This window comes from Lontra canadensis, unplaced genomic scaffold (assembly GCF_010015895.1).
Source record: "Lontra canadensis isolate GAN:19392208 unplaced genomic scaffold, GSC_riverotter_1.0 scaffold77, whole genome shotgun sequence".
NCBI classification, from domain to species: Eukaryota; Metazoa; Chordata; class Mammalia; order Carnivora; family Mustelidae; genus Lontra; species Lontra canadensis.
In genome coordinates this window covers 875,339-1,017,245 of record NW_022631071.1, presented here as the reverse complement: position 1 = coordinate 1,017,245, position 141,907 = coordinate 875,339, and the positions used below count along the sequence as shown (strand labels likewise).

Here is a 141,907-nt window from a genome sequence, read left to right as displayed (position 1 = left end):
ATACCATATGATTTCACTCATATGTGGGATTTAAGAAACAAAACAGATGAACATAGGGGAAGGGAAAGAAAAATAAAGTTAAGGTGAAAATAGAGAGCAAGGTAAACCATATGAGATGCTTAAATCTAGGAAACAAATAGAGGGTTGCTGGAGGGGAGGTGGGTAGGGGAAAAGGTAATTGGCATTAAGGAGGGCACTTGAAGTAATGAGCACTGGGTGTAATATGCAACTGATGAAACATAAATTCCACCCCTGAAACTAATTAATACAGTATATGTTAATTAAATTGAACATATAAAGAATTTAAATCAAGAATTTAATAAAATTCTATTATTCTAATCTAATTCTAAATCAAAAATTTAATTAAAAAATAAAAATAAGGGGCGCCTGGGTGGCTCAGTGGGTTAAAGCCTCTGCCTTCGGCTCAGGTCATGATCCCGGGGTCCTGGAATCGAGCCCCGCATCGGGCTCTCTGCTCAGCAGTGAGCCTGCTTACTCCTCTCTCTCTGCCTGACTTTCTGCCTACTTGTGATCTCTGTCTGTCAAATAAATAAATAAAATCTTTAAAAATAAATAAATAAATAAAAATTAAAAAAATTAAAAAGAGGGGAAAAAAGTGAGCTCAGGAGGGCCTGGGTGGCTCACTCTTGGTTTGGGCTCAGGTCATGATCTCATGAGTCATGAGATCAGGCCCTGCATCAGGCTCTGCACTCAGTGGGGAGATTGCTTGAAGAATTCTGTCCCTCTACCTCTCCCCCTACTCACACATGCTCTTGCTCACACTCTCTCTCTCTCAAATAAATAGATAAATCTTAAAAAAAAAAGTAAATTCATGTTTGAGGCATGTGTTTTCAATGGTAAGGAAAATATCCAAATGGAAACATCTAACAAGTAGAGAAGCAATACTATGAGTCATGACAGAAGTTGGGGTTAGGGATTTGGTTGAGTGTCTGTAAGTATAAGTTGTAAGATTTTTTTTTAAGAGCTTTCAGGGGCACCTGGGTGGCTCAGTTGGTTAAGAATCTGCCTTTGGCTCAGGTCATAATTCCAGAGTCCTGGGATCAAGCCCCACATCGGGCTTCCTGCTCTGTGGGAGCCTGCTTCTCCCTCTCCTTGCCACAACCCCCTGCTTGTACTATTTCTCTGTGTCACATAAATAAAATCTTTTTTAAAAAATTTATAAATAAATAAATGCGAGCTTTTAGTAAAAAGAGCAAAAGACCAATGACTACACCTGGGAAAAAGGCAGTATCTGGAGAACAAGAAGAGATGCTTGTGACCCAGGAGAACATGGAGCTTAGAGGCCAAGGAAGATGGCTTTAGGTAAGGCCCTGACATATCCAGTAAGTCCGAGGCCAAAGAAAGAAGGGAAATAAGGCAGTACTAAGTGGCAGACAGGAGGACCAAATGAAGGTCTGAGATCTTAGGCGTGTAGACCCTAGACTCAGGCAGACCTGAGTGGTCCCCTGACTCTATCACTTACTAGTTAAGTGGGCTTTGGCATGTCAATCATTCTCCATGGCTTTCCTTTTTTTTATCTGTAAAATCAAGATAATAATAGTACCTACCTCATATAGTGGTTGTAAGAGTTAAATAAAGGATAATTAATAAAAAGTACTCAGCAGATTAAATACAGATGATGAACAAAATACATACATACATACATACATACAAATGATGTTTGTTAAGCTCTGAGCATAGCACCCAGTACCTGGCGAAAACTCAGTTAACTGTTATGATGCTTAAAGACAGTAGAGGACTGGGTGGTGGTGGCAATACTGATGGGGGTGGGAGGACAAGGAGGAGTAACTATAAGACAAAAGCAGCAAGAACTAGAACAGGTGAGGGCCACACTTTGGATGGAGGAAGGGATCCCTCTGCCTCCAACACAAGAGTCAGTGTTGTTGCCTATTTACTTTATGGTGCCTGATCATGGCTGTGTAACTTGTTTGGGTACCAAGGACATGTGAATGGACTTGGCTGGACACCTTAATGATGAGCTGTGAAATTACCTTTTTGCCCTTGTCCTCTACATTGGATTATATCCCAATGTTAAGTCATACCTTAATTCAGAACACACACACTATCCCCGACGTATGTAACAGATTTATTGACAGAAATTCCCCCATGGCTTCCTCTTATTACTGTGAAATTCGTATGCTATGTCCACTGGGTACTTAAAGGATGCTGACATGGGTGCTATAATATTTAGCCCATATACCATTGTGTGTGTTTACCAAATACTAAAGAAAGTAACTGTCACAACATGGAGGCATTTGCAGGGTGCAGGGGGGGACTTCACAAATTTCTAACAAAACAGATTTAAGCTGTCTCAAAGTTGAGGTGTTCATAGATAGCACCCAGGAAAAGGCAAGTTACTAAGAAAATGGGCTTTAGGGGCACCTGGGTGGCTTAGTCGCTAAGCATCTGCCTTCGGCTGAGGTCATGATCCCAGGGTCCTGGGATCCAGCTCCCCCCACTGGGCTCCCTCCTCAGAGGAAAGCCTGCTTCTCCCTCTTCCACTCCCCCTGCTTGTGTTCTCTCTCTCGCTGTGTCTCTGTCAAATAAATCTTAAAAAAAAAGAATTAAAAAATAATAATAAATTAAATTTTAAAATAAGAATTAAACGAGCTCATATATACAAAGTGCTCAGGACAGAGCCTAACACAGCAGGAATTTGATATGTGTCATTATCTCTCCTTAGGCTCTGATTCAAAGCACATCACTTGACGTCTTTATGCCTCGATGTGTCTGACCTACAAAACTGGCGAAATGTAATAAAGCATGTGAGTGCTGCTAGGATAAGTAAAATTATGCAGGAAACTTATAAAACAAAACACAAACAAAACAACTTTCATAACATTCTGATTTAGTGCCTGCTGGAGTGTGGTGGGCTTAAGGCCTGCCCGGGACCACCTATTAATACCACCAAAAGTGTGTGATCTGTGACAAATATTTTTCTAAAGTGAGACAAAAGTATGTATTTGATATGAAGAAAAGCAAAAACTGGAGAGAGGAAATGAGTGAAGAGGTAGGAGACAAAAAAGAAGGACTGGGCAGAGTAGAGGCAGACTGAAGGGGGAGGGTGTGCTGCAGGCCCATTTAGGGGTTGGCACAGGAGAGACAGGGGAGCTGAGGACTGAAGACAGCCATCTGTACCCCACAACATTTAGACTTATTTTGAGTGTGTGGGGTCCTCTCACTGGTGAATTCCACCATGACTGTGCTCCACTTGCCCTGTATCCCAGCAGAGGGGTCTTGTGCATCTCTGTTTCTTCCTCCAAATTATCAGATATGGTCTAAAATAGGACCCTACTATTGCCAACAAGTCACGGCTCCTGGTAAAGACCTTTTTACCATATTTAGTAATTTCTGTAGTGAAATATATTTTTCAAGGCAGCATAATAATACCAGTCAAAGTGAATTATGTTTCTTTGTTTCTTGATGTCAGAGGGGGCATTTGCCCACAGAAAAGACTGGTTTCATTTCAGAGTTTTTCCTATATATATAAAAAAAAATGCTTGGTTAAAAAAAAATGTGTGACATCTACTCAGTTTCTCCTATAGGAATTAATCGGAAAGAGACTCTGGGTCCAGAGCTGCCAGATAGGAACGTAGACTAAGTCTCTAGGGTTGGAATAGCTAACCTGCCTGAAATGCTCATAGAGGTTCCAATCCGAGATTATGTGGTAGGTCCTGATCCGTGTGAGGCCAAGGAGCTTCTTGGACCAAAATGTTTACACACAGACCAGGGTCCTGCTTACATTCTCTGTTCATCCTTCCTTCAGCTGGCCTGGCCCCCGACAAGGTTCTCGGCAAAATGAGAGGGACATAGGCGTGTATTGCAGAGTCCTCACTGCATTGCACGTTCATTCAGGTCCTTCCCCCCACCAGACCCCTTCACCAGCCCCTCCATCCCCCTCTTCTTCGGGCAAATTCTACACACCGTGTCTGTAGGAAAGACTATCACTGAATTTGGGCCAAGAGAGGGCTGAGGTCACAGCACAGGCGGACGCCGGGCTGGCCGCAACCTTGGACAGCTAGCGTTAAGTCCCGTCCGTTCCCACCTCCTCCCGCCTCAATTCTCCGCCCCGCGGGCAATTGGGCTCACTAAGCAGTTATCTCTACCGTAAGGGTTCCACCGGGCTTTCCGAGCTCTTCACGTACCCACCCCCCCATACCTTTGCAACCAATAAGTCCTCTTACAAACCTGAGGCGTCAAGCGAAAAAGCCAGCGGGTGGCCTGGATAGCTGCCGCTGGGGAGAGTCACTTCCTGGTGCGGCACTGCGGCTCGACTCCCGACGCACACGCAGCCAGACCGGGACAGGCGCAACGGGACGCGGGGCTCCTCCCAGGCGCGGGTCAGCCGGCCCTGCCAGGGCCGCCAGTTTCTGGGAGCCCTCCTCCCTACTTTAACGGGGCGCTTCTCTACAGACCTTCCTCAAAATCACCCATCGCCCTGTTGCCCCCCCCCCCCCCCCCCCCCCCCCCCCCCCCCTCTCCCCCCCCCCCCCCCCCCCCCCCGCACCAAGGTTTCTCCCCAAGGTGCCCTCTCCTCCCCTCCCAGCGACCCCGCCCACCGCCTGCTCTTCTCCCAGTCCCATTGGTGGATCTGGATAAGCCTAAAAAAAAAAAAATCACAAAGAAATTTGAACTACAGTGTGAATAGTGCTTCCTATCTCAGGGCGCTTGCGATTTAACTCAACCAAAATTATGGGCTCAGATCCATGATGGATTGGTTGGAAGATTGGGAGATGAAGGGTAGGGCGGTTTCTTCAAATCGCAACTTTTTTTTGAATCGGCCTTCCTTGGGGCCATAGGGACTTTCCGGCATTTGTTCTCCCTCTATATTTTACATTGCTTCAGAAAAGTGTTACATTCTTATGACAAGGTAAACCTGGTTTCTTAAGTGGATCCCACGCGGGGCTACTAAATCCTCAGGGCAAGAATTGCTTTTCAACTTCAAAAGACAGAAGGAGACTAGCTACTGATGTGGGAAACAAAGGCAGAAGGAAATGCAGATAAAATTAAATATCCTTATAACCCGTAGCCCAATGACAAATACTTGAGGCAGGAGGAGTATAACCTTTCTCCAGGAAGCTCCCAACTGTCTTAAAGTAAATGCCTTGCTAGAGGTGAAAACAACCTTAGTTTGACACTACCAAAGTCTCCAGGACCCTGTCAATCTTTGTTAGCATATGAAAATCCTTTTAGAACTTCCCTTATCTTTACTTCCCCCAACTCCAAAGTATATAATCTGTCCTCCTCACAACACCCGCCCCCCCCCCCCCCCCCCCGCAACAGCAGCTATTTCTGCTGGCGGGTCCAGTCCCATGCTTTAGTAAAACAACCTTTATGCATCAAAGATGTCTCAAGAATTGTCTCTTGGCCATCAGCTCCGGACCCCACCAACACAGCACTACTCCAAAAATACATCAGATACCAATAATCCATTTACCAGCTCCTGGACTACATTCAGTGATTCCTCTAATTTTTAGAGGGGTCGGGAGCCCAGCCAAATGAGTAAGAGAATGTTGAAATAAACACACATGCGTGTGCTGTTAAAAAAAATGTTTTTAATAAAATTAAAATTTACCGCAAAGTAAGTCCACATTTAATGACACTTAATTTTTATTTTTAATAGTAATTAGACTTTAGTGGAAAGCACTTTATAGCTAAAATTTCAGTTATTTATTCAAAGCATAATATGCCTGTTATGTGCAAGGCAATGCATTAGCCCTAGTGAGTGCAGCAGTAAGTTATACATGGCAAAGTGCCTCAAATAACAGCATACATTAAGTCAGCCAGACCAAAGTTAAAAGTCTGACCTGCCAGATAGAAGGTGTGTGAACTTGGGCAACTTAATTGCTCAATGCCTCAGTTTCCGCATCTGAAAAAAATGTCCATAGTAATTGCACCTACCTCACAGGGTTGTGATAGAGTAAATAGGTTAATAAAGTACTTAGAACAGAGTAAGCACACACTTGTTAAGTGTTAGCTATTACCATCCAAAAATAATTTTATATATTGTATATGTATACACACTTGCACACTCATACATATATACCCTTTTAAAAAAAGAGACAGAGATCTTTTACTCCCCACTCCAAAGGCTTGAGCAGGTAAAGTCTTGACTCAATTTATGGCCTTTCCTTTTTTTTTTTTTTAAGATTCTTTTTTATTTTTTTCACAGAGAGAGACACAGCAAGAGAGGAAACACAAGCAGGGGGAGTGGGAGAGGGAGAACAGGCTTCTCATGGAGCAGGGAGCTCAATGTGGGGCTGATCTAGGACCATGACCTAAGCCGAAGGCAGATGCCTAATGACTGAGTCACCCACGTACCCTCGATTTATGGCCTTTCCTAAACACTCTAACAGTTCTTAAGCATGATTTTAACTCAAACCATTGCTTCATATTTCTAGGCTTGCACATTGCTATCAAGTGAGACCAGGCTGGAGAATGCACCTTTGGTTCTCTTCTCCCTTTCTCTCCTCTTAGACCCCTTTTATGCAGATAGACAGCTCTATTCCTTTCTCCACCTCTTCTTTCCTTTTCTTCTCCTTCCCATATCCTTCTGCTCCATTATCATTTCTCATCTTGGCATTCATTATTGTGTCTAGTACTGAGCCAGGTGCCCTAATAGAAGCTCCGTGAATATTTGATGCATTGAATTGAATCCTTCCCTTGTCTATTTGAAAGGGAAGGGCATCCCCCACCTGTTCTGAGCATCCAAGTGAACTCCTTTAAAGCAAGTCTGTCATTTGAGAAGGCAGAGAACCCTAAGGGGTACAGAGAGAAAAGAAATTAAGGAAGCTATAATGTAATTATTTAGCCATTAATCCTTTTATATTTATTTAATCTAATAAAGCATGTTTTTCTATAAAAGAGAAATCATCACATTTGTAGGAGGGAAAAGAAATATCCCATATTAAAGAAAAGGTTAGACTCTTCAACTGGAAAAGTCAATAAATGGACATGTCATAGGTGACAAGCAATATTGTTTAATTAAATAAGAGCTGAAGCCGAGACAACCTTTGCTTAACTGGGTTATCAGCAAACCAAATCACAACAACGTGAAGTTTCTAAAAATTTGTCATTCTTGTTTTGGTCTAAAGATTTCAGAGAGGCTACCTCATTAGCTTTCAGAAATAACAGGTATTATAATCACTTCCATTAACCACATTTCTTCAGGTGCGACCGCCTTAGAGGCTGAGAGGAATAGATGCACAGACCACGCCCTCTAAATTGCGTGACCCAATGGGAAGACTCACAAGGGAAGAATACACAACAATGGGCTTTGGTAATTCTAGCAAAGCAGGGGATCATCCCGGTAGTGAGGGAAGGAAAAGAATGTGAGGATTGAGTTTAATGCTTAAGATTTAAATAACCCGAGAAGAGGTAGGAGCTGCAGCAGGAAAACAAGAATGAGCAATTTGTGTCCAAGGCCCAGGAGGAGGCAGGCCAGGCTAGATGGGAGGGTTGTGCAGAAGTCGTTAGCGTTCTAGAAGGCTGATGAGGTCACTAGGTCAGGAAGGATAATGAAGGGCCTGGAGTGCTGGATGAGGGATTATGATTTAGTTTTTTTTTTTTTTAAGATTTTTATTTTTATTTATTTGACAGACAGAGATCACAAGTAGGCAGAGAGGCAGGCAGAGAGAGAGGAAGGGAAGCAGGCTTCCCGCTGAGCAGAGAGCCCGATGCGGGGGTTCAATCCCAGGACTCCGGGATCTTGACCTGAGCTGAAGACAGAGGCTTTAACCCACTGAGCCACCCAGGTGCCCCTTAGTTTTTTTAACAATAGACAGCTAATGAAGAGTTTTCCAGGAGATGTTTCTGGAACAGAACTCTAGATGCTGTGTGTAGGATAGATTTTAGGGTGTATTGGGGCGCCTGAGTGGCTCAGTGGGTTAAAGCCTCTGCCTTCGGCTCAGGTCATGGTCTCAGAGTCCTGGGATAGAGTCCTGGGATCCAGTCCCGCATCAGGCTCTCTGCTCAGCGGGGAGCCTGCTTCCTCCTCTCTCTCTGCCTGCCTCTCTGACTACTTGTGATCTCTGTCTGTCAAATAAGTGAATAAAATCTTTAAAAAAAAAAGAAAAAAAGAAAAAGATTTTAGGGTGTATTGGCTTGGAAGCTGAGGGAGACCGCTGCAGTCATCCAGATGGGAGGCATTAGGTCTCTCTCTGTACCAAGGCAGGTTACACTGCGTTCTATTTTTTTTTTAAGATTGCATTTATTTATTTCACACAGAGAAAGAGAGAGACATCGAGAGAGGGAATTCAAGCAGGGGGAGTGGGAGAGGGAGAGCAGACTCCCCGCTGAGCAGGGACACCCCCCTCCCATAGGACTTCATCCCAGGACTCAGGTCATAGCGGAAGGCAGATGCTTAACAACTGAGCCACCCGGACGCTCCTACACTGCGTTTTGTAAGAATTTCTCAAAATGTGTGGGTCACCTGGGTGGCTCAGTCCGCTATGCATCTGCCTACCGCTCTGACCTGAGTCCCGGGTTGGAGTCCTATTGGGGGGGGGGGGTCCCTGCTCAGCGGGGAGTCTGCTTCTCCCTCTCCCTCTGATCCTCCCCCATGCTCATGTGCTCTCTCTCTCAATCTCTCTCAAATACATAAATAAAATCTTAAAAAAAAGAATTTCACAAAATGTGGACAAGGGCTCATCTACAATGTAATTAGCTGGGGTGACTGTAGCAAGTACTCGTTCGTGAGCCCCACCCTGTACCTACAGAATCAAAATCTCAGGGGGATAGAACTCAGAAATATTTGGCTTTTTTAAGATTTTATTTATTTATTTATTTGTCAGAGAGAGAGAGCACAAGCAGGCGGAGAGGCACACCGAGGGAGAAGCAGGCTCCCTGCTGAGCGAGGAGCCCCATGTGGGTGTCCCAGAACCCCGGGATCATGTCTTGAGTTCAAGGCAGACTCTTAACCCACTGAGACACCCAAGGCATCCCATATTTGAGTTTTTAACAAGCACTGATAGTGATGTTCATCAAATTTTGAGACTTACCTCCACGCATCAACTGAAATACGAGATGATTAGTCGAAACTTCAAAAAACTCAAATTATAAAAGCCCTAAAATAGAATATAGATAATTGTGCATCTGAAATTTGGACATAGGAGGACTTTCTAAACTGAAAACCAGTAGGGAAAAAAAAAACACCAAGTAGGTAGAGTTTACTACATAAACCCTAAGAATTTCTATATGACAAAGATATAATGAACAAATTAAAAAATATGCAACAGACAGAAAAAGATATACAAGTATGGCAAAGGATCATTATCTTTATTGTATAAAGAGCTTATATAAATGGATAAGAAAAACACAGTGACCCTAACAGAGACCTTGGCAAAGGTTTGAAGAGATAATTCATTCACAGGAAGAGAAACATAATTGTTCTACCTCACTAGTAATGACAAAACATGCAAAGTATATAGATGAGCAAAGATTTGAAAAGATCTATTATTCCTCGAAGTAGACCATGGACAGTGAGGCAGATGCTCTTGTGCATTGCTGGTTGGATTATAAATTGATATAAAGTTCCTGGATAGCAATTAGAATCAAGAATCTTTTTTTTAAAGATAGATTGATTGATTGATTGATTTGACACAGAGAGAAAGATCACAAGTAGGCAGAGAGGCAGGCAGGGGGGTGGGGTAGCAGGCTCCCTGTGAAGCAGAGCGCCCGATGCAGGGCTCGATCCCAGGACCCTAAGACCAGGGCCCAAGCCGAAGGCAGAGGCTTAACCCACTGAGCCACCCAGGCACCCCAGAATCAAGAATCTTTTAAAATATCACACTATTTACCCCTGAAATTTCATCTCTGGAGTTTATCCTAAGGAGATAGAGATGTGAACAAAGATATGCCTGAAGGGTCTCACAGTTAAAAATTTTAAAAGCATCGGGGCACCTGGGTGGCTCAGTCGGTTAAGTGGTAAAGCATCTGCCTTCTACTCAGATCATGATCCTAGGATCCTGGGATGGAGCCCTGGGTCGGGGTCCCTGCTGGGCAGGGAGCCTGCTTCTTCCTCTCCTCTCCACTTGTGCTCTCTCTATCTCTGTCTCTCTCTCTCTCAAATAAATAAAATAAAATAAAATAAACAAAAAAGCATCTTTAAGGTCCAACATTAGAAAACAGGGAATGATTACCTAAAATATGGTCTATCCATAGACAATTTCAGAGATACTAAAAATGACACCCATGGTATGGTATTAGAAGTCAGAATGGCATTACCTCTAGGGTGTGGGGAGTAGCTGGCAGGCGGAATGAGGGGTATTCTGAGGTGCTGATAATATTCTATTTCCTCATCTGGATGCTGGTTATAGAGGTGTGTTCACTTTGCAAAAAATGATCAGTCTATACTCCCTTTCTGACTTCCCTATTTTTGTAAGTGCCAATGCCATTCTCCTAAGTACTCTCTTCAAAAACCCTTGATGTTTATCAGAGAACTGAAGGGCCCCAAAAGTAATATGTATCTCCTTGATATGTGCACTTTTCTGTATGTGTGTTACACTTCAGGAAGAATTTAACTTAAAACTGTGTCTTTGAAAAGTTTGTAATGACATCGAAATACGTGTAGAAGGCGACCTTAAATGAAAAAAAACAGGATAAAGAATTACCCATTCAGTACGATTCTATATGTATAAAGCAAAAAATGCATTGGAAGGCAATACACCAACTATTTATAATTGTTGTCTCTAGATAGCAGGCCTAGGAATGAATCATTTGTCAGTTTCCTTTTCATTTCTGTACTTTTCAAATTTTGTTTTACAATAGACAGACATTACATTGATAATAAGGAAAAAGAGTAAAATATCAGAGAAAAAAGCAAATTGATGCATCTTGGTAAAGCCCCCATAGTCCAGACTGTGAAAATGAGAACTAGATTTTATCAGTTCCTGTGAAAGTGATTTAGACTCTGAGGGACTAACATACACGAAGCAGATTTGTAGGATACTGGCTTACAGGCCAGTTTCTAGTGGCTGAAATATTCTTATCTCCTATCTAGGGTTATAACTATGAGCTCTATGTACTGGAGAAACCAAACTAGCAATCAGAAGGTCACTTGCAACTTAAACAGACAGAGATGAATGGTTTTGATAGAGGTCTTTGGGTTAATTGTAACATGCTTTCCAGACTGGCGTTCCTATTACTTGAACAGTGTTGGATAAACGCTGACTCTCCACTGTTCTTTTTTCCATCACCTCTAACTACTTACCAGAATTTTCTGTCATTACAATATTACCTGCCTCCTATCCTCATGTCACAGTTGCCAAGGTAACAGCTCATCTTACATGAATTACATTCTGGGTTGGTTGCTCCCAGGTGAGATATTGGGAAGCATCTTAATCTCATCTGCAGTATATCTACAAATTATATTTACAAGAAGTTGCTTCAGGGAAGAGTCACAGATGGTTAGTTTCATTCACTGTGAGCTTTTAAAAAATTTTTTTTTCAATTGAAGAGTCTATCATTTCCCAATTTATGTTTCTAATTTTTTCTAAACTGTATCTCTTAGGTTTGGAGATACATATTACTTTTGGGGCCATTCAGTTCTCTGATAAACATCAAGGGTTTTTGAAGAGAGTACTTAGGAGAATGGCATTGGCACTTACAAAAATAGGGAAGTCAGAAAGGGAGTTTTTTGAGAGAGAGAGAGAGAGATGATAGTGGAATATTGAGTGAGGGTCCCATGGGCTTGTAGAGAAAGAGTTAACGTAATAGGAAAGCTCTCATGTTGTATGTGGGAGGAATTACCCTGGAAACTGTCACCAAACTACCTAGCTACCTTTATCTTCTGGTTTCTAAGGTAACAAAGATATTTACTACCTCACAATTATATGGTTGGTGCTGATGTTCATTTTCTCACTTAATAAGGTCCCACCCTTTGCTTTTTATAATGTTGGAATTTGCAATTCAATATTAGTAGCATTCCAACACTGGCATCTCTTCCCTCAAAGCTAGATATAGAGAAATAACATGGGGACACCTCTCCCATGTCCTGATCCACATTGGAACATCATGAGTACATGAATCTCGGCTTCATGCCTCAGATTCAACCCAAGGGCACAAATTCTACAACAACCTAGGGGTTACAGTTTCCATGCTCTCCAAATCACCATCTCCAGCAAATCTTCAATAATAATGACATTCCTCTCTACTTTCTTTTTCTGTTGCTATATGCCTATATTTCTTTCAAAAGCCATTATCAAGTTGAATGGAATTGCAGGACTAGATTGTTTTTAAGATACTCCCCTATGCTTTTATGTTTCATGATTCTGTGACAAAACGTACCTGAAATACTTTCTGTTCTGTCCCCACTGAGTTGTTTAAGAAACTTTGCTTGGCTTCTGATCTTTTATTAAGATCTTTTCCAAAGGAATCCAATATGTTGGAAATAAAAGTGATTTTCCAGAACAGCCCTAATGATAATAATAATAATAATAATAAGTATTCAACATGTATTGAATCCTTATTCTGTGCCTCACTCTGTGCTTGGTGTTCTATGTGCATTATCCCACGTAGGTACATATTTTACAGAAAAGAAAATTGTAGCTGTATTTTACAGATGAGGTAAGTGACATTTAGTGAGGAAGAAACAACTTGCCCAAGGTCACACAGTAAATGGTGCAACCAGAACTTGAATTCAGTCGTCTGCTGCCTGTGTCTCCACTTTTAATCTTTTAGCTTTTCGTCGGTGGTTCTCAAATTTTAGTGTTCCTCCAAATTCCCTGGAGGAATTGATAGAACAGATTGCTGGGGCCCCTTTCCAGAGCTTCTGATTCAGTGGGTATAGGGTAGGGCCAGAAAATTTGCATTTTTTAAAAGATTTTATTTTATTTATTTGACAGCTATCACAAGTAGGCAGAGAGAGAGAGAGGGAGGAGGAAGCAGGCTCCCCGCTGAGCAGAGAGCCGGATGTGGGGCTCCATCGATCCCAGGACCCTGGGACCATGACCCAAACCTAAGGCAGAGGCTTTAACCCACTGAGCCACCCAGGCGCCCCAGAAAATTTGCATTTCTAACAAGTCTCCTAGTACTGCTGTTGTTGCTAGAGCAGAGGACCTGTACTCTGCCCTCTATGGCCTTCCATCAAGGATAGAAGAGCCTCTAGCTGTAAGGACAGGCAGAAATCTTGCTTGCTCCACATGGCTCAGTGCTCAAGGACCCTGGGGATGTTCTGAACTGCAGGTTCTATTCAGGGCTCAGCCTCTCCAGGAAGACCAGACAAGAGATTCCACCCTGGAGGAGAACACAGTGCGGGGGCTGTGCTCACAGAACACAGGATTGCCGGAAATGGACACATCCTGGATTAGGCTCAGTTTTTTTTAACTTGGTTCTGACAGCTGGTTCTCTTTTGGAAGTAACTCAAAGAGTTAAAATCGAAGAGCTGCATTTGCTGACTATAGCTACCTGTCAGTTGGGATTTTGATATAACTGACACATTCAGTCCAGTGCTGTAGAGGGTCTCAATTAGCACTACTTGCGAAGCTGAGGAAAGAGCCATTACCGTGCAAGCTGTCCTCAGAGTTCGTTGTTCACACCTGCCTTATAAAGACCATATGTTGCCTACAGTAGACAGAGGCACTCACCCTACCATAACCTTGTTTCTCTTTTCACTTTTTGCTCTTTTCCCACCACGTGCCTTGTGTTTCCCTGAGACACGCTGAGGTTGCTGAGTTTTGAGGCATCAGAGTCCTCATTAGTGTGGTCCCACATAAGAATCAGCTGGAAAGCTTTTTAAAAATACCAGGGGTGGAGACCCTGGCCCAGACCAATTAAATCAGAATCTCTGCAGATGCTTTAAAAAAGAAACTTCCAGGTAATTCTAAGGCCCGCCAAGTTTAAAAACTAATAATGGTCCAAAAAATAGGCTCTGCTGTTAGGCATACTCTATTTCTAGCTCTGCCACTCATGAGAAGATGACCTTGAGCAAATGGCCTAACCTCTTTGAGCCTCAATTTCCCCATCTATAAACATTGGCCCAATAACAGAACTCACTGGACAGAATTTTCAGAGCATTCGGGGATCACTATACAAAAAAACTTAATATCTGTTGCCTAATGTCCCATGAGATTTACATATTAACATGAACTCTTCACCTGCTGTAGGCATGTGAGTTCATGACCCCTGGTATAGTCACTACCCAGAGACCTTCACAGGTGGAGCAAAAACCTACAAATATGCAAATGATAGAATGTAAGGAATGGTATAGATCAAGAATAAAATTTCTTTGGGTGCCTGGTGGCTTGGTCAGTTGAGCATCTGACTCTTGGTTTCAACTCAAGTCATGATCTCAAGATTCTTAGGACTGAGCCCCACATGAGGCTCCATGCTCAGTGGGGAGTCTGCGGGAGATTTTCTCTCCCTCTCTCTCTAAAAATAAATAAATAAATCTTTAAAAAGAGAATAGAATATCTCATTTCTTAAGAGACAACAAGGAGGGCCAACTCTCTAGGAACTAGGCACTGGATCTCAGTTCAGTTTTAAGTTCAAGTTTAAAAAATCCGGTATTCTGGGGCACCTGGGTGGCTCAGTGGGTTAAGTCTCTGCCTTCGGCTCAGGTCATGATCTCGGGGTCCAGGGATTGAGCCCCGCATCAGGCTCTCTGCTGAGTGGGGAGCCTGTTTCTCTCTCTGCCTGCCTCTCTGCCTACTTGTGATCTCTCTCTGTCAAATAAATAAATAAAATCTTAAAAAAAATCTGGTATTCTATTTTGCCTCCTGAGGCAAATAAAGATAAAGAATCATCTCAAACCAACAGCTAACATTATGATAAATGATAAAATAGGAGTTAGCATGATGTAGCCATTAATAAAATGGACTTTTTTCAGACATACCCGGGTTTTAAACAGTAACATACCCAGCTCAGTAACATACAGACATGTGACTTTGAGCAAGTTACTTAGCCAAACAAAGCCCAGTAATGATAGTTCCTATTTTCGGGCGTTGCTGTAGGGAATGAATGAGATAATGTATGTAAAGCACTTATAATGGCGTTTGACACATGGTAACCCCTCAGTAAATGATAACTATTACTAAAAGCATTCTTACTAGGATTGAAGACAAAGCTAGGCTGCTACCATTTAAAAGTGCTTAGAAATGTTCTGAGTGGGCGCCTGGGTGGCTTAGTCATTAAGCATCTGCCTTCAGCTTAGGTCCTGATCCCAGGGTTCTTGGATCTAGCCCTGCATCTGACTCTCTGCGCAGCAGGGAGACTGTTTCTCCCTCTCTCTCTGCCTGCTGTTACCCCTGTTTGTGCCCTCTCTCTGACAAATAATACATACAATCTTAAAAAAAAATGTTCTGAGTAACCAGTACTATCCTCAGACCGGGGCAAGAGGGGCTTCTGCTCTGGCACCCATAATTTGGAGGGTCCCTCATATTACATACACATACAAATAAATGTATTTAAAGACATGGGCATCTGTGTCACTCAGGATCCAATGCTCAGTGTGGCAGAACACATAACCCTAACCCTCTGCTCTCATAATTAACATCATTCAAATGCAAGGGGAGTACTTCATATTGCTTGCCCTGTGTACTTGAAACAAAGGGCCAATGCATCCAAATGCCATGAAGTGTGTATTATGCTGCTGCTTATATCAGACACTGCTTTAGTGTGCAGGGAGGATTTGAGCAACAGAAGTGCTTAGTAAGAGAAAAGATAAATCAACGTGTCAAGCCCTTCCTCTCTCAATAGCAATAGATTCTTCCATAACAATGATTGTTTCCCAGTAGTAACAAGCATTGGCTTTCTAGCTTCTCTTTGCTTTCCAACTCATGGCTCCTTGAGATGTGGTAAGTGGGCCTCCATTTGTACTCTTGGCCCAGGCCAGGCAAATCTTAGAAGCTAGCCTGTAGCTAACACAGTAAGATGTGAAAAAGGAATGAGGTATAACTATTGGAAAGGAAACAAAACCCACCATTATTTGTAGCTGATACGTTTGTCACTCCAGAGAACACCCAAGGGAATCAGCTGAAACACTCAGGTTTAACTCAGAAAAGAGAGTTCAGAAAAGAGTTCTGCAAAGTGGTGGAATGAATGGCAGTCAATAGTTTTCCTGTAAGACAGCAACAACCGGCCAGAAGATATAATGGAGAAAAAAAATCCATTTGTGATGACGACAAAAAATAGTATAGAATCCCTAGAAATAGCTTTTTAAATAATTTTATTTATTTATTTGACAGAGAGAAAGTACAAGCAGGGGAGCAGGAGGGACAGGGAGAAACAGGCTTCCCACTGAGCAGAGTCTAATGTGGGGCTCAATTCCAGGACCCTGATTGATCCCAGGACCCTGAGATCATGACCAAGCCAAAAGCAGATGCCCAACTGACTGAGCCAACCAGGTGACCCTAAAAATAACTTTTTAAAAAAAGGCATATGCTTTACACAAAGAAAACAAGGATATTTGTATATCTCTGAGCAACTAGGATTTGAAAAAATGGAAATTGATGCCATATTTCTGGATGGGAAAGCTAAATTTTGTAAGACAACAGCTTTTAAAAATTAATTATATGTTTAAGTCAATCCAGTCAAGATTCAAAGTTATTTTACAGCGATGAAGTGATTCTAAGTTCACCTAAAAGAATAAATAGAATAGCAAAGAAATTTTCAAAAAAAGAACAATGATGAGATACTTGGCTTACAAGATATTAAAATGTATACATAAGTTATAACACTTAAAACATTATTTTCGGCACCTGGGTGGCTCAGTCAGTTAAGCTGCTTTTTTCGGCTCAGGTCAGGATCCCAGGGTTCTGGGATCGAGTCCCACATTGGGCTCCTTGCTCTCTAGGGAGCCTGCTTCTCTCTCTGCCTCTGCCTGCTTGTGCGTGCTGGAGCTCTCTCAAGTGACAAATAAATAAATAAATAAAATCTTTAAAAACAAAACAAAAAAACACATTATTATATTGTCACAAGAATCAACAAACGAATCAATGGACTAGAAGCCTTCAGACTGACCAAGTAAAAAAATAAGAACCCAATATACAATAAAGGAAGCATCACAAACCAACAAGGACAGAATTCATCAACATATGAAATGTGGAAAAAAAGAAAGAAAGCATAAAACAGCTTTAAAAAGTAGAAGCAAATGTTAAATTTTGAGATGGGGAAGAATTTTCTAAACAAAAAAGCAATGGAAAAGCCATAAAAGTATTGCTAGACTTGACTCCATTAGATTTATTGGCAAACATAAACTGGGAAAAATATTTATTTATTCTTTTTTTTAAAGATTTTATTTATTTATTTGACAGACAGAGATCACAAGTAGGCAGAGAGGCAGGCAGAGAGAGAGGGGGAGGCAGGCTTCCTGCTGAACAGAGAGCCCTACTCAGGGCTCGATCCCAGGGCCCTGGGATCATGACCTGAGCCTAAGGCAGAGGCCTTAACCCACTGAGCCACCCATGCACCCTGGTATTTATTCATTCTTAAAAAATTTTTTAAAAGATTTTATTTATCTATCTGACAGAGAGACAGAGAGAGAGACAGTGAGAGAGGAAACACAAGCAGAGGGAGTGGGAGAGGGAGAAGCAGACTCATCCCTGCTTCTCACCAATGTGGGACTCCATCCCAGGACACTGGGATCATGACCTCAGCCAAAGGCAGAGGCTTAACGACTGAACCACACGGGGCTCCTGGGAAAGATATTTAAAAGATAATCAATGTTAGTATGATATAAAAAGCTCTCATGAATCCATCAAAAAACACCAACACGGGGCACCTGGGTGGCTCAGTGGGTTAAAGCCTCTGCCTTTGGCTCAAGTCATGATCCCAGGGTCCTGGGATTGAGCCCCACATCAGACTCTGCTCAGCGGGGAGCCTGCTTCCCTTCATCTCTCTCTGCCTGCTTCTCTGCCTACTTGTGCTCTGTATCTGTCAAATAAATAAATAAAATCTTTAAAAAAAAACCAACGGTCAAAATAAAAATGGAAATGGAATAAAAATGGAAAATGACATAAACAGAAGGTATACATTTGACCAATGAATATATGAAAAAATGTTCTAATGCTAATAACCCACAAAAGACAAATTTTTATGAATGAAATTGGTGAGGATGAAAAACACTGAAGTCCTTAATGCAGATCGGATGTGGTGATGTGTACATACTTCTAAACTGCTGATGGGAAGGTAAATTTCATTTTTGGAAAGCCCATTGGTAATATGTATCAAGAGTCTTTTAAACATTCATATCTTTAAATGATTTAAAGGAACAGCAACAGTAAATGGAGGAACAGCAGAAGTTTAAGTTGAATACCCCAATAGGTGGTGGCCCTGCTCTTGATCTGGGGAGCTGCTTCACTCCTTGCTTCGTTTTCTCATTTATAAAATGGAGGGAATTAATAGTACTAATCTCACAATACATGCAAGTCACTTAGCATAATGTCTGGCATCCTCTAGGTGATAAGTAAATGTTAGCTATTACTAAATATATACATATAAAAAAGAATATGCACATATAAAAAGATCATAATTTTGACCCATCCAACTTCTAGAAATTTATCCTAAGGAAAAATACAAGAATTTAGACAAATATTGGTATATAAGGGTGTGCACTGAAACTTCATTTGCAGAAGCAAAAACCATGAAAACAATACCTAGCAATAGGAGAATAGTCAAATGAAATATACATAGTACATTCAAATGATGTTGAAATATTATACAATCATTTCAGAAAGATTTTTTTAAGATTTTATTTATTTTTGAGAGAGAGAGAGTGTGCACACCTGTGTACACAAATGGGGGGCGGGGCAGAGGGAGAAGCAGACTCCCCACTGAGCAGGGTGGGAGCCCAATTGGATTTGATACTCCATCCCAGGACCCTGAGATCATGACCTGAGCTGAAGGCAGACACTTAACTGACTGAGCTACCCAGGCGCCCAGAAAGATAATGTTTATGAAGACGGTTTAATGATATGGAAAAATGCTAACAAGTGAAAAAAGAAAAGCAGGGTATAAAACTGATTCTATAGTAAGATCAAATTTTGAAAAACTAATTTGTATATATTTTGTACATAGAGAAATATTTAAGAAAAAGGTCAATTATAATATTGACCAATCAGATGGGCGCCTGGGTGGCTCAGTGGGTTAAGCCGCTGCCTTCGGCTCAGGTCATGATCTCAGGGTCCTGGGATCGAGTCCCGCATCGGCTCTCTGCTCAGCAGGGAGCCTGCTTCCCTCTCTCTCTCTGCCTGCCTCTCTGTCTACTTGTGATCTCTCTCTGTCAAATAAATAAATAAAATCTTAAAAAAAAAAAGAATATTGACCAATCAGAATAACAATGTTCATTTCGGCATGTTGGGATCAGGAATTATTTTTCTCTTATATTTATTAGTAGTATTATTATTCAGTATTTTGTTCATTTTATGAGGAATATTATTATTCCCGTTATCATGTAATTTGAAAGCAAAATGGTATATAATTCCTATAGTGCCTAATTCACTTGTATGTGCATTGTAGAACTCAGTAATTTATAGGTCGAATCATAACCACAAAGGCTAAAAATCTTTCACAATAAGATGTAAATGATTGCTAAACCTTCAAGTGTTACCACTCCCAGGGATAATATGTGTATTTAAATTTCTTCAGTTCCCTCTCCAAGGAAAATTTATCAGGATCTGGTGCACAGAAGACATTGTTTTAGGTACTATGGGATATAGAAAAGTTGTTCCTACTTTTGAAATGTTTATAAGCTAAACTGTGGAGCAGATTAGGAAGGCAAAAGACACAGAAGGGAACTACATCATTTTATGTTAGACACTGTGCTAGGCGATTTACTTATATCAAATTCTTACAACAAACTTTTGAGGTGGAATTTTCATAGACATTTTATAAATGTGGAAATGGAGGCTCAGAGAACTTAAGTGACAAGTTTACAGAGTTAGTGGCAGAGCTGGCATTTAAACCCTGGACCTTCTGGACCTGACTCCAGACTATTATTTCACTTAATGAACACTGCCTCATCAAAAAGGTGTGTGTATGTGTGTGTGTGTAATTATAGTGCAAAGCAGAATAAGGTCAGTGCCATAGTTACGATGCAGAGTATGAAGTATATGGGGAGACAATAGAGCAATGGTTAAGAACCTGGGCTCTTTATTTTATTATATTTTTTAAAGATTTTATTTATTTGACAAGGAGAGAGAGACGGAGAGGGAACACAAGCAGGGGGAGTGGGAGAGGGAGAAGCAGGCTTCCTGCTGAGCAGGGAGCCTGATATGGGGCTTGATCCCAGGACCCTAGAACCATGACCTGAGCTGAAATCAGACGTTTAACAACTGAGCCACCCAGGCGCCCCTCTTTTTTTTTTAAGATTTTATTTATTTATCTGACAGAGAGAGCATAAGCAGGGGGAGCGGCAAAGGGAGAGGGAGAAGTGGGCCTCCTGCCCAGTGGGGAGCCCAAGGCAGGGCTCCATCCCAGAACCCTGGGATCACAACCAGAGCCAAAGGCAGACGCCCAGTGACTGAGTCACCCAGGTGCCCAAGAACCTGGGCTCTTAACCCAGGTTAAGACTGCTTAGGTTTGAATTCTGGCTCTCCACTTTCTAGTTAGCATATACTCTTGAGCAAGTTATTTTCCTGTGCCTCAGAGGTCCATCCATAAAGTGGGAGCTCATACCTAGCTCACAGTGCTGCTGTAAAGACTGAATGAGTTAATACAGGTAAAGGGTGGTTGTCTGGCACTTAGTAAACTTAGTAAACAGATATTGGTTATTATTTCAGGAAATCAGAGGAAGGAGAAACCATATCCACCTGGGAATGGATCAGGAAAGTCTTTATGGAAGAGATAACATTGAAGACAAGGTTAAATGTTAGAGAAGAGTGATGGCTTAGGGAAAGGGAACGTAGGGGAAGTGGGAAAGCTCGGGTTGTCTGGGTCCCTGAGGAGATGGGAGAGAAAGGGTGGCATGGGAGCTATTGGAAGATAAACTTCCAAAGAGAGGCAGAGGTCAAAATGCCAAATTTAAAACTCTGGAGTTAATCACTGGGCAATGGGAGCCATTAACGGTTTTCCAGATAGAGAAAGATAATGCTTTCTTCAGTAGCAATGGAGCCTGACAACTTTGCCGTTTTATCCTTGAGTGTTACCCACTGCAGAAACAAGCAAACTGAGGACTCCTCTTTTGATTGAGGGAAAGGAAAAGGGGAGAAAAGGAGGGAGGTGGCAAAAAGGGAGTAAATAACTTAGAGATGAAAAGTGCGCCTGGTGGGAAGTGGTGGGAAGGAGGTCTTCCCTGATTCCTCATTCCAGAGGCAGCCCAGGGACTGAACTCGAAGCATAACCTAGTTTCCCCCCATTTTAAGACGTGAAGTTCCCACCTCAGTTTAGGTCTTCTTTAACTTCCAGACTGTGCTTTTGGCCAGGAGTAAGAGTAGGGCATTAGGACCCAGAGATTGTTGTAGTGAGAGAGGTTGAATCTCGATCTCTCAATTTTTCTCTCGAGCTCCCTCCTCTCCCTTTGTCATTCTAGCTGCCTGCTGCCTCCGCAGCGTCCCTCTAGCTCTCTCTGTGCTAACTGCCTGCGCCTTAGACAGACGGGGTGCGCAAAGCAGAAGGATTAGTTGGGACCTGCCTTGGTGACCCCATGGCATCCCCCAGAACCGTAACTGTTGTGGCCCTCTCAGTGGCCCTGGGACTCTTCTTTGTTTTCATGGGAACTATCAAGTTGACCCCCAGGCTCAGCAAGGATGCCTACACTGAGATGGTAAGTGAAGCAAACGGGTGACGAGGGACGCACCCCCCAGGGATTGCGAGTACCTCTCCCCTTCTTTCCTTCCCAGTCCATGGTCCCGTCCCCTTAACCCCTACCCCCACCCCGGACCATACCTTCTCCCCAACAACTTTGCAGCTTCGAAGGTGCAGCTGGACAAGAGCGATTTCATTTGTAGGCTATGCTGGGAGCAACTGTTTTGGAGCCACTGGATGCCAGTTGGGGGAGGGGTTGCCCATCGAGTACACCCCCACCTCCAAGTAAACCAGAAGGCTGAGACCTGCGTAACACCTGTCATTGGCAGGAATCCTTCCCTCCTTCTAGCACACCCAAAGTCCGGGCAAGCAGTCTGCAAGTCTGATTCTTTCCCTTGGAGCTAAGAGTTTAGCAGGCTGGAGAGTTTATTTATCTTAGGGAAGAACAAAGGGGAAGGACGGAAAGAGCTGGGGGAGAACAGGCTACTAAAACAAGCCTTTCTTAGGGGCGGGAAAGGCACTCATCCCTGGCTGAGAGCTGATCCCTAGCTGCCTGGGTGTGTGTGTCTGTATTCTTGAGACAAAGCAGTCTTGGCCCAAATAAAGGTCACTGAGTGCCTGCTTCTTCCTCTTCTCTCAAGGGAGACCTTGATGTTTTGTTTTGTTTTGTTTGTGGGCTAATCTGCAAAATCTGCAAAGTCTGCCTCTGCTCTCCTGCAAAATAGTCCATAATCCCCACCTTGCCTCTTGTGGATGCCCGGGGTCAGGTCCTCTGCAGTTTTTCCCCTCTGCAGAGTTGGAATCACCGAAGGTGACTGGCCAAAACATTTCCTCTGCAACCTGGGGGCTGGGCTGCTCTCCCCATTTGGGCGTGAAGAGGACTTGTTCCTATGCTGTAGAGTGTGAGGAGATGGCAGGGTATGTTTCCAGCACTTTCGGTCTCGCGTCTCTCCCCCTGTCACTTTGCCTCTTCATTTCCCCGCCCTGGCTGAAGAGAACCTGCTTCTCACTGCCTTTGCCTGACTGCCAAACCCATTACTGGGCTCTCAAGGTCAAGAAGGAAAGGAGCTTAGGGGAGGAACAGGAAGGGAGAGAGAAAAGAGGGAAGAGGGTCTCTCCATTAGGGCTGAGTCAAGGAGGAATAGCCCCACACGTTGAGAGGAATAAATAGCGCTCTCCTGGAGCCCACTGCGGAGCCTTCCAGAGCCCCTCAACGTGAGTTGCAAATAGATGGAGACTGGTGAATTGTAGATGCTAGAAAATGTTTGCAGGCAGCTCTGGTTTCTGACTCAGGGTTTGAGCTGGTGCTTTCCGTGTCTCTCTCACCACCGGATCACCCTGGGGGTGGGGGAGGGTGGCTGGGACTCCAGCGCCTAGGTCTAGCCCCAATGGCAAATACTAATGTATTTCTCCTTCTCCCTTCCCCTCCTCCCAGCATGTTTGGCCAGATGGAATTGAAATCAGGTCAAAATGAGAATCCAAGGCAGCCTGCACTGGGGAGGGGAGGGGAGGTGGGGTAGCAGATGCCACCAAATGCAGAGGGATCGGGTGGAGGTGAAACGCCAGTATATTTTGGTTTCAGTGTAGTAGTTTAGTTTAGATTACAAGTAAATGAAATGCTATTGCTTTTCTTTACTTTTCATATATACGTGTATTAATATGTTTGTGTGTGAACCTTAGGTATTTTTGACTTTTCCTTTTCTTAGGACATAGTAGCCTTCTTCATTATACTCCCCGGCCCCCAGGCCCTCCTCCACTGTGTTAGAGGTCCCCCCAACCTGTACCCTAAGTACACTGTTAGGATCTGCAGGCAATCCAGCTAAAATGGAGTCATCGGGAAGCTTCTTACCAGCTTGGCAGGAGCTCACGAGGAGGACCAGCCACAAATGGGTTTACAGTAGGTTTCTTCCTAGGGAGTGGAGCTGTGTTTTGCAGTCTCCTGAAAGGCAGAAGAAACCAATGTCAAGATTTCGTATCATACAAAGGAACATATTTATATAAGTATAAGCTAATACAGCAGTATAGAACCATTGTGAGTGAGTGTGTGTGTGTGTGTGTGTGTGTGTGTACAAGCACAGTTCTGTGCTTATGTGTTCAGGGGTATCTGGAAAGAATGGAGGAACTATATCTAGCTGGGAGGTAGACTTCACAGTAGTATGAAGCTTGAGGAGGGTTTTCAGATTGCCTTTTCCAGGGTCCCCTCCTGCACTGAACATTGGCCCCAGGCTGGGGAGGGCTGTCCAGCATAGGGGCCACTGCACCAGTTCTGAGCTGGCCAAGCTTTATTCTTAAGTCCAAAGGAAATGGGAAAAATTAAGTTCTAGTACAAAGAAGGGACTCGATTTATATTTGTTGAATGGATGAGTGAATGAATGAGTCATTGGAGCATTGTCTTGGCTGGTCACCACCCTTCAGAGTTCTCTGGTTCGATCTTGATTATGTAGTTCAGGAGCCATTTCTTGCTCTCAGAAGGCGGTATGGCCCCTAAGGACCCCAACTCTAGATCAGCTGGGCTGATTATCTGGGATTTTCTGTTTTCCATTTAGGAGTGATTCCTCTGCATTGACAGTCATTCATTGCCTGCAGCAGCTTTTCTTACAAGATCTCAAAGTGTTGTTGTTAAAGAGTATTTGTTCTTTAAAACATATCAGTGAGGTAAATTCATCTTATTAGTTATTCTTATTTTACTGATGGATCAAACTGATCCAATATCATAGGGTATGCTGTTGTGGGAGCAGAGATTAGAAACCAAGTCCGTGACTGAATCTTCTCAGTAGAGGGGTCATTAATGATTACAACTGCCTTTTTGGATGTCAGAACTCGCAACTGATTCTTGAACATATCTGGCACATTCTTGCTTCTTTTTTTATAACCGTTCAACTACACCAATTCAAACCTTTACTTTGAAACCAATTTCAAATTTAGATTTTTGTGTTTTTTTTCTTTTTTGTCACTGTTTATTTTTCTTGTTCTAAAACCATTAGTGTTATGCTTAGGTGTTGTCCCCTCTGTGAGGAATCATGGCTGAAAACCCTACGGACCAATGATTATTAACTTCTTTTCTGTATACTGCAGAAACCAGGAATGGTTAATGGAAAGAGCACAGACTTTCAGTCATATAGGTTAGTGCTTGAGTCCTGACATTCCTAGTGCCTCAGTTTCCTTATCTGTGAGATGAGGATAATAATTCTTCCCTTAGAAGGTTGTTGTAAGTATTAGTTGAGATTATATATGGAAGCATCTGGTACAGTGGTAATTTACATATAGCCAGTGTTCAAGAAATGTTCCGGGTGAAGTGATGGTAATAATTGATTCTGCATTATGCAGGGGCTTCCTGACTAATCTGAATGGTCAGTTTAAGGGATTGAAATCAGGCACTTAGAAGAGCAAGATGCTATTTTCATGTGCCCTGGTGAACAGACCTTTACGCAATTAGCTAATTTTGAAAGCTCCACACTTGCTGCCGGTTAATGCACAGTGGATTCCATGCAGAACTTCCAGATGTCTCTCTGAATTGCCCATTTGGTGTGTGTCGCCCCACACCTCCTCCAGATTTAGCAAATGTCATTATAGAGTACTCTAAAGCCCACATGAACTCAACATGACTGATCACTCCCTTGACTAAATGCCTTCATTAATTCACTTGAAATTGGGATACAGCACATAGAAATGCTGCTAAGCAGTTTCCTGGGCAGTGATGGGGAACAAACAAATGGTTGACTTGCTCTAAATTTGGTATTCAGCTCTTTGAGGCAGTGGTTCCATTCTGTAATCAAAAGGGGCTACACGCAGAATAGTGAGAAAACACCAAAATCCCGTCACAATGAAGCCAAGGGATTTTGGTGCTAAGAAGAACAGGGCAAGGCTCTGCTTCTTCTTATCCCCTCAAAGTGAAGGTTTGTTATTTGGTTGATTGGCTTATCTAGAGTTAAATGCCCTAGGGTTTGTATATCCCTGGGGAAACACTCCAGATGTTTGGGTAGTTTTTTTAATGTCCTTAGGTAATCTTTTATGCTTCCGATCACTGCCATTAATTGCTTTCCAGCTAGGTAATAAGATAGTAATTCACTGATGCTTAGACTGCTCTCTGAGGTGGTACAGTACATTTATTCCATCAGAGAGGAAACTGACCCTGAGATGGAAAGTGACTTTGCTTAATTCATACAGTCAACCATCTCAAGCTAAACTCCACTGGAGGTGATGCCAGGGAACGTGTAGCTTCTCAATGGCCAAGAGCTATGCTTGTTTCAAAGTGACCTTTGACTAATAGTTGAAGCCTTCTGCCCTAAAATGCAATCTGGGAAGGATCCACTTTGGTTAGTAGGACGAGATTCGCCAGCTTCCTCTGTAGGTTGGTACTATATGACAGCAGAAAGTGGAATTGCTTAAAATGTGTTTATAATTCACATGGATATTTGGCAATTAAACACGTGATGGCTTTTTATTGCATTGAAGAAATAATCAATAACTCACATTTGGCTTTTCCCCCTACAAAGATGCAGGGAAATCATATTCGAGTCAGTATATTTTGCAGCATTTATGAGCCTTTATGGTCTAAGATATCAATGAAGCTGAGAATTTTAGCCAAAATGTATTTTTTTGTAAGTGCCCTCTTTGGCTTTCATAGTTTTTTTTTTTCCTCTGTAAATTTTAGTGAAGTGTAACATACATTCCGAAATGTGCATCTAACGTAAATGTACAGCTCAAGGAATTTTCAGAATACTCCTGTGTAACCAGCACCCATATCAAGAACACACCAGCTCTCCCGAAACCTGCCTCCCCATGGCCCCTTCCAGTTACTACCTCCCCAAGGGTTATTATCTTCCTGACTTCTAACAACATAAGTTAGTTTTACTGTTTTTTGAACTTTATATAAATGGAATTTACAGTGGATTAGCCATTTTTTTCTTTACCTAACTGGCATAAGTGTACTGAAGTGGATCAAACCACTTGGTCTCTGTTCCCATTTTGTCCTGTTAGCTGACTTGGATCAGTAATTAACTGCAATTGAGGATAAATGCAATTAGATGGTTTTGAGCTCTTCAAATAAATGTCATTAATATGAGATCACGGACCCTATGTTGTTCTGAAGAGTAAATGACAAAAAGAGAAAGGGTATGACTAAAGAAAGTCTCCATATGCTTTTGACTCATGTCTGAATGTATCTTCTCATACCATAAGAATGGACCTGTTTGATTCACCGCTATTATCATTAAAATAATCACCATGGTTCGCTTGCAAACGCATGGACTTCTCATTGTATGGTTCACTGATAATGAAATGTGTGTGCGTGTCTCTGTGTGGCCCTTGTCTGATACCATGATGTTATGATTTTTTTAACTAAATCTCCAAAATGTTCATTTAATTTACAAAAGGGGAAACCCAGATAGTAAAATGCTTAGTGATTTTCTCTAAGCAACTTAGGGGCAAAACTAAAATTGAAATTAAGCTTATCTTAAGAATCTCAGCCCAAGGATATTGTTGGACAATTGCTTTCTATGAAAGGGATTTGAAACATTTGACTAAACACTTTTCTTCCCTGCTTCCTTGCCCTATAAGGAAACTATGGTTACAGGGTCTGGGTCATTGCAATGGAAGGGAAACAGACCAAACAAAGTGAATCGTGAGAGCCTTTTGGGAGAGTGACTCAGTCAACTCTCTTTATTCTTACCATCAGGACAATTAAAGTCTTTAGAGCTCTAGTTACTATAGATTCAAGACATGTGACCCTTCTATTGTTAGAACTGATGTGGCCCAGACCAAACACTGATGGGGCTGGCAATAGTAGGATTCTTTTGATGTCTCCATCCTACTCCACAGGAGAAAGAATAAAGGCCTTCCTATAATGTCAAGACTCCATCCAAGCTTAGTCCCATTTCTAACAAATTAAACATTCCCTGTCTGGAGTCCTGGAGAATAGATGCTATCTGTACCTACTCAGCTTTGCACTAAAGATTTGATGAAATGGCTTATCCATGTGCAGTTTCCTCTGGAGAAAAGAAAGGGGAAAAAAAAGAGGCAACAGCTGCATTAAAGATCCACAGTGGTAGTTTAAGAAGTTAGATAAACAACTGAAAAAGTAATATGGAGTTACACCAAATGTAAAGAAAAAGAAAAGATCGCTGAAGTCACGGGAACTTGATTTAAAGACCTGGAATTTGGCCCCAGGCTACGGATTCCACTATAGTATAGTTAAGAATCTATTCTTGAATGATGGGTGGTTAGCCTTAGCCAAAAAAGGAGTGTTTCCAGAAGCCACTCAGCCAGCATCTGGAAGTCTTGGCTCTGAACTGACTGTAAGAAACTCATCTTGCCTCCTGCCTTCATCATGTCAGAAGCTTACATTTCGGATTTAGGAACTGCCTTTTGGGAAGCTTTGTGTTGTTAATTAGAAATGGTCCTCATTTAAAAGTGTTGAAGAAGACTCTTGTGTCTAGACCTCTTTCCCTGATGTTGCCCTGCTACTCTCACCAGAGTGCAGAGAGGGAGAGAGTGGGCAGGTGGCATCTAGATTAATAGTGAGAGGAAATGGGTACACTTCTCACCACCTCTGCTCTGCTCCATATGGGTCTCCTGCGGTTCAACCCAGGGTTTTACTCTGCCAACTCATCAACATCTCTCCTAATTTCTCTGGGACTCCCTGATTTAACCTAAAATGGGAAGAGGGAGGAAGAATGACTAACCCTCTGTGTTTCTTTACATGCTCAGGAATAGGATAGGGAATAGGGTGAGGTGAAATTTTAAAGACAGGATCTGACAAGGCCAGGACTGGGAAGAGATAAATGAGGCAGGGTTGTGTAAGTGCAGAGCCGGATCCTGCCTTTATCTGAAGCTTTGATATTTTACTCATTAATGATATCATTTACCTTATTCAAGAAATCCTTTTGGTGCCTTCTTAAATTTTACATTCAAGGCAAATAGCCTGGCTCATTTCACTTTATTCTTAACACTGCTCAGGAAAATGAGGCTCAGAGAGGTCAAATAATTTGCCTATGGACACCCCACTAGAAAGTGACAGAGATGAGATTTAAAGCCAAGTCTGTCTGAATAAAAATTATGTTTTTTTCCCCACTAAACCATTGGTCTTTAAACAGTCCTCATAGAGGATTATCTTGTGCCACTTATGATAGTTAATCCATGAAATAAGTTGCATTCACTGATCCAGAAGTGAGAGAGATGACGACGTTTGTTCCAAATCTAGAGTGTGTGAACACTATTCTAAGTGCCAGATGCTTCTAAGAGGTCAAGTTGGCTTTCTGCCTGATTCTTATGATACTTGCCTTGCATCTGGAACTTTTGACTATTCTCTTCTTGAAAACCTTGACCCCCATGACCCTGTCTTTCTTGGTTTTCCCTCTACTTTTCTGACCACACTCTCTTCTGTCTGCTTTGTGGACCATCTTCCTCTTTCCATTTCTTAAATGTCAGTCACAGAATTTTTCCCACTGTATATATACATTCTGCTGTATATATATGTACACATACATATATATACACATATACTGTATATATACATATACATATACTGCTGTATTTATACTATATATATACATATATACATTCTGCTGTATATAGACTGTATATATACATACTGATGTATATATACATCAGGATGGATACTGATGACTATCCATTCTGTATCATTATTCTAGACCTCTATGACTGAGCTGCCTACCAGACATCTCCACTTAGATGTCTTAGAGATACTTCAACTAAAAAACCCAAATTGAATCCCTTACTCCTTCCTACCCCCTGCCCCACCCCCAATACGATCTTCCAGATGCATACCCAAACCTGGAGAATGGTAACACCCTTCTACCCACATACCCAAGCCAGAGACCAGAGAATCTTTCTTGACTTATCCCGTTCTCCCAGTGTCCACATCCAGTATAACACTAAGTTCTATGATATTGCATTAAAAATATTCTTGACTCTGTCCCCTTCCCTCTATCCCTCCTATCATTAATCTAAGTCTCTTATTTGGTCTCCTTGCTTCCAGGCATACTTCTCCCAATGCACCCTCCACACTATTTCCAGAAGGACCTTCCTCAAAAGCAAATTATGGTGCTTGCCCTGGCTTATAGGATAAAACCCACCTCCACAGCACAACATATATAGTTCTCCAAGATCTCCTGGTGACACATATATAGACATATATAAGAGGATGTATATAGTTCTCATGATCCATGATTCATATCTATCTCCCCTGTTTCATGTCTCACTCTCACCCCTCCCTCTCCCAACCTATGCTGAACTGGGGCAGTGTTTGAAACACACAAGTCTGTTTGGTGTTCAGGGCCTTTGCTCATCCAGTTTCTTCTGCCTGCAATGCCCTTTGCTTATTGATTTGCCAACACCTGCTCTTCCTTTAATATTACACTCTAGCTTTTCTCTGTTTCCATCTAGGGAGACTTGACCACTCTGGTATGCCTCCACTGTTTCTACTGCATAATTTTGTTTGGCATCCATAACTTCTCTTCATATAAACTCAAGCTTCAGGAAAGAAGAGCCTTTGAATGATTGATATCTGTATCCAAAGTACCTAGACAGTGCCTAGTGCAAGGAAACACTTAATAAATATTGAATGGGTTAATGGATACTTACTGAAAACAAAGCAGTGGGCCAACCTAATAAGACACTTGATAAAATCTCATCGATTTACTACAAAATGAAGATCAGGCCCATCTGAATACAGTGAAAAATATGATTATCTATTACCCTAAGGTCAATATAATCTTATTGATTTGTAATATATCCCGTGACTCCCTCCTCTGTTGTATGATGTCTTCCTTTGGGCTACAATTAGACCTCATACAGATGTCTATTATGTGTCCTTAACCATATTGCTTTATACTGGCATTTTGTGTATCCATTTCCCCGCACCAGACCAAGAGTTTCTTGACCCTGGCTTATTTACCTTTTTATCTCCATCGCATAATCCATAGTAGGTGTTCAATACATATTTGTTAGATTAAAATTAATGAACTTGCACCAGGCTAACAAAGTAGCATCTTGTAAAGGCCTGGGACTTTTATCTCACTGACCATGAGACTAGTTTTTATCTTACTATATTTTAAAGATATATAAGGGGCTAACATTTGCACACATTTTAATTTTTCTATTTATCTAGTACTCACTTTTTATTTTTTGCAGATTCTGCAAGTGTAAACTCCTGCCCAGCTTTTTTCGAATTATCACAGATTCCAAATTTGGGAAGTCCAAATTAGTGAGGCTTTATCATACTGTGCCTTGCCTTGTTTCATTTTTGTTGGTGTTCGTATGCATCTGGGTTTGAACGAGGCAGGCACTAGAAAATGTGAATGTGGCTAATCTGTAACAGATTTTATGGGCCCAATAAATTTTCTTATAAATGCTTTTAGTGTTGTTTATGATTTATAATCTGAAAATAATTTTTAACTATAAAGCCAAATTCTCTTTGGTGTTGTTACTAAGTTTTATTTATTTATTTATTTTAAAATTTATTTTAGAGAGAGAAAGCGAGTGCGAGTGGGGGGGAGGAGCAGAGGGAGAGGGACATGCAGACTCTATGCTGAGGGCAGAGCCCAGTCCCATGGCCCTGAGATCATAACCTGAGCTGAAATCAAGTGTTGGACCCTGAACTAACTGAGCCACCCAGGTGCCCTGCTGTTACTAAGGTTTAAATCACAGGGATCTCAGAAGATCGCTTGTTTTTTTCTTATCTTCATTACAAGGCTTTTATTTAGGAGCCACAGTAAAAAAAAAAGGGGGAGGGGAACCTGGTGGGGACAGAAGGAAGCCCTTGCTTGTGTGTTCTTCATTCTAACGTTAAAATCAACGTTAATGTGGCATTCCTTGTGGTATTTCACTCTAGAAACGTGCTTACAAGAGCTATGTCCGAGCCCTCCCTCTGCTGAAGAAAATGGGGATCAATTCCATTCTCCTCCGCAAAAGCATTGGTGCTCTTGAGGTGGCCTGTGGCATTGTCATGACCCTTGTGCCTGGGCGTCCCAAAGATGTGGCCAACTTCTTCCTACTCTTGCTGGTGTTGGCTGTGCTCTTCTTCCATCAGCTAGTCGGTGATCCTCTCAAACGCTACGCCCATGCTCTGGTGTTTGGAATCCTGCTCACCTGCCGCCTGCTGATTGCCCGCAAGCCTGAAGACCGGTCTTCTGAGAAGAAGCCCTTGCCACTGCCGGGGCAAGCGGGGAATGCCGGGAATGCCGAGGAGCAGCCCTCCTTATACGAGAAGGCCCCTCAGGGCAAAATGAAGTTGTCATAGGAAAGCTGAAGTGCAAAAAGTGGACCTTCCAGGCAGTTGCCTCCATGACACCCAGGAAGATGTCAGTGTGTGTTTTTCATTTGATTTATTTATCTTGAGGGAAAGGGGAAAATGTAATCTGCAAGTTAATGGTCTTATTGGCTTGTGTACACCTATACCCTAAAATGACCTCCCCACATAGACATATGTGCACCACCTTTAATCACTTTGGGGCAACTCACATCTTGCTGCATGTACATGTATATGGCTAACTGTTGAAGTGTATTTGTGAGATGGACTCCAGCAAGCATGTGACTATAAGATTATGTGTGGGAAAATGTATTTACTGTCTGTGCGTGTGTGTGTGTGTGTGTGTGTGCGCATACACGCGTGCACACTTGTGCACGCAGGTGTGAGGATAAGGCTCTGATCTTGAACTAATCCTGCACAGGTATCCTTCCCTTTACAAACTGATTCTAGTGAGGGCAGAATAAAATAAACCTCTTCTAAAGAGAATCCTACTTACTTCTGGTATAAATCAAGTGATGTATTCCTGTGGGATGAGGGAAATTGAGCTGAAAACTTTAATTTACCACTTTAGGAGACAGTTGCTTCAATTCGAGACACTGAGTTATACTGGTTAGCCTCCACTGTAACAGTTGTTGAAATTTTAAATACTCCATATTGAGCTTAATTAAAATAAGGGATATATGCAGTCAATACATAATCTAATTCAAGTGATAAAATTGGAAGTTTCACCTTGCCTTTGCCGCAACTCAACCTACTAAGCACCTTTGCTCACAGTTTGAAATTGAAGCAGTAAACTTTTACCAGACATCTTTTTTGGATTTTCTTAAGCCAAAAGTTGCCTCACTTCCTACTATTCTCAGCAACTAACCAGGATTTGGCAGCTGCTCCATTACGGTTGAGGGAGCAGGGATTAGTTCCATTAGAAATCTGTGAATCTCAAACTCTAGTTGTTCTCTTAAATCATCTGAAACTTGACAGAGGAGTTGTATCCAGTGTTTCCCTGCCAAACAGATTCATTACTCCTATTGAATCTTCACTGAACTTTGCTAGTGTAAACCGAGATCGCAGTTACTCCTGTGGTTGTCTCCTCTACACCTCTTTATCATTACAGTGGCTGGAGTCTAGTTGGGGGAAGGATATTTGATATGGATTGGTTGGATTGAGCAGTATGAAACTTTGCTTTCTTCATTCAGTACTGCTGTTTCTCCTTGTTTGATGTGCTTTGATGGTTTTACTATTGTGCCAGGGATGGGGAGAGGGGTGGGGCATTGTGTGTGGGGGGAGTACAAAATTATTGTATTTTCTTCAGTGCCATTGTTCTTGTTAATTGATACCTCTGTCTTATTTCTCTCATTCTTTCAAAATAAACATTTTTGAAATTTGGAGGAAACTGTCTGGACAGGTAATGAAAATCTGGGAAGAAAAGTTCGTATGAAGCAATTCATGCCTTTATTTTTGATTCTGGATGAGAAAGTGAAAGAGAAGGAATTGTGTATCACATAGTATACTAACGAGGTTACCAACTTTCCAATCTCATTTAAGTTCTCCCACACTTCGGTAATGTCAGCATATAAAGACAGAAAGCCAGAGCATTAGGATCAATACAATTTTCAGGTTTAGGGAGTTCTGCTTCACTAGGTGATGCCAAGGGAAGGTGGAAGAATGAGTTCAGAGAAAATTGCAGGTCTAGGAAACAAAGGCGAACCAGTGCTCTCTCACTATGTGTATCCACAAACTGGCACATGTTCCAGTGCCACAGACTTGTCATGTTAAGCAAGTTATTTCACCACTCAGAGCCCCAGTTTCATCATCTACAAAAGAGAAGGGGATTGAAGGCTTAAAATCCCTTCTAATACACAGTTAAATCTATGAAATCATTAAAGAGTATGAAAAATGACTCTTGAGAAATTTTCAGTTTTCCTAGATAAGAGCAGTTTATGTACTAGATAAAATATCAAACACTCACTTCTTATGCTTGATTAAACAAGAGTTCATTAAAGTACTCTGAAAATCATATAAGATGTGGTAAATAGTAATTTCTGGTGTAGTCTTTCCCAAATATAACAACTTAATCTTTGATTCTTCATTTCTCCCTGATTGCAGTTTCCTTCTACAGTTTTGCTCAGCTCATGGGTATGTTTTGGCCTCAAAAAATCAGTGAGAGCCATTTAATTTACCTTTCCTCTTTAATTCCTACCTAGTAAGAGATTAAAGTAGGGACTAGGCTCAGGTCTCAAACTAAACCCTTGTTGCTATTTCCGCCAGTTTCTTTAAGACTCATTGATTCCTCAAAGTTAGAAATCTGTATGTGTTGCCTGGTAGGTTACATGAAAGGTGCCACATCTAACTTAAGACGCAGGTTTTTGGCAAATCCTGGAAGATATGTATGTCCGCCCTCGGTGAAAAGAGGGCAGATCCAGCCGTCCTTTCCTCCCACCCCGGAACTTTGCCTGGGAAAAGCGACGGCTTCAGAAGTCATAGACTCAATAACCTAAGTCTCTTGTTCAGCAAGAGATAAGCAGCCCTTATTGCGAAGTTTGCAGTTTCATATTTTCCTATAAAGTTCCGATACTTGAGGGTCAATCTGAGCAAAATTATCACTGTAATTACTCTTGTTAAATTCAGGAATAAAGACACTAATTGCAGCAAATTACGCGAAATGACGAATGCGAACATTATTAGGACCGTGGAAACGCCAGCCAATCAGCTAGCTCCAGCAGCAACGGTCTACAAGCTGCGGGTCCCCTACCCGGGGCGGGCGGGGCAAGAGATTCTCGGGATTGGATCTGCGTCAGCGTCGGCGCCCGCGCGCCTCCTCGCGCCGTTGAGTTGTAACCCAACCAATCAGGCTTCAGCAGAGCGCGCCGCTCTGCCTAGGGCAGCCTGGGTCTCTGAAGAAGCGCATGCGCGGGGCGGGGCCCGCTCTTTTGAATCCGAGAGGCGGCGTTCGGATTCCTGAGGCTTTGCGACTGAGGAGTGTGTTAGGTGAGGTACTTTTACTTTTAAAGACCGCGCAAAGTGGGGACTCTCAGAGCAGAGGGACTCTCCTGATTTCTGAGCAACTCTTCCGCAAGATGTGGCAGGGATCGGGCTTTTTCCCCAGCTCAGATAACTGTCCAGTGGGTCGGTCGTCCTGGCTGAGTTTGCTCTCTGCAGTGGCGGTCTGTGAGGGGCTGGGTTTCTGGGAGGCGATGGGACAGTTCAGCTGGATGGGGTGAGAAGCTCCTCTCCCGTCCTTCTTTTTTTGGACCCCCCAGGAAACTACTTGGAACTCGGAACCCCCCATTGGGTTAGATACACATACCGCTCTCAAGCTCTGGCCTCATGTTCTAGGGAGGTGTGATTGAGTAACTGTCATTCCAACGATTTCCTTAGTTTTTCCCATTTGAAGCCAAAACTTAAGTCTTTCTGGGTTCTTCTCTTTCCTTTTCCGTACATCCTGTTCTTTTATCACGGCCTTGCCCAGTATATCTCCAAAACGTATCAGTCATTTTTTATGTTGTCCACCGCTATCTTAGGCCTAGTTCAGACTACAGTCATATTTCTTCTGGACTAGTGAAGGCTTTTAAATTTTAACTAATTATTTTTTAAAAAAGATTTTATTTATTTATATGACAGAGAGAGACAGCGAGAGACGGAATACAGGCAGCCGCTTAATCGACCGAGTCACCCAGACGCCCCCAGATGAATTTTTTAAAAAGCCTTCAGGGCACCTGGGTGGCTCAGTGGGTTAACCATCTGCCTTCAGCTCAGGTCATGATCCCAGAGTCCTGGGATTGAGCCCTGCATGGGGCTCCCTGCTCAGCTGGGAGCCTGCTTCTTCCTTTCCCACTCCCCCTGCTTGTATTCCTTCTCTTGTACTCTCTGTCTCTGTCAAATAAGTAAGTAAAACCTTTTTAAAAAAGTAAAAAAATAAAATTTCGTCTGTTTTCACTCCTTGACTCCCAACATTCTGTTCTCCACACTGCAGCTAGAAAGTCTTAAATCAGATGGTGTCACTCCCCTCTCTCACACTCCTCCCACCCTACCCCCATAAGTTTCAGGAGATCCGAGACCTTGAATGTTTTATTTTATCCCTAGTAACTAAAACTGTGCTTTGTTTTTGATGATGTTCAATAATTATTTACTGGATAAATGACTTAATTAATGGGGAATGATTCTGTTGTGGGAGTCCTTGGTTTGGTCACCAGTTTCACTTTTGAACTAAGCTTTTTTAACTTAGCACTCATGAAGTGGAGAGTGTAAAAGATTAAAAACAAAATCAAGGGGGGGGTGGAGAAAAATAGGAGTGAGTGGAAAAAGTAAGATTGAATGTATGAGATGGATTAGTTTTGGACTTGATTTTGTGGTGGAGCCATTTTAAGAGAACTTGCTATGTTGCTTGTGCTTGATTTTTTTCCACAAGAAGTCCTGTTCAACTGGTGAATATTACTCTCCAGGGTAATAGAGTTGTTTCTCCCTATTCCTGTTTAGGTCAAGGGCATCTGTGAAAGTTAGCCTTTTTGTTGCCTGGATGGTTGTTAGAGTTTTTGTGTTTTTGTGTGTCTGTATTATTTGTATCCTAGGTATTGTGTACTAAATGTTGGGAACACAAAGCAGATATGCTTCCTGTCTTTGTGGAGTAAAAAGGGATGGTTTATTTAATGGTAACTTGACACTTGTTTCTGTATAGAGCATGTGCAATAATGTCATCTCAAAAGAGAGTTAAGGACTCTCAGGCTCAAAAGAGGACTTCGCAAGTTAGTGATAGTTATCAGACTAATCTGGCGGGGGAAGAAAAAGAAGACCTGGATGACTCAAAGCGCAACTTGAATGATGAACAAGACAGTCCACCAGAGGATTATGGACATGCTGATGATCAAGGAGAAGATGCTCTGCAAATAGCAGTGAGATACTTTGAGAAGGGTAAGACAGATAATTTTCCTTATGAAAGTTCTATTGCTGTAAAAATGTCCTAGACTTTTTCTTATGGATTTTTAAAGGAAAGCGTATTTTTGCTCAATTCATGCTTTTCTTTATTTAATAGGCATTTATTAAGTGCTTCCTAATATCAGTATGCTGGGTACTGGGGATACAACAACAAAGAAAATTCTTGGCAAGGTAGTTTCCAAGCTGTTGCACATTGGGATTATCTCGGAATCTTTTTTTTTTTTAAAAGATTTTATTTATTTATTTGACAGACATCACAAGTAGGCAGGCAGAGAGAGAGAGAGGGAGAGAGAGAAGGTGGGGGGGGAGCAGGCTCCCTGCTGAGCAGAGAGCCCGATGCGGGGCTCCATTCCAGGACCCTGGGATTATGACCTGAACTGAAAACAGAGGCTGTAACCCACTGAGCCCCCCAGGAACCCCTTATCTCGGAATCTTTAAAAAACACTGACGCCTGGCATCCACTGTAAGACATTCTGTTTTTATTGGCATAGAATGCAGTCAGGATTTTTAAAAGGCTCCCTGGGTGATTCCAATTTGCAGCAAAGTTTGGGAACTACGGTCCTAGTATTGAATCTGCTTATAGTCTAAGTTCAGTACTTTTAGTTAGTTTAGAGCAGACATGCCAGGGCATGGTTCAGTTTTCCTTACTGAAGGTGCTGTTCCTCTATTGCTGTTAAATATTCTAGAATTTTAAAGGCTTTGAAAGGTTTTGGGGAAGGCATTTTTAACATACATCTATTTGTTTAGGAACACCTGGATGACTCAGTTGGTTAAGTGTCTGGCTCTCAATCTTAACACAGGTCTTGATCTCAGGGTTGTGAGTTCAAGCCCTATATTGGGTTCCATGGTGGGTATAGAGCCTACTTAAAAAAAAAGAGCTATTTCTTTTAAGTATCCTAAGTTGTAACTGTTGGTGTTGAGGACTGAAAATATTTTAAAGGTCCCACTATTTAATATTGTTCCTTTTTCCAGATTCCGCTAAAACTTCACAGAGTAAAGATAAAATCTTGGAAAAGCACTTGAAAACTGTGGAAAATGTGGCGTGGAAGAATGGGTTAGCTCCAGAAGAAATTGATGTTCTATTAAATGTGGCACTCAATGGCAAATTTGGTATGATAAGGGGATACATTTGTCATCAGTTTGCTATTAATTTTGCCTTCCAGACTTTGAAATAGATTATTGGAATCAGTTGCAGTACTTTATTTGTATTATTTTCTTCATATAACCAATCTGGTAAGATCATAAAGTGGGCCTTTTTTTGTGTTTAAGTTATCTTATGAACCAGAAGTTTCTGTGTACATATACTGAGAATGGTTAGTTATTACATGTCTTTACAAATAGAATGTATAGACTCTTGTCACAAAATACATGGGAGTCATTTTTAGTATTTCTCTTAAGAAGCATAGATAAGACAGCTTAAGAGATCACTTAGTCTCTTTCATTGCTTTTAGGATCACTTACTATGGCAAGTCCCTTTTGAAACTGTCTCCATTCCATTGTGTTTGACCTTAACAGTAAAGATGCTTTTTCTTTTGTGGAAATGCTTCCTTTCCTGTTCTAAGTGCCTTGGGGAGGACTTAATGGAGAGGGAGAGGTCCTTAGAAAGAAAGAACACCTGGCCAGTATTATTATTTATTTTTTCAGACTCAGAAGGTATTTTAGGCCTTGAACATCTATCCTCATTTTAAAGGCGAGGAAACAGAGACCCAGGGTTGTTAAAGAGACTTGTTTAACGTCAGAGCTAGAACTGAGGAGCTCAGATCTCCTAACTCCCCTTCTAGTGTTTATACCGCATCATACTGCTACTGGGTTTTCTCCTGGTTTTTTTTTTTTTTTTGAAATATTAAGACATCTATCAAAACTGGATGATTTATATACTCTTTCCTAGGTCTTGCATATTGGGTTCCTTTGTGTATACCCTAACATCATGTTTTGCAGGGGTGTGTGTTTTAAAGCAATAACACATTACTAGCCGAATTCAAAATATGACTCTCAGGTATTTTAGTTCTCTACTTTTACTAGATTAGTTCTCTGTGTTTTCCTACAAAGTGAAATTTGAATTGGCTCTTATAAGTGGTTTTAGATTGTTTGGTTCTGTTATCTTCCCAGGAACCCATGTTTAGCTGATGAGTGTCTATTGAGAATTTTCTCCCTTCTCTTAAAACATGTATGGGATATACAAGTGTTTTCTATATTGGAATTTCTCTTTTTTGATATCTCAGAAATGAATGGTTAAAAGGTTTTCATGATGTTTACCAGGTCTTGTGGCAAATGCATGCCTCAGCTTTGGAAGCTTATATATGACAATTTTAAACATAATCTCTGGCTTTTTATTCTTACTTTTCTTTTTTCCCTTAAGCTGGAATTGATGATGTCAGATAGGGCTCCCTTAATTGTTTATCTCCTGTAAGTTATTTCTGTGATATCTTCCATCACCACTGTATCTTTACCTGTAGATCCTTTGCTAAGTTTAAATTCATATTCAGGGGCAGGTGTGTTTGAAATGTCATATTAAGTACAAAAGGACTTCAGACACTTTAGAAGTTAAAAAGTCACTGGGAAGTTAAGTATTGAGTCTGTATTGAATTCACCCCTTGAATTTGGTACACGTGTGAAGTGTTAGTGGTCAGACTGTTTTAAGCTTTAGAAGGGTTAGGGGATGGGAGTGGGGGAAAAAAGAAAATGAAAACAAGAAACCATAGTGGAATACAGAAATTTTTATTCTTATGATTCATTACCTGCCATTACTGCTTTCTTCCTTCTCTGCAGAATGATGGGGTAGAAACTGAGAATGTATGTATCATGAACAAATTTAGAGATCTAATGTACAGCATGATGATTATAGTTAATAATACTGTATTGAATACTGGAAATTTGGTAAGAGTAGATTTCAGGTGCCCTCACCGCACAAAAAATGGTAACAACGTGAGGAGATAATATGTAAATTAGTGTGGCTGTAATAATCGTTTCCACTATGTAATATGTATATCATATCATCACGTACATCTGAAATATAAATTTTATTTTTTATTTTATTTTAAAAAATTTTTAAAATTTAATAGCATTTATTGAGTCTATAATATATAGCATTGAGCTAGGAAATCTGGAACATCCTACTTATCCTTGACTGGATATTAACAGTAGCTACAGTTCCTTGGGAAATTACTATCTCATAGTCATAGGCTGAGTGATGGACATTTACCATTTCACAACCCTAGGAGGTAGATACTTTATCCCCATTTTACTTACAGAAAAGCCAAGGCTCAGATGGCTGAAGAACCTTGTCTAAGATCACACAGCTTGTCAAGATGTGTAGCTAGAGTTCTTTTCTTCTTGATTTTAGGTAGGGTTTTTTTTGTTTGTTTTACGTTTGGCAAAGTCTATTCATTTTTCTTTTTAAAGATTTTATTTGTTGGAGAGAGAGAGTGCGAGCATGCACAAGCAGTGGGAGCAGCCGGCAGAGGGAGAAGCAGGCTCCCTGCTGAGCGGGAAGCCCGATGCGATGCAGAATTTGATTCAAGGACCCTGGGATCCTGACCTGATCCAAAGGCAAACGCTTAACCTACTGAGCCACCCAGGCTTGCCTACACACTTTTTATTTCAAAAATAAAAAAATAAAGAGAAGTCTTTACCCTCAGGGGGAAAAAGATGTGTATAAGATGTTTCTGAGAATGCTACTTGTAGGCAAAGTTAAGATCAGTGCTATTCAGTGAGTGGATGTGATCGTCATGCTATAATACATATAAAACAGTGTTTAAAGACACATATATTTCTAAGAATGCTACTTGCAGAAGTTGAGAACAGTATTATTATAGCGAATAGATGTGATCAGCACACTGTAATGCATGTTAAACAGTGGTTAAAGATGCATGGATCCAAGATGTTTTTGAGAATTCTATTTGCATGAGAAGTTGAGACAATGTTTTTTCAGTGAGTGGTTGTGATTACCACATTATAATGTAAATGAAACAATGCTTACATACCAAAAATAATGATGAGATATACATTTAATTCTTGAAGACTTAATAAGCAGAAATTGATACAGGGTGTATAAAAAGTTATTTGCAACATCACTTCTATTACCAGATGGGAGAATTCCATGGAAGCCCAGAGAGTATGATGGAAAGATTGGACCAGTATAAAATATTACTACTGCTAGCTAATTCCAAGAATAGCTATTCCATTCTGCTATCCTCCCCACTTTTTGGGAGGGATGGAGAATACAAATATATTTATTTAGTTTATTCTTAAATGAACCAGCTCATGCAAGATGTCTGTCAACAGTTTTAAATAAGTCAGAATCTATTGTGCCATTAAAAAATAATAACAAAATAAGACATAATCTTGGGGTTCCTGGGTGGCTCAGTTGGCTAAGCGTCTCACTCTTGGTTTTGGCTTAGGTCATTATCTCAGGGTCTTGGGATTGAGCCCCCTGTCAGCCTCTGCTGTCAGTAGGGAGTCAATTTGAGGATTTCTCCCCCTCTCCCTCTGCCCTTCCCCTGCTCTGGCACACACATGCTCTCTCTCTGAAATAAATAAATAAATCTTTTAAAAAAACCTTGAAATTTTCTTAAGACTTTTTTTTTTAAGATTTTATTTATTTATTTGACAGACAGAGATCACAAGTAGGCAGAGAGGCAGGCGGAGAGAGAGGAGGAGGAGGAAGCAGGCTCCCTGCTGAGCAGAGAGCCCGATGTGGGGCTCGATCCCAGGACTCTGGGATCATGACCTGAGCCGAAGGCAGAGGCTTAACCCACTGAGCCACCCAGGCACCCCTGAATTCACTCTTTTAAAGCATGCAATTTAGGATATTTTTTAGCTTATTCGCAGAGTTGTACAACCATCACCACTCTCTAATTCCCAAACATATTCATCATGCCAAAAAGAAACCTTGTAGGCATCCTTCCTTCTTAAATAGAAATACAGAGCCTAAGAATTTGCTTTATTGTTATATTAGAACTTAAAGATACATTTTTGTTTAAAACTGTTTTGTAAAGATGATAAGAGATATCAAATACTACTTTTTTATTGCCTTTAGTATAGTGAGATTTTAGGACTAAGTGAATAATAGTAAAGGAACAATCAAGTTTCTAAAATGTAGTTTAATTTGGAGTTTGCTTTCTAGGGAGTGCTGTAAACACTCGGATATTGAAGTGTATGATTCCAACAACTCTAATATCAGAAGATTCTGTGGTTAAGGCGGTCTCCTGGCTTTGTGTGGGCAAGTGTTCTGGTAGCACCAAGGTAATCTTTTTAAACAGTTTGATGATAAGCCCTTCAGAACCACTTAAGGGCTGGCAAGGAAAAGCCACTTAGGGAGTAATGGCAGTGGCCTTTTGTGCAAAGGCTGTAGTTTTGGAACAATATAGCTTGATGCAGGGACTTTGCTCAAGCAGAAATTTTTACTGAGAAATAAAACCTATTATCCTACTTTGTGCTAGAAGCTTCTAAAAGAGCCCTGAGTGGGGAATTAAGCTCTCTCCTGTGCCAGGTATATTTCTCTAAAGATAAGCATTTTGTCTCTCAATAGGTACTTTTTTATCGTTGGCTGGTTGCAATGTTTGACTTCATTGATCACAAGGATCAAATTAACTTGCTCTATGGCTTCTTTTTTGCTTCATTGCAAGATGATGCACTGGTAAGTAAAAACTGGACAACATCATGTATCAGTCAAATGACATGTTCTTGTATGTTGATGTACCATGTATACTTCAAAGAGCCACACAATGCATTTTTCCTTATTTTAAAATACATCAAACATATAGAAAAGGAGAAAGCATAACATAACAAGCACCCTTGCACCTCTCATATTAACAAATATAATGTTTTTATCATATTTATTTATATCTTCTTTTAAGGAAATAAAAATGTTATGGATAGAATTGACTCCACATTGGAGTCTCTGCTAATTTAGAGCAATGATTGCCATCTTTTGTCTCTAAAACCACTTCAACAGGTCCTATGGGTCACTTATTCTACATTTTCTTGATTAACACTACAAAAACCTCATCAGAATTAATGAGAAAGAGGATTGCTTTTGATGAGATGCCAATGGGCTGATTTTGATTAAATAGCATAATTATTCCCATTGAAAACATTAATAACTCTAAGAAATCAATCTATTGTCCACCTGGAAGATGTTCAAGGACCATCAGTAGTTCATAGACCATGTGAATCATTCATCTAACCAAATTCCTCTTGCCTTTGGAAAGGGAATTCATTCATTGATTTCATTTTTAAAAACTGATGTTTTCACTCTGTTTATTAAATTGTACTAGGTGCTGTAGAAGACTCAAAGTACTGGGGCACCTGGGTAGCACAGTTGGTTAAGTGTCTGACTTGATCTCAGCTCAGGTCTTGATCTCAGGGTTGTGAGTTCACGCCCCACGTTGGGCTCCACACTGGGTGTGGAGCCTACTTTAAAAAAAAAAGTTTAGCAGAGTGTCTGTATTCCAGGGTTTTTAATCCAGTTGGTAGATTAAGGAAAGCATGTAAAATTAAATAAACAACTCAGAAGTTAAATTATCAAAGACAGTATATGATAATGTGAGGATAGTAATTGTGGTGATATTTCCAGGAAGGAAGAGAGCACTGTAAACCAATGATTACAAAAAGTATCATAAAGTATTTGGGCATTGAGCTAGGCCTTGAGGTGGAATAGGATTTAAGATTTGATGAAAGGAAATAATATTTTATGTAATGGGAATATTTCAAGCAAAGTTGTGAACTGTCTAAATTTTGTTTCCAGAGACCTTAAATAGATCAGACTGACTTATAGTTGTGTCAGGGAGTGGTGGAAGGTAAGGCTGAAAAGGTTAGATGAGGAAAGACTGTAGAGGTCTTTGAAGGTGATGCTAGCTGATTTGAACTTTAGCCTCTATCCAGTGGGGGAAATCACATAATTTTGGGGCAGAACATGTTGAAAGCGGAATTGTAAGGAAGTTGTGTTTAGTAATGCCAAACAATATGAATAAGGAGAGAGGCTAGTGTTGGGAAAAATAGGAGACTAACATGATAATCCAGGTATAACATGATGAAGTCCTAGACTAGCAGTTCTCAAATTTGATCTGTGGACCTCTTGCGGCTCCCTGATACAGGAGTTCTGAGAGGTCAAAATTATTTTCATAGCAATATCAAGATATTATCTGGTATTTTCATTGAGTTGACATTTGCACTGATAGCGCTAAAGTAGTGGTGAATAAAACTGCTGGTGCCTTAGCAAGAATCAGGGCAGTGGGGCCAAACTGTATTAATGGTCATTTTATTCTTCACTATAGTTTAAAAAAAAAAAAAAGCTAGTTTCTCTCAGTGTCCCAAATGAAGCAGTAAAAATTCATTAATTTTATTAAATTTCAACCTTTGAGACATGTCTTTAATATTCTGTGTGATAAAGTGGGGAGTACAAATAAATCCCTTCTGTATACTAAACTGCAGTTGTCCTCAGGAAAAGCACTTGTGTTATTGAGTTGTGAGCTAAACTAGCTGCTTTCTTCATGGAATACCATTTTTACTTGCAAGAATGACTGACATATAAACTATGATTATCCAGACATGGGTATTTGGCAGATGTTTTTTTCAAAAATGAAAAGCCAGCCTGTCATTTCAAAGAAAACAACTCACAGTATTTGTTGCCAGTGATAAGATTTGAACTTTCAAGTGAAAATTAGGAGTTTGGAAAATTTGTATCTACCACTGTGAACTCGACAACTTCCCAATACTTAAACTTTTCAAATGAAATTGGTAACAGTATTAATGAATGTGATTTTTAGATATTGTATAATGAAATGTGTCAATATTTGGAAGGTTGGTGTAACTCAATGAACCAATATTTTCCAGATGACCAAGTATGATGTTGTAAAATTATGCATGGGTAAAAGATCAATTCACAATGAAAGATATATCAATGAATTTTATGTATGTATGTGTGTATTTAACATTTTTTTCAGTAGACTTTAATTTTATATAGCAATGAACTGTAAGGGAATAGTACAAAGAGAGTCCATTGGTAAGGTTTCAGATTCTACATTGTGGCTAATCCTTAAGAGACTACCATTTATCAAGACTAATATACAGTTTTCTGAAAAAGCTACTAAAATATTGCTTTCTTTTCCAACTACACATATCTGTGTGAGGCTGGATGGTCTTCATGTACTTCAGTTAAAACAACATAGCAGGTTTAGTGCTAAAGCAGAGAATCCAGCTGTATTCTATTAAGTCAGAAACATTAAATAGAATTTAGAAATGTAAAACTATGTTACTCTAGTCATTTTTTTTGGAAAATACAGTTTTTCATCAAATATGTCATGTTAACATGTAATGGGTTTATTATTTTTTAATGGATTAATAAGCATTTTTAAGTTTCTCAGGGCAAATTGGGGGGGAAGTTATAAAGGAAGAATTGACAGGATCTGATCCCTAAACTGGATTAAGGGAAGGGTCAAGAGATAAAGATCTGAGGTTTTTAAGTCAATATGGCCCAGAACGATGGTATCTTTGACCATAAAAGGAAGTTTGTGAGAAGAAGGTAGTTTTGGAAGGCATATAATATATTTGGATAGATGTACAAAGGTCACAGGGTATCCTGTAGAAGTTCACTTAATGAATATTTATTAACTATGTACTATGCCTGACAGTGAATTTAGTATTGGGAATGGAAATATGAGTAAGTCATAATAAATAATTTATGTGAGGCCTATATGCCAGGTACTAGGTGCTTTATATACACAGTTATTTTATCAACTCTAAGATACTATCAGTTATAAGATGCATCTTTATCTTACGAACCACTACAAAATAGTACTGTCATTGAAACTCTCAGATGGCATCAATTATAAGATTATTATTTTCAGAGATGTTAAAATGTAAAAAAAAAAAAAGTGTTAGACTATGTAAAGTATTTTTTTTTCTGGTCCTGGCATTCTGAACGTTCTTTGTGTTCTGACACCAGTATTCTTTAAAAATTATTTATTGAGGTTCTCCTGGCTGGCTCAGTCAGTAGAACTCAGTAGCAACTCTTGATCTTGGGGTCGTGGGTTCAAGCCCCATGTTGGGTGTAGAACTTACTTTTAAAAAAATATTTATTGAGCACCTACTAGTTTCTGTACTTATGCTATCCAGAATGGTAGCCTTTAATTTCATGTGACTAGTGAACAATGGAAATATGGCTGGGCCAAACTGACATGTGTTGTAAGTACAAAATACACACTTGATAAAATGTGGTTTTAACCCATTTAAACCTCTTGGCAACCTTATGAAGTATACACTTCTATCCCTATTTTATTTTATTTTTTTAAAGATTTTATTTATTTGTCAGAGAGAGAGAGAGAGAGAGAGAGCACAAGCAGGGGGAGCAGCAGGCAGAGGGAGAAGCAGGCTCCCTGCTGAACAAGGAGCCCAATGTGGGACTCAATTCCAAGACCCTGGGATCATGACCCGAGCCGAAGGCAGACGCCTAACTGACTGAGCCACCCAGGCATCCCTAACCTGGAAGATCTTTTAAATGTAGCAGGGGAGAAGATAAGTACAGTGTGATAAATCCTATGATAGAATACACAGGGTTCTGTGAGAGTATAGAGAAGTAGCAAAATAAGACTAGCAATCGGAGTTAAAACTATAGGAATTTAGGAGCGCCTGGGTGGCGCAGTGGGTTAAGCCTCTGCCTTTGGCTCAGGTCATGGTCTCAGGGTCCTGGGATCGAGCTTCGCATCCGGCTCTCTGCTCAGCAGGGAACCTGCTTCCCCCATCTCTCTGCCTGCCTTTCTGCCTAATTGTGATTTCTCTCTCTGTCAAATAAATAAACAAAATCCTTAAAAAAATTTCTTAAAAACTATAGGAATTTGCTCTCTATAGGAAGAGAGATACCTCTCCTGACAAGCAAAAAGGGTAGGCGTTGATGGTAATAAATGTGTGGGTCAATAAGGGATACAATTGAGGGAGTTCCTGAATAGTGGTCTTGGTGATATTTTTTTCAATTTTTCACTCAAGTAGGAGGCAAAGTCTTCTGCTAACAATGAGGAGGGGATGATAAAAACTATATATATTTTAAAGATTTTATTTATTTATTTCACAGATACAGATAACAAGTAGGCAGAGGCAGGCAGAGAGAGAGCAGAGAGAGAGAGAGGAGGAAGCAGGCTCCCTGCTGAGGAGAGAGCCCGATGTGGGGCTTGATCCCAGGACCCTGGAATCATGACCTGAGCCGAAGGCAGAGGCTTTAACCCACCGAGCCACCCAGGTGCCCCAGGATGATAAAATATATTTGAGGAGACAGTATAAATTTTAAAATAGCTCCTGATGGAGATGGGAATAGGAGATGATTAAAGACAAGTTTTGAAGGCCCAGATGTGATTAGAGAACATGGATATGTGATGTTACTAACATGCAAGGACAGGCGGTCCCTCTAAGGTTGGACAAGGATGCATGAGAGTGATTGGGTTAAAGGACCAGGGAGCTGAGACTGAAAAGAGAAGAAGGTGAGGACAGAAGATGGCAGATTGGGAACATGTTTTGTTCTAACAGATTGGAACAAGGTTTGGGATGCCTTGGTGATTGTCACAGTATGTAGTGGGATTAAAAGATGGACTAATACAAAATTATAGCTTTGAAGGTTAAGATTTCAGGAGGGGATGGTTCAATGTAATGACAAGATTCAGACTGACCATGGGGTGACAGTTGTTGAAGTAGAGTGAGGAAATGAAGATTACTGGAACTGAAAATTTCTGTATTCTTATGGATTTGTTCTTGCTACCCATCTACCAATCACTGAACGAAAATGTTGAAAATCTCCCACTGTGAAGTATTTGTCAATTTTTCTTCAAAGTTTTGTCAATTTTTGCTATATATTTTGAATCTGTTATTAGGTATGTACACAATTAGGGTTTTCTTACACTTCTGATGAATCAAACCTGTGATCATGGAGTAACTCTGTTGTTAGAAATGCTTTTTGTTTAGTCTGTTTTGTATGGGATTGACATTACTACTCTGGCTTTATTTTGGCTGGTAGCTACTTGGTATATTTCCATCGTTTAGGGTTTTATTTAGTCGTCTTTTGTCCTCATGTCTTAGATGCCTCTTTTTAAAATATTTTATTAATTTATTTAACTGACAGAGATAACAAGTAGGCAGAGAGGCAGGCAGAGAATGAAGGGGAAGCAGACTCCCTGCTGAGCAGAAAGCCCGATGTGGGGCTCGATCCCAGGACCCTGAGATCATGACCTGAGCGGAAGGCAGGGGCTTAACGCACTGAGCCACCCAGGCATCCCATAGATGCCTCTTTTAAATAGCATATAACTAGATTTTATTTTTAAATCCTGTTTGAGGATTTTTCCTTAACCTGGAGAATTAGTTTATTTACCTATGTAGTGATTATTGAAATAATAGGAACAAATTCAAATATCTTCAAAAAATTTTTTTTTCAAATCTCTTATTTTGAGCTTTCTAAATGATCTGCTTTTTTTCTGCCTTTTCCCTTCTTTCTCTCTTATTTTTGGATTGATTCTCCCTATTCTAGTTTGGAAGTAAGTTATACATTCTGTATATGTTCCTTTAGGTGTTACTGTGCGTATTTTAATATGCTAAATATTTAATGTAAAAATGTACAACGTCACTCTTCTTACTATTTTTCTTTTAGCAGATTTAGTTATTTTTCATAGAATATGTCATTTATGCTAGCATGTCATGGGTATATTATTTTTTAATGAATTATTAAACATATATTTCTCTCAGTTTAATTTCTTTTTTTTTAATTTTTAATTTTTTTATAAACATATAATGTATTATTAGCCCCAAGGGTACAGGTCTGTGAACTGCCAGGTTTACACACTTCACAGCACTCACCATAGCACATACCCTCCCCAGTGTCCATAACCCCACCAACCTCTCCTGACCCCTTTCCCCCCAGCAACCCTCAGTTTGTTTTGTGAGATTAACAGTCTCTTATGGTTTGTCTCCCTCCCGATCCCATCTTGTTTCATTTATTCTTTTCCTACCCCCCAAACCCGCCACGTTGCATCTCCACTTCCTCATATCAGGGAGATCATATGATAATTGTCTTTCTCCGATTGACTTATTTCGCTAAGCATGATACCCTCTAGTTCCATCCACGTCGTCGCAAATGGCAAGATTTCATTTCTTTTGATGGCTGCATAGTATTCCATTGTATATATATATTCCATATCTTCTTTATCCATTCATCTGTTGATGGACATCTAGGTTCTTTCCATAATTTAGCTATTGTGGACATTGCTGCTATAAACATTTGGGTGCATGTGCCCCTTCAGATCACTATGTTTGTATCTTTAGGGTAAACGCCCAGTAGTGCAATTGCTGCGTCATAGGGTAGCTCTATTTTCAACTTTTTGAGGAACCTCCATGCTGTTTTCCAGAGTGGTTGCACCAGCTTGCATTCCCACCAACAGTGTAGGAGGGTTCCCCTTTCTCCACATCCTCGCCAGCATCTGTCATTTCCTGACTTGTTAATTTCAGCCATTCTGACTGGTGTGAGGTGGTATCTCATTGTGGTTTTGATTTGTATTTCCCTGATGCCAAGCGATGTGGAGCATTTTTTCATGTGTCTTTTGGCCATCTGGATGTCTCCTTTTGCAGAAATGTCTGTTCATATCCTCTGCCCATTTCTTGATTGGATTATTTGTTCTTTGGGTGTTGAGTTTGCTAAGCTCTTTATAGATTTTGGATACTAGCCCTTTATCTGATATGCCGTTTGCAAATAACTTCTCCCATTCTGTCAGTTGTCTTTTGTTTTTCTTGACTGTTTCCTTTGCTGTGCAGAAGCTTTTGATCTTGATGAAGTCCCAATAGTTCATTTTTGCCCATGCTTCCCTTGCCTTTGGCGATGTTCCTAGGAAGAAGTTGCTGCGGCTGAGGTCGAAGAGGTTGCTGCCTGTGTTCTCCTCAAGGATTTTGATGGATTCCTTTCCAACATTGAGGTCCTTCATCCATTGTGAGTCTATTTTCGTGTGTGGTGTAAGGAAATGATCCAATTTCATTTTTCTGCATGTGGCTGTCCAATTTTCCCAACACCATTTATTGAAGAGGCTGTCTTTTTTCCATTGGACATTCTTTCCTGCTTTGTGGAAGATTAGTTGACCATAGAGTTGAGGGTCTATTTCTGGGCTCTCTATTCTGTTCCATTGATCTATGTGTCTGTTTTTGTGCCAGTACCGTACTGTCTTGATGATGACAGCTTTGTAATAGAGCTTGAAGTCCGGAATTGTGATGCCACCAACTTTGACTTTCTTTTTCAATATTCCTTTGGCTATTCGAGGTCTTTTCTGGTTCCATATAAATTTTAGGATTATTTGTTCCATTTCTTTGAAAAAAATGGATGGGATTTTAATAGGGATTGCATGAAATGTGTAGATTGCTTTAGGTAGCATAGACATTTTCACAATATTTGTTCTTCCAATCCAGGAGCATGGAACATTTTTCCATTTCCTTGTGTCTTCCTCAATTTCTTTCATGAGTACTTTATATTTTTCTGAGTATAGATTCTTTGCCTCTTTGGTTAGGTTTATTCCTAGGTATCTTACGGTTTTGGGTGCAATTGTAAATGGGATTGACTTTTTAATTTCTCTTTCTTCTGTCTTGTTGTTGGTGTAGAGAAAGGCGACTGATTTCTGTGCATTGATTTTATATCCCGACACTTTACTGAATTCCTGTACAAGTCCTAGCAGTTTTGGAGTGGAGTCTTTTGGGTTTTCCACATATAGTATCATATCATCTGCGAAGAGTGATAGTATGACTTCTTTGCCGATTTGGATGCCTTTAATTTCCTTTTGTTGTCTGATTGCTGAGGCTAGGACTTCTAGTACTATGTTGAATAGCAGTGGTGATAACGGACATCCCTGCCGTGTTCCTGACCTTAGCGGAAAAGCTTTCACTTTTTCTCCATTGAGAATGATATTTGCAGTGGGTTTTTCATAGATGGCTTTGACAATATTGAGGTATGTACCCTCTATCCCTACACTTTGAAGAGTTTTGATCAGGAAGGGATGCTGTACTTTGTCAGATGCTTTTTCAGCATCTATGGAGAGTATCATATGGTTCTTGTTCTTTCTTTTATTAATGTGTTGTATCATATTGATTGATTTGCAGATGTTGAACCAACCCTGTAGCCCTGGAATAAATCCCACTTGGTCGTGGTGAATAATCCTTTTAATGTACTGTTGGATCCTATTGGCTAGTATTTTGGTGAGAATTTTCGCATCTGTGTTCATCAAGAATATTGATCTGTAATTCTCTTTTTTTGATGGGATCCTTGTCTGGTTTTGGGATCATGGTAATGCTGGCCTCATAAAATGAGTTTGGAAGTTTTCCTTCCATTTCTATTTTTTGGAACAGTTTCAGGAGAATAGGAATTAATTCTCCTTTAAATATTTGGTAGAATTCCCCTGGGAAACCATCTGTCCCTGGGCTTTTGTTTGTTTGGAGATTTTTGATGACTGTTTCAATCTCCTTACTGGTTATTGGTCTGTTCAGGTTTTTTATTTCTTCCTGGTTCAGTTGTGGTAATTTATATGTCTCTAGGAATGCATCCATTTCTTCCAGATTGTCGAATTTGTTGGCGTAGAGTTGCTCATAGTATGTTCTGATAATTGTCTGTATTTTTTTGGTGTTGGTTGTGATCTCTCCTCTTTCATTCATGATTTTATTTATTTGGGTCCTTTCTCTTTTCTTTTTGATAAGTCTGGCTAGGGGTTTATCAATCATATTAATTCTTTCAAAGAACCAGCTCCTAGTTTCGTTGATTTGTTCTATTTTTTTTTGGTTTCTATTTCATTGATTTCTGCTCTGATCTTTATGATTTCTCTTCTCCTGCTGGGTTTAGGCTTTCTTTGTTGTTCTTTCTCCAGCTCCTTTAGGTGCAGGGTTAGTTTGTGTATTTGAGACCTTTCTTGTTTCTTGAGAAAGGCTTGTATCGCTATATAATTTCCTCTCAGGACTGCCTTTGTTGTGTCCCACAGATTTTGAACCGTTGTGTTTTCATTATCATTTGTTTCCATAAATTTTTTCAATTCTTCTTTAATTTCCTTTAATCCTTCCTTTAATTTCCATTCATTCTTTAGAAAGATGGTCTTTAGTCTCCATGTATTTGGGTTCTTTCCAAATTTCCTCTTGTGATTGAGTTCTAGCATTAGAGCATTGTGGTCTGAAAATATGCAGGAAAGGATCCCAATCTTTTGATACCTGTTGAGACCTGATTTAGGACTGAGGATGTGATCTAGTCTGGAGAATGTTCCATGTGCACTAGAGAAGAATGTGTATTCTGTTGCTTTGGGATGGAATGTTCTGAATATATCTGTGATGTCCATCTGGTCCGTTGTGTCATTTAAGGCCTTTATTTCCTTGTTGATCTTTTGCTTGGATGATCTGTCCATTTCAGTGAGGGGAGTGTTAAAGTCCCCTACTATTATTGTGTTATTGCCATGTGTTTCTTTGATTTTGTTATTAATTAGTTTATATAGTTGGCTGCTCCCATGTTAGGGGAATAGATATTTAAAATTGTTAGATCTTCTTGTTGGACATACCCTTTGAGTATGATATAGTGTCCTTCTGCATCTCTTATTATAGTCTTTGGCTTAAAATCTAATTGATCTGATATAAGGATTGCCACTCCTGCTTTCTTCTGATGTCCATTAGCATGGTAAATTGTTTTCTACCCCCTCACTTTAAATCTGGAGGTATCTTTGGGTCTAAAATGAGTTTCTTGTAGGGTTTTGTTTTTTTTATCCATTCTGATACCCTGTGTCTTTTGATTGGGGCATTTAGCCCATTTACATTCAGGGTAACTATTGAGAGATATGAATTTAGTGCCATTGTATTGCCTGTAAGGTGACTGTTACTGTATATTGTTTCTGTTCCTTTCTGATCTACTACTTTTAGGCTCTCTCTTTGCTTAGAGGACCCCTTTCAATATTTCCTGTAGAGCTGGTTTGGTGTTTGCAAATTCTTTCAGTTTTTGTTTGTCCTGGAAGCTTTTTGTCTCTTCTTCTACTTTCAATGATAACCTAGCTGGATGTAGTATTCTTGGCTGCATGTTTTTTTCGTTTAGTGCTCTGAATATATCATGCCAGTTCTTTCTGGCCTGCCAGGTCTCTGTGGATAAGTCTGCTGCCAATCTAATATTTTTACCATTGTATGTTACAGACTTCTTTTCCTGGGCTGCTTTCAGGATTTTCTCTTTGTCACTAAGACTTGTAAATTTTACTTTTAGGTGATGGGGTGTGGACATATTCTTACTGATTTTGAAGGGGGTTCTCTGCACCTCCTGGATTTTGATGCTTGTTCCCTTTGCCATATTAGGGAAATTCTCTCCAATAATTCTCTCCAATATACCTTCTGCTCCCCTCTCTCTTTCTTCTTCTGGAATCCCAATTATTCTAATGTTCTTTCATCTTATGGTGTCATTTATCTCTCGAATTCTCCCCTCATGGTCCAGTAGTTATTTGTCTCTTTTTTGCTCAGCTTCTTTATTCTCTGTCATTTGGTCTTCTATATCACTAATTCTTTCTTCTGCCTCATTTATCCTGTCAGTAAGAGCCACCATTTTTGATTGCACCTCATTAATAGCTTTTTTTAATTTCAACTTGTTTAGATTTTCGTTCTTTTATTTCTCCAGAAAGGGCTTTTATCTCTCTGGAGAGGGTTTCTCTAATATCTTCCATGCCTTTTTTGAGCCCGGCTAGAACCTTGAGAATCATCATTCTGACCTCTAGATCTGACATAATACCCATGTACGTATTGATTAGGCCCTTAGCCTTCGGTACTGCCTCTTGTTCTTTTTTTTGTGGTGAGTTTTTCTGCCTTGTCATTTTGTCCAGATAAGAATATATGAAGGAGCAAATAAAATACTAAAAGTGTGGCAAAGACCTAGGAAAATGTGCTTTAACCAAATCAGAAGAGACCCTAAATCGTGTGGGGAGATAGGGGATAAAAGAAGTTCAGAAAAAAAAATTAAGGAAAACAAATAAAGAAAAAATATAAAGAAGAAAAATATATATATATTAGACTGGTGACTAGGACAGGGTCACCCACTTAATTTTGGGAGTATTTTGGTCTCTTAGAAGAAACTACCTCCCAAAATTTTAAAGAATGAAAAACATATATAAGGGTAAACACAATGAAGGGATGGAATGACTATAAAGATGAAAATTTTTTTTTTAATTTTTAAGAAAGAGTTCATAAAGTGAGTTGGTTGGGAGTATAAAGAAAAAGAAGGTGGAGAAGATTTGCTCGGGTTGGAGACTAGAACAAGCCCTGAACTGATTTAGGGTATATTTTGATTTATTAGAAGAAGTCGTACCCCAAATTTTTTAGAAGGAAAAACCTTATGTGTATACAAAACATAAAGTTAGGTACAATGAAGAATAAAATATGACTATAATAATGAAGGTTCAAAAAAGATTATTTTTTTTAATGAAAGGTATTGTTAAGATAAACTCGTTAAAGAACGTTAAAAGAGGAAAGGGTAAAAGTAAAAAAAAAATTTAGCAGAGGAAAAAAAATAAAATTAAAAAAATAAATTAACTGCAAGACTAAAGAATCATGGGGAGAAAGCCATGAATTCCATGCTTTGCTTTCTCCTCCTCTGGAATTCTGCTGTTCTCCTTGGTAAGTGAATTTGGTCTTGGCTGGATTTCTTGTTGATCTTCTGGGGGAGGGATCTGTTGTAATGATTCTCAAGTGTCTTTGCCCGAGGCAGAATTGCACCACCTTTACCACGGGCCAGGCTAAGTAATCCGCTGGGGTTCGCTTTCGGAGCTTTTGTTCCCTGAACGCTTTCCGTAGATTTCCGGAGGATGGGAATGAAAATGGTCATCTCCCAATGTCTGGCCTAGAGGAGCTGAGAGCTTGGGGTCCCACTCCTCAGTGCGCCCTCAGAGAAAAGCGCTCAATCACTCCCGTCTCCCTGTCCTCCGGCTGCGCTCCGAGCTCACCTAGCCTGTGACCAAGCATCTCTGTCTCTGGCACACAGCTCTGCCTGCAGTGTCTGATCCACGCAGGTCCCTGAGCTCTTCCAGGGGGTGTCTCCCTGGATCTTGTGGGGTCCCCACTCACAGAGCAGTGGCCTGTGCCACGGATTATGGTTCAAGGTAACCCTGAGTTGAGAGCTCACTCCTCACCTCTGTCCCTGTAGCCGGCTTCCCCGCTCTAATACCTGGGTGCTCTGCGACACTCAGACACCCCTGATCCTTCTGTGACCCCACGGGACCTGAGGCCACGCTGAACCTGCGTGGGCTTCACCTTGGTTTAGCCTCTGGAGCGATGTCTCTCAGTGGAGCAGACGTTTATTTTTTTTTATTTTTTAATTTTTTTTTAAATTTTATTTTTTATAAACATATAATATATTTTTATCCCCAGGGGTACAGATCTGTGAATCGCCAGGTTTACACACTTCACAGCACTCACCTTAGCACATACCCTCCCCAATGTCCATAACCCCACCACCCTCTCCCTACCCCCCTCCCCCCAGCAGCCTTCAGTTTGTTTTGTGAGATTAAGAGTCACTTATGGTTTGTCTCCCTCCCAATTCCATCTTGTTTCATTTACTCTTCTCCTACCCCCTTAACCCCCCATGTTGCATCTCCACTTCCTCATATCAGGGAGATCATATGATAGTTGTCTTTCTCCGATTGACTTATTTCGCTAAGCATGATACCCTCTAGTTCCATCCATGTTGTCACGAATGGCAAGATTTCATTTTTGATGGCTGCATAGTATTCCATTGTGTATATATACCACATCTTCTTTATCCATTCGTCTGTTGATGGACATCTAGGTTCTTTCCATAGTTTGGCTATTGTAGACATTGCTGCTATAAACATTTGCAAACATGGAGCAGACTTTTAAAAGTCCTGATTTTGTGCTCCGTTGTTCCACCACTTGCCGGCAGCCGCCCCCCCCCCACGGTTTATCTTCCTCTCTCTTTGGATTCACTTCTCCACTAGTCCTACCTTTCAGAAAGTGGTTGATTTTCTGTTTCTAGACTTGTTGCTCCTCTTCTCTTTGATCTCCTGTTGGATTTGTAGGTGTTTGCAATGGTTTGATAAACTATCTAGCTGATCTCCTGCTACCTGATGTCCTCTCAGCCTGCTACTTCTCTGCCATCTTGACTCCCCCCCTCTCAGTTTTAATTTCTAATATGGTTTTTCTTTCTTTTTTTTTAAAAGATTTTATTTATTTATTTGACACAGAGAGAGATAGATCACAAGTAGGCGGAGAGGCAGGCAGAGAGCGGGGGGGGAAGCAGGCTCCCTCCTGAGCAGAGAGCCCGATGTGGGACTTGATCCCAGGACCCCGAGATCATGACCCAAGCCAAAGGGAGAGGCTTAACCGACTGAGCCACCCAGGCACCCTAATATGGTTTTTCTTAGGGTGTAAAGGTAACCAGTATCTTTACCTTCATCTTAAATGAGGCAAGGACCTTAGAATGCTTTAGCTTTGATCACAGCCCTCCCAGATTGCATGCTATTGTCTTGTTTTAGTTCTAGCTGGTTCTTCTCCATCCTTCTCCACATACAGGTGAAGTAGGCATCATTATTATCTTCACAGTTTGTGTTTGTTTTGATTTGCCTACATATTTACCAATATCTTTGCTTACTATTTTTGTATCTTAGACCTTCAATCTGAGATCATTTTTCTGTATAGAAATATATACTTTATAATATTCTTTCAGTGAGAATCTTTTGCTAGTAAATTGTCTTTGTCTGAAAATGTCTTTACAATGCCCTTGTTTTGAAAGTTGTTTTTACTGTGTGTAGAACTCTAGGGTAACAGTTAAATTCTCTTAGGACATTGACAATATTATTCCACTGGCTCCTTTCTACAGTTGTTGAGTCAGTCTAATTGTAATCTGTCATTTTTTCTTTTCTCTCTGGATGCTTTTTAAGAACAGCTTTATTGAAATGTAATTCATGTATAATATAATCTACCCTCTTAAGGTATACAATTCAGCTGGCTTTCAGTATGTTCACGGATATGTGTAACCATGAGAATAGTCAATTTTAGGACATTTTCATCACTTCAAAAACCCCAAACCCTTTATCATTCCCCTATCTTCCTATTCAGCGGTTCCTAAATAACACCTAATCTTTTTTCTGTCTTTAAAGATTTGCCTATTTTTAATCTATTTTCTGTCTCAGAGATTTGTGTATTCTGGACATTTCATATAAATGAAATCATATGTAGTCTTTTATGACTGGCTTTGTAACATAATGTTTTCAAGGTTCGTCCATGTAGCACATATCAGTGCTTCATTTTTTAACCTGTTATATTTTTTCATAACTTAAAATCTACCACCTGAACTATTTTTTTATAATATATATATTTTTAAGATTATTTTTTTATTTGACAGACAGAGATCACAAGTAGGCAGAGAGGCAGGCAGGGGTGGAGGGAAGCAGGCTCCCTGCAGGACCCTGGGATCATGTCCCGAGGTGAAGGCCGTCACTTAACCAACTGAGCCACCCATGTGTGCCTGTTCCCAGGGTGGGCCCTAAGCTTTACCATCAGCTACCCAGCTCCTACCTCTTTTTGTAGCTATTAAAGCTATAAATTCAAGATTTGTAAGGTTTGGTAGAAATTTTAAGGAGAGATCTTATTCAGTATTCAGTGTTTCCTTTTAAACTTTGTTTTTGGGAACTGCAGTTTCTTTGCTTTCATGCCAGCTCAGAAATGTACTTAAACAACTGGTTACATGGTTTAAAAAAACATTGCTGAGTTGGCAAGAAAGGTAGGGTCATTTGGGTTGTCTAATATACATTATTTTTATAAATAGTAATCAGGTGAGAAGGTCAGTAAGTTCTAAGGCCAAGGTGATTTGTTGATATAGATATTAAAATATTCTGGCATGTTATTGGGATTAGGATTAGAGTGGAAGACTGGATCAGATGCCTAAACCCTGTGGGAATTTTTGGAATTTAGTGAGAGGTTAGTAGTGAATAGATAGGGTGTAGGTTGGTTGGAGGAAATGAGGTTGGGTGGACTAAGGAAGTCTCTTTGTATACAAGAATGAAAGAGTAGTACCTTGAAGTAGCAAGAGAACGTAAGGATGCTCATCTCTCCTGCTTACCCTGTGATACACAGGAATGGATGAATGATGAGTAGCATGTGATTGACTCCTCCTTAACTTTGACATCTCTCTTAACCTCATGTTTTCCTTTTAAGATTATTTATTTATTTATTTTTAAGATTTTATTTATTCATTTGAGAGAGAGAGGCAGAGGAAGAGGAAGAAGGAGAAGCAGACTCCCCACTGAGTTTAGAGCCGATAAGGGGCTCAATCCCAGGACCTGGAAATCATGACCCGAGACAAAGGCAGATGCCTAACCATCTGAGCCACCTAGGCGCCTCTAAGATTTTTTATTTATTTAATTGAGAGAGAGAGTAGGGAGAGGGGTCCTTCATATTATTTTTATTGATAAACTAATCAAATTGCAGAACAGATGAATTCTGTATTTTAGCATACTTTGTAAAGAGTGAGAAATACTAAAAGCATGCTTTCCCCTTTCTTGTAATAGCTTAATAGACTGAGACTGAGTTCTTTTAGGTAGGGACTGAGCCTTTTATAACCCAAGAATTAGTAACACCATTCATAGCACTTAGAATGTAAACTTCCTAAGAGCAGGCCTTTTTGTCTGTTTTAGTCACTGTGCAATAAATATTTGTTTCATGAATGAATGAATGAATGAATGAATAGAAGATACTCATAAATGTTTGTCAAATCAATTGCAGTATATTTGAATAGTTTTCATGATGTTGATGCGTTTCTTACTCAGTTTGGCAAGAGGGAAGGGGACCTAGTTTTTTTCTTTACCCTTTTTCTGTCTCTCTTAAAAATATTTGTTGAAATATGATACATGTAAAGAAAATAGCTTGTATCATAAGTGATCAGCTCAATTAATTATCCTAAACTGAATGCATTTGTATAAACATCACCCCGATCAAGAAGTAGGAAACCCAACTTTTAGAAGTGTTACTTCTAACAACATGCCAGACATGCCAGAAGTGTTACTTCTTAAAGTAACATTTTCATGTAATTTGGTGGGAGCCTGACTCTTTAGTGACTCAGAAACAATGGTTACTATTTGTCAGAAAGGCAATTGTAAAGTCTTAGATGTGTATGATGTGATTAAAATAGAACATCAGATTTACTATAATGCTGGAGCCTAGAGCAAGTGATTGTGTGACACTCATTTTATATCTAACAGGACAAATTGTGTTGCTAATGGTTTATATCCTAGGGATGTAAGGTTTTGAGTTTTTTAACGGATAGTTAACTGTATTTTGTATAGGATATTTTAAACTTGGTCATATTATATGTTCTTCTCTTTTAAAAAAAATCCTGTATCTTGGGGCACCTGGGTGGCTCAGTGGGTTAAGCCTCTGCCTTCAGCTCAGGTCATGATCTCAGGGTCCTGGGATCGAGCCCCACATCGGGCTCTCTGCTTAGCAGGGATCCTGCTTCCTCCTCTCTCTCTCTGCCTGCCTCTCTGCCTACTTGTGATCTCTGTCAAATAAATAAATAAAATATTTAAAAAATCCTGTATCTAAATTCATGCTTCTTACAAGTATGTCCAAAATCTGAAACCACTTCTAAGTAGAGGATAGGCAATATAGAATGCTGTACTTTGGACTTTAAAGTTTTGATTCGTGATACAAGTTTGTATAAAGAAAGTCTTTGCTTTCATTGTCTTCTCTAGTTCCAATACATAATTTACTTTTTTGATTTCCTAACATCTAAGGCAAGTGTTGGCAAATTTTTTCTTAAAGTGCCAGGAAGTAAATATTCAGATGTAAGGGCCATACTACCTCTCACAACTACTTACTCCACTGGTGTAGTGTGAAAGCAGCTATAGACAATACATAAGCAACTGAGACAGTGTTCAATAAAACTTTATTTATAATAACCAGTGCTGGACTGGATTTGACCCACAGGTTGTTTACTCATCACTGTAGTAGATTATTTCCTTGTCTGATAAACAGGTGTTCTTAATTTAACGATCTCTAATTTATGGAGGGTTTTTCTTTTATGTTTTATTTTGTAGCTATCATTTTCTTTTCTGAAAGAGAAAAACTGCTACCCTCTGGTCATAAAGATTTTCTCTTATGTTTTTTTCTAGAACAGGTAGTGGTAAACTTTTCCTGTAAAGGGCCAGATAGTAAATATTTTAGGCTTTGTAGGCCATAGAGTCTGTCACAACTCTGTCACAACTGTTACTCTGTCACAACTACTCAGCTCTGCTGTTGTAGTCAGAAAGCAGCTATAGATAATTCATAAATGAATGCGTGTGGCTATGTTCCAGTAAAACTTGATTCACTAAAACATGAACTGTAGTTTGCTGACCCATGGTCTAGAATAAAACCTCAACAAGTGGACCCTCAAAATGAAACGGTACAAAGGAACCAATCATTCAGTAACCTAAGTAACAAATTTGTTGCATGTATGTTATTTGCCAAACAGAGCTAAATGGTTAATTAAATTATGGTATATCCACTCCCAGGAATACTAACATCATTGAAAATGATCATTTGAAGACTAAACAACTTGGGAAAATGCTTTTTTTTTTTAGATTTAAAAAAAATTATTTGACAGAGAGAGAGAGATAGAGAGAGAGAGAGCACAAGTAAGCAGAGGGGCAGGCAGAGGGAGGGGGGGAAGCAGGCTCCCTGCCCAGCAGAGAGCCCCATGTGGGGCTCGATCCCAGGACCCTGAGATCATGACCCGAGCCGAAGGCAGAGGCTCAACCCACTGAGCCACCCAGGCGCCCAGGAAAATGCTTTTTAAAAAGATTTTATTTATCTGACAAAGAGAGACAGAGAGAACAAGCAGGGAGGAGGAGCAGAGGGAGAGGAAGAAGCAGATTCCCTGCTGAGCAGGGAGCCTGATGCAGGGCTCTATCCCAGGACCCTGGGATAATGACCTGAGCCAAAGGCAGACACTTGACCAACTGAGCTACCCAGGCGTCCCAGAATAATGCTTTTAAGTGGGGAATCAAGATAAAAGTTTTAAGTTTATGTCATAATAAATATGGACTACTGGAGGGGGGAATACATGAATTTTTGTTAGATTGGAGGATCTTTTTCTGTTTTTCAAGTTGTCTGCAGTGTTTCTATATTCCAAAAGTACCTTAATATGGTATAATGAGATACCAATGAACACTATTGGCTTTTACCACTATGTTGTAGTATGAAAAATGGAAGCTTTTAGAACTATTGTTCAGCAAAATCCTGAAGCCTTTTTACTTAATCAGTAGAAGATTGACATTTGAGGAAAATGTGTTGCCACTCTGTTCAAGATATATTGTCATTTCTCTTTTTAAATTTTTCATATTTTAACAGTGCCCTTATGTCTGCCATTTGTTATATTTACTTACCAAAAAAGAGAATGGTGAGTATTTTCATTCCAGTTATATTACATTTACTCTGTAGAATTAGCATTTGTATTGGCCTTTATAAAGTTAACTAGTAGCATTAGTTCTATGTCAAGATTTTGTGGGAATTGTATTTTAGTACTTTTAGAGCATCTGCTTACTGGTTTAACTGAACAGGGTATTTATATTTTTGATGTGTTGTAAGAAGGTGCTATATGAGCCACATAGTTTGTTTTTATTTTGAACCCCATGTGTTGTACTTTTTTTTACCTTTTCTAGTCAAACCATTTCGGGTGAGAAAATTGCTTGATCTTCAGGCCAAAATGGTGAGTATTAAAAAGCCCTAAAATTGGCCAGTGTACTCTGTGTTACTGGGCTTTGGGGAATATAAAATTGAATGAGTCATGATCTTCAAGGAACTTACTGTGTGGGGAGCTTAGTCAATGGAATAAAAAATCAGAGTAAGATTGGATTCAAGAAGGAGTGGTGATGATTGAGAGAAATTTTAACGAATTAATATGATTTAACTAGGCCAAGAAGGAAGAGAAGGGCAGAGGGAACAGTATAAATAAAGACACATAGATGGCAAACAGCAAAACTGTTTAGGGAACTGGGTTGCCATTGCTGGAAAACAAGTGTCAGGAGTAATTAAAAACTTCCTCTATTTAAGTAACATGGCTGGTTTGTTTGTTTGTTTGCTTAAGTTTTTGTGGATATGATCTAGGAAAGCATTCCTTTCTAGACACATAAACTTCATAATATTCCCTGACTGTTATCTCTTGTCCTTACAGCTCTCTTACATTGTTATTTCCACTATACCTGTCAGGTAACAGAAGTCTATGAAGCTTTGAGTATGAAACAGTAGGAAGTTGTAGTGTCTATCCTAACTGTTGGAGCCTGCATGATCTACCTGAAGGCATTCAAATTTAATGAAAAGCACAAACACATGTGCACATTCATGCTTCTCCAGTGCATGTAACATGCTTTCCTGTTAGGACAATTCAACGATCATTGTTTCATAGCTCCCTGTTTTGGTTCTATCAGTGCAATATCTTCTCTAAGTTCTCTGAAGGTGTCAGTGATAATGTTTCTGTCCAAATTGAATTATATTTCACAGTAATATGAATGGTGAAGAAGTTGTACATTTTTCCATGTGAACAGCAAAGTATTTCAGAGGACTACTGAAAATTCTTAGCATAAATAAGATCTTATCGATTTGTATTAACTGAAACAACAGCATATGTTCAAGTATAGAAAATGATTTAGTACATGATTGTATAAAAATTTTAAACCCAGACATTGAATGTATGACTTCATTAATAACATTTTATATAGTATATTATTAAATTATCCCATTCTCAATGGCCATTTATAGAGATGCATTTTTAAAAGATTTTAATTCATTTGAGAGAGAGAGAGCGAGAGCATGAGCAAGGGGGAGGGTCAGAGACAGTGGAAAAGCAGACTACCTGCTGAGCAGGGAGCCCGACGTGGGGTTCCATCCCAGGCCCCTGTGATCATGACCTGAGCCAAAGGCAGACACTTAACCAACTGAGCCACCCAGGCACCCCTATAAAGGTGCATTTATAATTGTTTTAATTAGCTGAATTTTGGTGAATTTGGTTAAGTCCAACAATATCAAACCAAGAAGGCATAGTGTGCTTACATGTGGTTACAGGCATAATCTGCATGTTAGAGCAAATAAATTGAATATGTGAATTTCTGACACCTGCAATGGCATGTATCTCCTCTATACCCATTCATACCCATAATTCCTGATCCATGAATGAAACAAAATACAGAAATTGTCTTTCTGGAGGCAAACATGAATGGTGGGAAGTGGAGCAGGCATGTTGTTATCATACATACACCAGGCTCTGTTGAGACCAGTTTTTGGAACAGAGGTGGGGAGTTAGCTCTCCCCTGAGGGTTGGTAAGAATGGTTTCTAGGATTCTCCTCTCTACCCAGCATGAGCCTATGTGACTTGGGCTATGATTTTTTTCCCCCTATTTCCAGCTTTGTCTCTGCTTCCTCAGAATTCCTTTCTTTAGTTAGTTTGGTCTTTCATAGCAGAGGCCTTCTCAAATGCCTGGCAAACCTTGTTTTTCCATATTTAATAGTAAAGAACTAAAATGGTAATTGGAAGGTTTTGCATGTGAGCAGGACTTGTTCATTGTAGGATCTTGATGTTTCACTAGGGAGCCCCATAGATGGCTGTGTCACTTTCCCTGGAGAGGAATTCTCTTATTTCCTGCCTAGGGGTTGTATTAGGCTTCTCTAGAGAAACAGAACCAATAGGATGCATGTATAGATATATAGAAGGGTATTTATTATAAGGAATTGACTTGTATGATCGTGAAGCTAGCAAGTCCATAGTCTGTGGGGGGCCAACAGGCTAGAGACCCTGGAGAGCTGATGTTTCAGTTTGAGTCCAAAGGCAGTCTGCTGTAGAACCAGAAAGAGCTGGTGTTACAGATACTCTTTTAAAGTAGGCTGCTGGAGAATTCTTTCTTGCTTGGGAGAGGCTGGTCTCTTTGTTCTATAAGGGCTTTCAACTGATTGAATGAGGGCCACCCACATTATGAAGGGCAGTCTACTCAAAGTCCATCAATTTAAGTGTTAATCTCATGTAAAACACTCTCACAGGTGCACCCCAAATAATGTTTGACTAAATATCTGGGCACTCTGGGACCCAGCCAAGTTGACATATAAAATTTACCATCATAGGTTATAAACTTGACTACTAGCCCCATGGGATGTAAGCAGTGAAAGGGGGTGAGGAAGGAATTTGGGGCTGTACTTCTTACTTAGGTTTTCAACCAATCCTGTTTTCTGCCTCTTGTAATTCTGCTACCTCCACTTTTCAGAGGTATCTGGTCCCTCAAATTCTTGAGCCTTTTTGAGAGTTCTCAAATCTGAATCTGCTGCTTTTGAGCCTTTTTCTGTTGCTACTTTAGGTTTTGTTTTCTCTGTTTTGCTAAATTCACTACTCTTTGTCCATTTTCTTTTCATTCTAGGCTCTAAAATCTTTTAGGGATCTTTTCATTTGCTGTTGTGTCTTCTCTTGTTCTCTTTGAATGTGTGCTTTATGCCTTTTTCATTCCTTTAGTTTTCAGTGGGGCTTTTGGGGGCTTTAAATCCATATGTTCAATATGCCATGTTTAACTGGAATTCTTTTTAAAAAAGCAGAGAATGTTAACTTTTTAACAACTAAGATATATTCATTTAACTAGACAATAAATGCTAAAGGTCTCTCCTCTACTAAATATTTGCTCTATCAAAAAACGTTCCAAGTCAAAACAAACACTTATACTAATTGACAATGAGTACAGAGATTGGAAGGTTTTTAGCATAGATAAACTGGATTATTTTGGTTTTGTTATAACAAATTTAATTTCAAGAAGCTGTTACAGGGGCGCCTGGGTGGCTCAGTGAGTTAAAGCCTCTGCTTTCGGCTCAGGTCATGATCCCAGGGTCCTGGGATCGAGCCCCACATCGGGCTCTCTGCTCAGCAGGGAGCCTGCTTCCCTCTCTCTCTCTGCCTGCCTGTCTGCCTACTTGTGATCTCTGTCAAATAAATGAATAAAATCTTTAAAAAAGAAGCTGTTATAAAAATAAGAATACTGTATTTCTAAGCCCCATTTCTGCCTTCCTTATTTTGAACAGTATTTGATTCAACAAAATTGTCATATAATAAAAGCAGTTTGGTTATTTTCTTGGAATTCATTTTAGTGGTATGCTTTCTCTGGATAGCCAGATATATCTAACACAGGTATCCAGCAGTAAAGACTTCTGTCATTATAATATTAATGTTTATATTAAGACTTGTTTTAGTTCTATCAAGCTGCTTGACCACTGCAGTTGTTGGATTTCCTAGTTAATTTTCCAGGAACTATGATAATAAGATTTTAATATTTCTTTTGCCCTGTTTTCTTGGCTTCCCTTTTTGTCTTCCCACCTTTCTGTCTAAATCAAGAATGAATCAACTTTGAGTCCTGAGTATGCTACCAGTGAATGTAAGCCATGCTAGCAGTATAAGTGGTAGACCTAAGGCATGGACAGAGAAGAAGAGAGAAAATATAAAAAGTAAAGTAGGAGAAAAGGTCATAAAAGAGAAGTCCACAGGCTGGCGAGGGTAGTTTTATGACCGTTGATTTAAATGTCTGGTTATTTATTCTTTGATTTTCTTTTTTAAAAAAAGATTTTATTTATTTATTCAACAGAGAGAGACACTGTGAGAGAGGGAACACAAGCAAGGGGAGTGGGAGAGGGAGAAGCAGGCTTCCCACTGAGTAGGGAGCCTGATGTGGGGCTCGATTCCAGGACCCTGAGATCATGACCTGAGCCAAAGGCAGATACTTAATGACTGAGCCACCCAGGCACCCCTATTCTTTGATTTTCTATATCATCTTCCTATACCATATCACATAGTAAAATTAGGACACTTAATCTGTTTACTTTATCATTACTTTTTTTCCTTATGCCATAGGGTTGAAAATTGAAAATTTTCAATTTTCCTATTTCATTTCAGGGAATGCAGCCTCATCTCCAGGCTTTGTTGTCATTGTATAAGTTCTTTGCTCCTACGTTGATTTCTGTAACTTTGCCTGCAAGGAAGAAGGTAAGGGATTAAGGAGTGGTAAGTCATATTGAGATTGAAATGTGTTATTTTTTAAGTCAATTTGCAGATTTGAACTGAAATGTTTACAGCATACTGTTTTAAGATCTAGTATTGCAGGGATGCTTGGGTGTCTCATTCGGTTAAGTATCTGCCTTTGGCTCAGGTCATAATCCCAGAGTCCTGGGATCGAGTCCCATGTCGGGCTTCCTGCTTGGCAGGGAGCCTGCTTCTCCCTCTGCCTGCCACTCCCCTGCTTGTGTTCTTTTCTATCTCTCTGACAAATAAATAAATAAAATCTTAAAAAAAAAAGATCTAGTATTGCAGCACTGTTTCTGGAAAGTTTTTTTAGGGATTGGAACTTTGTTTTGATTCTATTTGATGTATTTAATAGATTCTTGATCAGAAAAAAACCTAAATGGATTTGCATGGCTGCAAAATGTTTCATAATTAATATGCTTTCAGTTAATGAACAGTTTGGGATTTTATATTGCTTTGGGTTATGGGTACCTACTCATGTACTTTAATCCAATTTTTTATAGATCTATTTTAAGAATTCAGAGAATTTGTGGAAAGCAGCTCTATTTGCTGTGAGGCAAAGGAATCAGGGACCCCCTCCTGAACCTCTAAAATTGATGTTAGGTCCAGGTCAAGTCCGTCCTGTAAAAAGGGTAAGTATTTAATAGCCCAGATGATTTGTGCACGTTCTTTTCTTAAATCCAAACAATAAACATTCAGATGTTTGAAGAGATTGTAGATATTTAAATACATTTCAACTGCCCAGGATTCTATGCAAACCACATTCAGACCTCATTAATTGAACAACCTCAACAATTGCTTTTACATTTAGTTTGTAGTCTGTTTAGTCTATTGATAGATTGTTTTATTGTCTTTCTTCTTTAGAAATGGAATTCTTACTCAGTTATACCAGTGCTAAATTCTAGTAGCTGCATTAAAGAATGTGGGAAAAAAGAGAGGACTCTTTCTGATTATCTCAGTAGCAATGAATCGTTTCCACTAGAACAGCTTAAAAGCTTCCCTCAGCTCTTACAGAACATCCACTGCTTAGAGGTATGGGACTGGACCATGTGCTTATCTGCATTTTTCATTTGATTTTCATACCCTTTATTTTTGTTATATATTTGCTTTCTGATGATTTCCTTGTTGCTATAACCTACTTTTCATATACTTACAGTTGACTTATCTCTTTGCAGCTGCCTTCTCAGATGGGTGCAGTGTTGAACAACTCTCTGTTACTTCACTATCTTAACTGTGTCAAAGATGAGTCTATCTTACTGAGGCTTTATCACTGGTTGAGTCAAACATTACAAGAAGGTAAAAATTGTTATTAAAAGCATTAGGTGAATGAGGAAGGAACAAAATAGTTCATATCTTTTATAAGGGTAACAAATTCTAAATAGGAGGAGGCTTTATATGCTGTAACTATTTCTCTGATAATCATATATTTAGAGCTGCTATGCTTTCCTTGTAATTTTAGGAGACAATAAGAAAGGGGGTGTGTTGTTAAGGAAACATTGCTGGATGGCCACCTAAACTCACTGTGTGTCTCCATTTTGATCACCATCACATTCCAAAGCCTCTTCATCTATATATGTCTAGAAACTTACTGTTCAGGCCCCGGAATCATCAGACTAGTGCTAAACACACTCAGAGAAGACTAATATATAAGTCAGAATATCAACTTACTATTTTATAATAGAAGTAATTCTTTTTGGTGACCAAAATGTTCATGTCTGCCAACAATAGTATCTCCTTTCTGCCATCAGTATAGATGAGAGCCAAATTAGTCATTAGAAGATTTCTTAACTACAGAATTGAAGGAAAGAGCAATAAGGGAGTTTTTCATCCAGGCCGTAGTAAATAAAGCCTGATCATTGTATTCCTCTAAGGGGGTCAGTTTCTCTAGAGATCGTATTTCTGTTGACCGGATTGTTTCTTTCTTGGGTAAGCAACTCCTGACTCTTGAAGTATTTATTTACTTATTTATTTGTAATTTTTAAAAAAGATTTTATTTATTCATTTGACAGAGAGAGAGAGAGATCACAAGTAGGCAGAGCAGCAGGCAGAGAGAGAGGGGGAAGCAGGCTCCCTGCCAAGCAGAGAGCCCAATGTGGGGCTTGATCTCAGGACCCTGAGATCATGACCTGAGCTGAAGGCAGAGGCTTAACCCACTGAGCCATTCAGGTGCCCCGTCTTGAAGTATTTAAAGTTGGTTTTAGTTAGTTCCAGGCTAATTCTCCTTTTCCTGCTCAGTTTTTCTTTAGATTGGATATGATATAATTAGATTACCACTTACTAAAAGTCATACCTGTATAGTCTTTTGGACTACTATGTGACTGAAGCTAATCACATTTATTTTTTTTTAAATGTTTTATTTATTTATTTGAGAGAGAGACAGTGAGAAAGAGCATGAGTGAGGAGAAGGTCAGAGGGAGAAACAGACTCCCCATGAGCTGGGAGCCCGATGTGGGACTCGATCCGGGACTCCAGGATCATGACCTGAGTTGAAGGCTGTCGCTCAACCAACTGAGCCACCCAGGCGCCCTGCTAATCACATTTATTATATATCAGTTTTACTAGTTTATTTTTTCACTGTAAGCTTTCCCTATATCATTAAGTTCTTGAGAAACATCTCACTATCACTTCCACCTACCTGTTACAGTCTGTAGTGCAAGTTGGTTAGGGTGTATAAGACTAATTACTTGTTTGTATTTGTCACATCACTTTAGAAAAGTGGTAATTATTTGTATAGTTTTTATTGTCATTCACCCAGATACTTATGTTTAATATTTCTGTTCCAGAGTGCATTTGGTACAAGATGAATAATTATGAACATGGAAAACAATTTACCAACTTCCTGGACACTATCATCAGGGCACAGTGCTTCTTACAAGTAAGGTTCCACTTTCTTCATATATACTCCACCACTTCTTACTAAAATTTATTTAGATATCCACTGAATACCCTTTGTTGGTGTGTGGCATAATTTGTAAACAGTATTTGCTCAGTTCAAAGCTCGTTATAAATAGAGTTGAGTTGAATTGACGTTTATCTCTGTACTGTTGGGTTTGAGGAAATAATTTGTTAATTTATGCAAATAAGAAAGGTCTATAAGAGAACAAACTGAAGATGTAATTGAATGCATTCAACTAATTGAATTAGCTGGTAACATAGACCTCATAGGGTTAATAATTGTGTTCTCATAATCAACAATATTTTTTAATGTTTTAGCCAATTAATTATTTGGTGTACGTAAGTAACCCTAGTTGTACTTTAAGCTGCAGTTCATTTATCAGCACCATCAAGAAGCCTATACTTATTGCCCTAGTCTGGATTAGATGTTTATTTTATGTGCTTCCTTAGTTCACTGTGCTTACCTGTATCATGGCACTTTCAGTATCTGTCTTTCCACATATTATGAGCTCCCAGCTGGTGGGAACCTTGTCTAACTTTTCTTCCTGTACAAGTGTTAAGCTTGGTACCTGGTACAAAAGAGGTGCATAATAAATGACTAAATCTTAAGGATTTGATGTGAAACTGTTGAATTGGAAGTTGAATGTATATTATGGTAGTGATGATAAAGGGATACGTTTAGGTTAACTTTTAGGTTTCCTGCTTGGCATTCAGTAAGAAAGAGGATATAGAAGGAACAGGCTTGGAAGGAAAGAATTTTGACTTACGTTTTTGAAGATTTTATTTATTTGAGAGAGAGAGAGCATGAGCAGAGGGAGGGGTAGGGGACAAGCAGACTCACTGCTGAGTGGGGAGCCCAATACAGGCTTGATCCTAGGACGTTGGGGTCATTGAGGTGAGCTGAAGTCAGATGCTTAACTGACTGAACCACCCAGGTGCCTCAGAAATTTGACTTAAAAGATGCCCATGGGATATCTGAAAGGTCGTATCCAGTAGATAGTTAGATAATGAGTCTAGAGCTAAGGAATGAGATTTGAGCTTGATATATAGCTTTAGGACTCCTCATGATACAGGTGGTGGTTTTAGCTATGTTGTAGATGAGATTATCCAGAGAATTCATGTCATGAAAAGAAAGTCTAGGATGGAGTCCTGGTACATGCCATTCTTTCAGGCTCAGGGCAACACAGGGAAGAAAGGAAAGCCCTAAATCTTTCGTGAAAACATAAGCAGTCTACACACTCAAGTGTTCCTTCAGATGGAGCTGCCCAGAGTTTGGATTTGGTCTATGGGCTCTAAAGAAATTATAGCCCTATTATAACATTGCATACGTTTTTAAAAGGATTTTATTTATTTCTTTGAGAGCGAGTGAGTGAGCAGAGGGGAGGAGCAGAGCCTGACACGGGGGCTTGATTCCACAATCCTGAGATCATGACCTGAGCCGAAATCAAGAGCTGGACGCTTAACCGACTGAGCAACCCAGGCGTCCAAACATTGTGTACATGACTGCATATACTCCAGAGTAGTACCATTTTATTTATCTTTAAAAATATTCCATAACTTGACTTTTTACCTTCTTTCCAATTGCTATTTTATGGTATTTGAGAAGTATGTTGATGAAGATGGTAACGTATCCAAATGTTAATCATCTGGTCCTTTTTGTGAGAAACTCTGGACCTAACCCAAGGCTTTTATTATATTGATGACAAAAAATTTAGTCTAAGAGTAAAACAACTATAGCACAGAATAAACAGCTTGCTTTAATTTTTCAAAGACTTTTTATTTATTTATTTGACGGAGAGAGAGATCACAAGTAGGCAGAGAGAGGGGGAAGCAGGCTCCCTGCTGAGCAGAGAGCCCGATGCAGGGCTCAATCTCAGGACCCTGAGACCATGACCTGAGCCGAAGGCAGAGGCTTAACCCACTGAGGCACCCAGGCACCCCTAAACTGGTTGTTTAGGGAGTAGTTATGGACCTAGGAGTTTCTTTTCTTTTTTTTTAAAGATTTTATTTATTTATTTGACAGAGAGAGAGCCAGAGAGGGAACACAAGCAGGGGGAGTGGGAGAGGGAGAACAGCCTTCCCGCTGAGCAGGGAGCCTGATGCGGGGCTCAATCCCAGGACTCTGGGATCATGACCCAAGCCGAAGGCAGACACTTAACGACTGAGCCACCCAGGTGCCCCTTGAGGAGTTTCATATGAGTTTTTATTATTGACTTTTGTTATAGGAGGGGTTTTATTCCTGTGAAACATTCCTGTACAAGAGCCTTCCTCTCTGGGATGGCTTCTGTTGTCGATCACAGTTCCTTCAACTTGTGACCTGGATTCCTTTTAGTAGCTTCTCTGGTATGTATCACGAAAATTTGGGGTCTTTTAACTCAGTGTAATATTAATTAAAGGAATCTTGAATAATCTTTTCTTTTTAATTCCTAGAGATGAAACCACTTCTTTTTGACCATCTGGCACAGCTCTTCTTTACATCAACCATTTATTTCAAGGTAAAAAAAAAAACTGTCTTGTTTAAATTGAATAGGAAGTACCATTTTATGGCCAGTGGTACATGATTCCAGACCCATACTGAAGTGGTGGTTTTTCAACAGGATTCCCTTGGACCTGGACTTGAGGTGTTGCATTACTCAAATCAAAGTAAATGCACAGAATTTTCTGTTTTAAAGGTTTTGTTGCATATAATTTTCCTGGATTGTTTTCACTTATAGCAGACAACAAAGTGAATGAACAGGTGGCAAATTTGTGTTAATAAAAAAAAAAAAGTGGGAAGTGCTTAACCTTACTTTGATAGTTGTGGTTGATATTTTTATAGATAGACTTATTTTACAAATACTTATTGAGAACCTACCATGTACTAGATGCCCTTCTTGACACTGGGAATACAGTAATGGCCAAAGAAAACAAAACCCCTGTGACATTCATATTGTATATTTATTACATACTCATTTTCTGCTAATAACATTATTCCAACCTTATACAATAAAATTAAAATGTGTTACCATTTTGGGGTATTCTCCAAAAAGACCACTGTGGCTTCCAAGAGTTTTACCCAAGTGAGTTTGAGAACCACTTTATATAGAATGGTTATTCCTATTCCAGAAGAATGACAATAAAAGCAATGTTTCTTTTGTAACATTGTTTTCACCTTAAATCACTTACTGTTGGCCACATTTACAGGAAGATGTTTTGTCCTGGTTAGTGTTTGTCATGTTCAAATGGCACTTTATTAATTACCTGTTACAATAACTTGGATTTGAGGTTTATTTATATTACTTGTACTTACTACCTGACCAATAGCATCATTCATGTGACAGTACATACCACTACTCCAAGCTAATGCATTTTTAGGGACTTCATTTTGCAGCCTTTTGTGATTTTCTTCCTATCTTACAATTGGGTTATTTTTTATCTCTTCTCTTACTCCACCAATCTAGAGAGCTGTTTATCTATAAATATTAGGTCAAACCATACGAAATTGTCATTTTTTGAAAGATTTGTATTTATTTATTTGACGGGGGTGGGGAGGGAGGGAGGGAGAGGGCAAGCACAAGTAGGGGGAGTGGCAGGCAGGAGAGAAGCAGGCTTCCTGCTCAGCAAGAAGCCCGATGTGGGGCTCCATCCCAGGAGCCCAGGATTATGACCTGAGCCAAAGGCAGTGGGTTAACTGACTGAGCCACCCTGGTGCCCCCGAAATTGACATTTTTATAGGTCAAAGATGTTTGATCAATGGCAATTTCATATGGTCTAACCTAATAACTATGTATACATTTATACACATATACATATATTTGAGAACGGGAGTCTGAGGAGAAAAAGGGATAGAGGAAATTAAATAGTTGGTGGGCCAAGGACAGAACTCGGGAATACTCAGTATTCTTAGCTAAAAAGATGAGTCTGTGAAAGAACCTTTTCAAGAGGTATGAAAAGAACCAGAAGAACAGTAGTGCCAAGGAAACAAAGGGAATACAGGATATCAAGAAGTAGTGAAGGAATAATGTTGCCGTATATCCCAGGAAGATCCAGAAAAATGAGGACCAAAGAAAGTTTCTTTTGAAATTGATAATACAGAAGTTTTGTGCTACCTTTGTGAGCAGTTTTAATGGAAGGTGGGGGAAGAACCAGATTTCTTTTTTCTTAAAGGGAGAGTCATTCTGATTTTATATTTACCTTCTCAAGGAAGAGGCTTATATTCTCATGTTAGCAGTGGGAAGCAAGGGCAGTGCTTACTTCCAGATGTTGAAGTGGAATAAGAAAATATATTCAGAGAAAACAGTGTCTTTGGGTGTTGAGGGAGAGCCAGGATATGACTATAATAAGACAGAAAGCATACTTTGAAGAATATTGAAGGTATAGGTTTAGATTACCATGGAATAGAAGTTCTGGAAACTGTAATTGATGATGAACATTTTTTCATGTGTCTGATAGCCATTTGTATGTCTTCTGTGGAGAAGTGTCTGTTCATGAATTCTGCCCATTTTTTGATGTGATTATGTTTTGTTTGTGTTGAGTTTGAGGAGTTCTTTATAGATCTTGAATATCAGCCCTTTATCTGCAGTGTCACTTGCAAATATCATCTCCCATTCCGTGGGTTACCTCTTTGTTTTGTTGACTGTTTCCTTTGCTGTGCAGAAGTTTTTTATCTTGACGAAGTCCCAAAAGTTCATTTTCACTTTTGTTTCCCTTGCCTTTGGAAACCTGTCTTGAAAGAAGTTGCTGTGGCTGATGTCGAAGAGATTACTATGTTCTCCTTAGGATTTTGATGGATTCTTGTCTCACACTGAGTTCTTTCATCTATTTAGAGTTTATCTTTCTGTATGGTGTAAGAGAATGGTCGAGTTTCATTCTGTATGTAGCTGTCCAATTTTCCCAGCACCATTTATTGAAGAGACTGTCTTTTTTCCACTGTATTTTTTCCTGTTTTGTCGAAGATTATTTGCCCATAGAGTTGAGGGTCCATATCTGGGCTCTCTACTCTGTTCCACTGGTCTATGTGTCTGTTTTTATGCCAGTACCACGCTGTCTTGGTGATCACAGCTTTGTAGTAAAGCTTGAAATCAGGTAATGTGATGCCCCCAGTTTTATTTTTGTTTTTCAAAATTTCCTTAGCGATTCGGGGTCTCTTCTGATTCCATACACATTTTAGGATTATTTGCTCCAGCTCTTTGAAAAATACCAGTGGAATTTTTATCAGAATGACATTAAAAGTATAGATTTCTCTAGGCAGTATAGACATTTTAACAATGTTTATTCTTCCAATCCAAGAGCATGGAATGGTCTTCCATCTTTTTGTGTCTTCAATTTCTTTCATGAGTGTTCTGTAGTTCCTCGAGTACAGTTCCTTTACCTCTTTGGTTAGGTTTATTCCCAGGTATCTTATGGTTCTTGGTGCTATAGTAAATGGAATCGATTCTCTAATTTCCCTTTCTGTATTTTCATTGTTAGTGTATAAGAAAGCCACTGATTTCTGTACATTGATTTTGTATCCTGCCACGTTGCTGAATTGCTGTATGAGTTCTAGTAGTTTGAGGGTGGAGTCTTTTTTGGGTTTTCCATATAAAGAATCATGTCATCTGCAAAGAGACAGAGTTTGACTTCTTCATTGCCAATTTGGATACCTTTTATTTCTCTTTGTTGTCTGATTGCTGTTGCTAGGACTTCTTTTTTTTTTTTAAATATTTTAAGCCATCATACTTTCTTTTCTTTTTTTTTCTTTTTTTTAAAGATTTTATTTATTTATTGGACAGAGAGAGAGATCACAAGTAGGCAGAGAGGCAGACAGAGAGAGAGGAGGAAGCAGGCTCCCCGCTGAGTAGAGAGCCCGATGTGGGGCTCGATCCCAGCACCCTGGGATCATGACCTGAGCCAAAGGCAGAGGCTTAACCCACTGAGCCACCCAGGCGCCCCTGTTGCTAGGACTTCTAATACTATGTTGAACAAGAGTGGTGAGAGTGGGCATCCTTGTTGTGTTCCTGATCTCAATGGGAAGGCTGCAAGCTTTTTCCCATTGAGGATGATATTTGCTGTGGGTCTTTCATAGACAGATTTTATGAAGTTCAGGAATGTTCCCTCTATCCCTATACTTTGAAGCGTTTTAATCAGGAACGGATGCTGGATTTTGTCCAGTGCTTTTCCTGCATCAATTGAGAGGACCATGTGGTTCTTCTCTCTTCTCTTATTAATTTGTTCTTTCACATTGATTGATTTGCAAATGTTGAACCATCCTTGTAGCCCAGAAAGATTTGGGAAGGATGAGAAGGGGTAAAGAAGGATGAAAGGGGGAAAGAAGCACAGAGAAGTACAGAGTAAAAGAAAGGATAAGCGATGAAAGGGGCTTTCATTTTGGTAGGTGGCTAAGGATAACAGCAGTGTGACATGGTAGTAGAATTAGCTAGGGATTCAGTTAGTTTATGAGGCTTTTATTATTATTATTATTGTTCTAAAATTATATGGGGGGAGGAGCAGAGGAAGAGGGGGAGAGAGAGAGTCTTAGCAGACTCCACGCTATGCGCAGAGCCTGTGTGGGCCTCTATCGCACCCTGAGATCGCGACCTGAGCTGAAATCAAGAGTCAGATGCTCAACTGAATGAGCCACCCAGGTGGCCCAGTTTACCAGGATTTTAAAAGGTAAAAGATTTATATGATCTGAAGAGGAACCAGAGTATAGTTTATGAGGATTTTTAATGACTATTATTTTAGCTGTTGTATAACTTGATTATTTAGCTTAATATAACAAATAAACAATATTTTTTTAAAGATTTTATTTATTTGAAACAGAGAGAGATCACAAGTATGCAGAGAGGCAGGCATAGAGAGAGAGAGGAGAAAGCAGGCTCCCCGCCGAGCAGAGAGCCCGATGTGGGCCTCGATCCCAGGACCCTGAGATCATGACCTGAGCCGAAGGCAGAGGCTCAACCCACTGAGCCACCCAGGCGCCCACAAATAAACAATATTTTAAAAAGTCTATTAAAACATTTCCAGTGCTTTTGTTTGTGCTTAGCTGGTTGTGTCTATCAGCAAACAACTTTTCTCACTGAAGAATTATGAATGAGAAAAGTCTACAAATCTACTGTAACAATGCTGTTTTCATTGTGGCATGTTAATTTTCTCATTTCTGTCCACATTGATTTATGTCTCCTGTATAATTACAAAAAGAGTGTATATCAATTTAAAAACTGGGATGCCTGGGTATCTCAGTCAGTTATGCGTCTGCCTTTGGCTCAGGTCATGATCTTGGGGTCCTACAATTGAGTCCCATGTCGGGCTCCTTGCTCAGCAGGGTGTTTGCCTCTCTCTCTGCCTGCCACTCCTCCTGCTTGTGCTTTCCTTCTCTCTCTGGCAAATAAATAAATGAAATACTGAAAAAAAACCAAATAAATTTAAAAACCAGGGTACAAGATTTGTCAAATATAGTCAAATGTATTCATAGTCCATAGATGTTATACCACAGCGAATTTTTTTCTATTATTATTTCTAATTTGTTTCTTTGTAGGAGTAGATAACTATGTTGATCATCTTCATAATACAGATTTCTTCATTCTTTTGGCATACATTTCCAGGAATGAAGTTACTGGATGAAAGAAAAGAGTTTGAATATTTTTCATGACCTTGTTACATGCTGGTATTCCTTTGCCATACACAGTTCTTTGAGGGCAGATGGATATAATGGGTAGAGTACTTAAATAACAAGGGTCTGGCAGCCATGGAGAAAGAATTGGGGTTTGGAAGATGAGACTAAAGAAGACTGACTAGGAGGACAGAGTAATCTCAGAGATGTGAAGGCCAGGGCAAGGGTAGTTACAGTGGGATTGGAGACGGAAAAGTTGGACATTTTGAAAAGAAAGAAAAATGATAGGATTTGGAGACGAAGAAAAGCATGAAGGACACAAGATGACTTTATGATTTCTAGCTTGGTATAGTAAAGGAAGCAGGGATATTTTGCCTGGAGGAAAACAACTAAGATTTTGTGGGTCCTTTCAAATAATTGGTGGATTGAATTCATGGTGTCAGTTTCTTTAAAAAGTATTAATTGAACTGTTCTGTGAAGTGAGCATCCTATCACTGGAGATACTCAGATAGCATCTAGGCCAGTATTTGTTAAGGATATGTAATAAAGGTTTCCTGTATTAGGTTTTGGGATGATGTGGAGAGCTTTCAAATTTATAGATTTATCCTCATGAATGCTCTGAGCACATCTCTGTTAAGACTGTGTTTCTATGTAAATGAGGCCCTGCGAAATCAAGGCAAAGCCTGAGAAAGGAAAGACTAGAATTGTTTGTTTTCCAGTTACAGAAGGTAAGATAAATTTTTTGACTATCAAAAAGGGAGTAAATTATAGTTGTGACACAGGGTGAAACGGATAGGCAACTCATTTCCATAGCAACTTCAAAGGATCTCTGAGGGGAGATAGTAAGTAGTGGGTGATACTGTATTTGAAGATATGATATATGTTATAAATGAATGTAATTTAGAGAAACAAGAGTCTGTTCCTGGGCTGATAAGCTGGGGGGCAGTCTTGTAGAGAAAACAGCAATAAACTTGTACTTGCATTCATCTATCTCTTGGAGACTGATCAGGCTGTAGTAGTAGCTGTTGGGCTCTGATGCAAGATGCAGTAGCTGGATGCAATCATCCCCATGGTCCTGTCCATCATTAAGCCTCTGGTTTAATTTGTTAGTTCTCAACACTAAAATGTGTCTGAATGATTTTATGAATGATTTTTTTTTTGTTTTCTTTTGCCTTCTCAGTGTAGTGTTCTCCAGTGTCTGAAAGAACTACTGCAGAATTGGCTGTTGTGGCTTTCTGCAGATATCCACATGAAACCTGTGATGAACAGTCCTCTGTGAGTCTTAAAACACTCCACAAGAAATGATCTGTACAAAAATGTTTGCATGTAGAGTTTAATAGTGTGTCATGAGACCTTATTGTAAATGCTTAATCATAGTTTTCTAAAAAAATTTTTTTTGTAACTTTTCGCTCTTTTCCCTACAATCCTGTGAGGAAGGGTAATTCCTCAAGTTCAGTTCTGTAAATCAGAAAACAACCCCTAAGCCTCTTAAGTGACTTGCAAGAGTTATTGTAGCAAAATATTGGAGAGGTGATGTTAGAACTTACATATTTGACTTGCATTCAGTTTAGCTCACTTTAGAAAACATGTTCTTACTTATATGTAAAATCAGTCTGATAATGGCTAGGAAAATCTGTAATTTTGCAGTACAGTTTTGGGGGTTTTTTTTTGTTTCTTTGGTGTCTTTTGATTATATACATTAGTCAGTTAATTACTTGATTATGTATAGTATTTTCACTTTGGAATAAAGAGCCCCAGATTTCCATTATGTTGATTATTATTAAAGGTGTGCTTTGACTCTTTCTACTAAAATCCTTGTTTTCCCCTATATTATCAGCCACATTATTCTTTAACATTTATTTTAAAAAATCCTCTATTGTAGAAAACTGCAAACATAATCAAAAGTGTAGGAAATAGTGGGATTCTTTCCTTCTCTGCCCCTCCCCCTGCCTCTCTCCCTCTCTGCTCCTCCTCCCTCTCTGCCCCTCCCCCCTTTCTAAAATAAATGCATCTTTTATTTTATTTTTTAAAAGATTTTATTTATTTTTGTGAGAGCGAGAGAGAGTAAGCGGGGGGAGGGGGGTGGTGAGAGGGAAAAGCAGACTTCCCACCTAGCAGGGAGCCCAATGTGGGACTTGATTCCAGGACCCTGGGATTGTGACCTGAGTGGAAGGCAGACACTTAACCAACTGAGCCACCCAGGTGCCCCCAAATAAAATCTTTTTTAAAAAAGTATAGAAAATGATACAGTGTTACCCCTATATGTGCATCATCCAACTTCAACAGTTACCAGGTCATGATTAATTTTTTAAAAGATTTTATATATTTATTTATTTGAGAGAGAGTGAGAGAATGCACACACACACAAGCTGGGGGAGGGTCAACCAGACTCTCTGCTTAGCAGCGAGCCTGACACGAGTCCTGATCCCAGGACCCCGAGATTATGACCTGAGCTAAAATCAGATGCTTAACTGACTGAACCACCCAGGCACCCCTAATTTTTAAAAATTTCTAACACTCCTCACTTTCTTCTTCCTCTCTTCCAGATTTTCTTTCTTTCTTTCTTTCTTTCTTTTTTTTTTGCAGTATATCTTTTTTTATTGTGTTATGTTAGTCACCATACATCATTAGTTTTTGACGTAGTGTTTCAAGATTAATTGTTCTAGATTTTCTTAAATCTTTTTTTAAGATTTTATTTATTTGAGAGAGAGAGAGAGGGAGCATGAGAGGGGAGAAGGTCAGAGGGAGAAGCAGACTCCCCATGGAGCTGGGAGCCTGATATGGGACTCGATCCCAGGACTCTGGGATCATGACCTGAATGAAGGCAGCTGCTTAACCAACTAAGCCACCCAGGCGCCCTGTTCTAGATTTTCTTAAGCAAAAAGCAAAACCCAGACATCATTTCAGCTGTTGAAAAATGATAACCAGTATAACACCAAAAGAATTAATCGTTTATTTTATCATCATTTAAAAACGTTCTAATTTTTTAAAAGATTTTATTTATTTATTTATTTGAGTGAGAGAGAATGAACAAGAGCACAAGCAGGGGGAGAAGCGGAGGAAGAAGGAGAAGCAGACTCCCCACCAAGCAGGGAGCCCGATATGGGGCTTGATCCCAGGACCCTAGGATCACGATCCGAGTTGAAGTCAGACACTTAACCAACTGAGCCATCCAGGTGCCCTAAAAACATTTTTTTAAAAGATTTTATTTATTTATTAAGCAGAGAGGCAGGCAGAGAGAGAGGGAGATGCAGGCTTCCTGCTGAGCAGAGAGCCCGATGCTGGACTCGATCCCAGGACCCTGAGATCATGACCTGAGCCGAAGGCAGAGGCTTAACCCACTGAGCCATCCAGGCGCCCACCTAAAAACATTTTTAATTGAAATACAATTGACATGCAATATTATATTAGTGTACAACATGGTGATTTGACAATTCTATATACTACACAGTACTAACCATGATAAGTGTAGTTGCCATCTGTCACCAAAGTTATTGCTATATTATTGACTATATTCCCTATGCTGTTCTTTTCAACCCTGTGACTTATTTTATAACTAGAAGTTATACCTTTTAATCTCCTTCACCTCTTTTGTCTCCCCCCACCCCACCACCTCCATCTCTTCTGGCAGCCATTAGTTCTCTGTATTTATGAGTCTGTTCCGTTTTTTTGTTTCTTTATTCATTTGTTTTTCCACATGTAAGTGACATCATATGGTATTTGTCTTTCTCTGATGTATAAAAAATAAATAGTTCTTAATATCTTTAAATATCTAATCAACATTCAAATTCCCTATATTATCAGTCATAATCTTACTTAATCTTATTTATATGTAATCTTATGTAATCTTCCTTATACAAAGTATAAGGATCCTTCAGCTTCAGTTGCATGTAGTTAGTGGTTAGCTTGGTTAGATTAGCTCCTACTTTTCTGTTTTTTTTTTTTTTTTAAGATTTTTATTTATTTATTTATTTGACAGAGAGAGAGAGATCACAAGTAGGCAGAGAGGCAGGCAGAGAGAGAGGAGGAAGCAGGCTCCCCGCTGAGCAGAGAGCCCGATGCGGGACTCGATCCCAGGACCCTGGGATCATGACCTGAGCCGAAGGCAGAGGCTTTAACCCACTGAGCCACCCGGGCGCCCCAAGATTAGCTCCTACTTTTCTATATGTACTTACCCCTATAGTGATCTTTTACTTTGAAATGAGCATGGTGAATAGAAACTTCTTGGGAGTTGCCTGGAAATTGTTTTTAGTTCTTCATATTCATTTTTGCAGTGTGTCTGTATTCTATGTATGTCTTTTACTTTTAGAAGGAAATGGAGCATTATGAGTGGTAAGAGCATCTTGTAAGGCTGTGCTTCTCAAAGTCTGGTCCCTGGACCAGTAGCATCAGCATCACTGGGAACTTGTTAGAGATACAAAGTCTCAGGTCTTAACCTAGACCTACTGAAATAAACTCTGGAGGTAGGATTTAGTAATCTATGTTTTAACAAATGCTCTCATGATTTTGGTGCTAGCTAAAGTTTGAGAACCATGATCATAAATTAATTTAAATGTTTGGCCTCTTCAAACATCTCAGTTCTATTAAGAAGAGTATGTTTGAGTTTATAATCTTTGGGAAATTTACAATGTGAGTCTTTAGGCACCCTGATATAGGAACTTTACAATTCCTTTATTTCCAAAATTCCTAGCAGCCTTTTAAAATTAGTGTCATAAATTTTAGGAGGGCATTTATTTATTTATTTATTTTTATTTAAATTCAATTAACATATAGTGTGTTAATTAGTTTCAGAGGTAGAGTTCAGAGATTTATCAGCCTTATATAATACCCGGTGCTCATTACATCATGAGAGGGCATTTTAAAAGGAGCTTTGTTAGGCACTTGGGTGGTTCAGTCAGTTGAGTGTCTGCCTTTGGCTTGGGTTATGATCCAGGAGTCCCAGGATCAAGACCTGCATTGGTCTCCCTGCTCAACAAGGAGTCTGCTTCTTCCTCTGACCCTCACCCTGCTCATGCTTTCTCTCTCTCTCTCTCATTCTCTCTCAAATAAATAAATTTGAAAAAAATATTTAAAAAAAATAAAAGGAGCTTTGTTTTCTAAAATTCTTAAATGGACATAAATATAGATAACTTTAATGTCATAACACCATTTGGCATTATATAATACAGGGGTTTTTTGGGTGTAAAATGGTGGTTTTATTAAAGTGCGGGGACAGGACCAGTGGGCAGAAAGAGCTGCTATCTATAATATAGTTCTTAGGTTCTCAGTAACTTCTTTTATTTGGACATATTGAAGTAATGCCATGTCCCTCTCATATGACCATATGCCACATGACTGTCAAAGGGAGTGAACTGTAGTCGTATTATGTAGGGTAGGAAACCATTCTCAGAAGTGGTCCTTCATTGGGCATTTTTGGTTGGTACAGTGAATGGGAAGAGTGTGGTACCAGTATTTAGTAGGTGGGAGCCAAGGATGGTAAATGTACTACTGTGGGTGGGGAGAGTAGGAGACAATCCTGAATAGGGAATTGTTTCATCCAAAATGCCTCTGGTGTCCTGTGGAGAAAGACTTCAAAGGAAGCTGTTCTGAGCAGTCATCACTGTTCAAGTTATTTTAGACACATTTCCCAGGTGCTACCAAAAATCATAGTTAAAATATAGTTTTCAAATGGCCAGCTGAGTATATGGATGCCCACCTATGTGAATGGTCTCCTAATCTTTCCCTGCTCACTCTGGCACTGAGCTATCACAGTGGTGGGTAGTGGTAGAGTCATCATTTCTCTGGCTCTAAGACTATATGATGTTCTTTATTTCTTGTGCATAACCATTGTTGGCTACCTAGATCAGAGGATAAAGCTGTGAAATCACATTTCTAGATCTTTTCCTAATCCACTTAACAGTGGATTGAAGGACAGGGGTGAGTAGATGGATAAATTGAACCAGTTATACCCAGGTATAATTTAAAGAGACACAGTTCATTGATTTGGGAAGAATATGACGTATCTAATTTGGTTTTTAGTGGAAGATAGAAAGATGCCAAAAATTTTTCTAATTCAGTTTTCAGATTGAATTTAATTCCAGTTAAAGTGAAAATATTTTTAATAGCATTTCAGCTCAGGAATTCAGCTAAAACTGGGTCTTGATTTGTATACTTAGAAACTAATTTGCCAAATGCTGTGGTTCCTGGACATAGGGAATATTATCAAAAGTTTTTGTGGAGCTTAATACTTTATTTCTCTGGTATTTAGTAGAATGGTTGCTGAAGATGTTCTGTGCGTAGATCTTAATGATTCCCTGGAGGGCTGTGTAGTTTTATGGTTGATCACTGTGGTTTTAAAAAAAGTCAATTATACATTGGAGCACTGATTGTTTTCTGAAATCCTTAACTTTTTGCTATGTATTATTTACCTCTGGCTTGGAAATTGTGAAAACATTTGCTAATATGGATCTGAATGTCATGATTTCTTATTTCAGAGAGACAACTTTAGGTGGATCCATGAACTCTGTGTCTGAACTGATTCACTACGTGGGGCAGCTGTCCATTACTGCAGTGCGCTTGGAAAACAACAGTACTTTCTTACTGCACTTTATTTTGGATTTCTATGAGAAGGTAGTACACTTCCCAGTTTTTTCTATTTAGATTTTTGTGATGGTGGTCTGCTTTACTGCTCTATTTTTAAATTTTATGTATGACTCTTAGTTGGGTTTTGACCTTATTAGCATAGTTAAAATAAGCTACTTATTTTGACGTTAATGATCATATTCTCACCTGAATAACTGACGTTCATAAAGTGGAGAAACAAGTGCTTTTTGTGAAGAGTTCAGGTACTGCTTTAATAGACATTCCCCGGAAGAATGCAGACCCTAGACAGAAGTCTGTCTCTAGCATCACTTTTTGCTAATTCATTGTACATCCCAGACCCCTGGCAAAAACACAAAAATACCCTGTTTTTTCTTCAGCTCTCCACTTCCACCTTTCAACTGCCTTATTTCTCATAGTACCTATAATTCTGGTCTTCTTCAATTTTTTATAGTATTTGATGTAGAGAGAACTATTATCCTAGAAGTACCCACTAATTCCAGTTTTCCTGGCTTCCTCCCTGTACTAATTGTTTTGTGTTAGATATTTATGTAGAAGTATGCTCCTTTGTTTTCTAGCTTGACAGCTAACTAATATGACAAATCAGTATTAATGGGACTTAAGGTGAAAGAAGCTCTCCCTTCCTCTTTCTTCCCAATTCAAAGATCTCTTCCCAGAAAAAAAATGGGATATTTTAGTAATGACCTTGTAGAAATAATCCTCTATGGCAAGTGTGATGTTTAGTGAGGTATATTTTTAAGCAGGCTTATGGCTCCCTATTTTATGAATTATATTCTATTATGAATTATATTATGAATCAGTGAGGCCCAAATCTAATGTTTTATTATTGCTTATTCTCTATTGCTACTTTGGGTGAACTTGGTTCAGGAGTTCTGGGGAATAATCTATATTCTGATGTTATCATTCTTTCCAAAAGGTGTGTGACATATATATAAATTACAACCTTCCATTAGTGGTGTTGTTTCCTCCGGGGATCTTCTATTCTGCTCTCCTCAGCCTAGATTCCAGTATCCTGAATCAGCTATGTTATATCATGCACAGGTACAAAGCATTTCTTGTGTTTTTAAATGAGCACGTCATACTTCTTTGTTTTTCAACTGTACAATAAATTATAATTTATAAATACACTATAATAAACTTTATATAAGATGTAATAAAATATTAAATACAATAAAACTATTTCCATTTTCTGCCAGAAGCTATGGAAATAGGAAATATGTCTTTCTTTTGGTAATGACCTTCCAAAAGGGTATATTTTAACTGTGTTTTTGAGGTGTCACTGTGGGGGATATGGATTTTAAAAATTCATAGTTAATGGGAATAAAAGGCACAGCATAAGGAATATAGTCAGTGATACTATAGCATTGTATGGTAACAGGTGGTAGCTACAGTGAGTGGTGAGCATAGCATAATGTATAGATTTGTCAAATCACTGTGTTGTACACTTGAAACTAAGGTAGCATTGTGTATCAGCTAACACTCATTTTTAAAAATTAAATATTCATAGTTGAAGAATTTTTTGTGCAATGGTAGTGGTGCACTCAGCATTTTTCATTCTCATTGCTGTGTCTTAAAGAAAAATTAGTCATTTACTGACAACCGATTTGGGTCTATGTAGCTTCTCTGATAAAACGAACATTTTTTGGGAGATTGGGGAAACTATTTTATTGCCAATTATATGAAACTAAGTATTATTTCTAATCCCCTCTAGTTCTTTCATTTATAGGCTTAAATTACACTTTTTAGTCCACAAGTGTTGTAGACCCTTTTGGCAAAACTTGTAGGAATATGCCAAGGTTAGAATTTTGTAAACTGATTAAGTAATAGTTCCTAGGCCAGAAAAAATTTTTATAAGTTTCTCCTTTATCCTTTCTACTGTACCTTTTTTTTACATTAAGAAAACATGTTTTAAATCAGTGACTGCTCTTTTTTTAAAAAGATTTTATTTATTTATTTGAGAGAGAGAGACATAAAAAGCATGAATGGGGGGAGGGGGAGGGACAGAGGGAGAGGGAGAAGCTGACTCCCCCTCGAGTGGGGAGCCCTAGACAGTGCTCAATTCCAGGACCCTGCGATCATGACCTGAGCAGAAGTCAGTTGCTTAATCTACTCAGCTACCCAGGTCCCCCATCAGTTTCTGGTATTGAGTTTCTATTAATTTTTTTATAATGAAACATTAAAAGCATTTTCTTCATTGTTTTTTATTTTTTATTCAGGTATAATTTACATGAAGTCAAGTGGCATATCTTAAATATATAACTCAATGTTTGAGTCTCTATTAATTTTTATTCTTTGAGAAGAGTGTAGCACAGAAGAATAAAATCCTTAACTAGACAGCTGGGTATTTGTGTATGTGTACATCTGCATATATTTACATTTAAAATGTACACTTTTGTTTATGTTTACATTTCAAAAGCATTTAAAGTTCAGAATTTCATTCTGTTCTCCCTTTTAGGTATCGTAACAATTTGACAGCTGCCAAGAAAAATGAGTTGTTACAAAAGGTATGGATGATAAAGCTCTGTTTTAAATCACCAGTGTTTAAAAATTGAGTTTTGGATATATATGATCTAGGAATAAGAAGGAAAGGGAAGCTAGGTGATAATGAGAATATTCTTTTTCTTTCCCAATAGACAAAATCAGAGTTCAATTTCAGCAGCAAGACCTATCAAGAATTTAATCACTATTTGACAGCCATGGTTGGTTGTCTGTGGACATCCAGACCTTTCCAGAAAGGATTATATATTGATCCTGAAGTCTTAGAAAAAGCTGGAATAGCAGAGTATAAAAACAGTTTAAATGTAGTTCATCACCCTGCTCTACTGAGTTATGCTGTTTCCTTTCTGATACAGGTAAGGACATTTGAAAGATTGTTAGATTTTATATAGGAATACTACAATAGCAGAAATAAGAAGTGCCATAAATTTAGTGTGTCTGAATTGTAAGACATGTTCAGTCATTCCTTTTAAAGTGTTAGTTTGATTTTGGGTATTGTGCTAGGCTCTGGAGATTCAAAGTTAATTTAAGTTTCTACCCTCTCAAGAGCTTGGGCTTGTGGCAGAGACAAACTTGTAAATGTTACTATAATACAGAGAGGTGAAATGAGAAAAGGTACAGTCATGAGAAAGCTGGGGGAGTGATTATTAATTCAGTTCTGCGTGGGTAGAGATGGTACCAGGTAAGATAAGGCTGTGGAGAAGTAGAAGCTCTCAAAAATCCTTCTAGACAAGACAGAAAATGTAGGCTAGATAATATTATAATTAGAGTTGGAATCTTTACCAAAGACTGCTGATCTAATGGATATCAATATTCTGGAAGGGAGGGAGTGTGGTTTTCTCAGGACTTTATCATCAGCCCAGTCATTTTCATTCCTTACTGTAGTGTTAGATCTTTGTTACTTCATTCCTTTATCAGTGACTTGAGGAATTCAGATGGTGTGGTTATCAAACATGTGGATGACAAAACAGGATGAGATTACAAATACACTGATAGAATCTAGATTCAGAATTCCCTTAACAGATTGGAACATTGAGGAATCAAACAAAATGAAAAAGAAATGTACAGAATGGGGAGATATTCATTGAATAATTGCTTAATATGTACATGCAATGAACTAGGCACTGTGGTGAGTAAGACACATCTGGGTGTTGTCCTCACAGAGCTTACAGTCTAGTTGGGGAGGTAGTCATTAAATAGACATCGTAGAATAAATACTGATGAGTAATACAGGGAAAGTACAGAGGATGATGAAAAAACGTATAGGGATGCTCACCCAGTTCAGGCTTTAGAGAAATGATGCTAATCAGAGCTTTGAATGATGAGCATGATCTTGTTAAGACAGGAGAAGTATTTGAAGAAAAGTGCAAAGATAGAGCAGGAGACAGTAGATTTTTTCTGTTACAGGGCTAGATGGTAAATATTTTTGGTTTTGTAACCATGTTGTCTCTGTCAGGACTACTCAGCCTTGCCAGTGTAGTGTGAAAGTAGCCATAGACAGTGGGTAAACAATGGACAGAGTTGTGTGCTAATGAAAGTTTATTTACAGAAACAGGTATTGGGTTGGGTGTGAGCCATGGGCTATGGTTTGCTGGCCTCTATTTAGAGCTTGTCATGTTTGAGGAACTGAAGTAGTAACCGTAGGGCTTGAGCAGGGGTTTTACCCTAGCTGAGCAGAAGCATCCAGGGTGCTTTTTCAAAGTATACCTCCTTGATTGCTCCCACCCTGAGAGCCAGATTCTGATTTAATAACTCTAGGGTGACATCCAGAATCTCCTTTTTAAAATAATTATTCTGATATACAACAGGGGTTGAAAAACCACTGGGCTAGCCCGTAGCATGATAGGAGATGAGGTCTTGAAATGTAGTCAGGGACCAGATAATGAAAAAAGTATTATACAGGCCTTCAAAAACATATTGATTGATTTCAGTATTGGAATAAAAATTACATTTTTAAATACATAGAGGGATTTCAGAGCTGTAGAGTTTAGTGATTTTCTGATATTTTTTTTTACCTTCATAACTTGTCTGATTTATCATATATGAAAACTTGTTTCAAATTAATAGTATTTACTATTAATAATGAGACTAGTGGATGAAATTTGAAATAATTTTAGTTCTTTTTGCCTCTGGACTAAATCCTACTTATACTGCATAGTGCATGTACTATATTTTATATATATTTAGATATACTGGTTTCAGTTTCTTGTTTTTTTTGAAGATTTTATTTATTTATTTGACAAAGATCACAAGTAGGCAGAGAGGCAGGCAGAGAGAGAAGGGGAACCAGGCTCTGTGCTGAGCAGAGAGCCCGATGCAGGGCTCCTTCCCAGGACCCTGAGATCATGACCTGAGCCGAAGGCAGAGGTTTAGCCCACTAAGCCACCCAGGTGCCCCTGGTTTCAATTTCTTTTCATGTCTTAGAGGTTGCTTTTTAAAATTTAATTTCATTCCTAGAATATGTAAAGCACTCACCTGATTCCAAATTCTAAACTATAGAAATCTCGCTTCCATCCTTGTCTCCTTCTTTTCTCTTCTTTGTCTTTAGGTAGCCATTTTTATTGCTACTTGTTTTTCCCATCAACTGTTTCCTTTCTTTAAACTTAGTAAGCATTGTTTGGGGCACCTGGGTGGCTCAGTCAGTTAAGCATCTGCCTTCAGCTTGGGTCATGATCCCAGGGTCCTGGGATTGAGCCCTGCATCGGGCTCCCTGCTCCGTGGGGATCCTGCTTCTCTCCCTCTCCGTCTGCCTGCAGCTCCCCCTGATTGTACTCACTCTCTCTCTTTTTCTGTGTCAAATAAATAAATAAAAATCTTAAAAAAATAAATAAATAAACTTAGTAAGCATTGTTTTATAATCTGTGTCTGACAATTCTAGTACCAGAAGTTTTCATGTGTATCTGTTACCTCCTTTTTCTGCTGCTGCTTCCTCATGTTGTGTGTCTGGTTATCTTTGGCCATGTGCTGGATACCTGGAATATTATTTGTAGAAAGGATCAGAAGATTAGAGTGAGATCTTCCTGCAGAGAGAACTTTAATTTACTTCCTGCAGATACCTAGGAGTTCTGTTTGTCTGGGACAACCCTAATCCAAGTTCTCTGCCTAAGGTTCCTTGGATCATAGGTGATTAGACTGCCAGCCTGAGAGAAGGCTAATTTACTTCCGGTGAATTCTTACCTTGAGGGTATAGCCTTTTGGGTTTGCGGTGTAAAGTGGGGGTTGGTTTATAAGAGTTCACAATTTTGGCAAACCTTGTGCTTTGACTTTAGGTACCTTAGCCCTTTGAAGCTGTGGAAGTGCAGCTCAATTTTGCAGCGGATGCCTCTGGATTGGCAAATTGGCAAAAGCCAAGAGTGACTTTGAGAATTAGGTTTAGCCATCTGGGTTCTCATCTTCTAGATATTGGCTTGCCTTACCATAGATTTTGGCTTTCCTTACCATAGAGTTAGGTCTTTTTTACCTTTTTTTTTTTTTTTTTTACAAATTTCTTTTGTGTTGTAAATTTCAAACATACACAAGTAGAGAGAATAGTATAATAGACCCCCACATACCCATCGCCCAGTTCAGTCTCTACTCCCACCCAGTGTTACCCTCTCACCCCACACAATTATTTTGAAGCAAAAACCAAATGTTATACAATCTTGCTGTAAATGCTTCATTATAAACCTTTAAAAGATAGGGACACTTTTTAAAAATTTGTCTTTTTAAAACAGCTTTATTAAGATACGATTCAAATATAATTTATAATTCACACATTTAAAATATACAGTTCAGTGTCTTCTAAAGTGTATTCACAGAGCTGTGCTTCATCATAATATATTTTATAATATTTTTATTATCCCAAAAAGAAACCCTAAAACCCTTAGCTGTCACCCCTGTCTCCTCATTCCCTGCCCCCATCCTGGCAAATACTAACCTATTTTTATATCTATGTAGATTCACTTACTCTGAAAATTCATAAAAATGAACTCATACATGTTATTCTGTTACTGGCTTCTTTCACTTAGCATAATGTTTTCAAGGTGCGTCTGTGGCATAGCATGTATCTGTACTTCATTTGTTTTTATTGCCAAGTAATACTTTTTAGTACAGATGTGCTTCATTTTGCTTATTCATCAGTTGATGGACTTCTGGGTTATTTCCACTTTTTGGCTATTATGATTGATCTTCTATAAAGATTTGTATACAAGGTTTTGTGTGAACATGTTTTCCTTTCTCTTGGGCATATACTTAGGGGTGAAATGCTGGATTTTACGGTACCTCTATGTTTAACTACTGGAGGAACTTCCAGACTGTTTTCCAAAGTAGCTGCACCATTTTACTTTCCTACCAACAGTGTGGAAGTGTTCTATTTTCTCCATATCCTCCCAACACTTGTTATTCTCTGTTTTTTATTTATTCCAGCCATCCTAGAGGGTATGATGTAGTAACTTATTGTGGTTTCAGTTTTCATTTCCCTGATAGCTGTTTATGTTCAGTGTCTTTTTATGTGCTTATTGCCTGTTGCCCATTATATATTTTCTTTGGAGAAATGTCTATTCAGACCTTTTGCCCATTTTTAAATTAGGTTGTGTTACTGTTATTGACTCATTGAGAGTCATTTCTACATTCTAGTTTCAAGTTACTTCTCAGATACATGATTTACAAATGTTTTCTATTCTGTGGGTTGTCTTTTCATTTTTTCATTGATCTCTTGAAGAACAGAAGTTCTTAATTTTGGTGAACTTTTAATTTATGAATTTTTTTCTTTTGTCTCTTGTGCTTTTTAAAAATGATTTCCTATGTCCCCATCCCCTCCAGCCCCTGGCAACCACCATTCTGCTCTTAACTTCTATGAGTTTGATTGTTTTAGTTTCAACATGTAAGTGGTATCATGTAGTATTTGTCCTTCTGTGTTTTGCTTATTTCACCTAGCATAATTTCCTTCAGGTTTATCCATGTTCTCTAAATGGCAGGATTTCCTTCTTCTGAAAGGCTGCATAGTATTCCATTGTATGTATATACCACATTTTCTTGATCCATTCATCTGTTGATGGATATTTAGGTTGCTTCCCTGTCTAGGCTATTGTGAATACTGCTGTAGTGAAGAGAGTTTAGAGAGGTCTTCAAGATCCTAATTTCAATTCCTTTGGGTGTATACCCAAGAGTGGAATTTCTGGAGCATATGGTAGGTCTATTTTTAATTTTTTGAGGACTCGCCATACTGTTTTCCATAGCAGGGCACCAATTTACATTCCCATTAATAGTGTACAAGGGTTGCCTCTTCTCTACATTCTTGCCAACACTTGTTATTGTTTGTTTTTTGATAAAATTAATCTTAACAGTTATAAGGTGATATCTCATTGTGGTTTTGTTTTGCATTTCCCTGATGATTAGTGATACTGGGCACTTTTTCATGTATCTGCTGGCCATTTATATGTCTTCTTGGGAGAAATGTCTCTTCAGTTCCCTTACCTGTTTCTTAATTGGGTTATTTGGTTTTGTTTTTTTTTTTTTTTTTTTTTTTGGCTATTGAGTTGTAGGATTTCAGATATTAATCCTTTGTTAAATATATGGTTTGCAAATTCTTTTTCATTCATTATGGCTGATTTTTCACTTTGTTGATTTTTTTTCTTTTCCTATATAGAAGGTTTTAGTTTGATGTTACCCCACTTGTCTATTTCTGCTTTTGTTGTCTGTGCTTTTGGTGTCCTATCCAAGAAATCATTGCCAAGGCCAATGTCCAGAAGCCTTTTCCTATATTTTCTTTCAGGAGTTTTACAATTTTAGGTCTTACATTTAAGTATTTAATTTATTTTAATAAATTTATTTTATTTTTTATAAATAATAAATTTATATTTTATAAGTTTTTATATTTTTATAAATAGTCATTTATTTATTATTTACTAATTATTAATATTATTTATTTAAAATGTTAATAAATTATTTTAATAAAACAATTTATATAGAAGTCTTTGATTTATTTCAGGTTAATTTTTGTGAGTGGTATAAAGTAGGGTCCAATTTCGTTCTTTCCATGTGGATACCCAGCTTTTCCAGCACCATTTATTGAAAAGACTCTCCCAATTGTGATTCTTGGCACCCTTGTAATTTCTGAGCTGCATTCTGTTCCATTGGTTTGTGTCTGTTTTTATATAATACCATACTGTTTTGATTACTGCGGCTTTGTTATATATTTTGAAATCACGAAGTATGAGTTCTCTAGCTTTGTTCTTGTTCAGAGTTACTTTGACTAATCAGGGTCTTTTGTAGTTCCCTATGAATCTCATGATATTTTTTCTTTCTGTAAAGAATGGCATTGGGAGAGGCCCCTGGATGGCTCAGTTGGTTAAGCATCTGCCTTTGGCTCAGGTCATGATCCCAGGGTCTGGGATTGAGCCTGCTTCTCCCTCTGCCTGCTGCTTCCTCCTGCTTGTGCTCTCTCTCTCTCTCTCTCTGACAAATAAATAAAATCTTAAAAAAGAATGCCATTGGGGTTTTGGTGGGGATTGCATTGAATCTGTACGTTGCTTTGGCTAGTACGGATATTTTACTAATATTAATTCTCTGAATCCATGAACATAGGCTGTCTTTACATTTTTTGCATATGTTTTAATTTCTTTTACTGGTGTTTTATAGTTTCTCAGTGTGTAAGTCATTCATCTTCTTTGGTTACATTTATTCCTAAATATTTCATTCTCTTTAAAACTACTGTAAATAGGATTTTAATTTCCTTTTTGAAGTTTTTATTTATTAGAGATAGTGTGACCAGGGGGAGGAGCTGAGGGGGAGGGAGAGAGAGTGGGAAGGAATCCCAAGCAGAGTCTGTACTGAGCATGGAGACTGACATGGAGCTCTATCTCACGACCCTGAGATCATGACCTCAGCTGAAACCAAGAGTTGGAAGCTTAACTGCCTGAGCCACCCAGGCACCCTCTTAATTTCCTTTGTGGATAAATGATTGTTAGTATATTACTTGTGCTTTTTATGTCATAGCTTAGAAATCACTGCCTAATCCAAAATCATGAATTTATTCCCAGGTTTTGTGTAAGAGTTTTATAGCTTTAGCTCTTTTATTTAGATTTTTAATATCTATTTTGTGTTAATTTTTGTGTAGGATGTGATACAAGTATCTAACTCCATTTTTTTTGCATGTGACTCTTCAGTTTTCCCAATGCCATTTGTTGAAAAGATTATTCTTTTCCTATTAAAATGTACTGGAACCCTCAAAACTCAATTGACCATAGATGTATGGATTTATTTTTGGATTCTTGATTCTTTTCCATTGATCTGTGTCTGCCAGTACAAAACTGTCTTGATTGTAGCTTTTGAAATCAGCTTTGATATCAGGAAATATGGGACCTCCAGCTTTGTTCTTTTCCAAGATTGTTTTGTTCCCTTGAAATTGTTCCCTTGAAATTCCATGTGAATTTTAGAATTAGCTTGCCAGTTTCCACAAAGAACCAGCTCGGATTCTGATAGGTAATCCCTAGATCACTTTGAATAGTATTGCCATCTGAAAATGTTGTCTTCTGATCTGTGAACATAGAATGTATTTCCAATTATTTGCGTCCCCTTTAGTTTTTGTTAACAATGTTTTATAGTTTTCATAGTATAAGTTTTATACTTCTTTTGTTAAATTTATTCCTGATTATTTTTTTATATTATTACAAATGGAATTGTTTTCTTTTTTTTGAGTATAGTTGGCACAAAAAGTTATGTTAGTTGCAGATGTATAACATAGCAATTCAACAAGTTTATGCATTAGCTATGTTCACCACAAGTGTAGCTACTATCTGTGCCATTACATGGCTATTATACTGTCATTGACTATATTGCTTATGTTGGTCTTTTATTCACATGGCTTACTTCTTTCATGACTGGAAGCCTATATCCCTCACATACCTTCACCTAATTTGCCCAACCTCCCACCTCCTCCCCTTTGGCAACTATCAGTTCTCTATATTTATAGCTCTGATTCTGCTTATTGTTTATTCATTTGTTGTATTTATTCTGTAGTTTTTTTGGGATACCACTTTTGAGTGAAATCATATGGTATTTGTCTTTCTCTGACTGACTTATTTTACTTAACATTTTACCCTGTAGAGCCACCCATGTTGTTGCAAATGGCACAATCTCATTCTTTTATGGCTGAGTAATATTGCAGCATGTGTGAGATATGTGATATATATATATATATATATATATATATATATATATATATACATACACATACATACATACACATGCACATACACACACACATATTATGTATCCCACATCTTTATCCATTCATCTGGATAGACATTTGGATTGGTTCCATCTGTTGGCTATTGTAAATAATGCTGCAGTATACATAGGGGTGTATATATCTTTTCAAATTAGTGTTTTCATTTTCTTTGTAAATAAATACCCAGTAGAGGAAATACTAGATAATGTGACAATTCTGTTTTTTATTTTTTGAGGAACTTACATACTGCTTTCCACAGTGGCTGTACGAACTTGTATTTCCCCCAACAGTGTACAAAGGTTTCATTTTCTCCACATCCTTGCCAACATTTCTTATTTCTTGACTTTTTGATTTTAGCCTTTCTGAGAGGTGTGAGGTGATACCCCATTGTGGTTTTGATTTGCATTTCCCTGATGATAAGGGATGCTGAACATCTTTTCATTTGTCTGTTGACCACCTGTATATCTTTGGAAAAATATTTATTCATGTCCTCTGCCCATTTTTGAATTGGATTATTTGTGATTTTTGGTGTCAAGTCGGTGTACATTTTGGATACTAACCATTTATCAGCTATATCATTTATAAATATCTTCTCCTGTTTAGTTAGGTTGTCTTTTTGTTTTGTTGAAAGTTTCCTTTGCTGTGCAAAAGCTTTTTATTTTGACGTGGCCCAATAGTTTATTTTTAAATTTAATTTAATTTTTAAAAAGATTTTATTTATTTATTTGAGAGAGCACAAACCAGGGAGGCGGCAAGAGGGAGAAGCTGATTGCATTCTTAGCAGGAAGCCTGATGCGGGGCTGGATTCCAGGACCCTGAGATTATGACCTGAGCTGGAGGCAGACACTTAACCTACTGAGCCACCCAGATGCCCCCAAATAGTTTATTTCTGGTTTTGATTCCCTTGCCTTAGGAGACATATCAAAAAAAAATATTGCTATCGCCCATGTCAGAGAAATTACTGCCTATGTTTTCTACTAGGGTTTTTATGGTTTAAAGTCTCACATTTAGGTCTTTAATTCATTTTGAGTTTATTTTTGTATACGGTGTAAGAAAGTGGTCCAATTTGATTCTTTTGCATGTAGCTGTCCAGTTTTCCCAGCTCCATTTGTTGAAGAGAATGTCTTCCTCATTGTATAATCTTGCCTCCTTTGACATAGGTTAATTGGCCATGTAATTGTTCTTTTATTTCTGGACTCTTTATTCTGTTCCATTGATCTGTGTGTCTATTTTTATGCCACTTCCATACATTTTGATTAATACAGCTTTGTAGTATATCTTGGAATCTGGAATTATGATACTTCTAGCTTTATTCTTTTTCAAGATTGCTTTGGCTACTCTGGGTCTATTGTGGTTCCATATAAATTTTAGGATCATTTGTTCTAGTTCCATTAAAAATTGCTGTTAGAGCTACTCTACAACCCAGAAATCGCACTATTATTTACCCTAAAGACACAAATGTAGTGATCAGAAGGGGCACGTGCACCCGAATGTTTATAGCAGCAATGTCCACAATAGCCAAACTGTGGAAAGAACGTAGATGTCCATCAACAGATGAATGGATAAAGAAGATGTGGTACACACACACACACACACACACACACACACACACACACACAGGAATACTACGCAGCCATCAAAAGAAATGAAATCTTGCCATTTGCAACAATGTGGATAGAACTAGAGGGTATTATGCTGAGCAAAATAAGTCAATCAGTGAAAGACAATTATATGATCTCCCTGATATGAAGAATTTGAGTGGCAATAGGGAGGGGGGGGCTTTGGGTGGGTAGGGAAGGAAAAAATGAAACAAGATGGGATCAGGAGGGAGACAAATCATAATAGATTCTTAATCTCACAAAACAAACTGAGGGCTGCTGAGGGGAGGGGGGTAGGGAGAGGGTGGTTGGGTTATGGACATTGGGGAGGGTATGTGCTATGGTGAGTGCTGTGAAGTGTGTAAACCTGGTGATTCACATACCTGTACCCCTGGGGCTAATAATACATTATATGTTAATAAAAAATAAATTAATTAAAATAAAATACACACACACACACACACACAAAATAAATCAATAAAACCTTTTTTTTAAAATTTATCCTCAGGACAGAGGGGTAAACTTCATATAAATTTCATCATCCTATTTCTTTACTTTTTTAATTCCCCAAAGAGCAGATGCTGATTAATTATACTTTTTCCTACTCCCTTCTCAACTTATTGTCATGTCAATGCCTCTTAGCTCTTCTACTTGTGACCCTCATGCTTTTATGTCCAGACTTCCAAAATAGTTTTTCTCTCTGCTTCTTCCTTAATTTTACTCTTCTGAAGGCAGTAAGATGATCATGCCATTTCTTTGTTCAGAGACCTCAATGGCTTTCCATTACCTTGAGAACAAATGCAGAAATATGAAACTCAATCCTATCATAACTAGTACTCTTCCATTTTACATGATACTAAATGCCAGAAAGTTGAAGTGCCCACTCATTTAGCATCATACTCCTTAACAGTCTTTTCTCATACTTCATTTTGATTTCCACCTTATTCTTACTCTCTTAAGTACATGTTTTAGTCATTATTTGCAAAAGCACTTGAGTGTGAGGGCAGGAACCCTTTCTCTCCCCTTGAGTAGTGCCTGACACAATGTATATTGAATGAATTAATGACTAAGCACATACTCTACATCATTTCTCATACTTTCTTGCTTCTGTGCCTTTGTTGACTACTCCCTTCCTGTCTTTATGCCTCTAATCCCATCCTTCAAAACTCAAATTTCAGCAGCTCCCCAAACTTTTTCTTTCCACTCAGAATTGAACCTTACTTCCTCTTATAAGCATCTCATCTACCTCTATGATTGTACTGAGCCATGTGTTTTCTGTATACATCAGACTTTATCATATATGCTTTGTATATTCTGTGTGTATACCACAAAACTAAAAAAAATGCCTTGCACATTGTAAATAACAGTAACTGTGTTAAAGTGATATATTAACTGGATGATTATGGGGAATATTCAGTGCATAGTAGTGGAATCTTAACAAATGGTGAATATTAGAAAAACAATTTGAAATTTTTATTTTTAAAAAAGTTTCTGTTTTTCATTGTAGTTTTGATTTGTATTTCCCTGTTTTTCAGTTGAAAACTTTGCATATAGTAGCCTATTATCATATATATATCAGAAATCAATAAACCAAACAAAGTCCGATAAATGTTGCCACTTGAAAAAAATTGCTGTTGGTATTTTGATGGGGATTTCATTAAATCTGTAGATTCCTTTAGATAGTATAAATATTTTAAAATTAATTAATTTTAAAAATTAGTTTCAGAGGTAGAACTTAGTGATTTATCAGTTACATATAACATCCAGTGCTCATTACATCAAGTGTCCTCCTTAATGCCCATCACCCAATTAGCCCTTCCCCTCACCTACCTCCTCTCCAGCAACCTTCTAGTTGTTTCCTAGAGTTAAACATCTCTCATGGTTTGCCTCCCTATTTTCATCTATTTTATTTTTCCTTCCCTTCCCCATGTTCATGTTTCATTTCTTAAATTTCACATATGAATTAAATCATATGGTATTTGTCTTTCGCTGACTTATTTTACTTAGCATAATACCCTCTAATTCCACCCATGCCATTGTAAGTGGCAAGATTTCATTTTATCTGACCGCTGAGTAATATTCCATTGTATATATATACCACAGCTTCTTTATCCATTCATCTGCTGATGGACATTAGGGCTCCTTCCTGGTAGTACATTTAAACAATACTTGTTCTTCCAGTCCATGAACATGGAATGGTTTTCCATTTCTTTGTGTTATCTTCAATTTCTTTTATCAGTGTTTTATAGTTTTCAGAGTATAGGTCTTTCTACCCTTTGGTTAAATTTATTCCTAGATATTTTATTCTTTTTGGTACAGTTATCAATGATGTTGCTTTCTTAATTTCTCTTTCTGCTACTTCATTATTGGTATATAGAAATGCAATTGATTTCTCTATATTAATTTTGTATCCTGTGACCTTACTGAATTAATTTATCAGTCCTAGTTTTTTGGTGAAAAGTCTTTAAGGTTTTCTGTATATAGTACCATGTCATCTGGAAATAGGGAATGATCGTTTTAATCTCTTGTTGTATGCAGTTTGCTCGTATTCTGTGGAGGATTTTTTCCATCTGTGTACATTAGGGATATTGGTCTGACGTATTCTTCTTTTGTGGCACCTATGTGTGGTTTTGGTATCAGGGTAATGCTGGCCTTGTAGAATGTATTTGGAAGCTTTCCTTGCTCTTACAGTTTTCGGAATAGTTTGAGGAGAATAGGTATTGAGTTTTCTTCAAAAGTTTGGTAGAAATCAGGGTGCCTGGGTAGCTCAGTCAGTTAAGCGTCCAACTCTCACTTTGGCTCAGGTCATGATCTCGTGGTCATGAGATTGGCCCTGTGACAGGCTCTATGCTCAGCACGGAGTCTGCTTAGAATTCTCTCTTTTTGCCCCTACCCCTTGCACTCTCTCAGTCTCTCAAGTAAATAAATATTTTTTATTTTTTAAAAGATTTTATTTATTTGACAGGGAGAGAGAGATAGTGAGAGAGAGAACACAAGCAGGAGGAGCAGCAGGCGGAGGGAGAGGGAGAAGAAGGTTCCCCGTTGAGCAAGGAGCCCAATACAGGGCTCGATCCCAGGACTCTAAGATCATGACCTGAGCTGAAGGCAGACGGTTAACTGACTGAGCCGCACAGGTGGCCCATAAATAAATCTTTAAAAAAACAAGTTTGATAGAATTCATCTGTGAAACCATCTGGTCCTGGACTTTTATTTTTTGGTAGTTGTTTTATTACCAATTCAGTTTTGTTACTTGTAATTAGTCTGTTGAGATTTTCTATTTCTTCCTGGTTCACTTTTGGAAAATTGTATATTTCTAGGTATTTATCCATTTATTCTAGGTTGTCCACTTTGTTGGTATCTAAGTTTTCATAGTTATTCTCTTATAATCCTTTGTATTTCTGTGATGTTAGTTATTACTTTCTCTCATTTCTGATTTTATTTGTTTGGGTTCTTTCTCTTTTTCTTAATGAGTCTGGTGAGGGTTAATCAATTTTGTTTATCTTTTCAAAGAGCCAGCTCTTAGTTTCATTGCTTTTTTTTCCCCTTTTTTTCTTTTTTTAGTCTCTGTAATTTATTTCTGCTTTCATCTCTATTATTTCCTTTCCTCTACTTACCTTGAGATTTGTTTGTTCTTCTTTTTCTAGTTTTTTTAGGAGTAAAGTTAGATTGTTTTTTTGAGCTTTTTCTTGTTCTTGAGGTGGGCCTGCATGGCTATACATTTCCCTCTTAGCAGTACTTTCACTGTGTCACAAAGATTTTGGACTATTGTGTTTTCGTTTTCATTTGTCTCTATGTATTTTTTTATTTCTTCTTTGATTGCTTAATTGACCCATTGGTTGTTTAATATTATGCTGTTTGGTATCCCTGTGTTTTTCTTCTCCAGTTTTTTTTTTTCTTGTGATTTTTTTTCTAGTGTCATACCACTGTGGTTGGAAAAGGAGCATGATATGATTTCAGTCTTTGTAAATTTATTGAGGCTTGTTTTGTGGCCTAATATGTGATCTGTCCTACAGAATGTTCCATGTGCAGTAGAAAAGAATGTGTATTCTGTTGTTTTTGGCTAGAATATTCTGTGTATGGCCATCTGGTCCAATGTGTCACTCAAAGACATTGTTTTAGAATTGCTTTCTTAATTTCATGTTCATTTTACTCTTTAATGCTGTATAGAAATGCAGTTTTGTGTATATTGATCTTATATCCTAAAACCTTGTTGAACTCATTTTTATTTTGTTAAATTCATTTTTTTAGCTTGTACAGCTTTTCAGTGGATCCCTTAGTATTTTCTATACACAAGATTATGTTTTCTGCAAACAGATGATTTTATTTATTCCTTTAAAATCTGGATTTTTTTTTCTTACCTAACTACTTTCATTCCCTGGAACTTCAGGTACAATTAATGTTGAAGAAAAGTGGCAAGAATGGACAAGTTTTTTTTTTCTTGTTTATTGGGGAAATAATTTCATTTTTCTGCAGTGTGATATTAGGAATTCCCGTGGATGCCCCTTATCAGCTTGAGGAACTGCCTTTCTATTTTTAGTTCATTGAGTATTTTTATCATGAAACTGTTGGATTTTGTGAAGTGCTATTTTCTGTATCTACAAATGTGATCATGTGGTTCCTGCCCTTTCTTTTCCTGATAATATTAATCTGCTAAATATTTAGATATTTAGCCAACCATGCATTCCTGGGATAAATCCCACTTGGTCATGGAGAACAATCCCTTTTAGATGTTGCCAGATTTGGTTTCTCAGTAGCTTGTGGATGATAAGGGATATTGATTTTTCCTTGGATATCTTTGTCTGGTTTTGGTTTCAGGTTAATTCTGGCCTCATAGAAAAAGTTAGGAAGCATACTTTCTCATACCCTTTGGAAAATTTGTGAAGGATTGGCATTAATTCTTCTTTAAATATCTGATAGATTTTACCAGTGAAGCCATCTGGTCATGGGCTTTTATTAGTGGGAAGATTTAAAAAAAATTTTTTTTATTAATATATAATATATTATTATCTCCAGGGGTACAGGTCTGTGAATCGCCAGGTTTACACACTTCACAGCACTCACCATAGCACATACCCTCCCCAATGTCCATAACCCCACCACCCTCTCCCTATTCCCCTATCCCCAGCAACCCTCAGTTTGTTTTGTGAGATTAAGAGTCTCTTATGGTTTATCTCCCTCCCGATCCCATCTTGTTTCATTTATTCTTTTCCTACCCCCCAAACCCGCCACGTTGCATCTCCACTTCCTCATATCAGGGAGATCATATGATAGTTGTCTTTCTCTGATTGACTTATTTCGCTAAGCCTAATACCCTCTAGTTCCGTCCACGTCATCACAAATGGCAAGATTTCATTTCTTTTGATGGCTGCATAGTATTCCATTGTATATTATACCACGTCTTCTTTATCCATTCATCTGTTGATGGACATCTAGGTTCTTTCCATAGTTTGGCTATTGTGGACATTGCTGCTATAAACATTCGGGTGCACGTGCCCCTTAAGATCACTACATTTGTATCTTTAGGGTGAATACCCTGTAGTGCAGTTGCTGGGTCATAGGGTAGCTCTATTTTCAACTTTTTGAGGAACCTCCATGCTGTTTTCCAGAGTGGTTGCACCAGCTTGTATTCCCACCAACAGTGTAGGAGCGTTCTAGTGGGAAAATTTTTAATTACTATTCAACCTCTTGTTATAGTTCTGTTCAGCTGTTCTATTTCTTCTTGAGTCATGCTCAATATTTAGTTGTTTATCTAGAATTTGTCCATTTCATATACTTTATCCTAATTTATTGATATACCTTATGATACCTTTTATTTCTGTAAAGTTGGTAATGATTTTGCCCTTTCATTCCTGATTTTAGTGATTTGAATTTTCTCTCTTTTTTTGTGTGTTTAACCTAGATAGTTTGTCAATATTGCTGACCTTTTCAAACAACCAGTTTGGTTTCATTGCTTTTTCTCTACTTAAATTTTTTAAAATTTTAATTGTAATTAAATATACATAACATAAAACTTACCATTTTAATTATTTTTAAGTATATAATTTAGTGATATTAAATACATTTACATTGTTGTGCTACCATTACCACTGTCCATCCACAGAACTCTTTCATCTTTTAAAACAAACTCTACCTATTAAACAGTATCTCCCTATTCCCTCCTCCCCACAGCCCTTTGTAGACTTTATCCTATTTTTAGTCTGAATTTGAATCTACTCTACATACTTCATATAAGTGGAATCATACAGTATTTGTCCTCTTGTAAGTAGCTTACTTCACTTAGCATGTCTTCAGGGTTCATCCCTAATATAGCATGTGTAGAAGTAGCCTTCCTTTTTAAATAATTTAAATAATTTTTGAATAATATTCCATGGTAGGTGTTTGTCACATTCTGTTTATCTGTTTATCCATTTTTTAAAAAAAGATTTTATTTATTTATTTGACAGAGAGATAGAGAGAGAGCACACGCTGGCAGAGAGACAGGCAGAAGGAAAGGGAGAAGCAAGCTCTCCGTTGAGCAGAGATTCTGATGTGGGGCTTGATCCCAGGACCCTGGGATCATGACCTGAGTCGAAGGCAGCTGCTTAACTGACTGAGCCACCCAGGCGCCCCATATTCATCCTTTTTTAAAATATCAATCCCTCTGTATTTAATTTTTTCATTTTAGTATAGTTGTCACACAATGTTACATTAGTTTCAGTTGTACAACATAGTGATTCATCTTCTCTATACATTATGCTTTGCTCATCACAAGTGTAGCTAATGTGTCACCATACAACACTATTATAATACCATTGATTATATTCCTTATACTGTAACTTTTATTTCTGTGATTCATTCATTTCATAAGTGGAAGCCTGTATATCCTATTCCCCACCACTCATTTTACTTATCTGCCTTACCCGCTTCCTTCTGGCAGCCATCAGTTCTCTGTATTTATAGGTCTAATTGTGCTTTTTGTTTGTTTATTCATTTGTTTGGTTTTTAAGATACCACATGAGTGAAATCATGTGGTATTTTTCTCAGTCTGATTTATTTCATTTAGCATAATACCCTCTAGGTCAACCCATGTCTGTTTTATCTTTTGATGGACACTTGGATTACTTCTTATTTTTGGCTCTTGAAAATAATGCTGCTTTGAATATGGGTATAGAATTATCTGTTCAAGTCCTTGCTTTCAGTTCTTTTGGGTATATACCCAGGAGTGGAATTGCTGGATCATATGGTAATTCTCTTTATACCTTTTTGAAGAAACACTGTAGTGTCTTCCATAAGTGTTTCCATATTGAGTTTATATTCATACCAGCAGGGCACAGGGGTTCCAATTTCTCCATGGCCTCACCAGCACTCCTTATTTTCTGTTTTTGTTTCTTTGTTTGTTTGTTTTTTAAATTGCCATCCTATAGATGTGGAGTGGTTATCTCATTGTTGTTCTGATTCTCATTTCCCTAATGATGTATGATATAGAGCATCTTTTCATGTGCTTATTGGTCATGTGTATAATTTTGGAGGAATGTCTATTCAAGTCCTTTGCCCATTTTTTCAAATCAGGTTGTTATTTTGTTGTTGAGTTGTAGGAGTTCTTAATATAAAAAGTCTTGATATTTACCCCTTATCAGGTAAGTGATTTACAAATATTCTCTCTCATTCCATAGGATGCCTTTTCATTCTGTTAATTGTATCCATTGATGTGTAGAAGTTTTTAAGTTTGTTTTGTTGTCTTTTTGTTTTGTTTTGTTTTTACTTTTGTTTCCTTTGCTTTTGGTGTCATATCCAAGAAATCATTGCACAGTCCAATGTCATAAAACTTTTCTCCTATGTTTTTTTGTAGGGATTTTATAGTTAAGTTTTTAATTAATTTTGAGTTAATTCTTGTCTGTGGTATAAAATAAGTGGTCAACTTCATTCTTCTGTTTCTGGATATCCCGTTTCCTCAGCACTATTTGTTGGAGAGACTGTACTTTCTTAAGTGGTCTTGACACCTTTGTCAAAGATCTTTTGACTGTATACTACATGAGAGTTTATTTCTCAGCTCTCTATTCTGTTCCACCGATCTATAAGTCTGTCTTCATGCCAGTACCGCACTGTTTTAATTACTGTAACTTTATGGTAAGTTTTGAAGTCAGGAAGTGTGAGACACTTTGTTTTGATATTCTTTTTTTAAAGATTTTATTTATTTATTTGACAGAGGGAGACACAGGGGGAGAGAGAACATGAACAGGGGGAGTGGGAGAGGTAGAAGCAGGCTTCTGTCAGATCAGGGAGCCCAATGTGGGGCTTGATCCTAGGACCCTGGGATCATGACCTGAGCCAAAGGCAGTCACTTAACGACTGGGCCACCCAAGCACCCCGATATTCCTTTTTTAAAAAAGATTTTATTTATTTGAGAGAGAGAGAAAGAGAGAGAACATGAGTGGGGGGAGTAGCAAAGGGAGCGGGAGAAGCAGATCCCCTGCTGAGCAGGAAGCCTGATGTGGGACTTGATCCCAGGACCCCAGGATCATGACTTGAGCTGAAGGCTGATGCTTAACCAACTGAGCCACCCAGATGCCCCTGTTTTTTATTCTTTATTTCATTTATATCTTGCTCTAATCTTTATTATTTATGATTGACCCTTGTACAACAGAGGTTTGAACTGTATGAATCCACTTCATGCAGGTTTTTTTCAGTAAATACAGCATAGTACTGTAAATGTATTTTCCTTATGATTTTTATAATAACACTTTTATTTTTTTATTTTTAAAGATTTTATTTATTTTTTATTTGACAGGCAGAGATCACAAGTAGTCAGAGAGGCAGGCAGAGAGAGAGAGAGGAGGAAGCAGGCTCCCTGCTGAGTAGAGAGCCCGATGCGAGGCTTGATCCCAGGACCCTGGGATCATGACCTGAGCTAAAGGCAGAGGCTTTAACCCACTGAGCCACCCAGGTGCCCCTAATAACATTTTTAACATTTAAATTCAGTTAGCCAATATATAGTACATCATTAGTTTCAGATGTAGTGTTCAATAATTCATTAGTTGCGTGTAGCACCCAGTGCTCATCACATCATGTGCTCCTTCTTTTCACTACATCTGTATCATTGGGGTAAATACCCAGTAGTACAATTGCTGGGTTGTAGGGTAGCTCTATTTTTAATGTCCTAGAGGAACATCCATAGTGTTTTCCAGAGTGGCTGCACCAGCTTGCATTCCCACCAACAGTGTAAGAGGGTTCCCCTTTCTCCACAACCACTCCAACATTTGTTGTGTCCTGCCTTGTCATAGCCATTCTAACTGGTGTAAGGTTGTAATGTTTTCTTTTCTCTAGCTTACTCTGTTGTAAGAATACAGTATATAATGCATATAAAGTATGTGCTTATCAATTATTTATGTTATTGGCCAGGCTTCTGGCCAACAGGCTGTCAGTAGTTAAGTTTTTGAGGAGCCACAGTTATACGCAGATTTTTGACTGCACCAGGGTTGGCACCCCTAACTGCACGTAATTCAAGGGTCACCTGTACTTTCTTCTTACTTTGGGTTTAGTTTGCTTTCCTGTTTCTAATTTCTTGAAGCAGTAGGTTAGGTTGTTGAATTGAGATCATCCTTCAGAGACTTTAAATGCTGGGTTTTTAAAAATAGTCTTTGCCAAGTTTTCTCATTTTCTGGGGAGTGGGTCCACAGAACTCATGATCTCATCCCAAAAGTGGAACTCTATGTGGACACTTTTTATCATAAAAGCAACCACATTTAGGTTCTTGAATATCCTTCTAGAGACATATTGCATATTTCTGTGTAAATGATCTTTTATAACACTATATACCATATTTACTTTTCTGCCTCTTGAATTTTTGACTTAGTGTCTAGACTTTTGTTTCATTTTTGTATGTAAAGGGATGCCTCATTCTTTTTGATGTCTCCATAGTATTCTCTCTTATGAATCTATGTTAAAGTTAAGCATGTAAGTTGAGCATTTAAGCTGTTTCTAGTTCTTTTATGAAATTGTGCTCTAATGAATATTCTTCAACCATATACATCATTTCGTACATATATAAGTGTGGATAAAATTGTTCTAAGTGGAATTGTTTTCAAAGTGTGTATCTTTTTAAATTTTGTTGGGTGTCCTTAAATATTAGCTTTTATGGGCACCTGGGTAGCTCAGTCAGTTAAGTGTCTGCCTTCAGCTTGGGTTATGATCTCGGGATTCTGGGATTGAGACCCATGTTGGGCTCCCTGCTTAGTGGGAGTCTTCTTCTCCCTCTCCCTAGACCCCTCCCCCTGCTCGTGCTCTTTCTCCTCTCTCTCAAATAAATAAAAATCTTTTAAAAAACCAAATTTTAGGGGCGCCTGGGTGTCTCAGTGGGTTAAGCCTCTGCTTTCGGCTCAGGTCATGATCACAGGGTCCTGGGATCGAGCCCCGCATCGGGCTCTCTGCTCAGCAGGAAGCCTGCTTCCCCTCCTCTCTCTCTCTCTCTGCCTGCCTCGCTGCCTACTTGTGATCTCTCTCTCTGTTGAATAAATAAATAAAATATATAAAAAAACCCCAAATTTTAGCTTTTAGTAGAAGTTATTCGAATTTACATTGCTGCTAACAATGATTGATTTGTTGGTTTCTCCATACCCTGTCAACGTGGTTGCATCCAGTTTTTAATTGGTAAAGCCTGTAATGAATTACATATAGAGTGGGATTTTCTTAAATGAAATAATTTTTCTTATAGACTGTGTGTGTGTATGTTAGAAGACTCAGTCTCTAAAGTAGTAAATACCAACTTGAACATAGGTAAGCAGGCTCATTTTGGGGGATCAGGAATTGATCGATATATTCTTTTAAATCAGAAAATAGTTTTTAAAATGTTTAAGGAAGGTTAGTTCTGACTGGAAGTTTTAAATTCTAGTAGCATAGAGCACATTTGGCAAAATGTGAAACTGCCATTTTTGTAACTGATGATGTTTCTGTGTGGTTCTGAAAATGCTAGGTTTTAAATGTCAAGCTGTGTTTTAGAAGAGTGCTTTTTGAGCCCTTGTCACCAACTAACTGCTAAGTATCTTACCTTCAAGATGGTAAAAATAACCTCTGATACTATGGCAATATGATTTAATGCTGACATTTTTACTTTATGGAATTTTAACATTGTAAATACTTCAAACTAGTCAGCTTTTTAGAGATAATTTAGTAAATTTAGTTTGGCCAATCCATTCTTAGTATCAAAGAACTCCACTCAGTTAATGAGTCAAAATATTTTGAACATTTGTAGAGCCTACATTTCAGGAAATTCTGAAGCTCTAGATTTTATTATCATAATTACCTTTGAATCAGTAACTGTTTCTTTATTCATTCAACAAATATTTATTTATTCTGTATTCACTATGCTTTTCAAACTGGGAATATAATACCTAAGAAGACAGATACCATCTCTGCCCAAATGGAGTTTATATTCAAATAAGAACAAATAGTAAACCAGTAATGAAATAAGTAAACATGATAATTTTGAATTTTGAGAAATGCTATGAAGGATATAAACAGGGTGGGGTAAGAGAAGGAGTGACTGAGGAGTTGCCAGGAATGGGTGTTCAAGAAAGGTTTTGAGGAGGTGGCATTTGGTCTAAGATTTCTTCTAAAAGATGAGAATAAGCCAGCTGAAGAATGGCTGGAATAAGAGCATTCTAGGTGGTAGAAATGGTACAGTGGCTCAAGGAGTTCAAGGAAAAAAAGGAAGGCCAGTATGGCTTATAGCTTAAGGAACAAGAGTGAGAATGGAATGAAATAAGACGGCAGAGATTCAGGGGCTATCTCTCTTATAGATCTGTTGGGAGTGCCATGGGAAACAATTGAAAATTTTTAAAGCAAAGTCATAATACGGTCTGAGTTTATGTTTAATAGAGATCAATTTAGCTTTTTTTGTGGAGGATAGAGTTATAAGAGGCCCAAGTGACTGCAGTTAGGCTGTTGGTAGAGTCTGGACAGAGATACTGGTAGAGATTTGTATAAATGTGGTGGTAGTGAAATGGATGGAATTGGACTGACTTGAGATATATTGTAGAGGTAGAACAGACAGGATTTAATGAATGGCTTCTTTAGAAGTAGGAGGCAAACCATAAGAGACGCTGAACTTGAGGAAACTGGGAGACAGGCATTAAGGCGGGCCCTTGATGTAATGAGCACTGGGTGTTATATGCGACTGATAAATCAATAAATTCTACCTCTGAAACCAGTAAAAAAAGTAGGAATGAAGAAAAGGATTTCTGAGTTTTATTAACTGAGCAACTAGGTAGGTGGTGTTTCCATGTATTAATAAGAGGAATACTAATGAAAGAACAGAAGAGGTTATTTTGGTTTGGTGGGAGGGCAAGTTGAGACTCAAGTTCTCTTTTGACCTTAAGTTTGAGATTCCTGATAGACATCCAGGAAGTCTAAGTATAGGCAGTTTGAAGCTGGGCTTGGAGTTCAGGTGAGAAGTTGGAACTAGAGAAATAAATATAAAATTTGTAAGCATGGAGTATATTTAATCAGTAAAACCACATGTTCTTTTCACTTTCTAACTTCTCAGAGATCAGGATGCATCTTGCAATGTCAGCCAGGGAGCAATAAAAATATAGTTGTCATTTGCTGTTTTTCAGTGCACCCAGGCAGATTGCCAGAATCAGACCTTGCAGGATGGTTGTCACCAGGTGGAAAAAACTTGGAGAAAATATTGGAACACTCTTTTAAGCCCCCAAAACCAAATGTCTTAGAGGAAGAGGGCAAGGAAGCAGTATATCATACATGATATGGACTTTCCTTGAAGCAGGAACCAAAAGTAGGTTAGGTTTATGTAATTGGGACCCCAACACTAGTATCTTTTAAGAAACATTGCATTGCCAACACTCTGGCAGTAAAGATGATATTGTGTGAAAAAACATAGTTATCTACAGCTCTTGAGTAGAAAAGTAATTCAGAAGAGTAGGACTCCAAATGTAAAATTTTAGAAATACTTTCACTACTTAATTTTGTTTATAGTTACCATTTCATGTTTATAAAAATGATGTATGATCAAAATCTGCCTACATCTAAAACTCAATCGTAGTAAAATAAAAAATTCTAAGTGTTAAGAACACATTATGTTATACATAGCTTAATAGGCCTAGTTTATTCTTAGGAATATATAAAAAATGTTTGTTTTAGATTTAATGACTTTTCATTGAAACACAGTGGGTGATAATTAAAGATGGGAAATAAATGGGATCAACTAGGTCTGAGTTTTCATATCAGTTTTTATAGAATCTACTGTGTACACAGACTGCCTCACCAGACGTCCTCCCATGCTTCAAAACTCAGTTCAGGTATCCTTTACCTCAGAAGATGCCTTCTCTAACATCTTTTATCTTCATTCTAGTGGCTGAGTAGATTTTGAGGCCATAAATTAGCAAAATGGTACTCACTTTACTGACTGTAATCTTATTTTCCTTCTGTTTATGCTAGTAGGGAGAAATGTGGAAGGTTATTGTAAATGTTTACTCAGAAGAAATGCTGGAGTGATAGTAGGAATAAAATGTAGCAAATGAATCAGACAGTGAAGAGCCATCTTAATTTTCTGGTAATCTTTGGTAACCAAACATTTTCATCTCCTATCTCCCCACCTTTTTTTTTGTTTTTTAAGGAATGGCCAGAAGAAAGGACAGTAAGCGTGAGCTCTATTCGGGTAAATAAATTTATTTTCGTCACGTTCAGGGATTTACTATAGCTTCATTTCATCAAAAAATTTATACTTTTCCTTTCCCCCAGTCTTAAGCCTATTGCCTCCACAAAGTCAGAGTGAAATGTTTGCCTCCTGAAGTATTTCCAGTGACTTTTATGTGAATTTGTTGGCACATACCCTCTACAGTCTTCTCTAAGATAGAGCTATTCACAGTTTGACTCTTGCTCTTGGATCTGTGCATTGTCTCATTTTATAGTACAGTTGCATGTATTCAAAGTGTGACTGTAATGAGGGTGATTTAACAAAACCTAACACAGTTGTCTCATTATTATAGAAACTCTGCTGTGTACATATTTAATGGAGGCAGTAATATAATAATTTCTGCTCCCGTGTTATCCATTTTAGATGTTGAATTTGTAGAGCATGGGGATGATGACCCATTTTATAATACTTGTTCAGTTGAACAGCTAAAATTTTTTGCCAGTATAATAAAAGGAATGTTTAACCCTTAAAGTTTGGGTACTTTCTGGTTTGGATGTTACTTTAGTGCCTGAGTTCCAGTTAGGAACCTGGCCCCTCTCAGCTAACTCTTGGTATGTGCATTCAGGACATTGGGAACTTTTCCTAGGCAAAGAAGAAGAGGTAGAGAATATGCATAGTAAATATCTGATGAGTAATTTTCCGTTTTTTGTGCCTGCAGGGAAAGAAATGGAACTGGTATTTGGACTATTTATTTTCAGAGGGGTTACAAGGCTTGAAACTTTTCATAAGAAGTAGTATTCATCATTCTTCTATCCCCTGATCAGAGGGCTTAAACTGCAGCATCAACATTAAGCGAATTTTGACTGAAACGACTGACCATACCGGACTAAATTCTTTTCCTTGTTGCTAGAGAGGCCAAGTGGTTCAACTTGAGTTTCCATTATCTTTGCATCAACAGATTGCCATCCTCAGGGAGTATTTGGACTGGCCTTCTATGCGTGCCCCAGGAGAGCCTCAGTGTGGCTAACTTTATTTTTCAGGATCTAGATTCTTTAGCCCACTAGTAAAAAATGACTTCATCATCAGGCTCTGCCTTCCACCAAATTATATGTAGATATATCTGTTATGTGACAGGATTTTTCACATTCTTGTCGACTGTAAGTTGCATTGATGGAAGAGAGCAGGTAATATATAGTGGCAGTTAAGCCACAGACATGCTCATGCAAAATGCCCTGCCTCTGAAACCTCTGGGGATATTGCCATTTTCCTTATTGTGAACAACAGTGTCAGCATCTTCAAGTTAACAGGATATAACATTTCTAACTCTAACTCATTGGTAGCTTCCTGGGCCTTATCACTAGTAGCAATTTGATAAGAGAAGGAAGTGGAGAGGATTGCGGGATAATCTAAAATGTTCCTATTTAGTCCAGTTTGATTTCAGAAAACTATACTATTTTGTGTGTGTATGTTTATGTTATATGCCCATTTTTAAGTGGTCAGGCCCAAGTAAACAGACTTTATTTTCGGGGATAATTCTGAAGCTTTAAAAAAATTTTTACAGTAGCTAGAATATTTTGCTGAAAATTCAGCCTCACTACTACCGAGTAACTTCTCTTCTAGTAAAATTCATATCACTTGAGAGAAATTAAGCTGATTTTACTTTCGTTTTTAAGGGCACATTCTTATGGTTCTTGTTTTTTCTTTAAAGCAAAACAAAACTCTGTATTATTAGGTAGTGTTCAGACTAGAATCCAATTCATTTTTTGATTCAATATATATTTATCTAGCTTACTGTGTGGCAGATATTCTTTTGTGTGCTGGTTGTATAGCTGTGACCAATACAAAGTACTGCTTTTGTAGATTTACTACATCCCTTTGGAAAAGGCAGACAATAAAAATATAAGCAAAAATATAGTATGAGGTGCTATAAGGAAGAAGCAAGGATTAGGGACAGAATATTGAGAGGGTTGCTACTTTAAGGCCTGTTTGAGGAGGTGACTTATGCAGAAGCCCTAATGAAATAAGTGTATGAGCCATGTGAAAATTTGGGGAAAGAGCGTTCTGGGCAGAGGTAAAAGCAAGTTGTAAAAGGCCTAAAAATGATAACTTAATTGGCATGTTTGAGGACTAGCAGAGAGGCCAGTAAGTTTACAATATAGTAATTAAAAGAGAAGAGTGGTAAGAATGAAATAGAGAAACCAGAGAGTAGTTCATGATGTGTTATGGATAGATAATAGGGAGCCATTAGAAGGATTGAGAGCAGAGTGATATGATTTGATTTACCTGTATGGAGCTGTAGTTTGAAGGTTATACTGAAGAAGATTAAGGGTTAAAGCAGAGAGACCAGTTAAGTTATTAGAGTTCTAGGCAAGAGTCTTTGACTAGTGTGGTAGATGATGGGGAGGTAGTTGGAGAGTGGATTTAGGTTCTACTTTAAACGTAGAGAAGATAGGATCTGTGTTAGCTTGGATATGAAGAGAGGGAAAGAGAGGAGTAAAGGGTAACTCCTAGGTTTCTGACATCCTGGCATACTGGAGGAGGAACAGATTTGGAGGGGTGTGGATTCAGAAGCTCTCTTTTGGCCATATTAGGTTGGAGGTGCTGAGTAGACAGGCGATATCCAGGCCCAGAGTTCAGGGTACATATTTGGATTGGCAAAATTAATTTGGGCATCATTAATGAGTAGCCATGACATCTTAGGAGATCACTTAGTGCTGCTAGAAAAAAGAAGATAAAGACAGCAAAGAACTGAGTCCTGTTGTGTAAGCCAACATTAGGAAGTAGAAGAAAAAAGGAGGAACCAGCTAAAGACTGAGAAAGACCTACCAGTGTCTAGAAGAAAAGTAAGAAGACTGGTTGTGCTGGAAGCCAAGTGAAAAAAGTGTTTTGAGCACGAGAGGGAGTATTTATTGGTGTGGAATGTTGCCTATATACCCAGGTAAAAAACTTTTAGCTGCTTTGAAATGTGATAGTGTCCCCGATAGATAACCTTTCTCACTTAGAAAGTTCTCTTTCGTTTTTAAGTTTGCAGTCCAAATAATTTTCCATATTTTTATTCAGAACACAATATTTTGGTCATTAAGATCAAGTGGAACTTTCACTTGTGAGAAGGATTTGATTATTTTTCATGAAATTTAATCCCCAACAATCTTCCAGTCATGAAAGAAATTTCTAAACCTGAGTTTTTGTTCCAGGAAGAAAATATTTTTCCCTTATGCTTGTCTTTTTGTTCAGTAATCATTTCCTGGGTTCTTTTCTGTTCATATTCTTCTCTTGATCCAGTTTTTTGACCCACTTAAGATTAGATGTGCAAATAAGCCAAATCTAATTATTTAAAAACTCTTTTTTGAAGGCTGTTCATGGCAAAGGAGAAAAAGATTTAAATAAGAAAAGCTATTTTGCTTTAGAGCAAACATTGCCTAGAAAAGAAAAAGAAAATTTATTATCCCAATTATACAGAAAGAATTATTTCTTTACCTAGTATTTCTATAAAATTGTTGATGTTATAAATATTGACTTAATAATGTTCAATACTAAGTTGCTGTTAGATTTATAACATTTTGGGGCACCTGGGTGACTCAGTCTGTTAAGCTCCCTTTGGCTTGGGCTGTGATCTCAGTCAGGGTCCTGGGATCTAGCCCCAGTTGGGCTCTCAGCTCAATGGGGAGTCTGCTTCTCACTCTCTGTCTGTACTCTCCCTCTCTCTCAAATAAATAAAATCTTAAAAAAAGGATTTCTAATATTTTATTTTTCTTTTTATTATAACTTCTTCCTCTTGGTCTTAGGACAATGTAGAAAGAAAAGTAGACAAGTCTATGGTGTCTCACATAAAATTTCTGTTTGCAGACATTCTCTCTTTACATCAGATACATTTTATATCACACAATGGTTTACTAGAAATAAGAAAAATTATTCTCTAAAGTTGGTATTATATTGGGGCACCTGGGTGGCTCAGTCAGTTGAGCATCTGACTCTTGATTTTGGCTCAGGTCATGATCTCAGGGTTGTGAGATTGAGCCCTGCCTTGAGCACCCTGCTTAGTGGGGAGGGAGTCTGATTCTCTCCTTCTCCCTTGCTCTGCTCTGTGTTCCTTCTCCCCCCTGCACCCCTCTCCCCACTTGCACCTCTCACTCACATAAATAAATCTTTAAAAAATAAAATTGGTATTTTTAAAATTTCTTTTCAATTGATATAACTTTATTTCATTTATTTTTTAATGTAAAAGACTATGTTTTTGTCATGTAAAAACATTCTATTTTTTAATAAAGATGGCTACTATGGACTGAATGTTTATTTTTCCCAAATTCAGACTTTGAAGCCCTGACCCCTAATGTGATAGTATTTGGAGGTAGGACCTTTGGGAGGTAATTAGGTCATGAGGGTGGAGCCCTCATCAATGGGATTAGTACTTTATAGGAAGGGACAAGAGAGATACTGATCTTTCTCTCCCACCATGTGAGAATACAGCAAAAAGGTAACCAAGTACAAACTAGAAAGAGGGCTCTCACCAGAATCTGTCCATGTTGGTACCCTGATCTTTGGACTTCCAGCTTCCAGAATTGTGAGAAGTAAATTTGCTTTTTGAGCCACTCAGTCTATGGTATTTTATTATAGCTGCCTGATCTAAGACAATGGCCAACAATGTTTAATAGAATATACTGTAGACCTGAATCATCAATGCTTTATTTTTATAATACTCAGAAAAGGATGTCTTCCCAAGGAGCATAATAAGTACCTGTGAATTAAAGTCCACTTTTAAGTATATACCAGGAAAGCAAGTTTTTTTCAATTTTCGAGGAAGAACATTAGCTTATCTAACTCGATTTGGTGCACAGAGCTGAAGGCTGGATGTTAAGGAGTCCTTTCGTTGCTTCTAGTTCTAGGTTTATCATTAATGAATTGTGTGACCTTGGAAGTCACTTAAGTACTTTGCCTCTTGATTCCCTTTTTGGTAAAATTTAGATTCTAATGTCTGTATTTCAAAGATTTGGTATATAAAATGATAGAAAATCTGTGAAATTTCATTGAAAAGCCATAAAGGGGAAAAAGATATAAAAGTTTTTCCTTCCTTTGAAGTATATCAATTCAAAGAATAATAGAATGTAATTGAAGACTTTCCCAGAAGATAGTAGCTTACTGAAGTAATTCACATTTTTCTATACTTTACCTTCTGATTGAACAGAGTTGCCTGAGCCTTTCTGGAAAAAGTGTTGAACATATGAATAAGCATTTATTCAAAAATTTGACATCCTATTTATTTATGAGTATTCCAGCCCTGGATACAATAACACTTAATATCACATGAAATTGAACAAGACTGCAATTTTTATATGTATTACTTTCTCCTTGTATCTATTTGTAGACAATTTTCTGTTACCTGAGGTAATGAGAGAAGATAGTATACAATTTTTAAAATTAGATAGTACTTTTAGCTTTAAAAAATTAGAAATGATTTTTTTCTATTTACAATCAGCTTTGTAGGTAGGTTAAATTTGCAAATGTGATCACCAGTTTCTGCAGTCAGTTGAAAGTTAAAATGGGAAGGTTTTGTGGATGGCAATGTGAAGAGTCCCGTGGAACTCCCCAGAGCAGTATCTCATTGGTCAAAATTAGAAAGACTTATTATTCAAAGTTTCTGCAGAATAATAAAAGAATTTATAACAAATTGAGGACCATTTATTCAAAATCTACAGAATTCAGTAGTAATAGTGGTAGGCTATAAGATCTGAAGTAGAGGCAACTCCCATACACTCACCCAACTCTGTTTCAGGAGAGGTATTCTAGGAGGCTTGGAAGCCAATTGGCAGCTCCTGTCAGTCCCAAATACTGTTCTTTAATTCAGAGCTTCTGTGAAGGTGGGGTCAGAGAAAACCTCAAAGACTGGCAACATGCTGGCCCTGGCCTGAGGAGCCTGACTTTTTTTTGGATAGTGGAGCAATTCATGCCTTAAAGGAATTGTTCAAAATAAAAATCAGCTAACAGCTACTGGGGGCCAGAAACATAGTATGATACCAATAGAGGCAGATCAGAAAGAGACAGCAAAGGATGCCAGATGGTGTAGAATAATCTGCTCTTACCTAAGGCCACACTCTTAGGAGCAACTGGAGAGGAAACTGCTTTGCTATTAGCCCTTGGCTAAATGTGCAATAAACTTGTAAACTCCCTGTAATGTGAAAGCCGTATCCAAGCCACACAGATCATGCAGCAAAAAATGAAAACCTTCCTGGCTCAGGGGCTTCAGTACAACTCGGATCAATTAGTGACTGATAGCTAAACTGTAATGACCCACAGATGATCCTTAGGATGCCAGGCTTAAAGTTAAGAGCAAGAAAAAATCCAAACAGTAAAAGTAAAGGCTGCATACTGTGGAGAAGCAGACTTCACAGAATTAGTATAGCCAAGTTATTAAACAACAGCAATAAAACCCAGAGCAGGGTCAGTATCCAGAGTTGATACAATATAGTATCTGAACTGTTCAGTTATAAGAGGCAAAGAAACAGGAACATGTGACCCATACACAGGGAAAGAAAGAAATTTCCTTTGAGGGCATCAGATGCTGAACTTGGTGGACAAGGACATCAAAGCAGCTATTATAAATACATCTAAAGGACTTCAACCATGTTTAAATAATTAAAAAGACTATGTGATGATAAGGATATGAAAAATAAACTATCAGTAAAGGATAGAATGTATACACACACACACCCCAATTGAAAATTCTGGACTCGAAAAGAGTTAAGAAAAATGAACAAAACCTTAGAAAGTGGTACACCATTAAGTACACAAACACACTCATAATGGGTATACCAGACAAGGAAACAAAGGGACAGAAAAAATATTAGAATAAATAATGCTGATAATGTGTCAAATTTGATGAAAACAATCTATGCATTCAATAAACTCAAGGGAATACAGCAAATTAGATCCAGCCACATGAAAAGGATTATAACTCCATGACCAACTATGATCTATCTCAGTCATGCAAGGTTGGTTTAACATCAATATAATCAAAACTGTTTATGGATGCCTTGGTGGCTCAGTTGGTTAAGTGTCTACCTTTGGCTCAGGTCATGATCCCAGGGTCCAGGGATGGAGTCCCACATTGGGCTCCCTGCTTAGCAGTGAGTCCTCTTCTCCCTCCCTTTGCCTCTCCCTGCTGCTTATGTACTCTCTTGCTCTCTCTCTCTTTCTCAAAATCCTAAAAAAAAAAAAACCTCTTTAAAAATACATCTAATAAATGCAAAGACATCCCATGTTCATAGATCAGTAGACTGAATATTTAAGATAACAATACTCCGGGGCACCTGGGTGGCTCAGTGGGTTAAGCCTCTGCCTTCAGCTCAGGTCATGATCCCAGGGTCCTGGGATCGAGCCCCACATCGGGTTCTCCGCTCCATGGGGAGCCTGCTTCCTCCTCTCTCTCTCTCTCTCTCTGCTTGCCTCTCTACTTGTGACCTCTGTCAGATAAATAAATAAAATCTTTAAAAAAAATAACAATACTCCCCAAACTGATCTACAGTTTCAGTGCAAGCCCTATCAAAACCCTAGCTGGCATTTTTGCAGAAATTCACAAGCTGGTTCTGAAAATCAAATGGAAATAGGCCATGAACAAAATAATACTGAAAAAGAACAAAGTTGGAGGCCTTATATTTCTTTATTTCAGACTTTGCTACAAGGCTACACTAATCAAGACTGTTGTACTAGCATAAGAATACATGTAGATTGATGGAATAGAATTCAGAGTCCAGAAGTAAACCCATTCATGTAAGGTCAGTTTGATTTCCAACAAGAATGACAAGACAGTTAATGGGAAAAGAATAGTCTTTTCAGGAAGTGGTACCAGACAACTGGATATCCCCATGTGAAAGAATCTGATTGGACCCCTATATCACATCATGGACAGAAGTTAATTCAAATCGATCAAAAACTAAAATTTAATATGTAAAACAAGGGTGCCTGGATGGCTCAGTCGGTTAAGCATCTGCCTTTGGCACAGGTCATGATCTCAGGGTCCTGAGATCAAGTCCTGCATCAGGCTCCCTGCTCAGTGGGGAGTCTACTTCTGCCCCTCCACCTGCTTGTGCACTCACTTGCTCTCTCTCTCTCTCTCTCTCGTGTGCATGCATGCAAAAATAAATAAAAAAAAGAAGTGTATGGGGGCCTGCTTCCCCCTCCCTCTCTGCCTGACTCTGTGCCTTCTTGTGATCTCTCTCTTTCTGTCAAATAAAATAAATAAATAAAATCTTTAAAAAAATGTAAAATAGACAAAAACTGTAAATCTTGATGACCTTGGTTAGTGATTTTGTAGCTATGGTAAAAACAAAAGCACAAACAATAAAGAAAAATTCATGAACTTCATCAAAATCAGAAACTTTGTGCTTTAAATGAGACCACCAAGAAAGTAAACAAAATGCACAGAATGGGGGCACCTGGGTGGCTCAGTGGGTTAAGCCTCTGCCTTCACTGCCTTGGATCGTGATCTCAGGGTCCTAGGATCGAGCCCCACATCGGGCTCTCTGCTCAGTGGGGAGCCTGCTTCCCCCTCCCCCTCTGCCTTCCTCTCTGCTTACTTGTGATCTCTCTGCCAAATAAATAAATAAAATCTTTATTAAAAAAAAGAAAATGCACAGAATGGAAGGAAATATTTGTGAATCATATATCTGAGAAGTGTCTTGTATCTAGAGTATATATGGAAATCTTACAACTCAGTAATAAAAAGACAACCCAATTAAAAGCTGGGCAAAAGTTCCAGATAGATATTTCTCCCCAGAAAATCTGGAAATGGATAATAAAAAAAAATATGCTCAACATCATTGTCATTAGGTAAATCCAAATCAAAGCCACAATGAGATACCACTTTACAACCATTAGGATGGCTATAATAAAAACAAGTGTGGATGTGCAGAAATTGAAACTCATACATTGCTGACTGGGCTATAAATGGTGTAGCCACTTTGAAATACAACATGACAGTTCCTCAAAATTTTAAAGGAATTTCTTTTTTTCTTTTTTTTTTTTTAAAGCTTTTATTCATCCATTTGACAGACAGAGATGACAAGCAGGCAGAGAGGCAGGCAGAGAGAGAGGGGGGAAGCAGGTTCCCCACTGAGCAGAGAACCCGATGCGGGGCTCGATCCCACGACCCCGGGACCACGACCTGAACCGAAGGCAGAGGCCCAACCCACTGAGCCATCCAGATGCCCCAGTTCCTCAAAATTTTAAACGGAGATACTGTATGACTAATTACACTTCTGAGTATATACCCAAAGGAAATGAAAACATGTCCTCAGAAAAATTTGTGCACAAATGTTCATATGCATAATGCTATCAAATAGCATTATTTATAATAGCCAAACAGGAATCAATCCAAATGTCCAACTGATGAATGAATAAATAAAATACACTATTTCCATATAATGGAATAGTATTTGGCCAAAAAAAGGGGGGAGGAATTGAAGAAGTGATACATACTATAGTATGGAAAAACCTCAAAAACTTATGTGAAGTGGAGCAAAAGAGCACATATTGTATGGTTCTATGTATATGGAAATGTCAACAATAGGCAAATCTGTAAAGACAGAAAGTAAAATGGTTGTCTATAGGGCTGATGGGGAAAGGGAAGCAGATAATGTGGAATACTATACACTGAACATATGTGTCCCCCCACCTCCCAAGTTCATATGCTGAAACCTAATCTCCAATGTGATGATATTTGGAGGTGGGGCTTTTAGGAGGTGATTAGGTCATGAGGGTGGTGCCCTTATGAGTGGGATAAGTGCCCTTATAAAAAGAGGCCCCAGAGGACTCCCTTGCTATTTTCATCCACTAAGGTTATAGCAAGAAGATGGCTGTCTATGAACAGCAGGAAGTGGACCCTCACGAGTCACTGAATCTGCCAGCAACTTGATTTTGGAATTCCCAGCTTCCAGAATTGTGAGAAGTAAATTTCTGTTGTTGTTGTTTATATGCAACCCAGTCTGTGGTATTTTTTTCTAGCAGTCCCAATTGACTAAAACAGGGAGTGGCTGCTAATGGTTTATGACATTTCTCTTTAAGATGATGGAAGTGTGTTCTTAACTCTGTGAATACAGTAAAAACCACTTAATTTTATGTAATTTTAAATGGATGAATTTTATCTTACTAAGTTATACCACCAAAGTTGTTTTGAAAAAAAATGTGTAAGGATTTTCAAATCTGTTTTGGAAAATGATGAAATGAGTAATCTTTAACATACCATGTTTGCATAATGATTACCCTAACTGTATAATAACAAATTTAGAAAAATTATAGTCATAAAATTATTGCTTCTCTTCTATCTGATACCTTGTCCTCTTCCAGTCTAGGAAATTAAGAATATACAAGCAGAATTATATGTGAGAATTATGCGACTATCAAGTATTTTTAAAAATCTTGAGGGATAAATAACAGATTTACATATTTGAGACATTTTAAAAGGGTCAACAATGAAAACAGATAATGCTGAAATAATTTTCTAAAATACAGATAGATGGGGTTTCTGGGTGGTTCAGTCGTTAAGCATCTGCCTTCAGCTCAGGTCATGATCTCAGGGTCCTGGGATCAAGCCCCACATTGGGCTCCCTGCTCAGCGTGGAGTCTGCTTCTCCCTATTCCTCTCCCTCCCACTCATTTTCTCTCTCTCTCTCTCAAGTAAATAAATAATCCTTTTTAAAAAAGCTTTTGATGAATTATAGAGGCACTGGCATATTTTTCTATCAAGAATAAAATATATGGGGCACATGGGTGGCTCAATGGGTTAAAGCCTCTGCCTTCAGCTTAGGTCATGATCCCAGGATCCTGGGATCGAGCCCCACATCGGGCTCTCTGCTCAGCGGGAAGCCTGCTTCCCTTCCTCTCTCTCTGCCTGCCTCTCTGCCTACTTGTGATCTCTGTCTGTCAAATAAATAAATAAAAATCTTTTAAAAAAGAATAAAATATATAATATAACTGTAATGGCTATATTTAAACAAATGGTACACAGCTAGATTTCTAAAAAAGAGTTTGGTTAATTTCCTCTATCCTGAATGAGGATAGTGAATGATCTTTTAAACAGAACTGGGAAGCTCTCATGTTTTTAGGTGGATCATTCTTAAAAATATATACATTAATTTATTTAATTTCAGGTGAGAATGGTAAAAATTAGGCTTACTTCAAAAACTTAACTCAGTTTCTCATATGCTCTGTGTAAAAAATCTTAGTCGTGTTTAGGATTCCATGTTATTGTTGGTGAATCTAGGATAATTTACCATCTCTCCCTGCTGGACGTTTATCACACTACAAGGAAGTAAGAGTACGACCTTTGCAACTTAGCCTCTACAAGTGCAGAGAAAGCTAGAGTAAGGAAAATGAGTATATTGAGCTGAATGGAGAACTAGAGGATAGTTATGGTTTTCTGCTTTTCCCAACTTCAATGAGCCATTTCTCTTATATTTGGAAGTGAATTGAGCTGAAGGCAAGAACTTGAAGATTCTTGGCCTATGACTTAGGTTCTAAAGGGTCAGACAATAATTAAATCTTGCTGGGATCTACACTTGAAAAATTCCACCCCTAACAACCATTTACATGAGAGTAGACATATTGGCTAATAATTACATTAGCTCTTTTTAACCTAGGTCTTAGATTTTTCCTTGACCTTAATGAGCATTAAATGTTTTTTGTAACATTTTCTTACTGTATCACCAGTAGTTTTAACTTTGACTTCTTAAACATTTTATATTTTGTACTTTTATACTATTATGTTTCGTTAAGCACTTTTTAAGGCTAGTTTTGGTATGATAATCTTTGTTTTACATTTTACTACTTTTTCTTATCCTGGTAAAATACCACAATATTTATAATTGTAATCATTTTGAAGTGTACAATTCAGTAGCATTATATACATTTACAGTGTTAACCATCACCAATATCTAGTTTCAGAAACTTTTCATCACTCTCCCCAAAATGTACCCATTAAATGACTGCTCCTCATTCTCCCTTCTCCTTTCAGCTCCAGGCATCCACCAGTCTGTCTCTTTCTATGTATTTGCCTATGCTGGATATTTCATATAAATGGAATCATACAATATGTGGCTGTTTGTGTCTGGTTTCTTTCACTCAACATTATGCAACATGTATTAGTATTTCATTCCTTTTTATGGCTGAACAATATTCCATTGTATGGATATACCGTATTTTGTTATCCATTTATCACTTGAAGGACATTCAGGTTGTTTTCATCTTTGGCTATTGCAAATAATGTGTCTGTGAACATTCAAATTTTTATTTGAACACCTGTGTTCCAGTTCTTTTTGGGTATATACCTAGGACGAGAATGACAGGGTCATATGGTAATTCTACATTTAACTTATTGAGGAACTGCCAAACTGTTTCCCAAAGTATCTACACCATTTTACATTCCCATCAGCAATGTGTGAGGGTTTCACTTTTTCTACTTCCTCACTAACACTTGTTATTTTTCATTTAAAAAAATTATAACCATGCTAGTGGGTATGAGGTGTTATCTCATTGTGGCTTTGATTTTCATTTACCTAATGATTAATGACGTTGAGCATCTTTTTGTGTCTTGTTGGCCATTACATGTCTTTTGGAGAAATGCCCATTTGAGTCCTTTGCCCATTTTTAAAAATTGCGTTGTTAGTCTTTTTGTTGTAGAGCTGTAAGTCTTCTTTAAATATTCTTAATACAAGATGCTTATCAAATATATGATTTGAAAATAGTTGGTTGCCTTTACACTATCTTTTTTCAAAGATTTTTATTTATTTATTTGACAGAGAGAGAGGCAGTGAGAGAGGGAATCCAAACAGGGGAAGTGGGAGAGGGAGTAGCAGATTCCCTGCTGAGAAAGGAGCCTGATGCGAGGCTTGATGAGGAGCTCAATGAGGAGCTCAATTCCTGGGACCATGACCTGAGCCAAAGGCAGACACCCAATGATTGAGCCACCCAGGCACCCTGCCTTGATACTTTCTTGATAGTGCCTTTCAATGCACACAGTTTTTAAAGATTTTATTTATTGATTTGAGAGAGAGAGAGCATGAGTGGGAGATGGGGGAGAGGGGGATGGAGAGGGGCAGAGGGGAAGGGAGAGAGAAAGGGAGAGAATCTCAAGTAGACTCCACGCTCAGCACAGAGCTGGATGTGGGGCTTGATCCCAGGACCCTGAGATTACGACCTGATCCAAAACCAAGGAGTTAGACACTTAACTCACTGTGCCACCCAGGTACCCCACAATGCACACTTTTTAAAAAATTTGTGGTACAGTTTATTCTTCCTGAAATATGAGCAAACTCGAGTCATCCAGAAAAAGCTTTACAAAGAACAATGAAAGACTTCAGCATACTCCATCAGAGCTCCCTGGGGTTGTGGTTAAAATACAGACTCTGGGGTCATATCCCAAACCTACTTAATTGGAATTTCTGGCATTTTATTTTTATAATTTATAAAAATAATTTATAATTACCTGCCCCAGGTAATTCTTTTTTTAATTAACATATAATGTATAATTTGTTTTAGGGGTACAGGTCTGTGATTCAGCAATCTTACACAATTCACAGTACTCCCCATAGCACATACCTCCCCAATGTCCGTCACCCAGCCACTGCATCCTTCCCACCCCCTTCCACTCCAGCAACCCTCAGTTTGTTTCCTGAGATTAAGAGTCTCTTCTGGTTTGTTTCCCTCTCTGGTTTTACCTTTTTTCATTTTCCCCTCCCCCTATGATCCTCTGTCTTGTTTCTCAAATTCTTCATATCAGTGAGATCATAGGGTAATTGTCTTTCTCTGATTGACTTATTTTGCTTAGCATAATACCCTCTAGTTCCATCCACATCATTGCAAATGGAAAGATTTTTTGATGGCTGAATAACATTCATATATATCTATATCTATATATCTATCTATATATATCTCACATCTTCCTTATCTATTCATCTGTTGATGGACATCTAGGCTCTTTCCATGGTTTGGCTATTGTGGACATTGCTGCTATAAACATCGGGGTGCATGTGCCCCTTCAGATCACTACATTTGTATCTTTGGGGTAAATATCCAGTAGTGCAATAGCTGGGTCATAAGGTAGCTCCATTTTGCTGAGTTCTTTTATTACATAAAAGGGTATTGAATTTTGTCAAATGGTTTCTCTGCTTCTATTCTGAGATGATCATATGGTTTGGTTTTTGTTCTTTATTCTATTAATACCATGAATTACATTGGTTATATTTGTATGTTTAGTCAGCATTACATTCCTAGGGGCAAATCTTGTCTGTTCATGGAATACAATACCTATTTATGTGGATGGATTCAACTTGATAGTATTTTGTTGAGGATTTACAACATCTATATTCATGAGTGCTATTGGTTTGTAATTTTCTTGTGATATTTTTGTCTGGTTTTGATATTGTGGTAATACTGGCCTCATAGAATGAGTTAAGACATGTTTTCCCCTATATTTTGGAAGAGTTTGTGAAATAGTGGCATTATATCTATATAGAAAATGAAACAAGGTGAAACTGGAGAGGGAAACAAACCAGATGCATATCTATAGATATATCGACATCTAGATCTATATCTGGAGATATATATCTAGATCTAGATATAGATATATTATCTATATCAATATAAATATAGATAGATCGATCTAGATCTATCTAGATATAGATATCTAAATCTAGATATTTAGATCTAGATCTAGATAGATAGATAGATCTAGATCAATCTATCTATATAGATAGATATAGATATATATCTCACAACTTATTTTTCCATTCATCCATTGGTGAACCCTTAGGTTGTCTCCTAAGTCTTGTCCAATGTCTTAGCTATTGTAAATAATGCTGCTATGAACATGGGGGTTGCAGTTATCTTTTTGAATGAGTGTTTCTGCAAAAAATCCTTCCCATATGTTTGTTTTTGATGTCACACTTTACCCCTTTCTATATTGTGTATTTATTAAAAAACTATTATAGCTATAGTTATTTTAATACTTTTGACCTTTAACCTTTTTGCTAGAGTTAAGTGGTTAACACACCATCATATTACATTATTAGAGTGTTCTGAATATGACTATATGCTTGCCTATACCAGAGTATTTTATATTTTCATATGTTTTCATGTTACTTGTTAGTATTTTTTAATTTCAACTTGAAGATCTCCATTCAACATTTTTTTGAAGATTTTATTTATTTATTTGAGAGAGGGTGTGTGTGCACAAGGAGGGGGGCAGGGGCAGAGACAGAGGGAGAAGCAGACTCCCCACTGGGCAGGGAACCTGACGTGGGGCTGGATCCCAGGATCCTGGGATCATGACCTGAGCTGAAGGCAGATGCTTAACCGACTGAGACACCCAGGCACCCCCATTCAACATTTCTTATTTTTTTATTGTTATGTTAGTCACCATACAGTACATCATTAGTTTTTGATGTAGTGTTCCATGATTCATTGTGTATAATGCCCAGTGCTCCATGCAATACATGCCCTCCTTAATACCCATCACTGGGCTAACCCATCCCCCCACTCCCCTCCCCTCTAAAACCCTCAGTTTATTTCCTAGAGTCCATAGTCTCTCATGATTTATTTCCCACTCCGATTCACCTCCCCCTTCATTTTTCCCTTCCTTCTCCTAATGTCCTCATGCTATTCCTAATGTTCCACAAGTAAGTGAAACCATATGATAATTGACTTTCTCTGCTCAACTTATTTCACTTAGCCTAGTCTCTGCCAGTTCCATCCATGTTTATGCAAAAGTTGGGTATTCATCCTTTCTGATGCCTGAATAATGTTCCATTGTATATATGGACCACAACTTCTTTATCCATTCATCTGTTGAAGGACGTCTAGACTCCTTCCACAGGTTGACTATTGGAGACATTGCTGCTATGAACATTGGAGTGTATGTGGCCCTTCTTTTCACTGTATCTGTATCTTTGGGGTAAATATCCAGTAATGCAATTGCTGGGTCATAGGGTAACTCTATTTTTAACTTTTTGAGGAAACTCCACACTGTTTTCCAGAGTAGCTATACCAACTTGCATTCTCACCAACAATGTTAAGAGGGTTCCCCTTTCTCTGCAACCCCTCCAACATTTGTTGTTTCTTGCCTTATCAGTTGTTGTTATTTTAACTGGTATAAGGTGGTATCTCAATGTGGTTTTGGTTTGAATTTCCCTGATGGCTAATGATGATGAATACTTTTTCATGTGTCTGTTACCCATTTGTATGTCTTCTGTGGAGAAGTGTCTGTTCATGTCTTCTGCCCATTTTTTTGACGTGATTATCTGTTTTGTTTGTGTTGAGTTTGAGGAGTGCTTTATAGATTTTGAATATCAGCCCTTTATCTGTAGTGTCACTTGCAAATATCGTCTCCCATTCCGTGGGTTACCTCTTTGTGTTGTTGACTGTTTCCTTTGCTGTGCAGAAGGTTTTTATCTTGACGAAGTCCCAAAGTTCATTTTCACTTTTGTTCCCCTTGCCTTTGGAAACCTGTCTTGAAAGAAGTTGCTGTGGTTGATGTTGAAGAGAGTACTATGTTCTCCTTAGGATTTTGATGGATTCTTGTCTCACACTGAGTTCTTTCATCCATTTAGAGTTTATCTTTGTGTATGGTGTAAGAGAATGGTCGAGTTTCATTCTGTATATAGCTGTCCAATTTTCCCAGCACGAGTTATTGACGAGACTATCTTTTTTGTATTGGATATTTTTCCTGATTTGTCGAAGATTAGTTGACCATAGAGTTGAGGGCCCATAATGCAGATCTAGTGATGATGAACTCCCTCAGTTTTTGTTTGTCTGGGAAAATCCTTATCTATGCTTAATTTCTACGGGATAATTGACAGATAAAGTATTCTTAGTTGGTAGGGTTCCCCTCCTGCCAGCACTTTGAATACATCATCCTACTTTCTCCTGGCCTTTAAGATCTCTGCTGAGAAATCCATTGAATGAGTTATGGGGGTTTCCTAATAAGTGACAAGATTCTTTTCTGTTGCTGCTTTTAAGATTCTATCTTTGATTTTTGACAGGAGAAGATCATTTTGAGTTGAATTTGAGGACCTATGTACTTCATGAACTTAGATAGCCAAATGTCTACCCAGATCTTTAAATAAACTTTATGCCCCCTTCTCCCTTTCTTTTCCCTCTAGGACTCCAATAATTCATAGATTGTTTCTTTTGATGATATCCTACAGTTGAAATAGGATTTTTTCATTCTTTTTTCTTTTTTCTCATGTGACTGGATAATTTCAAAGGTCCTTTCTTCAACATCACAGAGTCTTCTGTTTGATCCAAATATTCTCTTTTGCAGCTTTCATTTCATTCATTGTATTTTTCAGCTCCTGAATTTTTATTTGGTTCTTTTCTATGATTTCTATCTCTTTGTTAAACTTCACATTTTGTGTGTGTGTTATCTTCCTGATTTTGTTGAATTGTCTTTCTGTGATTTGGGCGAGCTTTCTGCATGTGCTCACTAGCTGTCTGCAAAATCTTGACCTCATTGTCCTCAGGAATTTGCACAGGGAGCTGGCTAAGGGGTTAAGGAGAGATGTAGGTGGCATATATGGAACTATGGGGATGGCTTTTTGCCATTTGGGGTGATCTGCAGTTGAGAGTGGTCCTTAGCAGTTTGGGGACATAGTTATTAGGATTCAAGTCGCTTTGATATGTTCTGTTTTTAGCCCTGGCTGCTGTTCTCCCAGCTACTTACTGACTTCAAGTTGTATAATTTGGCTCGGGACACTGGATGGGGTAAGAGAGATATGGGTGTCTTTTTTTTTTTAAGATTTTATTTATTTGTTTGACAGAGAGATAGAGAGCACAAGTAGGCAGAGCAGCATGCAGAAAAAGAGAGGGAGAAACAGACTCTCCAGCAAACAGGGAGCCTGATGCGGGGCTCGATCCCAGGACTCTGGGATCATGACCTGAGCTGAGGGCAACTGCTTAACTGACTCAGCCACCAAGGCATCCCAGAAATGAGCCTCTTTAGCAGTATTCTGCAGAGCTGGGGAAGCTCAGTGCTCATTTACATGCTCCCGTTTTTCCTTGTGGGAGAAATCACAAGCTGCGGAGTACTTTAACCTGTATTGCCTTTAGGGAGGTATGATGCAGGTAAGTTCATCTTACTCTCTCAACTGCGTTCAATCTTGGATTTTTTTTTCTTGCTTAAACAGTATGCTGGAACTTCTCCATTGGACTCTTTGACTTACACATAGGCTCTCTTATCCATGGGTGATTGTACTGAATCTATATATCAAATTGAGTAAAATTAACAATTAAAATAATGAGTTTTCTAACTCATGAACATAGTATACCAATCCATTTATTTAGATTTTTTAAAAGTTTCAGCAATACTTTGAAATTTTCTGTCTTCTGTAACTTTTAAAAAACATTCTTTTATTTTTATTTTGTCTTATCATTTTTGCTAATCTCAAGAAAACAGAACAAAAACACCAAACCACATTTACTTGGTTTTTCTGTTAGACATGATTTTTCTTAAATTCTGTATTCTTTCTCTATCTCCATTTCCTCTACCCAGTGTACACAGAAGTACCTTGAGGCATCATACTATGGTTAATAGTGAATTGAGGGAAAAAAATAAATTGAGAGAGGTATAGTTGAGATCATTGTATTTATTACAAATGGCTGAAATTCTCCAGATAGAATTTGAAGGCTCTGAGAGAGATTTTTCATCCTACTACATGCTAATAATATCAGATTCCACACTTCTTTCTTTAAAATACTTAGATTAGGGGAATAAATTTAAGCAAAAACCATTTTGGTTATTAGTTATCTCTGCCACTTAAGCAACCTGTTAGTACCTTGGCCAGCTTATAAAAGAAAAACTTCTGGTACTGTATTTAAGGAGGTGGTAGACCAGAGGAGGCTTTTTCTTAGCAGAATTTCGACATGAGTTTCCAAAGTCTAATGATATATAGCCTTTGCGTTTATTCATTATTCACAAATTAACTCCTTCTCTAGAGGTTAATTTTTACTATGTCTTTAATTCTGTTTAAGAATCTCATCAGGAGGGACGCCTAGGTGGCTCAGTTGGTTAAGTTGCTGCCTTTGGCTCAGGTCATGATCCCAGAGTCCTGGAATCGAGTCCCACATCGGGCTCCTTGCTCAGCGGAGAGTCTGCTTCTCTGCCTGCCACTCTGCCTGCTTGTGCTCTCTCTCTCTCTCTTTCTGACAAATAAATAAATAAATAAATAAAATCTTTAAAAAAAAGAATCTCATCAGTAATTTTTTAGGAGTCCCATTTCTGAAAAAAATCATTCAGACTAAGTCCTGGGTTGGAAATTTAGGCTGATTCTTTTGAGAGTTCTTTGGAACCTCATTTTTTAAAAGCCTGTCTTCTAGTTTAATGTACCTTGGAGCTTATGAAGTACTTATATTTACCTTATCTTGTTTGAACTTTAGAACTCTGTAAGGCAGGTAACATTAGACAAATATGTACACACGGAAGCTCCAAGAAATTTCTTCTGGCTTTCCTCTAACTTTACATATTTGAAATCACCTTTTTGTTAGAAAGCTCCCAACATTACCTAGCATAGGAATTGATTTTTAATATTAGTGCAAAACTGGAAAAAAAAGATTAGTATAAAACTGAAATGGCAATTTTCTAATTTAGAAGTCTTCATATCATTTAGTTCTCATAATTGGTATGGTCAGTATCTACTACAGTTTCTAGCCTATCTTTTCTATTGATTTGCCTCTGCTTGCTCCCTCTGAAAAGTCTCAACAGAAAGCTTGCACAAAATGCTGAGATGAAGATTATTTCTATAACTATTTTACTGCATTTAAAAACCCTGTGCCTTGGGCGCCTGGGTGGCTCAGTGGGTTAAGCCGCTGCCTTCAGCTCAGGTCATGATCTCAGGATCCTGGGATTGAGCCCCACTTTGGGCTCTCTGCTCAGCAGGGTGCCTGCTTCCCCTTCTCTCTCTGCCTGCCTCTCTGCCTACTTGTGATCTCTCTCTCTCTCTCTGTCAAATAAATAAATAAAATCTTTAAAAAAAAAAAGTTTTTTTAAAGATGGCTGTGGCTCCTTTTCTTCTACACCCAAATCTTTCTCTTTTTCCAGTCCAGTGTAAACAACTAGACCTTTACTGTCTTGGTCATCCTTCAGAGCATGCCATCTAGTTCATTGATATTTTACTAAATGGTACTTACTTTATTAATTCAGCCTCAGATTAGACCTTGTAGCCATGTTCATTCATACCATAGAATATCATAGAGTAATAAAATGTATTAATTACAGTTCCTTGCATTGGAATGGATGAATCTAACAAAAATAATGTTGAGTGAAAGAGGCCAGACACAGAAGTATACATATTGTTTGATTATATGTATATAATGGTTCAAAAACAAAAAAAACCCACTAAGCTATTACTCTTTAGGCGTTATCTGATGATTAACTAATGCTTAGGTGGTAAAGCTATAAAGAAAGATGACATGATTTTCATAAGAGTCAGGTTAACGGTTGCCTTTGTGGAAGAAAGAGGACTTAGTGATTGGCAGGATTATTCTGGGGTGTTGGTAATGTTCTGTTTCATGAGCTGAGTGCTGGTTGCATGGCTGATTATTGGCAAACTATTGAGCTATATATCTCTGTGTGCTCATTTTTCTGTATGTGTTATTATTTACAATACAAAGGTGTTTCTTAAAATACAATGTTTCACTGCTTTTAATTTTTTTAAAGATTTTATTAATTTATTTGACAGAGATCACAAGTAGGCAGAGAGTCAGGCAGAGAGAGAAGGGGAAGCAGGCTCCCCGTTGAACAGAGAGCCTGATGCAGGGCTCGATCCCAGGACCCTGGGATCATGACCTGAGCTGAAGGCAGAGGCTTTAACCCACTGAGCCACCCAGGCACCCCTGTTTTTATTTTTATGATGCTATTCCTGCAATTGTCACTTTCTCAAAGATCATTGATAGTGATCCAATAGTCTCATCTGTAAGTTCTTTGGAGTTCTAGGGTCCAGCCAAATAAAGAGACATTATTCCTGATGTTTCAAACAGGAAATTTAATAAACAGAATTAGTTACAAAGATTTTGAAAAGAATGGTAGAGCAAAAGGGGAAGTGGAGAAAAAAGGAGGAAGAGGTGATACAAAGATCAAAAACTAGTATATCTGGAGTGAAGCTTGTACCTACTATTGTACTGTTAGAGACATTATTATAATTGAGTATAGATCTACCAAAATAGAATCACCTTAACCAAGTCTAGAATCTACTATTGTTGGCACTACAGGTCCTGCCAGCAACTGCTACCAATCAGAGCCAAAAGCAGGAAGCATCTCTCTTCCATCAGCTTTCTGATCTCCTGCTGGTGCCTCCTATTGGCAGACCCTAAGAGCAAGTTAAGTTGGCAAGAGAGCCTGGGAAATGTAGAGAGCAAAGTATAGAGGGGTCAGAGTAAAGTTGAGGGACAAAGGGTAAATAACAGGCACAGGCCCTAGAATTTCATTTTTACAGATTGCTGAGGTGTTGTCCTTAGAGTTGCTTAACTCATTTTTTGGATATAACATTCATACCAGTAATTGTTCTACCCTTTCTAGACCAATAAATAATCATTTTCTAACACAGAGAAAATAGAAGAAAAATAGGTACTGGGTAAATCTGCTCTATTTCATTCTTTCAAGTTTGAGTGTCTGAAAGCTTTGAACAAAAACTTGACATAATAGTATAGTGTTTAAGAGAGCAGATTCTAAAGCTAAATTGCCTAGGTTCAAATCTAGACTCTGCTATACTCTAGGTATGTGGTCTTGGGCAAGTTATTTAATCTCTCTGTGTCTTACTTTCCTTATGTATAAAATAGGAATAATAAAAGCACATTCCTGGGGCACCTGGGTGGCTCAGTGGGTTGGGCCTCTGCTTTTGGCTCGGGTCATGATCTCAGGGTCCTGGGATCGAGTCTTGCGTCGGGCTCTCTGCTTGGCGGGGAACCTGCTTCCGTTTCTCTCTGCCTACTTGTGATCTCTCTCTGTCAAATAAATAAATAAAATCTTAAAAAAATAAAAGCACATTCCTTTCAGGGTTGTGACAAGAATTATATGGACTCATATATGTAAAGCACTTAGAACAGTGCTTAGTATATAATAATCACTTGGCAAATGTTAACCATTATTATTATTACTTCTTCACCCAATTTATCATCATTCAGCACATTAAGTACCTAAGGAAACATTTTGCTTTAAATGATAGTAGTTGATGGACTCAGGATTCTTTTATCTAGCAATTCTCCTTTGAAGTAAGAATCTTTAGTTAAGATGCTGAGGATTTGCAGGGAGAAGTTGTGAGATTGAGAAAATAGTTAACTTGATTCTTGTTAATGGTTGCCATTGATATATATTGTCAGAAAAAAGCACCAAGATACATTTGACAATTCAGTGACTAGCCACTAAGGGGGAAAAAAAAGGAAAGAGAAGCATTGGAAGGGAAGTGGAATCAGATGTCAATGGTCTACTTTTGTTAAGTAGGAATAAAGATGTCTGGATTCTATAGCTACCAACAGAAGAGTTCTAGGGTAGACATTTAGAGATGAAAGAAAAAAGTACTTGACTATTAATTAGGATGAATGTCAGAATGCTTCATCACAGGCCTGCAATTACTGAACTTCTGTAATCAGTACTATTCCTAATTTTATAAAATCTCAATGAATATATTTCCTCTTTTAGAGAAACTCAGAACTGTTTGAGTCATCTAGGTTAGTTTCTCTGAATGCTTGTCCTAGGAGGAAAAACTTGTTAGACTGGATGATAGTATAACCAGAAAAGAAGATTCAATATTAACAGCATGAGCTAGTTTACCTATGAGAACTTTTTTTTTAAAAAAAGATTTTATTTACTTATTTGACAGAGAGAGAGAGAGAGGTCACAAGTAGGCAGAGAGGCAGGCAGAGAGAGAGAGGGGGAAGCAGGCTCCCTGTTGAGCAGAGAACCTGATGTGGGGCTCGATCCCAAGACCCTGAGATCATGACCTGAGCCAAAGGCAGAGGCTTAACCCACTGAGCCACCCAGGCGCCCCCCATGAGAACTTTTTTAGGATACAAGATAGAATGAGGAAAGTGTCCTAATTATCTTCTGTTGTGTAACAAATCTACCCCAAAATCAAAACTATTTTTATCTCCCACACATTTGTGAGTTGACTAGGCTTGGCTGGGCAATTCTTGGCTAGAGTTAGATTCATCGAAGGATGTGATTGGGCTTGGATATTCAAGATGGCTCATTCACATCACTGGTTGATAATGCTAGCTAGCTGTGGGCCAGGGTCTTAGCTTGGGCTGTCAACTGGGGTGGCTACATGAGCCTTGTCCTCATGGCCTGAGCTTAGCATAGTGGCTGGGTTCTGAGAGGGAGGGGTCTAAGTTACTCAGGTAACAGATATAAAGCTTCTTATGACCTTGCCTCAGCATTTACACACTTACATCTATCTGTTTGTCAAAAAAAGTCACAAGACCAGTCAAGATCCAAGGGGAAGAGAAAGCTATGGGATAGGTCACATAGGGCATGAATATAGGGAGACATGGGCTCACTGGGGGAAAACCAAGAGAAGAAAAGATAATAATGTATACATTTTGGCTTGTACAGAAGTGTCAAAGCAAGAGAGAAATAGAATGAAATAATGAGAATATCCAACATGGGAAAGAGTGAAGAGAATTAAGTATCATGTGTCTAACTATGAGTAGGCACTGTGATTACAAAGATGAATAAAACTGCCCTCCAGGAGTTAAGGCTTTTGGTGGAAATATTTTGAAAATATCTCCCGCCAACTGCTTTGCACTATGTGGTGGGTGGGTAGGCAAATGTTACCACAAAAATAGTAGTTTTGTTTTCTTTTGTTCAAGAGGGAGAATTATGGGCAGGGTCTTAGTCATAAGTTGCCCTTTGCACTAAGCTAAGGAATTCAAATTCATCTTCAATGATATGAGAACCACAAAAAGGTATTAAATAGTGGAGTAACATGATCAGATTTGGGTTTTCAGAAAGCATCCACTATAGCATGAATATATTGGAGGGGACTAAACCTGAAGCAAGAAGACCAACAAGACCTTTGCTGCAATCAAGGCAAGACAAGGGCCTGAACTAAGGGAGTAGCAATAAGAACAGAGACAGATTAGAAAGATATAATTAGTAGAATCAATAGCAGACTTTGTGACTGACAAGATAGTAATGTGTTATCAGCCTAGTATTCTCAGGTTTCTAAACTAAACTACTGGGTAATAAATAAAATGGTACTGTTCACTGAGTTTGGTTTAATCAGAGTGCTTTGGCTACAAACAGAAAAAAATCAAATTTAAAGTGAAAAAATTCTGACTGACTTAAACTACAAAAAATGGAATTCATTGGAAGGATAGGTCACAACTGAAGGAAGTGCTGGGTCAGACCTTAGAAAGGACAGGAAAAGAGCAACTATGGGTTTCTCTGAGAGCAAGAAATTCTGGTTGTCTCTTTAAGGTGCTGACAGTAGATAACCAAACCCTAGCCAACTTTCATCTCCATATGCACTTGAGATTCAGTTTTCTTAAGAGACTCCAGTCTTGTTTGGATCACACACCCCACCACTGTGGTGGAAAGGGGGAGGGGCTGTATTCATATTTTCACAAGAACCAGTGAAATGGTAGAGGGCCAGTTACCTCCAAAGAATGATACCTGCTTTTTGTAGAAGCAGGACCAGTAGGATGTTAGGCAGACAGTTGTCTATTCAGGGGAGAAGGATGTGTATGTGTGGTAGGGGGAGGTGGCTATATGGAAAGGAGCTATGGGGAAGTGGTACTCAATTTTAAGCATGTTGAACTTGAGATGCCTGTGGAATACCCAAAAAGTTATCATCAGGTTTACATGTGTAAACCTGGCGATTCACAGACCTGTACCCCTGGGGGAAAAAAAAATATGTTTATAAAAAATAAAATTAAAAAAAAAAGTTATCATCAGGAGGCTCATTTAAAAGGTGGAAAAGAGGGGCGCCTGGGTGGCTCAGTGGGTTAAAGCCTCTGCCTTCGGCTCAGGTCATGATCCTGGCATCCTGGGATTGAGCCCCGCATTGGGCTCTCTGCTCAGCGGGGAGCCTGCTTCCTCCTCTCTCTCTGCCTGCCTCTCTGCCTACTTGTGATCTCTGCCTGTCAAATAAATAAATAAATTAATTTAAAAAAGAGAACTGTTTAAAAAAGGTGGAAAAGAGGGGCACCTGGGTGGCAGTGGTTTGGGCCTCTGCCTTCAGCCCAGGTCATGATCTCAGGGTACTGGGATCGAGCCCCACATTGGGCTCTCTGCTCAGTGGGGAGTCTGCTTCCCTCTCTCTCTCTCTGCCTGCCTCTCTGCCTACTTGTGATCTCTCTTTCTGTGTCAAATAAATAAATACATAAATAAAATATTTTGGAAAAAAAGGTAGAAAAGAGTAGTCACTAACTCATTGTGTTGCCATGGAAATTAAATAAGTTAATGCATGTAGGTATTTAGAATGGATGCTGACCCATAGAAGAACAAATAAGTGTTGCTTCCTATTATTATTACACGGTCATCCTTCCAAAAAGTATTTATTGAATACTTACTATGAGCTAGGTACTGGGCTAGATGCCTATGGTAGTTGTGAGAAGGAAATAAGAGAATGCATAAAGAACGGTCAGCACAGTGCCCCCAAGTGGAAATAAGCAGCAGCCAAGAGGTAGGGAAAAGATTATTGAGCAGAGGACGCACCCTGCTGGTTAGTGAGGGTAAAGAAAGGGAGAATATATATATTTTATATATACATATATATATATATTTATATAAAAAGATATATATATAAATCTTTTTTTAAAAGTCAGAGAGGAGTTTATATTTGTGATTTCACTTTTTAAAAAAAGATTTTCTTTATTTATTTGACAGAGATCACAAGTAGGTGGAGAGGCAGGCAGAGAGAGAGAGGAGGAGAGCCTGCTTCCTTGAACAGAGAGCCTGATGTGGGGCTCGATCCCGGGAGTCTGAGATCATGACCTGAGCCGAAGGCAGAGGCTTTAACCCACTGAGCCACCCAGGCACCCCTGTGATTTCACTTTTAAGATAATATGAACTACCTCCAAATCTTGTAGTAAAAAATGCATACTGTAGTGGACATATTGTATAGTACAGAAGATACTCAATGTATATTTGTTAACTTAATAAATACATTTCTAATTCTCCTATTGCATTCCCAATGTCATAAGTAAATCAAGAATGGAAGAAACAGAGTAGGAAGATACTCAGGAGAAGATATTTTTGAGGCTTGGCTAGTGATAACACTGTCAACCCCTGCAAGAAACCCTTTATTAGCCTTATAGAGAAAAGCTTTTCTCTGAGAAAAATCCACCATCAAATATTTCTCATGTGGAGCCTTCTTTAACTCCCATTTTTTCCTCTTGTCCCTACTGGGTCTTATCTCTGAAAAAGAGTGTTTCCAATATAAATGTTAAGATCAGTCCTCATTCATTCAACAAATATTTACGGTCCTATACTTATGTATTGTTCAGTTCAGGCTATCATAACAAAATATTGTAGACTTGGTGGCTTAAACCACAGATGTTTATTTTCTCACGGTTCTGAAGGCTGGAAAGTCCAAAATCAAGGTGCTGGCTGATTCAGCGTCTGGTGAGAATTCTCTTCCTGATTTGCAGCCACATTCTTGCTCTGTCCTCAAAAGCCTTCCCTGAGTGAATGCCCATGGAGGGGTTCGTTGGAGAGAGATGAGAGGGGAGAGCAGAGGAAAGCGGAGTGAGGAGAGAGGAAAAAGAAAGAGGGTGCAAGTAAGCAAGAGAGTGCTCTGGTCTTTCTTTTCTTCTTACAGGGACACTAATCCCTTGGATCAGGGACCTACCCTTCTGACCTCATCTAACCTTAACCTTCACAAAGGCTCTATCTCGAAATACAGTCATACTGGGGAATAGGGCTTCCACAGACAAATTTTGGAAAGACACAAACATTTAGTTCATAGCATAGGTATAGACATTGTGATGTTAGAAAGATTAAAAAAAGTCCCTGCTGTGCTTTGTCTCCACAGCAAGCATATAGTGTAGCAAAGTGGTTTTGGAATCACACAGGCTTAAGTTTGAGTCTGGCCGTGTGCTCTTGTACAAGTAACTTAACCAATATTTCTTTCATCTGTCTTATAAGCTCAAGAAAACAAGAGTGCCTAGTCCACTCAGTCATTTAAGAGCTATTTGTTGAGCAACTACTATGTGCCTGCTATTCTGCTAGACCCATAGGGTTCTTATGAAGGGGAAAGAACATCAAAAGACATAATATTCTTAGTATAGTATTAGTATTCCATCAATGTGGGTTATTATTACAAAGCAGAGCCTCACTGAAAATTGAATTTCAGGGCTGGACTTCCAACTCAGCATTATTAATTCCCTCCTGGTATTCCTCTTACCTCTTAACCCTCCCCCGTCCCCAACATACAAACTCTGTTTTTCCTCCTCATTTCCCTCTCTCCATTCATTTAACATCTAAGGAGTCATCCAAATTAGACACATCCATCATCTTTGGTTTTTCTCTCATTTCCCCCACATCTACTCGGTCACTTCATAGGAGCACACTGGCTTGAAAGAGCTGATGGAGCTCTTCTCAATTCCATATCCGGTGATGTCCACTTGGTAGCTTAAGGTCCACTGTGGGGGAAGTATTTATACTGTGGAAATCAACAAACACTATAAATCAGGGCTTTTTTCCTCTTTTCTTTTCTGGTGTTTACCAGTATATCCCTGCTTCTTAGTGTTGCTCAAATCTACCACCTTTCAGTTCCCACTACTATTGTCCTACATATGGCTCTTATTTCTTATCTAACCCTTTGCTAGAGGCTCCTAAATGAACTTACCTTTGCCTTTCAAACCTCCATACTGCCATCAGAGCTCAGTTTGTAAATGCGGATTGGATGTTGTGTCATCTGCTTGGAACTCCCCATCGCCCAGAGGATTGAGTCCACCTCCTCTTTAACATGGCATTCAATGCTCTTTACATAATCTGCCCCTCCCTACCTTGATCCAGAGAGTGATCCCCCGGCTTGTACCCTCTCTCTCTGACAAATAAATAAATAAAATCTTTTAAAAAATAAAAGTAAATAAATATTTATTTGAAAGGAAGATAGAGAGCATGAGAGCATGAGCAGGGGGAGGGGCAGAGGGAGAAGCAGGCTCCCCACTGAGCAGGGAGCCAGATGTGGGGCTCCATCCCAGGACCCTGGGATCGTGAACTGAACTGAAGGCAGATGCTCAACCAAGTGAGCCACCCAGGTGCCCCTCAGTAAGCAGAAATATTTGGGATATTTTGACCTTGGTGAGTTTGAATAGAAGAAAAGATGAGACAGCATAGGTTCCAAACCTGGCTTATCTCTTGTGGGAATCAGGAAAGGTGACCAGAGATTCACATAGCTGGAAGAAATGGTCCCTTTGCTTTCAGCAAAATGACACCTAACCCACCCCAGACTAGCAAAGAACTTTCTGAGAATGTCTTGTAGAAGAGAAAAATAATCATAGAAAAGGACTTGGCCTCGCCTGGTCCCTGCCCTCACTGTTGGCCTTCTTACCCGAAGTAGGAGGTATGAGGAACTTGGACACAGGAATCTGGGGAGCGTATCAGTGTGTGGGTTGGTAGCTTGTTGGTGCTTAGGGTTCATTATGCTCGGTCTGCTATTGCCCTCGTTCCCTCACAATTAGATTGTTCACAAATGGTTGTTCCCCAGCCCACTGTTTCTGAGGCTCAGCCCATCAGGGGTGGAAAACAAAAACAGGGCCTCCAAATGGCAAAAGGACTTAAGAGAAAACAGCAGAACTGGCACAGGATTGCCCAGTGATGTTTAACCCACTGTGTGTATGTCCTTGGGCCCTCCAGCCCTGCCCTGGGGGGACCAGAGATATTTCACTGGGCTTGTTGGTGTTTAAAGACTATGGAAGCAGAGAATTTTATACAGTTCTAGCTACAATACTGCAAGAAGCAGAAGTGCCCATGCATGGTTTTATGTCACTCTCTGAATTGAGTTCAAGAGGCCCTCACTCTAAGTGCTCTATGTAAAATAAAAGCAGTTGGTGCAGCTGTAATCATTGTACTCCTTGGTCTTCAATTAAGGTACAGGCAGAAAATGCAGAATATGTTTCCCACTTCAGTTTAATCGCACTTTGGAAGCAGGAAGCTCATTCATTGCTACCTTGGTGTCTCTCTTTCTTATAAGATTTTATTTATTCATTTGACAGAGAGAGAGACAGCGGGAGAGAGGACACAAGCAGGGGGAGTGGGAGTGGGAGAAGCAGGCTTCCAGCTGAGCAGGGAGCACGATGTGGGGCTCCATGCGAGGTGGAGGGGCTCGATGCAAGGTGGGGGGCTCAATGCGAGGTGGGGGCACTCAATGCGGGACTCACTTGGGGGGTTCTTGATGCGGGGCTCAATCCATGACCTAAGCCAAAGGCAGACACTTAACAACTGAGCCACCCAGGCGCCTCACTACCTTGGTGTCTCTTAACAAATCTTCGCACTACTGCGCACAGAGTAGATGCTTGGTACACATGAAGCCAGGAATGGGATTAAAGATTCCTGCCTGACAGCCATTAGCCTGGTCAAAGCACTATTCTTACCTCCACTGTCCACCCTCCCTAGTTCCTTTTGAACCTTGCCCCAGCCAAAGACCCTCTACCTGGGCAAAGTGGTCTGAAATCCATCTTCTCTTCTGCTGGCTCATCCATTAGATTTTCTCTCGGCCACAGTTTTGCCTTTTCTTAGGGACATGTAGGGTACCCCAACTTGCAGGACTCGCCTAGGGGAAAATGCTATGGGAAGAAAGTTGGAATGACTTGTCAGGGTCTGGAGATTTCCTAAAAATCACCTGACCTATGTCTGCATTGTGCTCTTCATCATGTGATGGAAAACGGACTGGTAGGGGCCTGGCTGCATTAGAGGGAATCCTTTACCTTAGAACAGAATGTTACTGACATGCACTCATTTCCTCTCTGGTGCTGACATTCTTCAGAAACTTCAGTAGGTGTAAGAACAGCTCTCTGGCATCCAAGTGTCATTTCCGGTGTCCCTCCTCCAATCATGGCCCCTTTCCCATCACTCTTCTCAGTACAGGCATCTTCCCCAGAGCAGTTCCAGCAATGGGCCCATGAAACTGGCTGAAGACCTATAAAATTTTATTCACATCTGTTGATCCTTGACAGGTTTGCTGTGGTTCTGCACTAGCTAAGCAATACTAGCTAACATTTATTGAATATTTTCAGTGCACCAGCCCAGGTGTGAGGCACTGCACACAGAGCTCTCATCTCATCCTCGTATCTACCCTATGTCCTGAGTAATTTCATTATTTTCATTTTACCAAGAGGGACACTAAATTCTATAAACAGGCCTTGGAGTCAGGATCTGAACCCTGGCAGCTGACCTCCAACAACCGTGCTGGGGAACCCAACACTATGACTAAGGTGAAGTATTAAAATTAGTAAGTGCTCAATAAATATTTGAATAATTAAATAAATGACTGGAGGTCTCTCTTTTCCAAAGGGCTTCCTCAAGGCCTCCCTCAGGCAGAATCATGTGTTTTTACAGCTCCCTGGCCCATTGCTACAAGCAGGGTTTAGACAGATGGCTAAGAGCAATTAGGTTGTGCTTGACATTTTTCAAGCACAATTGAGTCCTACTTCAGAAAAGTAGAGAGCAGTTCAAAAGTGAAATTACCTTCTCTGGGCTGTTGAATATGAGTTAGCTCTGATCAGGCAGCCTGGTTACCCTTAGCCAGGCTGCCTGGCTTGAGGAAGGCTTAAGACTTGGGGAGTAGGTACCCCAAACTCACAACCTTAATAGCTGCAGCTTTCTAATGAGTAGAGGTGATGGTAAGACAGGGAGAACACCCAGAACCTCAAGTATGATCACATGATTTAAAAACAAGTATTGGGCCATTTCACCTCTCTGTGCCTCGGCAACACCGTTATGGAATAGGAGCAGTCTCTCGGGCTTGCTTTCTATTTCCAAAGCAAAACCCCGAATCAAAGTACTTGTAAGACTGCAGAAGCCCTCTAAAGGCATAACTGCTTGTGAGCATTATCTCCTGAAGTTGGGGGGTGTACTGCAAAGAGGTGTGTAATGGGAACAATTCAGGTGAAATAGCAGATTGACGAGGGGGCAGTGAGGGACTGCTGGGGTAGGATTTGCATGTTATTGGTAAGAAGGTGGTAGTGGGAGATTATTATTCATAATGTACTTTACAGCCATTCTTCAGTGCAGTCCTACAAATTGACAGAAGACTAAAAGTAATGAGGCCAAGTCTGAAAGAGTCAGCCAGTGGGTAGTAAGTGTGAATAGTCATGGAAATGAGAAAGTGACAAATATACCTCTCGGGGCCAGCGCAGTATATCTCTAAGAGCCTTGTTTAGCCTGCTCTAATAGCTGTTTCCAAGAAGACTCTGACCTCATGCTAGGACTGTGGAGGGCTGGAGAGCTGGGCTGCTTGGGTGACATTTGGGGCTGCTCAGCAGTGTACTTTGGGGAGGACTACATTGGGCTCGCCCCAACGCCCCTCTGTACTCCCATTGCCTTAGAACACATCTCTCATTCTACTTTGTTTGAGAATATGTCTGCCTCCCCTATTAGAGAAGGAGCATGGCTTAGTCATCTTTGTATCTTGGTTTGGTGTTGGAAACGTTTTACAGGACAGGCCCTCCCTTGTGTGTCCCCCAACCCCAGGATCCAAATCAATTCAAACTGTTCTCCATCCCGGATGGCCTCATAATGGGCAGATCAAGCATATGCTTAGGAAACCAGCTAAATAGAGGCATTAAAGATTTTTTTTTAAATAATTGGTTATTTGGGGGCGCCTGGGTGGCTCTGTCGGTTAAGCGTCTGCCTTGGGCTCAGGTCATGATTCCAGGGGTCCTGGGGTCGATCCCAGAGTCAGTGTGGAGTCTGCTTCTCCATCTTTCTCCACCTCTCCCCTCACTGGTGTTCTCCCCTTCTCTCTCAAATGATAAAAAAAAAATTAAACATAGAGTTTGCCATATAAGCCAGCAATTCCATATAATCTAGCAGTTCCTATACTTGGAAAAACTGAGAACATATGTGTGTACAAAAACTTGTACACAAATATTCAGAGCACAAGAGAGGACACAAGCAGGGGAGTGAGAGAGGGAGAAGCAGGCTTCCTCCTGAGCAGGGAGCCCAATGTGGGGCTCGATGTGAGGTGGGGGGTCTCAATGTGGGGCTCAATCCCCTAATGGATAATAACCTAATAGCCCTAATAAACTAATAAGCTAATAACCTAATAACCCCAAAGTGGAAACAACCCAAATGTCTACCAAATGAGGAATGGATTAACTAAAATGTGGTCTAACCATGTAGTGGAATAGCATTCAGCCATAAATTGGAATGAAGTACTGATACGTTCTACAACATGTGAGAACCTTGGTAATGTTAGGCCAAGTCAAAGAAACCAGACACAAAAGACCACATACTGTATGATTCCATTTATATAAATGTACAGAATAGGAAAACCTACACAGATGGGAAGTAGATTAGTGGTTGTCTAGGGCTGAGAGGGAGCTGGGAGTGACTGATATGGGGTTTTGGCAGGGGTGGGTAGTGATGAAATTGTTCTCAACTTGCTTGTGGTGATGGCTGCACAACTCCAAATATACTAGGAGTCATTAAATTGTATACTGGTTTTTCCCCCCACATTTATTTACTTGAAAGAGAGAGAATGCGCGCGAGCCCACAGAGGGAGAGGGAGAGGCAGGCTCCCCACTGAGCAAGGAGCCCAATGCGGGGGCTTGATCCCAGAATCCTGGGATCATGACCTGAGCCAAAGGCAGAGGCTTAACAACTGAGCCCCCCAGGCATCCCTAAATTGCATACTCTTCAAGAGTGAATCATATATCAATAAAAAAGAATTACAGTAATAATTATGGGAAAGATCAGATTTTTGTTGAACTACCTTACACTTCTTTTACAGGTTGGTATTATTTTTATTTTGAGTTATA

At 38.9% G+C, this 141,907-nt stretch overlaps 2 protein-coding genes across 4 annotated transcripts; both read left to right on the top strand.

Moving 5' to 3' along the window:
• Positions 1 to 21,447: 21,447 nt before the first annotated feature.
• TMEM35A (transmembrane protein 35A) lies at positions 21,448 to 33,359 on the top strand. Its single transcript, XM_032881763.1, has 2 exons — positions 21,448 to 21,718; positions 31,553 to 33,359. Exons 1-2 carry the CDS (start codon positions 21,599 to 21,601, stop codon positions 31,958 to 31,960), a joined length of 528 nt encoding a protein of 175 aa, XP_032737654.1. The 5' UTR covers positions 21,448 to 21,598; the 3' UTR covers positions 31,961 to 33,359.
• A 1,526-nt stretch (positions 33,360 to 34,885) lies between these two features.
• CENPI (centromere protein I) lies at positions 34,886 to 132,973 on the top strand. Of its 3 annotated transcripts, XM_032881759.1 has the most exons (21): positions 34,886 to 34,954; positions 36,642 to 36,874; positions 37,871 to 38,008; positions 42,024 to 42,142; positions 42,429 to 42,536; positions 61,256 to 61,304; positions 61,567 to 61,613; positions 65,820 to 65,909; positions 66,449 to 66,577; positions 66,810 to 66,977; positions 67,121 to 67,241; positions 68,729 to 68,820; positions 71,066 to 71,183; positions 71,271 to 71,335; positions 77,591 to 77,685; positions 82,884 to 83,019; positions 83,927 to 84,051; positions 85,466 to 85,514; positions 85,644 to 85,862; positions 108,923 to 108,964; positions 109,662 to 110,286. In XM_032881759.1, the coding sequence occupies exons 2-21, from the start codon at positions 36,655 to 36,657 to the stop codon at positions 109,761 to 109,763; spliced, it is 2,232 nt and encodes a 743-aa protein (XP_032737650.1). In that variant the 5' UTR covers positions 34,886 to 34,954; positions 36,642 to 36,654; the 3' UTR covers positions 109,764 to 110,286. The 3 variants fall into 3 exon arrangements, with proteins under 3 accessions (XP_032737650.1, XP_032737652.1, XP_032737653.1); XM_032881761.1 differs by lacking the exons at positions 108,923 to 108,964; positions 109,662 to 110,286 and adding an exon at positions 132,926 to 132,973; XM_032881762.1 differs by lacking the exons at positions 34,886 to 34,954; positions 36,642 to 36,874; positions 37,871 to 38,008 and adding an exon at positions 38,117 to 38,131 and having other exon boundaries at positions 42,012 to 42,142.
• The last annotated feature ends 8,934 nt before the right edge of the window (positions 132,974 to 141,907 follow it).

What these genes read in the sequence shown, in the direction of transcription:
- TMEM35A (XM_032881763.1), top strand. Translation starts at nt 21,599, where the DNA reads ATGGCATCCCCCAGAACCGTAACTGTTGTGGCCCTCTCAGTGGCCCTG. An exon ending in AGGATGCCTACACTGAGATG is followed by an intron (nt 21,719 to 31,552) that starts GTAAGTGAAGCA and finishes ATTTCACTCTAG; the next exon opens with AAACGTGCTTACAAGAGCTA.
- CENPI (XM_032881759.1), top strand. Translation starts at nt 36,655, where the DNA reads ATGTCATCTCAAAAGAGAGTTAAGGACTCTCAGGCTCAAAAGAGGACT. An exon ending in TCCTTTTAGTAGCTTCTCTG is followed by an intron (nt 71,184 to 71,270) that starts GTATGTATCACG and finishes TTTAATTCCTAG; the next exon opens with AGATGAAACCACTTCTTTTT. An exon ending in TAAGCGTGAGCTCTATTCGG is followed by an intron (nt 108,965 to 109,661) that starts GTAAATAAATTT and finishes TTGTGCCTGCAG; the next exon opens with GGAAAGAAATGGAACTGGTA.